Source organism: Paramormyrops kingsleyae, chromosome 8 (genome assembly GCF_048594095.1).
Source record: "Paramormyrops kingsleyae isolate MSU_618 chromosome 8, PKINGS_0.4, whole genome shotgun sequence".
Lineage (NCBI taxonomy): Eukaryota > Metazoa > Chordata > Actinopteri > Osteoglossiformes > Mormyridae > Paramormyrops > Paramormyrops kingsleyae.
Genome location: NC_132804.1, coordinates 29290395 through 29414012, shown reverse-complemented (window position 1 = coordinate 29414012; position 123618 = coordinate 29290395). Strand labels below are relative to the sequence as shown.

General features: G+C 39.7%; 2 protein-coding genes and 1 long non-coding RNA gene across 5 annotated transcripts; all 3 read left to right on the top strand.

Annotated features, from left to right (window-relative positions):
- Positions 1-1964: 1964 nt before the first annotated feature.
- LOC111854423 (uncharacterized) lies at positions 1965-12252 on the top strand. 2 transcript variants are annotated; one of them, XM_023832352.2, is made up of 4 exons: positions 1965-2225; positions 5093-5577; positions 10456-10557; positions 11360-12252. In XM_023832352.2, exons 1-4 carry the CDS (start codon positions 2036-2038, stop codon positions 11645-11647), a joined length of 1065 nt encoding a protein of 354 aa, XP_023688120.2. In that variant the 5' UTR covers positions 1965-2035; the 3' UTR covers positions 11648-12252. The 2 variants fall into 2 exon arrangements, with proteins under 2 accessions (XP_023688120.2, XP_023688119.2); XM_023832351.2 differs by lacking the exons at positions 10456-10557; positions 11360-12252 and having other exon boundaries at positions 5093-7979.
- Positions 12253-28106: 15854 nt separating this feature from the next.
- Positions 28107-59344, top strand: LOC111856182 (uncharacterized). 2 transcript variants are annotated; one of them, XM_072715630.1, is made up of 9 exons: positions 28107-28555; positions 34721-35205; positions 35980-36084; positions 54927-54951; positions 55993-56193; positions 56526-56606; positions 57095-58159; positions 58577-58745; positions 58882-59344. In XM_072715630.1, exons 1-9 carry the CDS (start codon positions 28369-28371, stop codon positions 59009-59011), a joined length of 2448 nt encoding a protein of 815 aa, XP_072571731.1. In that variant the 5' UTR covers positions 28107-28368; the 3' UTR covers positions 59012-59344. The 2 variants fall into 2 exon arrangements, with proteins under 2 accessions (XP_072571731.1, XP_072571730.1); XM_072715629.1 differs by having other exon boundaries at positions 28108-28559; positions 34725-35205.
- LOC111856183 (uncharacterized) lies at positions 36091-42017 on the top strand. The gene is made up of 4 exons (XR_002841069.2): positions 36091-39481; positions 40056-40106; positions 41421-41518; positions 41685-42017. It is a non-coding gene; the product is annotated as an uncharacterized lncRNA (long non-coding RNA).
- Positions 59345-123618: the final 64274 nt, after the last annotated feature.

The following is a 123618-nucleotide window of genomic DNA, read 5'->3' as shown; positions in this document are numbered from 1 at the left end:
CATTGGAAAATGTGGGAGAGAGATTTGGAGTACTGACACATTTTCCAAATTTTTCAAATGATGACCTCACTGAACAGGGTAAGGCCCTCAGTGCTGCTTTGCTTTTTTAGGACCAATCAGACTTGGACGCCAGAGAGCTTGCACAGGAGATTAAGAATTTGCCTGACTTACCATCAAAATCTATGACCTCTCTTGAGCTGCTGAACTTTGTGCATGACAGTGAACTCTCAGAAATATACCCAAATTTGTGGACTGCTCTGAGAATTGCAGTTACTCTACCTGTAACTGTGGCTTCAGCAGAGAGTAGCTTTTCAAAGCTGAAACTTGTGAAGACATATCTGAGGTCCACTGTGTCTCAGGAACGCCTCACTGGCCTTGCTATCATCAGCCGCAATCATGCAATTGCTGACCAGATTTCATGACATTATTGATGACAATTATTTCATACCAGTATGTTGTGCGAAGTGCAATCATGTTAATTGTGCAATTTAGGAATGCCTTATTTTAATTGTATCTGCCTTTTATACTTATTTAATATAATTGTTATATTTTCACTTCTGTGTGTGCGCGCTTGTTTTATATTTAAAGTTCTATTTCTTCCAATTTATATGCAATATAATACATATGTTTATCTGGTTAAATTCAGTATGGTTCCAACAATAAAATATGTTAATGTACAATCCTTAATACAACCCCAGTCAGTGAAAGTGTGTTCCCTACCACTAGACTTCAGAGGGTTAAAAAGCAAGTCCAATTCCCCCATGGCTTTGTAGAGTCCATCAACATTCATCTGTAGCGAGACAAAACAGACTGGTCAGTATGGACTCATATAAACACAAGGTCTCACTACAGTAACAGTGCATAAGGTAATCCGCTACTGAGCCTCTTCGCAGTGTTTAGAGGAGCACATGCTGACACTTACGTTTTTGTATGTGTCAAGGAGCCGGGCGGGCTTGGAGCGGGGAAATGGCATGACACAGGCACAAAAGGTGGACAACCCACTGGCAGCTCCAAGAACAAAAACAGGGCTTATTAAACAAAACAGAAAACACTACAAACACAACAAAATCAAAAGGACCGACGAGTCAAAAACTAAAGAGAATACATAAAGACTAAATAAAAACAGAATACACATCAAACAACAAAACACTGGGGAACAGAACAGAAGCAGGGACTTAAATACTGAAACTAAAACTGGGTAACAAGACTAACACAGGACAGGTGAGACTAATAAACAAAGACTGGGAAAACAGGTCACAGGTGAAACTAATTAACTCAGGGAACTAAAACAGGGAAACTAATGCCTTGTCCACACGTACATGGGTATTTTTAAAAAAACGTACCCTTTTCTATATGTCTTGGGCTTTTGTCCACACATAAACGGTTACATGTTGAGTTACTCTCGCATTATATTGATCAACACAGGCGTCGGAATGTGCGCCATTGTTTTCAATAGGACTGGCAATATAGGCTTCTGATTGGCTAACATGGCAGTACGGTTAGAGTTATAATGCCGCCTGTTGTTTTGGCATGCTTTTGACAGCGCATTTTAGCGGTTTTATGTGGACGGAAATATTTTAGAAGACAATGTTCGTGTGGATGGGGATTTTTTTTTTAAAACGGAGGAGGAAAAACACCGTTTTAAAAAATACCCGTGTTTGTGTGGACAAGGCATAAGAGCTAAGCAAGAAACGGAAGAAAAAACAAACAAACAAACAAACAAACAAACAAAAAACATTTTTGCCGATGCCCATGATGCCGTCCTGGGCAGCGGCCCATGTCGCCCATATCAAAAACCGCCACTGCATATATATATATTTATATATAGTATAAAATATGGTAAATGTACAATTTTCCTAATTTATTAATACTTATACATAAACGTAACTACAGTCAAATGCATTAATTGCGTATGAAAACTGAACTTTTATTTTGACACAGTAAGTAAGAATAGCAACCGGAAGTCTCTCCCTTTTTCTTGCCAGCTTCGCACTGCTTTGCTTAGACGCTGGTACACTACATTCAAAATATTAAAATGACAAGATTGCAGAATTTAAACGCTTATTTAACTGAGCGTTTAATGGTGGCAGCTCGAGAGATACTAGAAGTAGTGGGAAATACGATTTCGGAGTACCAGAAAGAAACTGCTCGAACGATTAAGGAAAACGAGGAACTTCGACGGAGGCTTCGAGAGATCGGGGTCCAAGCAAATCTTGAATTTTTGGGTGAGTAAATTATTTTAATAGTATTTAAATAAGCACTACTGGGAGAAGACGAAGTCCAAATTCAAAAGTAGTTGGATCTAGTAGGCGCTATGGAAAGAACAGATTATAATAATAATTATTATTATTATTTATTGATGATGTTGCTGTTTTATGTCTTTTAAAACGTATTCATCATAGAGGAAGGTGGACTGCAAGCTCATTTTTTCACTAAAGTTAGTTACTTCGCCTAATGCCCCGGAAAAGGTAAGGCAGGCCCTGGGCTCCTCAGTATTGCGCTGTTTAATATTTGCACTGAAGGTTAAATAAAATCCCTTCGCTTGATTATTTGACAATAGTCGCATCGGTTCTGAGAATTATGCTGCAAAAATCAACATAACATTATTTTGTTCTGGTCCTTGAAAATGTGTATACCTCCATTCTGTTATGAATACACTGTCTAAACCAGGGTTCTTCAACTCTGGATTTCGATTCAAAATCCAGGCCGTGTTTTCAGTTCTCCCAGGTAGTTGTTTAATAATTACTGATTCTGATTGGTCAGAGGCTTTACACCTGACTGACAGGTAAAGGAAGGCTGGAAAACCAGCAGTGCTCGGACCTCGAGGACCGTGAGTTGAATAACCCTAGTCTAAACTAATCGTTTATGATTTGGAAACATCTTCAGTCCATTGTAATAAATGTTTTTCTTTAATATTGCCAGGTAATTCTGTGAGTAGTTAAAAGTATCACTAAACAAAAAGGTGGTTTATACACTGCAAAATTTCGATTGCATACTATGGCGGCACTACTGCTATGCAGGAGCAACTCAAGGGAAAACACACAGGCATTATTCTGGATGATGGACCGCCAGAATAGGCAAAACCCCACCTTAATTGTTGTATGTTTGTTTATTAAATTTCCATTAATACGGAGAGCTTCTTAGTATCTTTTGTTCTTGCAGTTGTTAAATACTAATGATTAAAGCCTGTTGTCTACTTGCTACCTAATAATTAAAATTGAATAAGTGTTCGAGAAAATGTTTAGGCTAAAATCTGGGTTTATTCTACGTTGATGGTGCCAGTGTATGTTTGTGCGCGTTGGGCTTGTTGGGACCAGTTTTATTACCGTAAAATAAAACTGAAAGGAGAACAGAAACTAATTAAAAGAATCCTTAACGAATAAAAACTATATTACCAAATTAACGAGTCGGACATTAATCAGCAAAAAGTACAGCCACCCCACCATCTTTTTACCTAGTTAAACCTGCTGTAAACTCTGGAATCAAATACAACCTAAATGGACTCACAGGTGTGGAAGTTGAGCGCTAGGGAAACGAGGAGATAACTCTGTTGACAACTAATCCCAATGGTATTCTGTCGGGTTGAGGTCAGGGCTTTATGCAGGCCAGTCAAGTTCCTCCACACTGGACTTGCTCATCCTTGTCCTTATGGACCTTGATTTGTGCACTGGTGCACAGTCATGTTGGAACATGAAGGGGCCATCCCCAAACTGTACCCACAAAGTTGGGAGCATGAAGTTGTCCAAAATGGCTTCAAATGCTGCAGCATTAAGAGACCTTTCACTGGAACTTAGGGGCCAAGCCCAACCCTCGAAAAACAACCGCACACCATAATCCCCCCTCCACCAAACTTTATATTTGGCACAATGCAGTTAAGCAAGTACAGTTCTCCAGGCAACTGCCAAACCCAGACTCATCCATCGGGTTGCCAGACAGAGAAATGTAATTCGTCACTCCAGAGAACACGTCTCCACTGCTCTAGAGTCCAGTGGCGGCGCGCTTTACACCACTGCATCCGACGCTTTGCATTGCACTTGGTAATGTAAGTCTTGGATGCAGCTGCTCGGCCATGGAAACCCATTCCATGAAGTTCTCTACGCATTGTTCCTGAGCTAATCTGAAGGTCTCATGAAGTTTGGAGGTCTGTAGCTATTGACTCTCCAGACAGTTGGTGACTTCTGCACACTGTGTGCCTCAGCATGCGTTGTCCCTGCTCTGTGATTTTTCACCAAAACAGAATGCAGTAGGGCATTCTCATATTCTATGTCAGACTTGTAAAATGCGAAATGCTATTTGGTACACGTGGTGCTTTTTTAATTTTTGGCATGCTTTGAACCCTTTTTTTTTTTTTTAACAGAGAGCTCCATCTAGTGGGGACAGAAAATATAGCAAAATGTTCCAGAAGCATCATATTGGCCATCACTACTGTTTAGCACATGTTTAAGTTCTGAAGATGAAGTATAGTTTATAACTACGATTAACCATCTCGTTTCTTCGATTTTAAAAATCATCCTTTAAACTGGAGAGAAACCTTTATCACGATAATTATCGATATCAACAGATATGATTTTTTTATCGTGGTGATATTTTTGGGCAAGTTGCCCAGCTCTAATTAAAAGTATCCATATATGGAATCCTGGTTACATTTGTGCTGCTCTAAACTTCCAATAGACAAATCTGGAAAAATGTTGAGCTGCTACCAAGTCACTCTTTATGCATTTTCCCTACTAAGGTTAGTGTCTATACTACTTTTTAAAAGTCTTTTAAAGTATGAGTAAACTTAATGGAGGTAAGTTAAATTGGATCTGTCATCTTGAGTGTTTTGTAGACCTGTTCCTATGATGCCTAGGGTGGGTTATTTAATGCTAGATATAAACAGCACTTTCAATCAGTGTTATATGTACACCTGAGGTGGACCAACTGACCAATTACAGTTCTTGTGGTCTGCGTCACTGCAACGTGTAGTTACCCTCATGTGCACCTCCCTAGAATGTATGTCGTAGGATCCATGGCTATGCCATACTTACAGTATTGATTCAATGCAGAAGTATAAATCAGCCTTTATTTTTATATCCTCTCTCTTCTTCTACAGATGATGTCCACCATGTTGCTCCCCTCGTCTCCATTGGAGCGGCTCCTCAAGGTCAACAACCCCATGAGCAACAGTGTAACTCTGGCTTGGAGGAGGAGAGGGAACCTCAGCAGACTGACATTAAGCAGGAATTCCCCGAGCAGCATGAGAGCAAACCAGAGCAGGGAGTCGTGGACCTGAACAAGCAGGCATCAGCCCTCACGTGTACTGAAAATCCTTCTGAACTCAGGATCCTCCAAACCTCACTTCCTTTTGAGGAGAACACTGAAGAAGTGGGGTGTCTTCCTCATATGTTACCTGACCAGATTAAGTCTGAGCCGGATGAACTGGATTACAGTATACAAAAACAATCCATTGCCTCACAGCCACTAAACAGAGTAAATAATAACAGTAATACTGCTGAAAGTAAAAACTGTGCAGAAAGAAACTGGATGGACCATGGTGGAGTAATGCCAGAGCCTAATGACCAGGACTCCAGTAGAGAAGTGAGTATAGTTTCCTGTCTCCGATGTGGCAGAACTTTCAGTAAGTTGAGTGATCTCAAACTGCATTTGTTGGTTCACGAAAGTGAGAGACAGTATACCTGTGCTACATGTGGGGAGAGTTTTAAAAAACAGGCTCAGTTAAAACTGCATGAGGGAACTCACTCGGGAAAAGAAAAAAACTGCTGCAGCGTGTGTGGAAAATCCTTTGCCTATTTGGGGAAACTGAAGGCACACCTGCGGATTCACACTGGAGAAAAACCCTTCGGATGCACGGTTTGCGGAAAGCGATTCACCCAGTCAGGACACATGAAAGAACATCTGCGAGTCCACACAGGGGAGAAACCATTTGGCTGCCCCTACTGCGGGAAGCGCTTTATTCAGTCAAGTCAGTTTAAAAGACATCTAGCTATTCACACTCGTTAGTGACAGTAGGGCATTTGTTTGGGGCCCATTATTCCACCTCTTTGCTGTGCTGGTCAACCCATTAGGAGACAAATACAGTCCCCTCGGGTGCCATCTTCTGAGGGGACAAAAGAAGATTTCATGGTAGCCATGTGGAGCATGGTGCACAAATATTTGTGCGCATGTATCCATATATGGTGAGATGACAGTAAATGTGCAGGCTTTCTTCTGACGGACGCCTGGGCCCAGTTGTTCAAAAGTAATCCAGTGGGATTTCAGATAATGGATTGGATTGAATCTTGAAAACGGGTTGTTCAAAGGGAAAAGAGGGATTCTGAAATCAGATCAGATCACCTAATCCAATATCGGTTTTAATCTGGATCAGAGCTTCACTTTGTGTTGTTCGAAAGTTTGTGTTTGAATTGGGATATGTTTGATCCAAAAAATCAGGATAACCCTGATCCCAACATAAGGGTGGATTTCTGGCACAAAATTAAATAAAACTTGAAAATTGATCACAAAAGCAATGTTTGCTGATGTATAGATTAATTTATATTTTGTACAATTGTTGAACTAGGACAGTGGCAGTGAAAATAAAGTAGGAAATAAGACATGAAGCCTTTCGATATACTGTAGTCGAGGGGAAAAAAATCCTTGTGAGAGATCTGTACTCAAGCACAATATCAAAGCAAAAAGTTCTGCTATCCATTGCATTTTAATGAAAATGACAATAATTACTAGGGGTGTCATGAGATCTTGCGATATTACAACATGACTAGATTTCTTGTCAAAATGAAAAACGATCTCGCAAAGGCACTGCAAATCAGCTGCTGTAAGCATGTCGGCGTCTGACGAAATTACCATAGTAGATGCCCCAGACACTTTTAAATCTTTTGTGTGGCAGCATTATGGGTATCTGCCGGAAATATATAAACGGGGAAAGGGTGACAGACAAAACACGAACCATCTCTAGGCATTGTTGGAAAATAATGCCGTACACAGCGGCTAACGCTACTTTGCAAAGCCATATACAGCACCATCATAACTCTTTATTTAAATGATACCAAGAAAAGCTTTGTTTATTTATATTGTTTTATTTATATTCTATTATGTTCAATTAAGAAGTGAAATAGCAGAGAAGCCTGTCATTTGAGTTTGTGGTGAAATATTTTATGGTGTTAGATATTTGTTCTGTTCTTTACTGCATATGATGATGGTGATTATTTAAAACATTTCACCATACATCTGCAGCATTTAGCATTTTTTGTCTTTCAAATTAATCAAATAAATGGCTGCTTTCCAGTAATATATAAGGAAGTTTTCCTTAAAATATTGTTAAAATATTATGTTCTCGCGAACCCAATATCGTGTCTCGTCTCATGGGCGTAGTATATCGTTACACCCCTAATAATTACTATTACTCAATTCATCAGTCAGAAGTAATGTCTTACAGTTGCATCCCTAACCGCATGGCCAGTCTGTCCCTCTTTTGGAGAGAACATTGGAGGTTGCTTTGGTTTATTGTGGTGTTTTCTGTTTGTTCAAATTAAAACACATAATGGCTATTTGTGGCCACTGGTATTTTAGGTCTACCTGTTGTTCTTGACAGAGCCAGTAGGCTACACTGTGGGTTCCATTTAATGCACTAATAAACCGGATTTGGTAATCCTGGAAATTCTGTATTTGGATAACAGTGATCCAGTGTTGCTTTGGAAAAACCAGCATAAAAGTAAAATGGATTACCAAATCCTCGATCGCAAAACAAGGGATTTCAAAATCCGGATTACTTTGATCTGGATTAAATTGATTGAACAACTGGGCCCTGAGTGATTAAAGCATATTGAATGTTAATGTGATTGGTTGAGAGTGTTGTATCATGATGAGCTGTATGTATCAAGAAAATACAAGTGTGGGGAATCTTTGGGGTGTGGAATATGGGTTATGGCTTCTTGCGTTTCCTTGCATTGCTTTTTGAGCCTCAATAAACTATCCTCATTCTATTGGCTAATTGAGTGAATTCTTTGACAGTGATCTGAGACAAATTTCACGATAAGTGAACTTGGGCTTAGATTAGGTTGCAGCTTCTTGGATGCTCCTGTAAAATCCATTCAATCCTACAATGTGCTTTGTATTATGTGTACAATGCTGCCAGTGTCTTATTTTGCAGGTATAAAAGGCCAGGAGTTGTAAAATATTTGCTGACAATGAGGGTGATAAGATGGTACGTTATCCATATAATGTCCGCTGTGAAGGTATATGCAGAATTGGGTGTAGTATGTGACTCAGCAGGCTAAGCCCCTGTATATATGGTAGGAAAGTTGCCAGTTTGACCCCTGGCTTTGGCAGAATTGTCACATGTCTGTGGACCCTTGAGCAAGGCCCTTAACCCCCAGCACCTGGGGGTCTGTACACTGGATGACCCTGTGCTTTGACCCACCCCTAAGCTGGGAGCAAGCTGGGATAGGCAAAAAGAGAATTTCTCCACGGGGATCAATAAAGTATCACTATTCTGTTTACACTTGCACACAAATACACAGACATTGCAGTCTGTATCTGTGTGTGTCTTTTGATGGGTTGGAACCCCACACCTGAGTTAGTCCCTGTCTTGCACCCGTATTGCCCAGGATAGGCTCTGCACCTCCACAACCCTGTTGAGGATAAGCAGGTATGGATGGATGAACTTATGCCCTGCGCTGCCTGGAATAAGCTCCAGGTCCTTGGATCAGGTTAGGCAGTGGGAAGAGTGATGGAATGGTGCTGCAGTGGGTACCTCTATTCCATTGTTATGTACAGTTATTATTTCACACTTGTCCAAAGCAACATGTAGGTTCTAAGCCTGTCTAGGTCTAGTGTCTAGATCTAAACTCGTCTCTAGAGGTGTCCCTGGAGCTTCATTCTTCAGAGTCTGCAAAAGATGTTACCATAACGGGTAAATTTAACTTAATTTTAATTGCGATCCTTATTTAGTTTCACAAATTTTCCATGCACACTGAGTATTTTCAAATCAAGTCAAAAGCAGTGCTAATTTTGGCAAGAGTTTTAAATTTAGTTTGTCACTTATGGAAAATGTTAATTGGATTAAAGTCATATTTTAGTCTTGTTTTGTTTTACTTGAGATTTAGTCAGTGGAACTCAGGTTTAATTTTAGTCTAATTTTTAGTCATAATTTTCTCAAGTAGGTTAATGATACTGAAATGGACTGTAAATTCCCTTGAGAAGCAAGCATGCCTTTTACATGAGGATACCCTATGATGCTTAGTTATCTAAGCTGAGAACGTGTTACTGACTTACTGTACTACTTTCATATATAGAAATGCATAAAGTTTGTCAGAAAAAGTGCAATATAATCATATTTCCTTCAGAGGTTGTATTTTTTCTGCATACATCAACAACACATACCTTTCCCTGTTTCATTCTTGTTATTAGGGCATTAAAACACCCATCAAATTGAACTGTATGGCCATTTTGTACTGTAATAGTTTTTGTTATTAGGGCATCTAAACACCTATCAAACACCCATGTAACCGTGTGCAAAACCTGTCTTCACAATTTATAATAGTCCTTCACAGACAGAAAGTACATAATCCAGTAAAATTGCTGCAATGACAAAAAAAGGGACATTAGTGTGGCATTTAGGACCAAGCATTAAGCGTGTGTCTTTCCTTCTGTTTACTAGATAGTTTGCTTAGCTCAGTTTCAGGAAGATACCTCCAAGTTGACCCTTGCACGTGTGTGTGTCTGTGTGTGTGTGTATCCCTGAACTCTAAGAGCAGTTCATAAACAAACTGAACTTTTTACACCTTTCTAAATTCCTCCCTTGGGTTTCCCCTAACCTCTTGCCAGTCACAGCACCTTGCACGCCTACAGGATGTAAAAAAAGGGTAACAACCAATGCTTTGAGATGGCTTGTGTGATGTAGGTTGTCTGCACAAACAGAGCCAAAAATATCATCTCCTCTTTACTCATTACAGCATAAGGAATAGTCTTAACTGTCATTTTCATTGTCAACCATTTTTTTTTATGTCCGTTGTCATTACAGTTTAGTCATGAAATAAGGAGTCGTCAGTGAATACTTATTGTCAAGATTTTTGTTGACAAAATTAACACTGGTCAAAAGTTTTATTAGTTACATGTACATTGGGTATACAGTGAAATGCGACTATGAGTAGACTATACTGTGCAAATAAAATTATAAAAAGAAATATATAATGTATTCTGATTTTATTTTAGACTTATTGACTGGGTTGTCTAACAATGGAAACTGTAGATGTGTTCTAAGTGGTTCATCTCTTTTTATTGTATGCACAAGATGTTGCTGGGCAGGATAAACTGAACATGACTGTAATTCTTTTTTAATTTTAACTTGCCAATAATTTTTGAGTTCTCAGTCTATACTTTCAGCATAGGGGGAGTGATGTTTTTGTGGTCCAAGGCAATACAGTCATGGAGTTTTTCATTTACATTTCAAATACCTAGGTGTGTGACATCCCAGTGGTTGGTGGATCGCAGCATGTCCCTTGTACCTCGTTAATTGCAATGGTGGAGGAAAGACCAGCCTTCGCATCTAATACTGCACAGGTACTGATGCAAAAAAATTCAAAAATGTATATTCTGCATTTGTATTTGCAATCCTTTAAGTATTTGTCAGTATAGGTTGTCTCCTGAAAGTAACTGAACACTGTATTACTCAATCACAGGAAATTTTTTGCTTTTAGTTAATTCCATGAGAAACACAGTGAGCAATGACAGATAAAGGCATTACTGTGTTCAGGGGCATAGTTAGAGATGAATGGATGCTGTTCAACCGAATAGTTACTTCAGCATTAGTTCAAATACAAGAACTCGTGGCCATAGGTGGAAATTAGCGGGAGAACATTTCAAACTGGATTTAAGGAAGCACTTCTTTACACAGCGTGTAGTCAGAGTATGGAATAGTCTTCCTGATAACGTAGTGCAAGCTGAATCCTTGGGTTCCTTTAAATCAGAGCTAGATAAGATTTTAACAACTCTGAGCTATTAGTTAAGTTCTCCCCAAGCGAGCTCGATGGGCCGAATGGCCTCCTCTCGTTTGTATATTTCTTATGTTCTTATGTTCTTATGATACGGAGCTGAGTCTTTACTATGGGGGCCGATGGCAAACTTATATATTGTATATTATAGAAAAAGCTATTCATGACTTAATCCAATAAATACTCATTTATGGGGGGGGGGGGGGGACCCATAAAATAGGTCTAATGACACCCCTGACTCTGTGTGTTCTCCTCAATATGAAACCAGTTTAAACCATACAAATTTTAACTGAGAGACATAAAAACACTTATGAAGAAGAGACTACAGAGCAGAATTTGACCTCTTTGTCACTATGATCTTTTCATTTCAGTTGGACTTCAAGGCATCTGTAGCTCATGCATTAATCAATGCAGGTTCCATTGAGATGCACAAAAGAGAAAAACCCAGAGCAACCCCAGCAGCTCTGAAACGGAGACTTGTGTCTAAGGTGCCCCCTGAGATGAGATTTGGCCCTGGAAACCACTGGCCTCGGCTTACTGAAGCGAAAAATGCAAAGAGGTGCCACGATCGTGCATGCAGACGAAAAACAAAGTATGCCTGCATGCAGTGTCTTGTTGCTTTGTGCCCTGGGTGCTTTGCCAATTTTCATAAAAGGTAAAACCAATGTCCAGGAAATTCAACAAAGAGGCTGTTGCTGAATTCTGTTTGAAGGGATTATTTGGGAAATTAGGACATTTTTTGTTCTTCCATTTTTATAATGCAACGTATGTTACATTTTCAAACTTATGTAATGTTTACAGAACAAACAGTAACTTCAACTCCTCAGTGAACTTAAGGTTATATTTTTATGTAGCCAATGGCAGTGTATGTCCAAATGTTAAAATATTTGTTTTACAGCATTAAAATCAAGTTCGATCATGGTTACAATGTAATAGATTCTATTCTGGTCATTAGTCTATGAATAATGCTATTAATAGGATGTTATTAATACTCTGCTATGTTGAACACGCAAATGCATGCTGTCCTTCATCCATGTCTACAAAATTAAGTGTTATTCATTTCCAAACTTAAAAGTTAAAAACAACTAGAAAAAATCCAGACTGAAGCTAATTCTTAAATAAAGTTTCACTGCAAACTGTTTTATGTCTGTTTAGTGGTATTCGTGAAAGTTCAGAAACTCTGGCATGGATTTGGATCATCTGGGGATGTGTCATTTGGATTCAAGAGTGTAGATTTGGCTATTGTGGGAGTACCGTTTGCATTTAGGGGGGGGGCGGGGTTGGGGCTCATTTGACCCCTTTCAACACTGAAAACAAACCTACACCTGTGTTTAAATTTAAAGATGAATGATTCTACATTGGAGTTTCATTTTACAGCGTATGTTTAAAGTTTTTGTTGATTTTTCCACCAGGCTGCCAGAGTTGTCACAATTATGGTGTTATTGAGACTACTATGGTGTTTTATAGTAGTATTGAGATTAAAATTACTTTACATTCTTATTGTTTTATTTCTAACCATGAGCTTTTCTGGTGGTTTGGGTGAATCCAATTGTAGATATACCATAGCTGATTTGCCAAATAATAATTTTGATAATTTGCTGCTTCTAATGCTCCTTGTTATGCCCTGATTGTGCTGCTCCTCCTGTGTGCCATGCCCCCGCATTTACCTCATGTGGAATCCTCCTGGTTACCAGCTGTATCTAAATAAAAAATGTGAGCTCGGAATATTTATTTTGCATTTGCTTTTTTTCCATTCATACATATAAAACATCCAGGTATTGATTTTTGACAGCAATAATTTGACCTGTATAATGTAAAACATTTGAGATATTTACGGGACTGAAAATGTTTATCAAAAATGTATCAACATATTCGACAATTCTTGAAAGGGGCTGGCAAGTTCGGCAGCGAGTTGTTTGTGCTGCCCTGGATGACTTTCAAGAGACGTTTACTCCAGGGGGCAATACAGAGGGGGCACTACCTCCTGATGCAGTGGCAAAGGATCATGACTATGCTTTCCATCCTTATCCAGGGGGCTGTTCCATGAAGCAGGATTTCTTGCTTAGCCGGATAACTTGTCGGATTTAAGGTAGTCTGGGCTAAATGTAGGGGAATGAAAATAAAGTCCATTTAGCCCAGACTACCTTAAATCCAAGAAGTTATCTGGCTAAGCAAGAAATCCTCCTTCATGGAGTACCCCCCAGGTAAGCATTACACAATAAAATATGTTAAGGAATTACATAAAAATATAATTTACTAGTATTCAGAGTGGCTGTACTTGCTTGTCTGGACCATTTCATTAGGGAAAATACATCTGCGATCAGTTTAACATCTTATAGCTGTATTCGTGGCAGATGCACCTGAGACCCTGTGAACTCTAAGTATTCTTCCTAATTTTACCTTTTCTTACTTGATTAGCGTTTGTCACTACCAAAAATGTTACACCTACGGAAAATGTAACTTCGTGGGGCGGTTCAAGATGCCGGCCGGTACAGTCGTGTCTTTGTGGGGCTGAACCAGGATCTTCTGGTTTTCTCACCTAATACCTAATTAACAATGTTACCCTAAGCAAATTTGGCTTTGATAAACCTTAGTCATTAATAACATCTACCATTCAGCAGATCTTTGGATGCAGAACTGTATTCCTTCTCTACCGAATACGTTGAAGGCCTGCGAGCTCTGAATAGCCGCTGCTAGTAAGTATTATATTAAAGTGACAATAGCCATGTCGGAACACAATGGCTGAGAAAAAAGGACGAGACAAGGTACAGTGAAAAACAAGTAAACAACATTTAGAGAAATGCATGGAAATAGTTTAACGGATGCAGTAACTGATTTTCATTCTTATGCAAGCTCCAATGCTGATGCCTTCCCACTACCAAACTACCATCACCAGCACTCCAGACCCTAAAAAAGGAAAAGGTGAACCTAGTTTATCTGAGCTGCAGGAAAATATCATGAGAATGATAGCAATAAAAATTAAAGAAAGTACCAATAGTCTTGCACAGTTGATAACAAAGAATACAGAGTCTGTTGAAGAGCAGTCCGAATTTCTTTTTCAAGAAATTCAGGAGATGAAGAAAGACGTCCAAACAGTCAAAACAGTTAATACTATTCATGAGAAGAGGATCTCAGAGATTGAAGATAAGGTCAACAAGACAGAGAGGTATCAGAGGCGGTGGAATTTGAGACTGTATGGTTTACCCGAGGAAGAAGGAGAAGACATCAAAGTAAAGTTCATCAACATCTGCCGTGCCATTGTCCCAGAAGTAGGTGAAGTGCTGCACCTTCATGTGGACGTAAGCCACAGAATTGGCAGGAAGCAAGAGGGCAGGACCCGTCCAGTGCTGTCTCGATTTATCTCACAATCAACAAAAGAAAAAATATGGAAAAATGCAAAAACTTCAGAATTTCTGAAATCCCAGAAACTTCACTTCGGCGACGATCTGATGGCAAAGGACAAAGAAACACGGAATAAACTGTAGCCTAAGGTAGACGCAGCAAGGAAAGGGGGAAGGAAGGCATTCTTCATGGGTGCCAAAGCCATAATTGATGGTAAAGAGCTTAAGTTGTAAGTTGTTACAATGGTGAAAAATTCTTTCTAGGTTAAAGGTTTTTGATTGGCCTAGCCTACTCGTTTTCTGGTACGGTATGGTTATTGGGTAGCTGAAAACCAGTGTGTCTTCTGTTACTGTGGAAACTAGCTGTTTTTTTCTATATATTCTTGTTTATTCTTATACAAAATATCATTTTCAGTCTGTTCTATTAATGTAAGGGGTATACAGTACGTAGCCTGTTAAAAAGGAAAGCTGTTTTTTTGTTTTGTAAGAATTTCAAGGCTGATTTTTTTTTTTTTTTTTTACAAGAGACTCATGCATCAGCTTCCGACTTTGGTTTTTGGAAAAATCAATGGGGTGATGATATCTGGATCTCTTATGTTAGCAACAATTCTGCTGGAGTGGCTATTTTCAAAGGTACATTTAAAGGGAAAATACTGAATTGTATCACTCATGATTTTGGGAGATGATTACTTTTGGTTGCTAATGTTTTTATTTTGGGCAATATCTATGGGTACAATGACAGTCAAAGAAACAAAATTCTTTTTTGGGAGTTTGAAAAGGAAATAGCCACTTCTGATAATCTTTACTAATGCTCAGCTAATTTTAGGTGGTGATTGGAATTCAGTCAATGATCCAATGATTGATTGCTCCTCTCCAAGATTTTGAGGCTCTTTTGGGGAATCTAACAGTATATGTTTAAGATTTAATTGCTGTGATATATGGAGGAAAAGAAACCAAGGGAAACTACAATTCACTTGGTGCAACAAAGATTTTTCTAAGCAGTCAAGGATTGACTATTGGCTCATCTCTAATGAATTAGACCAATGTATCTTGGATGTGAAAATTTAATCCTCCATACTTACAGATCATAAAGCTATTACTCTGTCTGTCAGTCTGGTAAACACAACACAAAGGTTTAAACCCAGTAATGGTTATTGGACGTGAAATGTTACACTATTAAAAGTGTTGGAGTACGCCGTCTCCACCAGGTCAAGAGATTCACAGCTGACACGTGGAGAAGTTGCAGGTCACCAGTTTATTGTCTGACAGATTGCAATCCGGGAGCGGCCGTCTGACATACATTCAGCATGTACAGGAGGAAGCTCTGCCATATGTATCAGCTGTATCCCTTTTAAAGCCCTTTGGGCATCTTCCCCCCTCTCTCGGTATCTTCCGTCTACGTGACAACCACATGTTTGATATTTACTCTAGTTAGTCGGTTAGTACTTGTCCTTGTGGAAGGCTACAGATACGTAAGGGCCGCTGACATTCTCTGTCGCTCCCTCTATCGGTCCCGATTAGGTAACCTTGCCCTGCCGGCACCAGTCAGTTCTCGTTTCAGTTAACTGCATTTTTTAGAATGAACCCCCCCCCCCTTCATCATGCCCTGCTTTAAGCTATATTCTCCTTTTCCTCTATTCATTGTATGTTCTTTATAATTCTATTGAATCCCACAATTCCCCCTTTTGATGTCCACAAGGAGATCATCCTGATTATGCTGATTATTAATATTTTGCCTTATTTATGAAATTTTGCATTCCCCCTTTTTGATCTCCACTAGGAGATCACCCTATTGGCGGGGGAGGTGTAGATCAAAGCTGTCCAAATGACCTTTGCCCATCTCCGGCCCGACAGGCAGGAGAGGCATCATCTGCGCATAGGTGTCATCCCGCTTCTCTCTCACGGTAGTGATGAGACGAACTGACAGTGCGCGCAGGCAGGGAATATAACAACCCCCACAAGTAACTAAAATTGCAGCAAAAGTAGCAAAGGATAATAAAAGCGAGCCCATTAAGCCTTTCCACTGTCCGAACACCGAGGTCAGCCAAGCATCCCAGATGTTATTGATCCTGGAGTGTGCATGCATCGTTTTGGAGAGGGTCCAGAGACCCTCGAGTGCTCTGGTCACTGAGCCATCTGATGCTGTGTTATTAGGAATGCAAGTACAGCATACTTCCCCGAACATAGTGCACACTCCCCCCTTTAGGACTCCAAAGAGTTCCACACACAATCCTGTCCATCCAGCCTAGGAAGGAGGGCAAAAACCCTGAGCTTCAGGGAAATTCCACTCCCAGCCCGCCACAGGCGCGGTCCCCCTTCGGGGTCCATGGCTGGCATGGCTCACAAACCACTAATCATTAACACTTTAAGCATTTTAAGCATCACACATAACACACTTGTTTCCCCCAACATTCCCCTTTTTATCTCGATCTTCATCCTGGTCCTAGTGTTGTCTGGCGGTGGATGAGGTGCTTTTGTTCTTTCTGGTCAATGGAGCAGGGGTGGACTACCCTGCTCTGGTTGCTCAGGTCAGGGGATTATTCTGCCCCTTCTGTTGAGACCTGAGTTGTGTCTAGTTCGGCCGAACTGACGCTCTGGGTTCCTTCCCTCAAGGCCTCCTGGATCTCTGCTGTGGTTCTCCCTGGCTCCTCCGCAGCCGCGCACTGGCTCCAGTGAAACCACGTGTCGCCTTTGCCTTTCAGACGAACCGCGTCTGACGTCCTCTCAGTGACCTGGAAGGGGCCCGTCCACCTGGGCTCTGACCACTTCCATTTGATGACTTTCAGGAGGACCCACTCTGCCGTGTGTGGTTTGGCCTGCTGGTTCTCTGGTCTCGCCTCCTGGATCTGTTTAGAAAAATCTGCAACGAGACCTTGCAAACAATCATAATATGCCCTAGGATTTTGCTCCCCCTTCTCGTCAGGGGTCCAGGTTAACCCTTTCTGGGGTCCTGGGAACTGCCAGCCTGTCTGAAGCTCAAAGGGGGTGAACCCGGTCCCCCTGTTTATGGAAGACCTCACTGACATCATTGCCAGTGGTAAAGCGTCAACCCAATCCATTTTGGTCTGCTCGCAGATTTTGGCCAATTTTTGTTTTATTGTTTGGTTCATTCGCTCCACTTTTCCCTGGGACTGCGGATGATACACAGTTCCGAACGCATGTCTCAATCCCAAAGCTTTCTCCACCGTCCGGAGGTCCTCGTTCTTAAAGTGGGACCCATTGTCTGACCGAATCCTGTTGGGAAACCCGTGTCGTGGTATATACTGATTGATCAGAAACTTTATTACGGATACCCCATCCTCCTTCTTTGTGGGCCATGCTTCTGGCCACCCTGAGAATGCGTCCACACACATCAACACATATCTGAACCCTCTCACTGGAATCACCATCTCTGTATAATCTATAATGATTTCTTCCCCTGACCTGGTGCACATTGGAAACTGCCCTTTCTCAGGCTTGACGGTGGGTCGTGAGTTATACAAGGTACAGGTAGCGCAACTCCGTACATATCCCCACAACATCTCTTTCATAAATGGATGCCACCAGCTTGTCAGATTCTCTAACATTTGTCTCACCCCTGCATGACCCGCCCTGTGGGCTTCTGCCAAGATTGTCTGGCGAAGGCCTGGGGGAAGGGCTGGCTTCCCTTCCTTACTCTGCCACAGCCCCTCCTTCTGCTAGTTTCAGGGCCTCGATAACCGCTATCACCTCGGCTCTCTGGGCTGACTGGCCTCCCCCCAGTCTGTCTGCCTTCAAGGTTACATAATCCTGGCCACCACTGCATACCCTGCCTGCAAACCTCCTGTGTCTGTTCTAAAACAACACCCATCTGTGAACCAATCCTCTATTTTTCCTGCACCTAAGTCTGGTCTGAGTTTCTCCTCCTTCTGAACTCGGTACTCACACTCGTGCGGTTCTCCCCCGCTCATGTGGTCTGCCATGTTGATCCCTTCATGAGAAAAATTCAGGTTAGGTGCCTCTAGTATTTTACTAAGTCTCTGTTGCCTGAGTGACGTCATGGTAAACGTCTGTGAATTCACATAAGCCACCACACTAGTGCGAGGTCAGAATGTGCAGCGGATGTCCCATCACTATGTGTGCTGTTTCCTGAATAATTTTGGCCACTCCCACCGCATGCCTTGTGTATGCGGCGTGTCTTTTTTCTGTAGTATCGAGTTTTTCTGAAACAGGATGCCGTTGACGACCTCTCCTGTTTCAGAAACATCCAAGTGAAATGGGAGAGATTAATCTGAGAGGGCTAGGTCCGCGGCCTGTGCTAGCCTCTGCTTTAAGGTGATAAACGCCTCCTCAGATGCTTGGTCCCAGTTAAGGGGCGCCCTGAGGTTACGTAGGCCGTGTTCTCGGACAAGCGCCCTCAGGGGCTGTGTGAGCCCCGTGTAATCTGGAGTGTAGGTGCGACTGTAACCTGTGAGCCCTAGGAAAGATAACATGTCTTTTACCGTGATGGGCTTTGGGTAATGCAAGATAGCCGACCGATGAGCTGGGGAGAGGCCTGTTCCTGCCCCCGACAGCCCTCGTCCTAGGAAGGTCACTGCTGTCCTAGCAATCTGCAATTTGTCTTTACTGACCTTAAAGCCTTTTTCTGACAGAAGGCGCAGCACTGACTGGGTGGCCTGTAGGGCCGCCTCCGCTGTTGGGGCCGCGATCTAAAGATCATCCACGTATTGGACGAGGGTGACACCGTCCGGGAGAGGACACCCCTGCAAAGCCTGCTTCAGGACCTGGTTAAAGATACCTGGAGAAAGGGCGAACCCTTGAGGCAGGCTGGTGTACCGCAGCTGACAGCCCCTGTAAGTGAAGGAGAATATTTCCCTACACTCCTCTGCTAGGGGCAAACAGAAAAAGGCATTTGCCAGATCAATGCATGTGAACCATTTTTGTTGCGGGGTCAGATTAGTTAGGGCAACATATGGGTTCGGAACTGGAACAGTAGGGGTCAGCAGGAGGTTGTTTATGGCACGCAAGTCGTGGGCCATCCGATATTTGCCCGTGCCGGGTTTTGCCACTGGGAGGATGGGGGTGTTCCACTGAGACGTGGAGGGCTCTAACACCCCGGCCCGCAAGAGGCCCTCTATAGTCTCAGCTAAACCTTCCTCCGCTGCCGGCTTGTGTGGGTACTGTCTGAGCCAGAGGGGACCCTCCCCTGATTGAAGTTGGAACTGCACTGGCGTGCAGGATATTAGACCTACATCTGTGGGGCTGGTGGACCACAGCGAGTCTGGCAGAGACGCCAGAAGGGCCGCCGCCTTTGGGTGGTCCATCTTTTCACACCCATGATCTCTAGCTATCTGCTCATGTTGCAGGAGGGCGGTGTCCTGTGTTGTGACCTGTATGCGATAGGTACTGCAGGAGGGCGAGAAGGAGACCTGTGGGATCTGGGTCTGTACCCAGTCCTCAGTTTCTCTGGCCCGTTTCACCATCGGGCCCAAATCCTTGGCCTGGTGTTTGGGATGGAGGGCCAGAGAGACATGTGGGACAGCTTCCTGTCCCATCATGTACCAGGGCAGCTGTTCTGGGGTAAGCAGTGTGGCTGAGGCTACTCCTTCGGGACCCACATATAAGTTCTCAGAGGCAACTTGCCACTGCCGGCTTTCTAGTTGCTCAGCAAACAGTTCCTCATACCAATCAGTACTATCCCTATCGTAGGAAAGGGTCACATGAGGAGGGTCAGGTGGGGGCACATAGGGCTCTAGGAGTGAGATCCAGGGCCGCCACGCTGAGTAGGCCGCCAGGATGCCAGTCAGGCTGGGTTCCAGTAGGCCCCAATGTCTGCCAGGGCCTGACTCTGGACTGGCTGGACCAGCCATTGTCCCGAGCCCGCGGTGCGGGCGTCGCTCCGCAGGCGAGTGCCCTCCGGCAGGGTGACCACCAGTCCGTCTGCACTACACAGGATGGAGACCCCCAGCTTCACCAGCATATCCCGCCCCAGGAGGTTCACTGGAACGGAGGAAGACACCACGAACGGGTGGAGAAAGGTCTGTTTTCCCACCTGGACCTTCACTGGCTTAGTCACTGACAGTCTCTGTTCTTCCCCCGAGAAGCCCACAACGGTCACTGTTGAGGTAGACAGATGATGTTGTTCTGGGACCACGTTAAGAGTGGAATACGTGGCTCCCGTGTCTACCAGAAACGGCAGTTCTTTGTCCATGACCATAAGGGACAGCATAGGGTCTGCCTCCCCTGCGTCCCGGGCCGCCCGGAGGAACCGTCATGGTGAGGATGGGTACCAGTCCCACTCCACTGCCGGATATTGTCCTGCTGTGGGAGCCGCTTGGGGGTTGGGTGCCATCACCTGTGGATCGGTTGACAGTCCCTGGACTCCAGGAGGTCCTCCCCTGCCGCGTATACTGGCCGGGACAGGTGCTGGGCAATGTCTTGCCCAGTGTCCTTCTGCCCGGCACCCGAAACAGACACCTGACGGTGGTCCTCTTTGCGGCGAGCCCCTTCCCCAGCCCCGGCCCCTGTATCCCCGACCCCAACCGCCTCGGCCCCTTCCCCATTGCTGGCCCCACCTCCCCTGTTGGTAGGTGGGTGGCCCGTTCCAAGGGCCGGGCGGGTATATGGGTGGTCCCTCTGGGGAAACCCCTACCACCCTCTGCTTTCCCTGCCCTTTCCTTTTGTTTTCATTAGCCTTTCGCCTCGCCTCGCCCACCTGCAGCTTCAGTAACTGTGTCTGTAATTCCTTAAGGTCGCTCTTTTCCTTATCTGCTTCCTCTTGTGCCCTCTGCAAATGGTGTACTACATGTCGGTCCCACACATGGGAGTCTGCTCCAGGGAGATCCGGGTTGCCCAATATAGCTGACCTAACTGCCTCTGGGACCCCCTCCATTACTGCCCGCCTAAACCACTCCCGCTGAACCCCTTCCTGCCCCGGGTGGCACCCGGTTCGATGGGTCCAATCCTCTCTACATTTATCCAAATATTCTCTAGGGTGAACCTTAGGGTCCCATGTAAACTTTGGGACGGCTGCTCCACTAGGGGCGGGGAACATCTCCCGCATGGCGTCACCCAAGCGCATCGCCACCCTCGTCAGACACATACTGTCTGCATATGTAATAGTCCCTGCTCTGTCTTCTACGCCCTGTAGGGAATGTGTAGTCAAGCAACGGGCTGCCACCGCCCGGAAATCTCCCAGTGCAAGCGTCATGCCCTGAGTGAGTTGGTCTAACTTCTCCATCCACTGTCCTCCCCCCTCTCCCGGGGGAGGCATTTTATCTGCCAAGGCCTGCACATCTCCTATAGAGAACGTTTCATAAGGCTTGCCTCTGGAGCGCAGGCTGTATCTATTTCCAGACGGGCCTGGCAGTCCCTCTATGTGCTCCTCGCTGAGTCCGTCTATCTGTAGGGCCACTTCTGTCTCCTCCTCCTCAAGTAGCCCTAACAACTGGCCCAGCACCTCTACTTTCTTCTGCGTCCGGCTGCTGAGGCCTAGATCTCTCCCCGGTGTGATGGGTTTACCACATCCACCTACCCTTAGGTCCTCTGCTTGTTGCCTCAATACTCTGTTGCTAAATGCTGGCTGCTCTTGTGCCCGTGTATTTTCACGGACATCTGACCTGTCTCTTTTCACTTGACTAGTGCACTCAGACCCTACGTCTGAGTTCCTGTCTGACTCCTCCTCTGCCTTCCCAGACCGGACACAGTCTGAGACTTCCTGAGTATCCTGTTTTCGAATGTGGAGGGTTCCTCCTGTCACATGGATCATGGGGCACATATGGGCCAGGGGCGCTGTTGGGAGCACCTCCCTACACTTATACGCTGAGGGACGATCCCCACATTTTACTTGTTTTTCTTTTACGGGAGGGAGTGACTTACAGTCCCCCTTTTCCTCACTATGGAGGTGGTCTGTCCCTTGCCAAAATATGCCTAATCTCGCCCACACTCTCCTTTCCTTCTCATGTATCTCTTCCTCTTTTTTCCACTTCCCTTCCTGCACTATGCTGGCTCTTGCCCTCTGCCCTGCAGCTTCATCCCTCTGACTAGCATGCTCTCTCTCCTTTTTCCACAATAGCTCTCCCAATGAGCGCCTGTCTCCTATCTGTTGTCCGGCACCCCGGACCACTGCACACATACGCTCCCAGGCGTCAGCTACCTCCTTATCCTTATCTTCAGCAACTGCTTTTTCTACAGCTGCTTTTACCACCTGTGTCTGTTTAGCTAGCAGCTTCCATGCCGCATTTTTAGGGGGCGCCCATCCCCCGTCATCTAGCTCCCGATCAAACTCGCGGTCCATTTTTAATCTGTCCTGACTGTTTTAATCCCTTGTCTAGCAGCCCTTCTGCTTCCGGATGTGGGTTCAGCCACACACACTTAGTACACTTCCTTATCTTAGTCGAATGTCCTACTAACAAACAAACACCACCAATACATAAATCAACAACTTCTAAAACAATGAGACTATTTTCAAAGCAGCTTACTGTTGTGTCCCTCCTGAACAGGGCACGCCCCACGAGCTCAATCCCAGTCAAACAGGCCCGCTCCCAGCCGAAACCCCCCCCATCCCCAGCAATGTCAACTTGGAATTGGGGTGTTCTGTACGCACAACTGAGACAACCCAAGTGGAAGTCAGCTTATCGGCCGCACTACCGGTGTTCTGACTCGACCAAGGCCGGCAAAATAGCCTTCAGGCGTCACCCACCCTCTCGAGAGTCCAAGCTAGGGGTGTTCTTAGAACTCACCCTAGGCGAGGTCCTGCTCGGCAGTTGTAATGAACGCCCGAGGTTCTGACAAACTGTAAGACCGCAAGCAGTGACAGCAGAGCCACGGGCAAGTTCAACCAACAGAGAGAGAATGGCGAGCACCCTGGACAGGAAGAACCCACAACGCTGCTCACACACAAACCAGTAAAGTTCTATTTCCCTGCGGGGGTTCCATACCCTCCGCTCCTTAAAGTTCTACTTCCTCACACACGATGCCTGCACACAATCCCTAGACACAATGCATACACAATACATAGTCATACCCAATATATAAACACAGTGCGTGCCACCTCTCCTCCGTCTTAATTTACCGACGGGCCACTGGACACTTCAAACTGCTCAATTTGACATATCCAATGTGCAGATTTTAATATAACAGGCTCTGCTTACCTCTTCTGGTTGGGCCCTGCAGTTCTCTGTGTCCAAGTAGGCTGCGTCAACACTTAGCCGAATCTTGCGAATCTCTTGCGAGCCCCCAAATTGTTGGAGTACGCCGTCTCCACCGGGTCAAGAGATTCACAGCTGACACATGGAGAAGTTGCAGGTCACCAGTTTATTCTCTGACAGATTGCAATCCGGGAGCGGCCATCTGACATACATTCAGCATGTACAGGAGGAAGCTCTGCCATATGTATCAGCTGTATCCCTTTTAAAGCCCTTTGGGCATCTCCCGCCCTCTCTCGGTACCTTCCGTCTACGTGACAACCACATGTTTGACATTTACTCTAGTTAGTCGGTTAGTACTTGTCCTTGTGGAAGTCTTCAGATACGTAAGACGTTTTCTGTCGCTCCCTCTATCGGTCCCGATTAGGTAACCTTGCCCTGCCGGCGCCAGTCAGTTCTCGTTTCAGTTAACTGCATTTTTTCATAATGAACCCCCCCCCCCTTCATCATGCCCTGCTTTAAGCTATATTCTCCTTTTCCTCTATTCATTGTATGTTCTTTATAATTCTATTGAATCCCACAAAAGACACCCTTCTTAGGCAATCCATCAAAGCCATTGTTGCTGAAAATTTGGAAAAAGCCAAAAAACATAATTCTTACGCAAGTCATTGGGAATACACTAAATTTCAGATTAGATTATTGGCCATTAAGCGGGGGAAAGAGATAGCAAATGATAAAAAAAGTTAAGGAAAGTAACATTCTTAGAGAAATTATTAATATGTGTGGCAGAGAGAATCTATGTGAATATGATAAGGATCAACTAAGCAAATTGCAGCTGGAATTGGACTCTATATATGTAGATAAAGCAGGAGGGGCTTTCATCATGTCAAGGAAGAAAGGGTTGGAGGATGGCAAGAAAAATACTAAATATTTTTACAATTTAGAAAAAAGGAATGCACAAGCTTAAAATAAACGGCCATTTTTCAGAAGAGCCAAAACTTATTTCCTCTTTTGTTGCCAAATTCTATGAAAAATTGTACACTAGCAACTCCACTGTAGGCATCCCATCCGTTTTCTTTTCCTCCATTAAGGGGACTGCAAAATGTATAAATGAAGAAATTATGCGATCAGGAAATAACATTAGACGAACTCAAGAGGAATATTGCTCAATTAAAATACAATAAAGCCCCCGGCAACGATGGTTTATAGAGTGAATTCTATGAAGAATTTCAAGATGATATTTCAGAATTTCTATCATGTGTTTTCAAGGAAGCCATTGAGAATGGAAAAGTCCCCCCATCTATGTCTCAGGGTCTTATTTCTTTGATACCTAAAGCTAATAAAGATCGTTTGCTGTTAGACAACTGGAGGCCAATCACATTAATCAATAATGATGCCACATTATTAGCTCTTATTTTTGCACAATGACTAAAACTGTGTTTAAATGATATTATTGATGATTCCCAATCTGGCTTCATGAACGGAAGACACATAGGTAACAACATAAGGTTAATCCTAGACCTTATTGACTATAGGGAGTTTATTGATGGGAACAGCTATATTTTGTTCATAGACTATTATAAAGCTTTTGACACTGTTCAGCATCAATTTATTTTTGATGTATTGGATTTTTTTGGTTTTGGTGATTATTTTAGACGGGCAATTCAGACAATGTACCAAGATTGCAATAGCTCTGTTAAATTGCCATTTGGCACTACTCCTAGATTTAACATTGGCAGGGGAATTAAACAAGGGGACCCTGCTGCACCTTATTTGTTTTTATTAGTTATGCAAGACTTGTCATTGCATATTAATCAAAATTATTTTAGAGGAATTCAAGTAAGTGGGAAAGAACTTAAATGCAGCCAGTTAGCAGATGATACAGCTCTGTTCCTGCAAGATAAAGAAGAGATTAAGAACGTGGTGGAATGTCTTGAAAAATTCTCTCATGCATGTGTCAGGCTTAACACTGAACATTAATAAATGTGAATTATTTGCTTTAAAGGATGGGATTCAAGATTCAATGGAACTAAATGGCATTCCAGTTAAGGATGTTATTTGCTACTTAGGGATCAAAATTGGCAAAAATCAGAAAGAATGGGTGGCGCTGAATTTTAATTTTTTGTTGGATAATATTAAAACAAAATTTAATATTTGGTTGTCAAGGGATTTATCGATAAAGGGTTGAGTCTTATTATCAAAGAGTGAAGGTTTGTCAAGACTGATTTATTCTGCTATGGTGTTGGATGTCCCAAAAGTGATAATTAACCATATTGATAAGGATCTTTTCAATTTTGTTTGGAAAAATAAGTACCATTATTTAAGAAAAGAAGTGTTATGTAATTCTCTTGTGGATGGAGGCTTAAACATGATTGACTTTGGAACATGTAATACTATTTTGAAAACTAAGTGGATCAAAAATTATATCCAAAATCAAATAAGTTGTGGTTTTATATCCCAAATTTTATTTTTAACAGGTTTGGTGGGATTGTTTCTTATGTAATTATGATGTGCAAAAACAGACAAGTACTGTTATCCTGGTTGATTATCTATAAACATAATTTTTCCCCCCATAGATGTTTGATTTGGAAAAATAAAGACATCAGACACAAAAACAAGAGTTTATATGTGGATAAATTGGTTAAAAATAATATTTTTTGGTGAATCAGCTTTCTAATGAAAATGGCAATCTATACACATACACAGAGTTCATAAGGAAGTATGGAAATTTTATGTCTCAAAAAGAATGGGCATCTTTTATTAAAGCTATACCGTCAGGTTTATTGAATTTGATGCAGAGTTATGGTCCCGTTGACGATGACTTTCATAGTATAAATCTTAGGGTTGACGGAGTGAACATCAAAGATAAAAGATGCTCTAATAAACTGTTCAGGAAAATGTGTCAGGTACACTCAATACCCCAAGCAAAAAATAGATGGATTACTGAATTTGGTAGTGTCAATTGTTTGGAATTATAATAGTAGATTTTGTGTCACCAATAAAGTGAGGGAGGTGTCTTTCAAGATTCTCCATGTAATATATCCATAAAACCAGGTTTTACAGAGATTCAAAGTCGGTGTTGATGAACGACGTTGTTTTTGTAAGTTCAGCGTTGAGTCTATTTGTCATCTTTTTTACAATTGTATGTATGTCTTTTCTTTTTGGTTGGAAGTTGAACATATGTTTAATGTGTTTTATAGTAAAAAAATTAAATTGGGAAAGAAGGATGTTATTTTCTTTTATAAAAAGACTGATATTGAATACAATAGGAAATTTATATTAAACCTTTTTATTTTACATGGGAAATATTTTATTCATAAATGTAAATGGACAAAGAAGGAACCCAGGATCCAGGACTTTAAAATATAAATGGGACTTTATTTCCAAACCCTGCATGGATCAAAAAACAGAAAAGCTGTTCAGACTCTGGATGCATGTTCAGCCTTGATCGAGCTTACCGCAATGATTACTTTTTCTCCTTTTTCTATTCTGTGCATTTGCTGTATTTAAGCTGCGGGGAATTTGGGGACACATGGCGCAGTTCGCCATGTCCCTAGGTGAGAGATCACCGACCAAATTTCTACCTAAGAGATAGTTTGTAAGATTTTGGAAAAAATCTGACCGCGCACTTTTCTGGCTGTATCCACTTCACTGCCACGCTAGGTGGCTGGTGTCGCACATGTGTATGCAGATCGGACAGCCACAGCCAGGCAGTCAGTATACAGATCAAATAGTCGTTCGGCTGACGGCGCCCTGGGGTTGCGGCTGGCGCTGGGGGTGGTGTCCTTTCCCCCGCATGCCGGAGGGTGGTCCGGAGTGGATGGGCTTATGTCTTTTTGTCTCTGTGTATGTGTCTGTGTATGTTGTGTGAGTGGGTGTGTGGTCTATGTGTATGGCTGAGAGGTGTGTCTGCGAGGTGTCTGTGTGGGCAGTGTGGGCCTGGGTCCGGTGCTAGCTGCTCCTTCCTGGGCGCGGCTGCCTCCTTGGCATGGTTGCTGGCCTTCCTCTTTGGGGTGGTGGCTTGGGGGGGGGGGTCGGGCCGGGCCTCTCCGGCGCGGGTGGGGCTCTCTGCTGGGGGCCGGTCGGCTCCCGGCTGCCTGGGGTCCTGGGACCCTGGCCTTGGCTCGTGCGGGAGCGGCCGTCCCGCTCGCGGGGTCGGCTGCCTATTGCCTCTGGTTCTCTGGGGCCCGTGCCCTTTTGGCTGTGGGGGCCAAAATCCACATGCACCCAACACACACACCCAACACATGCACACGTGTTCACACACCTCCCCCACACAGATGAACACACATGCAAATACACTTACACGCTCCCTTCCAAGCACACGCAACAATTCTGTATGTCTGTATTTCTGGTTGTGTCTTTGTATTTATCCATTTTTGGTTGTATTTCAAATGCTGTTTTTTTTTTTGTTTTTTGTTTTTGCCTTGTTATGTCCTTTTTTGTCTCTCCTGTCTTTTTAGCCTCTCTCTCCCACTGTTGTCTCCCCCTTTGTTTTTTTTTCTTCTTCTCTTTCCTCCTTTTTAATCTCTCTCCCTACCCCCTTTCTTCACTCATTTTCCTAATCTATCACTCCCTGCCGGGCAGCTCTGCAACTGAAATATTTTACGTGTTAAAAAAAATAAAAATAAAAATAAATAAATAAATAAATAAATAAAGTGACGTACCCGGAAAACCAGTTTGCGCATGCGTCCGCAGGTCGGGCAATCGGGCATCCACAGGTGTAAAATTCTTGGTCGTCGTGACAAGCTTTCTTGTATTCCAACGTTCCGGTGCAGCGCTAGGGTAAACCGGAAATAAAGATAATCTGCTTCGAGTCAGAATTGAAGTTGTCTGACGTCATGTAAAAGCCTGTTATAATAAGAGGAGAAAACGCCGTTCTTTTTTTCAGTCGCCATTTCTTTGACGTTGGTGTAATACATACAAACTTTTAAAATGACAGTAATGCATGATTTGAATGCTTATTTAACCGAGCGCTTAACGCTGGCCGCTCGAGAGATACTAGAAGTTGTGGGAAATACTATTTTGAAGTACCAGGAGGAAACTAGTCGAATGTTGAGGGAAAACGAGGAACTTCGGCAGAGGCTGAGAGAGATCGGGGCACAAAATAATCTAATGTTGGGTGAGTACACTATTTTATTAGCATTTGAGTGAGTTTTCTTGGAGATGGCGAAGCGCAGAACTCGATCGTTTGTTTCTTACTATCGATATCGCGTGGATAGTATAATTGTTTTTCATTTTTAGATGAAAGATTAAAACAGGTTGTCATGTGCAGTGCCTGCACAGTGGAATTGAGTTTATTTAATACTCCAGATGCCTGAAAAGCTAGAACAGACCTACCGACTTGCACGCATTTTTACACCAAAGTACGCCGGTACGATTGTTGCTCTAAAGTACGCAAAAAGCAGCTGGTCACGCTAACGCTTCTTGCTGGCTGCTATATGGCGTTAAATTAGTGCCAAAACTCGCGCGCATAAGAACCACGAGCGCGTTTGCGCTCGCGAGCAGAAAACCCATGCTCTCTACGCGCTCGCGTTTGCACAGCACTCGGTCGCTCGGCGTTAAAAACTCGAGTCACGAATCTGAGGTCTCCATTAACCCGAATCCATCGAGTCCTAACTACCCCATGACTAAACTATAAAGCCCATCACGTACATACCTCTTATAATCATTTCAAACTCATTACAAGATCAATACAGCTATAATAGCAAGTATAGTTGCTACAACTTCATATGCACCTGTATCACACACAGCCCTCTACAGTCGGAATCATGCAGCCGGTTCGGAGCCGCTTACCGGAGCAGGTTAGCGCACACGGATTACACACAGCCATGAGTGAATCCGTCGGTTAGTTCCCTCTACAGCTGGAATCATGCAGCCGGTTCTGAACCGCTCACCCGAGCGGGTTAGCGCACTCGGATCGCGCGTTCCTTTATCCCGACGAATTCCGAGGTGCGAGACCCGGAATGTGATCAAACTACACATCTCGGAACAAACATGGCTGCTTCCACGAACACGCTGTTTTGTTGTTGTCTGAGCACAGAATTTCATGGAAATTAGACATTTATCACTTCACATGAAAGACCGTGTGCGATTACATTCACGACTAATAATAAATTTAATAATATAAACATTTTGAAGTATTTATGAAATAGAGAAGCTGGACAAATCGTCTGACAGGAGGAGCAGCCTCAGCACTTCAAAAGTACAACAGCTGGTATTTTTAAATGCTAACCTATAAAACAAATTCCATAGTATGTATATAGTTATTTCCCTACAATACTTCTATATCGACATGTTGTTCTTAGTTTTCAGTTGCACATGTTACTTGTTTACTCCAATTGGTGTTTTTATATTTAGCATTTAATTTTTAGCCTATATGCTCAGAAATTTGCACATGTTGCATTTTTCTTCCATTTGCTGCTGTTCTTATATTTAACACATTTGTTATGTTAAAAGTAATTTGCACATTTTGCATATGCATTATTGTAGAATTTTATTCTTGGCCAACTTCTGATTTGCACAGAACTGTTTTTCTCCATTTGGTTAGTGTTTTTATATTTAACATTTTATTTTATGCGTTTCTTTCATTTGCAGCTTTTATTTTACTATTTTAGCTTATGTTCTAAGTAATTTGCACATTTTGCATTTTTGTTCCATTTGTTGTCATGTGTGTTTACATTTTGTATGATTCCTTTTTGGTGTGTGCCACTTAAATAAATATTTGCTACTCCAGGGTTCTCCCTGGAGTTTGATTTCAATTCTTCACTTTTCTCTGTATTTTTGCTTCTATTAATCAAATTCTTCACTTTTATTCAGCATCCGTTTGTTTAGTCACTCTCTCGCCGCTTCTTAATAAATTAATCATTAAACTCACTGAATATACATCTCTTCTGACAATCACACTGTGATTGGTCAACTAAAGGCATGGGTGAGTCACGAGTCTACTTGATAAGGTTGGGAGAATCGTGAATACTGTGTAAAAATTTGCGTGCTGGCGTGCTGAAAACATGATGTATAGTACGCATTTCGGAAATAATGTTCTAATTACTATATATATATATATGGACATGACCAGACGCTGGGCCCAAGCCATCATACTACCTCCACCATGTTTTACAGTTGATGCGGTGTTCTTTGGAACATAAGCTGTTCCAGCCCTTTTCCATACTTTTTTCTTTCCATCATTCTGATACAGGTTGATCATGGTTTCATCTGTCCAAAGAATGCTGTTCCAGAACTGTGCTGGCTTTTTTTAGATATTTTTCTGCAAAGTCCAATCTAGCCTTTCTATTCTTAAGGCTTATGAGTGGCTTGCATTTTGCAGTGAACCCTCTGTATTTGGATATATATGGTAGACTTGGATATTGATACGTCTACCTCCTGGAGAGTGTTGTTCACTTGGTTGGCTGTTACGAAGAGGTTTCTCTTCACTATGGAAATGACTCTGCGATCATCCACCACTGTTGTCGTCCGTGGACGTCCAGGCCTTTTTGCGTTGCTGAGTTCACCAATGCTTTCTTTCTTTCTCAGGATGTACCAAACTGTGGATTTTGCCGCTCCTAATGTTGTGGCAATTTCTGAAATTGTTTTTTTTTTTTGTTTTTGAATTTCTCCATTATTTATTTATTTATATATATATATATATATATATATATATATATATATATATATATATATATATATATATATATATATATATATATATATATATATATATATATATATATATATATATATATATATATATATATATATATATATATATAATATATATATATATATATATAAATAAAACAATAAAGGTAAGCTAATACTTTCCTGGTGTTTCATAGTACCTTTGAGAGGGACATTGTGAAACGCTTAATGTGAAAACGCTTAATGTGGTTTAATGTACCAAAATAGCGACCAATAATCACCAAATTTCGCACACACACATCTGGTCGTCATAAAGACTTTCACCTGACAAAAAATCTAAACCGAAATACAAGGAATATGGACTTTATTTTACATTAAGCCTTTTCCTTATAATGGGTGTCAATGGAGGGGAAAACGCTTAACATAAAATAAAGTCCATATTCCTTGTATTTCAGTTTTGATGTTTTGTCAGGTGAAAGTCTTTATGACCAGATGTGTGTGTGCAAAATTTGGTGATTATTGGTCGCTATTTTAGTACATTAAACCACATTAAGCGTTTTCACATTAAACGTTTTAGAATGTCCCCACACCGATCGATAACATTTGCTACTTTTAGAACGGCCCATGCTCATTTGACATGGATGATCGACGATCGTGTGTCCGGGGCGCCGGGCCAGTTTTGATTAGGCGCTACGGGTGCTACGGTTGAAAATTGGGGAAAAAATGAAATTCGAGTTTTCAAAAATTTAAAAATTCGTCATTTGAAAATTGAATTCGCCAGAGTGCCGATTTGATGCCGTTTTTCTTCACCATGGGTTCCGTTTTCGTCAATGACGAGAGTGACGAGCGGCAGCGGCAACCCTGCTACTCTTGTCTTAGTACTTTGTCATTTATTTTGACGTACATTCATTCACATCACAAGCCACATATACTTTCTTCTATGAAAAACAAACGTTTCGGCTGGCGATTTGGCAATACTGACTCAAGTGAGTCGCACACCCGGATCAGTTTAGTGAGTGACTCAGAGGGAACCAAATATTACAGCTCTATAAATTAGTGCCAAAAGTCGAACCGCACGCACGTGTGCACTCGCGAGCTCAAAACCCATCCTCTCTACGCGCTCGCGTTCGCTGGACACTATCTACGCACTCGCGTCTGCACAGCACTCGCTCGCTCGACAGGATGAATTTTGACACTTTGGATGCGGGAGCAGTGCCTAATATCTCCGCTCCTTTTTAAAAAAAAAAAAAAAAAAAAAAAAAAAAAAAAAAAAAAATTGACTGATTGACTATTTGCTTTGGTAGAAGAGAGCCTCATATTCGATATTCAGTTTCATGGCTTTAATAACTTTTAACGGAAGGTTGGGCGTTTTTAATGACAGAATCGTGATGTCCAGTACATAGACAACGATGCACACTGATTATTTTTGCGCTTCAAACCATCTTGTGATTTGTGCAAAATCGTGTTAACTAATATTATATGTTCTTTCAGCTGTAACGACATGGTAGTTTAACATTTTGGAGTGTGCTTTCATCAGTAGACTACAGGGAACAACGCCACCCCTTGGATTTTCAGAATAACTTTCTCTCTAACAGTTATTAATTAACACATTGTATGCATATTACATGCCATTGCTCCATTTCATACATATTGACAGTTAATTGATAACACAAATTAATTCATAAATAAGTTGTAAAGTGTGATTTAGGCAGTGCACCTTGGGACAAAGCAAATGCAGTTGAATTGTTTGATTACGTGTTTCGTCACATTTAATCTTGAAAGTGATCTTAAATCCAAGGGGTGTGCATTATCCCCCAGAGTCCACTGATGAAAGCACACTCCATAGGACATGGCTGTGCCATTTTGTTTTTTAGAGCTATTAACCCCTTAGTTGTTGCCCCATTGCACCTTAAGTGGATGCAATGTAATAACTATTACAGACAAAAATAAGCAGAAAATCCAAGGGGTGTGCATTGTTCCCTGTTGTCCACTGATCAAAGCACACTCCACTAGATGTGCCTGTCTTGTCTAGTTTGAAGTTATTAACCCATTCATGTATTGTCCCATTGCACATTAAATGGATACATTAGAACATTAAGAAATTAATTAAAATTTGTACGTAAAGTAATATGGGAAACAAAGGGGTGTGCAACAGTCGCCATGAGCCCAAAATGCTAAACCACTGTGTCATTACAGCTGAAAGAACACATATTAGCTATTAACACGATTTTGCACAAATCACGAAATGGTTTGAAGCGCAAAAATAAGCGGTGTGCATCGTTGTCTGTGTACTGGACATCATGATTCTGTCATTAACCCTGGGGAACCCAGACCACCTTATTATAGGAAAAATATGTTCATTGGCTAAAATGATCATACAGACCCAGTGAACTCAAAAACAGGTGTTTTGTAAAAATAACCCTTTCCCAGTCCATGTTATGAATGTGCCATATACGACCCCCTGGACTGTTCATGTTGTTCCAACTTGTTAATTTCACCTATGACATAAGGACAGAAAATAAGGAAAAACCAAATCTTTGCAACATTCTCATTTTCAAAATGCATTTATTGAGTTTTCCTTTTCATCATTCACCATGTGCTGGCAATAAAACACATGTTTCAAATATGCCAACCCATCAAGAAACCAGTCAAGTGAACAGACCTGCAAAAAGGTGTACTACAAACAAAGTTTACTTGTGGTGGGTTGTAAGGTCTGGTGCACTATCTGTATTCCCTCTGTTTTTGTCAGGCTGATGTTGAACACATAGAACATGATCGTCACAGTTGCCAGAAAAGTTTCAAAACATCCAAAACCTAGTTGTACGTGTTCTATAACATCTAAACATTATAACTGATGATGCAAAATTTCTGCCACTTACCTATTCACAGCTTGACAGGTGAATCTAAATGAAAAATATTAACCCATAAATAAATAATTTTATATTTATGAAAGTATCGTAATATGTCAAGACATGAAAATGTGAATTAATCTGTCATTCTGAGAAGAGCCGCAGCCACGTGCCCAAAGAGCCGCAGGTTGCCAACCTCTGATCTAGACTGTCAAATGTACATTTTTACCTGCATGCTTTTAATTTTGCATTCACGTCATTTTTATTGGCACGTTTCACTAATATTAATAAAGCATGGACACCCGCTTCATCAAAGTGTGCAATGAATGTGATCTCTGCAAATTTCGAAACGTCTTTAAGTCACTGGCCCCACTTGGCACTGACATGCATTCTGATATTAATCATGTCAGATACCACTCGTGTTTACTGAGTACATGCCTGCTTAGCTGACGTTCTTGTGTGGGCGTTGAGTAGGCGGTCCTTCAATGTGGCCCAGGACACATTTGCCTTCGCACTACTATATGATGCGGCCATATGTGTCCCAGACCACCTCAGATTGTGGTTTGAGCGATTGGATTTCAATGCGTTTTTGGTGCGTTCACACCTGTATTTAGCGCTGTCCACTTGTGATTGGATCACCCAGGACGCATGTTAGTACCTGGTGTGAACACAGCAAAAGTGATAATATAAACAGTAATATAGTTAATCCTACACCATACATTCGCAATTGCATTGGGAAGTGATTTTGCACATCCCTAATCATTATGGTTTGCTTTTAAATCATCTCTTTTTCTCTACAGATAGTGCCCACCATGTTGCTCCCCCTGTCTCCAGTGGAGCGGCTCCTCAGGGTCGTCAACCCCATGAGCAACAGTGTAACTCCGGCCTGGAGGAGGACAGGGAACCTCAGCAGACTGACATTAAGCAGGAATTCCCCGAGCAGCATGAGAGCAAACCAGAGCAGGGAGTCGTGGACCTGAACAAGCAGGCATCAGCCCTCACGTGTACTGAAAATCCTTCTGAACTCAGGATCCTCCAAACCTCACTTCCTTTTGAGGAGAAGAATGAAGAAGTGGGGTGTCTTCCTCATATGTTACCTGACCAGATTAAATCTGAGCGGGATGAACTGGATTACAGTATACAAGAACACCCTATTTTCTCACAGCCTCTCAACAGAATAAATAATGGCAGTAATACTGCTGAAAGTGAAAACCTTGTAGACATGAACTTGATGGAAAGTGGTGGAGTAATGCCAGAGCTTAACGAACAGGACTCTGGTAGAGAAGTGAGTATAGTTTCCTGTTCCTGGTGTGTGAGAAATTGAAGAGCATGTGCTGATTCACAGATTGAGACATCTAGCTATTCACACTCATTAGTGACAGCAGAGCATTTGTTTGGGGCCCATTACTCCACCTCTGATATTAATTGGTCTGTTGTTATTCATTGTCCCAGGTAGCAATGAATTACAGCCAAACCAACCACCTTTTTTCCCTCATCTACTGCTGTCATTCCATTTCACTAGTAAATGACATTGGTATTAAATGTTTTTGTCAATTTTGAGCTGGTCATTTCATAAGCATAGACAGTTTGAAGGTTTGTCAGTTGAGAGGACTGTAGAATTTAGGTCTGGTAGATAATCTGCAGCCTTCACAATAAAATGTTGCCATGTTCTCTCTCTTTTTTGTTTTGGGTTGAATTGGCTGGGTTGACCTCAGTCTGGGTTACACTACATAGTTTTGACATGTAATCCGACACAGATTTCATGATCAGTGAAAACTAGTTGGCTCTGATGATTTTTCTATGCTGGGAACTGTTTGTCTGATATAAGAGCTTATGTCAAATTAAGTTATGCAAGTTAAGTGTTTGTCTAATTATTAAAGGAAACTGTAGGTGTGTTCTTAGTGATCATCTCCATTCAGTGTCCGCACCAGATGATCTCAGGCAGGTTAAACTGAACGTAATTGTAATTCTCTTTCAGTTCCCACAAATGTTTATACCTTCTTTAAGCATAGGGGGAGTGAACCACACAACAGTTATGATGTTCTTTTGCATTTCCTAGGTGTGTGACATCCCAGTGGCTGGTGGATCAAAGCATGTTCCATGTACCTTGTTAAGAGCTGAAAAAGAGGATGACAAACCAACCATCGCATCAAAGGCTGCACAGGTACCGATACTAAATTTTAAAAATGTATATTCTGCACTTGTATTTCTAGTCTTTTCAGTATTTGTCAGCATAGGAGCGTTGCAATAGTGTTGAGCAGTTGCCCTGCGGTGCCATCTTGGTGCAGTAATAGTAATGTAATAAGTAAATATAATGCCAAGATGGTATACATAGTGCAAACAAAAAGCACATGGTACACAAATGGGATACCCTGAACATCAAAAGATTAGCATATTATAGAAATTATGTATAGACAATAATTAATTAGTGATGGTATTTGTGTGTTGAAAAAATACGTTGAAGTATGTGAATTGGCGACTGTCAGATACATGCAAACAATATGTAGAGAAAATGGATGATACTGGAAACAGCCCATACACATTGAAAGCAAAGTGGTTTTGAGCTGCCATGTGTAAGTTATGAGAATATTGTTAATTGTATGGTTCTTCAAATGTCATTCTGAAGCAAATGAAAGTGACTAAAAGCGTGGAAGCCTTTTTATTTTCTGGCTAGGTACATGAACTGCAGTGGAAAATGTGGATACAAAGGTGTATTCGAGGGTAACTACAAGTACAAATCTCATGCTTATTCATTATTTTTATGTATAAGGGCTGCAACAACTAATCAATAATGAGTGTAATAACAATTGACAATGAATTTTGTCATTGATTGCATTATTCCAGTTTGCTGCATAAATTGCATACAATGACATCACCTCCTAGCACCATTAAACATTGCTGTGTTAAGCCTAGGTCATACTTCACTTTTCCTAAAGCTGTTAGGGTCCATGCATCGTTGTGTGTACAGACCCTTGAGTACATACTGCATTTGTCTGTGGATGCAGGTAGCAGCGGTCGGTGCATGCAAACAGCAGTGATACGAATGTCACCTGACCTGCAGAGGGCAAATATGTTGCTACTAGCAATGTATTGAGAGAGAGAGAGAGAGAGAAACTTTTATGAACAAAAGTTATTACTATGTTACTAGGCTTGGGTGTAATATAGTATACTGTGGTATTTTGAAATCTTGGTGACAAAAGGCCTACCTTCTGCATGTGCTCAGTGAATTTTATCCCCAAGAATTCAAAATGCTAGAATGGCATTTTAGTTAATGAATGTCTGTGCTACAAAAATGTTAATGGAATTTTGTTTTCAGTAAATTAACAATTTATTGCTGTTATTGTAACATGAACTATAGAGTTCCTTTGTGTTTCAAGTTAATTAGCCTACACTGTTATCACTAATGTCAAGTGGCACAACTGTTCACCATCAGGTGGTGCGACCTGGGAAATGACATACATTCTTTGGCAAAAAAAATGGGCCAAGCCCAAAATTGCAAAATATTACAATAAAAATTATTTTAATTGTGAAGGACCATGTAGGCCAGGCGTAAGGGCACTGGAAGGTTTTTGAAGAACAAGATTTTTTTATTACAAACGTTTGCAAAACTAACACAGAAATAAGCTTAAGTTTATTTTTGATAAGTTCAGAACAATATCAAACTTCACATGAACTCAAACAACTCAATGGACAAAATCGCTAAAACGGACTAACTCCACAACATGACACAGGGGTGTATATATGTCCACACAGGCTTGGCCAAACAATCAGACAAAAGGGGGGAAAATATTAAATGATTAACCAAATAAAGTAAATCTCAAAACGATAAACAAAATGTCAAAATTATACCACCACTACACAACCAGTTCAATATCATTGTATATACAAAATAAATCTAAACATTAAGGAAAGAAAAATTAAAACTCTGCTTCCCCCACAACATACCACTAGTGTGAGGTGGTCCAATGTCCTGTGGTAGTTCAAACTAACCAACATCCGAAGTACGACTGTTTCCCAAAACCGTTGTACCACAGTAGTTTGAACCACGTTAGTTGGTTGGGACTTCCGTAGTTCAAACTACAATGGTTCCAGCGCTGATTGGTAAGACTCATGGCGAGTCATGCGCAACAACTAACAAACTACTTTCACAGCTGGTCGCGTACAAAAACTCGAACTGTGTAATATCATATAAATATATAATAATCACACACACACACACGCGTCATCAATTTATTTTCAGTCACATAACACCAATAATATGAAAATCGTGCCAAAATAATGCGACGCTTCTTGCTGTGGTAAACAGAACTTTTACCTATGACACTGCATTTTGTGAAAGACGCTCCATCTGTAATTACGTTGATTGCAGTTCATTGTGTTTCAGTCACACTACGACCACTTACAAATTCCTGGTCCGACGTTGTTGCTTACAGAATGTTAGTGGCTGACTGGAATAGACAGGTGCGTGTAATATCCAAACATTACAGACGTCATTCCCCGAGTACAAAGGCATGGATTCGTATCTGACCGCTGTAGTGTCATTCTACTCTTCTATTATGGCAATGACAGCTGTCAGTGAATAAGGAGTACTTCATCAAAATGCTGTACTTTTTTCTAAGGCGACTGTTGTCCCTCTTAAGTTATGTGTGTAATGAAGAAACTGCACAACACCCAATGGTCTGCATAGGGCTACAAACACACAGATGTACACATACAAGGGATAATAATTTTTTTTTTTTTTTTTTTTAGGGGTTTTATTATTTTCTTTTTATTTTAATGTTGTTTTTTTTATTATTATTTCTCTTTTTTTCCCCCTATATATGGTGAAGTGTACCATATGGCACAATGACCACAGGGTACACAACATCCTTTACCAAGCAATACACACTAACTGCATATGCCACTACAGGGGTGGGCAGTCTTATCCAGAAAGGGTCGGTGTGTTTGTAGGTTTTTTTTGGGATAACCGTTCAATCAGTTGCTCAAACCCAGTTGTGCGAACTCTTCAGTCGATCGGTCCTCTACGTTCTACTCTAAGCACAGAGTTGCAGCGAAAAGCTGCATGTCTGAGATCTGTCCCTATTGCTCACTACAGACAGTTACCGTACTTATGACCAGAGACCCACACAACAATTACATTTCAAACTACATTTTCAGACAACTTCACATTATATGTGATCGTAGAGCTAAATTATTCCTTATTAGGTATTAAAGATTATTACATTTCTTACTTACACGGTGACTAAACCCTTATTAGACTGTATTTTCCACCATCGCTGACGTATTTACCCGGAACTACGCTTCGAACTATGCAACTTAACGACAGTGTTTGCGAATGTTTGTTCGAACTATGGTTTTGGGAAACACCTGTGTCGTTTAACGATGCATTGTACTATGCAAGTCCGCAGTATCGTTACCTCTGTAGTTCGAACTATGGTTTCGGGAAACGCCTGCATCGTACTTACATAGTTCGAACCACGTAAGTTGCTAATGTAGTTAGCAACGATGGTTTTGGGAAAGGCACCCCTGGCCAGGCCTTTCCCAAACGGCAAACACAAAAGGTAAGAAATTAAACTGTAGGTTAAGTTGTACAAAATAAATGTCGGTGCAAAAGAATTTAAATGTGCATGCCTTCATCAGAAACGTATGCAATTAGAACTTATTTTATTAACGCTTCTAATAGACAAGTGCCACAATGCATTGATTTAATGACTACTGTAATATGTAAAAAATGTACAATGCAGTGGGTAAAACTGAGTGTATGCTTTAATTCTGTGTAGTTAGTAGAGCAGCCGTCACAATGGTCTTCACAACAAATCGTGGGTCAGATAATTAGCAACCATTTGCTCATCACTTTTTCATGCTGCAGTGAACTGTTCGAGGAGAAAGCTGGAAATTTGAAAATTCACTTCCGTAGTCATCTTGTGGAGGAAAAAAACATATGTAATTTGGTTAAGAATACTGTTAAAAATCACAAGGTTTTGTAAATATGAATTTATAGAATGCATTATTACAGAAAGCGAAATCACAGCCATTTTGAAAAGGTTTTTAAGTATAATTTTGCAAGCCTTGTCATTCACCCTACCCACTAAAATCCCTTACAAAGTAATATTCCTCAAGTTACATTATTCACAGGAATCTGGAATCACAAAATCATCTCTCAGGAAGACGGTGTTTAAAGTAAAGGTAAGTTGTACTGTATAATGCATCCAGAAGCACAATACCATCTTTGTTTCTTTGTAGTACTTACAATTTCAATATCCTAATATTATTATTGGTGTGTGTGTGTGTGTGTTGTATCTTCACAGTGATAATACTATACTGTGTAACATATACTGTACTATAAAACAGAGCTAATTATAGTAGCTTTGCATTGAACAGGGTTGACCATTTAAAGGCATCCTGTTCAATGCTGATTGCACATATTGGATATTATCTGAAGTCAGTTTCAAATATAGTGAGTGTTGGTTTCATTTTCATACTGAGGAGCTCAAACACAGTAATAATATGTTGATTTTGAAGAGCTGACTATGTGGTTTTTTTTTTTTGTCTGATTTCTTTTTGGGGACACACATGATAGCCTTTCTATTTACTTGCCAGCTATTTTTTTCTGCCTCTATCCTAAGTTCAAATTGGAAAATGTTCTACAACCGGAAACAGTTCGGCTGTTAATGTAATTATCAGATTATGATAGCTGATTTCTTTTTTAAATCCAACAGCAGGCAATCATGAATTGCATATAGCAGTGTTGATGTTCAGATTCACTGAACAGGGTATATTTTATCCTGGTGCAGTAAGGTAGTGAAATTAGTTGGTGAAATTTACCCTCTATGGTAGGGTGTTGCCATATGGCAAAATGTCATTGTACCTCACTTCAGAACCTCACCTCACTACCTTTTGTTCAGAAAAAAACAACATTGAATTTTTGGAATTAAAGGGGCAGGGCAATAAGGTAGACAGTTGACACTTAATTCCCTCAGCGACTTTTTCCTCACAGTTTCACTCTTGTATGAGAGACACCGATCAGTAACGTGATGCCTAATTTTTCAGTCAAATTGATTTTTTTTTTCTATCGCTTGTCATTTTTTTCTGTAATGCCATGAATGCTCTTTTAAAAGCATGACGCCCTGTTTCGCATTAGTTCCTGTAGCTTTTGGGATGCACTCTGAAGCCCTGTCACCCTGCATAGAAGAAGTGGGTACAGAAAATGGGTGGACAGATGTTAAAAGCATTTACCTTTCCATCTTTATTAATATTCTTGGGGAAAAAATAATAATTTTTTTGTTTCGATGACTTCAGATAGACAATGGACATTTAGAAATGCCAGATTCTGACTTCAAATTTGATCGTTACCTTTTGTGGGAAAAGTGCTTGGGTCATTTATGTGGTCATTCTAGTGCTTGTAAATTTTAACTGAAGTTTGGTGCATCAAATATCATTTGGTATGGAGCATTATTTTTGATGGCTGTTTATGATTTACACCATTTTAACTTTTCTTAGAGGCCCTTAACAAACAAAGAAAAAACAGCACGCCATAGGCAACGTGTTAATGCTGACCCAGCAGCAAGACAAGAATATCTTGCTAGAAGAAAAGAAAGGTAACTAATAATAATGAGCATAACGTCAAGTAACTTTGCACAAATTACTGTGTTCTGACTATAATTAGCTGTTAGAGGAATTTGTTTTCTGTAACATTGAACTTAGTCTTTTTTACCATTAACATATAATAAAACCATATCATAATATTGTACACCTCTGTTTTAGCTACCAGAGAAGAAAACGGGAGGGACTGATCAAATATATCAAGTCAAGTGAGCTCAGGAAGAAAGAGAGGAAGAAACAGAGACAGAAATGGAGGGATGCCTCTAGGAGTTACAGGGAGAGAAAAAAGATGACCGATGTTGTTTCTGATCATACTCCACCATCTGCAGAAAACTAGAGGTTATGCAACTATTCTGAAATACTTTGGTTGTTTAAATATTCTATCTGATCTGCTTGTTACAGTCTATAAGATGTTTCTTCTGTAAATTATTTGGAACTTACTCTTATTCGGAACATCATGAAACAATAAACCTCTCTTGGCTTTGTTGCATAGAATTTATTTTGTAAATCTTTTTTTAGCACATTATTGAACCTCATACAGTCCTCTCATTTGGTGTGACCACATACTTAGGAGGTATAACCAAAAATGGAAAGATCTGAAGCTAAACCAGTTTACTTTTTTGTATACTATGGATCAAATAAATACTAATCACAGATTTTGTGCATATGTGGATACAATTGTTATACCTATTTCAATAATTTTATGAGCTTTCGAGGAAAAATTTGTCATGGGATTACCTTTTGCCAGAGCTCATATAATGTTGAAATAGTATGGGGTTATCCTACTTCTAACTGATACTTTGTTCAAATATTATGTGTATTAACAAAAAGGCATGGGAGGTAGTCTTGGTGAGAAATCTTTAAATTCATGTTTTTGTACAAATTACTATGTACATAACAATCAATATTTGAATAGTTGCATGTGCTTGTGCTCCACAAATTGCTCAACCAAATAGAATGTAGTACTTCTCTGTACAAGTATTTTTGCCTCGTATTTGGTAAATCAAATACATATTAACAAACTTTGTCCAACATAATTTTACAGTAAATTAAGAAAATGTAACTAGATGGCATATTAAAGAAATACCTGGCTGCATTTTGACCACAGTAAGACAAACTCCAGTTACATTTTGTCCATGAAAGCGTGAAGGTGTCACTGTTTTCATGCACAAAAATCAAATGGAATGACTCCTTTTGTGCACTGAATTGATATTGGCACCTTGTGTTTTGTAGACAGAAGGCTGAATGTATGATTACATTAATTAAAATTTTGTTCACGAAATGCATTTTTCACTGAGAAATTCATTTTGTTGTGACTAAATGCATTTTGTGAATGAGAGTCATTTTGTAGACAACAGGCGCAGTTTCCCCGGTGGTCTTGTGAGGGCTGATGTTTCTTTTTCACGGCTGTTGATCATGATTGTGAACCAGCTAAGGAGCTAGGATCTTCTGATTTACTTGCCAGCTGTTTTAGTTTGAGAGACATCTGAAGCCTAGCTCATACTCTACGCTTTCCTCGTGTGCTTCCAGTCTTCCGGTTCATACTGTGGATGTGGATGGTTGTGGTCGGCACATGCGTGCTGCAATGATATTCCTCCAGACCAGCAGAGGGCAGATGTCATCTTCTAGGTCTCAATGAAGTTTATGCAAAAGTAGGATGAGATGGTTTATAACCTCAAGTTTCAAGTCTTCTCAGGTTTTTAAAGCAATAAAAAAAACGCAACTTTCCTTTGTAAATCTACTTAACTGATGTCTCCTTTGTTGAACAAACAATTTGGACAGTAAATATGTTTAATATTTACCTCTGCCTGATCACGTTTCTCATTGGTCGAGTTTTGTGATGACATATTATTTTGGGGTAGAAATCAGTAATAATCTAGACATAGGCGGAATATACAGAGCCCCTAAGAGGTCAGGGTGAGAGGATAATTTTTTTCAATAGTTTGCAATACCGCTACACTTGCCCGCTTGCTATTTGCTGCAACGTGATGGCAAGGATAATCCTAATTAATGTTTGCGTGTGCAGTTTGTATTCAACAGTCCTGAGGTCTTATTTATAAAACTTTGTGTAGCACTCATACTAAAACTGCATGTGCGTTCAAAAGACGAAAATGACGTATGCAAAGAAAGTCAGATTTATAAAAACGTGCACACACACACCTCCAAGCAATATACGATTTATAAATCGCACACTGCCTGGGATTGTACGCATGTGGATTTGCCACATATTCCACCCTCTACACGCCGAAATTTCGACTTATTTTGTTTCCTCGGTGGCGGAAACGGGCTTCCATAGGTATAACAACCGGTCACCTGATGCATCTAAACATTGGCATCTGCATTTCAGTAGGCCGATTGCATGCTCCACAATGGTGCGCACATCGTTATAGTGATTTTCCTCTGTGCTCAGATAACTGTCATTGTCATAAAACAACGAAATTCAAGTGCCTCTTCTGTACAACATTCATTCAAGATAACTTAATAAATACGTAAATCCTCATACAGTCATTCTGGCCCCTCCACCTTTGCCCCCACACCCCTTTCTTCTATAACACCAGAAATTATATAATTTAATTTCAGCATTCACTAGCATAGTTGCCTTAGGATAAAAACTGTTTTTTAACCGGTTTGTCCTTTGTTTTTATTGCTCTAAATCTCCTGCCCGAAGGCAATGTGCTGGGGGTTTGAATGGGAGGTGAGGAGCCAGCACTTGAGAGGGTAGCCACTGTCACCTGCATTTCATAACAGAACGATTCAATGCATGAAGAATGCATATTTAAAATTACACTATTTTTATCACCTTACCAAAAAGCCATCCATCACGCACAGCGCCAGCCAGCAGTCTGCTCCCTACACTCCTGTGTTTCAGGATAAACGAGTTACGTATTGAACCAGGCTATCGTGCAACCACATTTGTCAGGACCATATCAGCGTCACAAATAACTTGCACATTTATAGAATGCACATGTTTTTCTATTCACGTAAATAAATTTGTTTTCATATGGAGCCCTCATTGCAACGTAGTGCAGTCAATTGCGCCGATTACATTTGGGGAAACCGGGACATTGCTGTAAATTTCCTGTTGATGTTGGCCTGTTCTCCCACAGTGTAAGGGAACTTAATGTATCTACTAGTCATTTTAATAATCCCATCCAAAATGACAAGTATTATTGAGCTTAGTGATGGTTGTGATATCCCAGACCTAGAATATAATTAAACACAAGGATAAGCGGTTTGGAAAGTGGATGAATGGATGTATCGATAGATTATTATTGTATTTCCTAAACAAGCTTTAGAACAAATTCAGTTTTATCGTTAATTATAACATATACCTGTCTGCTAATTCCCACTGGTAACAGCCAGTTGCAAGGAACCCCAGGGTCGTCAGTTCCTGTATTTGTACTGGGATTGTCGGGTTGGTCTCTCTAACATTAGACCCAGTTTCAGCACATAGCTCCAAACACACACATCTAGGTAATCTAAATCGGCTTATGAGCCAGTCATCATGGGCCAAAAAATCTTCATGGTTCCTGAACACCTGTTCTTTTCTAATTCTGCCATTGGCGTAATCTTCTAACAGTGTCAGCACATCCATTATGTTATGTTGCGCACAAATGTGTTCACGGTATGTGTTTTCAGCAATGAGACTGATTGATTGATTGATTGTTTCATACTGTGTCCAAATGATCGTGATATTCACGACCACCACTTATCCGTTTACATTTCATCAGCTGCGGCGCATAGATTAAAAATGTAGATTATGTTAAGATTTGAGTCGGATTATACAGTATATTTTACTTATATATTCACAATTATAAATATGTGACTGAGTAAGTGAAATTAAATGTACGGTGTATGACTCCCTAGCACAAGGAATTATTATTTATGTACTGATGCCACTCACGTCACTCGCAGTCGTATTTTTTTTCCTCCAAAATGTTCACACACATGGGTCAGAGTTGGTGTGCATATGTGCACATTCTGCCATCAAGTTTGTTTCTATAGATCACAACGTTTTGTGTAGAAAGAGGCGTTACGTATCTTTTAGGGCCCGTTTTGTGCGTAGGTAGCGATTATAAATGAGACCCAGCTGTCTTGTTCACAGATACTGGTGGTGAATTGACACAGTGCCATTACTAATAAATACATATAAAAACACATGAAAGCTATATGGTGTGCATTGTTCCCCATACCTGTAAAACGTCGGATTGCGAGCACAATTCGTTCTGGAAACGTGCTTGTAATCCAAAGCACTCGTATATGAAAGCGAATTTTCCCATGAGAAATAATGGGAACTCAGATGATTTGTTCCACAACCCAAAAATAATCATATAAAAATGATTAATGAGAAATATAAAGTAAAAATACATAAAACAAATTAACCTGCACTTTACCTTTGAAAAGAATGGTGGATGGTGTGAGGGACACACGAGAGAGAGGAGGAGGGTTATTTTGTAGGACGACTTTCACTATAACGGGATCACTGCTGGCTTACTGGAATCTTTTACTTTTTGTGCGACTTTAACAAGGAACCTATCCAGTGACAGCTGCTTTTGCCTCCTTTTCGATTTCGCGGAAATATGGACATTGCATTGTCATTAAACAGATTCATCGCTATGGCCTTATTCGGGTGGTGTGTTTCTACAAAATTTTCACTATATGAGTGAGGCATGCCGACTGAGACTGAGCATGGGAACTGATTACCCACAATCCCACAGCGAGATAGAGAGGGAAGAACCATCGGCTCAGTTGTGATTATGTGATGCTAGGCAGACAAAGCGTATATGTAATATTCGTATTGCAAGACCTCTCGTAAAATTTATTACATTTTTGCTCGTCTTGCAAAACACTCATAAACCAAGTTACTCGCAATCCGAGGTTTTACTGTAGTTTAATGCTTAAAGCAAACTTAACTGGACATGTCTGTCGTTTGTTTACATATATGCTACCTGTTGGGTATACCTAGTCAATCATCTTCCAAATGTGCAGTCGGCGTGCACGGTTACCGCTAGATATAAAAATCTGGGCTACACATGCACCAACCGAAGCCGTCCACAGCCAGTCCCTGATGACGATATTGACGTAACTGAAAGTGCGCACAGAAAAGTAAAGTATGAATTGGCCTTGAGGGGGCTGGCATACCAGGCAAATTCCCGGGCTGCTTTTTGTTGCCAGTCCACCCCTGGGTGTTATCCAGTGTTGTTCATCAGATTAACTTCTATTCATATGTATATTGTGTTCTCAGAGTGAAGTCAGTGATGAACATGCAAGTGTCCCTGACGTAAGTTGTATATATTTTCCTGAGTCATTCTCTGACAATCTGTGCAGACAACAAATGCTTCACGCTCCATTTTTGCTACCTTTATGGAGCCATACTTCATAGTGATGCTTCTTTGTGCCTTTTGGAAATACTTTTAGTATGTTTTGACTGTTTATCCAGCTAACTTTGAGATGATGCTTTAAGTGTGTCTCTTACTTATTTTTTCAATGTATACAATAATGTCTTCTACAGATAGTGCCTTCGTTTCCGTCAGCGTTCACTCGCCGAAGGGCTCCAAACTCAAGCAAAACGAGTGGGATGACCCCAGAAAAGATGACGCGTATTGTTACTAAGGATGTGATTTGTCTTCCAAATAACACTCCTTCACGTGATGGGAAGTGGAAGGTTCCAAGAGGACGGGATAGAAATATTCTTCTCCAGAAAGGTCTGATCAGCAAAATGAACATAACTTCTGGATGGTCCTCAGAGCGCCTCACATCTGAAATGAATTCCCTCTTCCAAGGTGCACTTGGTCAAAAAGAAGAAATAAAATTTACATTCCTTGAGGTAAATTGAATAACATCTCTTGTGTATAACTTTGGTCATAAGTCTTAACTTGGCATCATAACATGTCTTTGTGTTTTGTGTTGTAGCTTTTGCCCGCTGCGCGCTTTCTTGTGTTACCAAGAAGGTCATGTGACTTTTCATGGAATGGGTCTGAGGTTCTCTCCCTCAGTGGGCGGGGCGCACTCTACGTTTTGTCAGAGACCATTTCTCCAAATGAGAAGGTACCTAGATGAAGAGTTTTATTGATTTGATTGTATATTTATATAGTGTATTTAATGTGAACTTACCTGGGGCTTTTTGTATTTGTCAAAGGTTGCGTTGTCAGATATCAGCATTGAACACACTTCACCGATGAAAAGAAGAAGAGGTACAGACAAATATACATGAAAGTTTTATCACTGATTTCAGGGTTTCATTTTGTTGTCTAGACATTCATCTTTACCATGTCACCATTACAGTAAGAGTTATTAATTTTATTCATATATTAGTCTTACAGGTCAGACTTGAGTATTTGATTTTCTTATCTTGGCCATAATGGCTCTGCTTAATAAGCAGGGGCACTTCTTGATGTGTAAAATAACCAACCAGAGTCCATTATTTCTGATGGCATGTTGGCCCGTCACACCCAGCCAATGAAATTGAAACTGAAGTATTTTTGCACCCAACCAATTTTATATAGATTAAAGCAGCTAAAACAGTCTGTGCACAGTCTGAGGCTGAACCCATGTTTTAAATGATTTGATGCGAGGCGTGGTACTTTGTACTGAATTTGAAAAATGGCTGTAGTATATTATAGGGCTGGATGATGTGCAATATTAATACCAACATCGCATGTTATGCACATCCAAATCTTATATTGCTAGTCAGCTAGATTAAAATAAGGCTCTTTCTTTCAGTTCTGTACGGACATTAAGCGTATAGCAAGGGGGTTAAAGTTTCACTGAAATATTTTTACACTCTCTTAGGAAAAAAACTTAGCAAGCTTTGCAATTTTAATTATCCTTTTTATAAACTTATGTTTAAAATCAGTTTAAAGTTAACCTCTGCTACTTTTGCATGAGCGCTGCATACATTTTCTGAGACAATCATAATTTTCATCCTTGCGGTTTGTGAGAAATTTATGAACTTTTTTGTTTTATAAATACTCCAATATTTATTATAACAAAATCACATCGCATGTATTAGCATATTCAACAAAATTCTTTTAAATTTCTTGTCATGCCATCCGGATCTATTTATTATATACTTACAATCAAATTGCATTTTTAAACTTTGTTTATCATTATTTTGTGAGTTTACAATGGTTTTCAAGGCGGCGTTTGTATTGTATTTCAGCAGCTATTTACATAACCAGTCAACAAAGTGTTTCAAGTACTAAAGTAGTACCCCAACTGGTTTGGCACTTTCAGTACTGGTACTCAATGGAAAAGTGAAAGTACTGAAAGTACCATACCAAAATTACCATACTTCATGTGGTGGAAAAGCTCCCTTTGAGGCCTCAATTTTTGTGGTCAGAAAATTGATTCTGTTTGTGACAGTAGGCCAGCAAAAGTCATTTGGCCATAAGTTATTAACAGAAATGTTTTAATGCTGACTGAATGATTGCAGTTAGTCATCATGCACACATCTCTTTTTTAAAGCAATATCCTTTAATTTTTTCCTTGTTAGTTATGGTAGTTCCATTTCCACTATAAAGTTACAATTTGTATTTTGTCAGTACCACAATGGAATTGCAGTAAAATCCCATTGGGATTTTTATACAAGGTGGCATTAATTATATTATTGCAGCTACTTATTTATTTCTGAAGGCTTGCAGTATTGTTCTTGTATTTATAAATAACAGAAATATGATTTATATTTCTTCTGTTCAAAAAAATGAGGCAGGCACAAGGCAGAGAATAACCCAGGATGGGGCACCACCCCCTCGCAGGGCGCACACACAGTTCACACCTGCAGACAAACTGGCAAATCCAATTCTCCGTAGTATGTTTTTGGACTGTGGGGGGGGGGGGGTAACCAGAGATCCTGGAGGACAAACAGTATAGAATATGAATGATTGTTTACACATAACCGAAGTATGGAGGAAAATGCATATTTTTAAGTTTGCAAACTATATTTGAATGTTTTTAAAGGGCAACATTAATGGATAAATTGCAAGAACTCGTTTATTATAGGTTTGTATGAGTTTCAAGTATAGAAATGTATCAATTTATTAAAGAAATTAATTTTTTTAGAGGCGAAATTGATCATTTCTGAGAAACAGTTTTTGCTGGTTTTCCCCTGTGGCACAGAGTTGCCATATGGCAACATCTTCCTGTATCTTTTATATTATTGTTTCTTTTGAAATTCATTACTGAAGTTTTTTTAATGTAATGTAGTGGAAAAAGAGTCCATGGTTAAAACATAATGCGTACCATAAAAGATTAAAAATAAATAAAAATGAAACATTTCCTCTGGTTATGGTGCATGTTTGGCAAGTTTTGTTGAAAGTTAGCATCTGGTTATAAGCTAAATCCATTTAAATATAATTAACTATGGTTTTATTTCCCAATTAGTTGATGTTAATGTATTTAGTCTGTTGTAATGTTTAGTGATGAATATTTTGTGAATATTTAACTAAACATTTAGCTTTAAAATGGTGAAATGTCACTGGAACACAGGCAGTTGTTTGAATGGTTTGTTTAAAAAAATTCTCTTATTTCAAGTTGATAAAGATGCCTGCTGATGACATGCGGTTCTCTGGATCAGCCTGAGTCTGTTGGAGTCGAGTCTGCTGTCAACATCTCAGTGATGACACTCACCAGGAAGCCCAATGGAGGGAGGAAGTACAACAAAAAGCAGTACTGCTTGTTCTGCGATAAGCCATACTCAAAAATTGCACGGCATATAGAGCAAGTTCACAGAAATGAAGTAGAGGTTGCTCATGCCCTCCAGTTTCCCAGAAAATCCAAGGAGAGGCAACAGAATTTAGATTGTTTGTTTGCTTGTTTGTTTGTTTGTTTGTGTGACTGTGGGAATTTCATCCATAATCACCAAGTTCTGAAAGAAAGTCCTCGTTCTGGGCAAGTAATATCTACATAAGTGCTAGTGTTTTCATAAATCAAATCCAATACATATTTGTAGACTGAACTCAAAGTGCAAGGTTTATTCAAGTATTATACAGATAAAAGCAGAGATGACTGATTAATAGAAGCCAGTTGAAAATAAGGCAGTTTTTGGTGTTTTAAAACATACTGTCGGGGCCGATCTGATCTTCACTGGGAGCTGGTACCAGCAGTGAGCAGCATAATGGCTAAATGCAGTTTCACCTTGTTTAGTTTCTACTCCAGTCACCACTAGCTGACCAGCTCCTGCAGATCTTAGACATACCTGGCTTATATTCATCAAACATTTCAGAGAAATGTAAACCATGATGTTACCAATAAAAGAAATGTAAATCTGTATTGTATGTGTATTTATTTAACACTTTTATCCAAAGTGACATACAGGTGTGAAAGCAGGTTCACAAAGTACTTAGAGCAGTTGGGGTTAATGGCCTTTCTCAAGGGCCCAACTATGAAATCACTCTGCCAGCCATGGGACTGGCAAACCTTCCAAACACAGGCACAGTTGTGGATCCCTCCAGCTCCTTCAGAGTATCAGTTGGCATCTTGGTTGCTTGTCTGCTTAATGTCCTCTTTACTTGGTGGCTGTGTTTTGGTGGAAAGCCTTCTCTAGGCTGGGTGTGCCATATTGTTGATCACAGGTTGGGGGTAGAGATTTTTTTAATGGAGACAAGTCTTTATAAATGATTTTGTGTAGACCCATGACCAAAATCTTGATTAAATCCATCTTATTTTGTGATGGTCAGGCGTCCCATCCAGGATGTCCTCTGTCTTCTTCCTGGTGCTTCCTCGAGTCTGCTCCAGACCATCCCACAACCTGGATCAGCAGCATAAGCGTGTTGAGCTGGGAGGGATTTTTTTTTTTTTTTTTATACAAGAACTTTTTATGATATATCAATACATAAAACAATGTACAAAAACCCGACCCTCCCTGATGTCGCATTTATGTGGAACAAGTAAGTAAACAAATAGTAACCCATATGTGACATCATGACAGCATTCATTAATTCAGCGCTCGGGGAGTAGTAACTTGCTCAAGGGACCTCAGTGGTACCTTGCAGGTTGGGGATTCGAACCATCAATCTTTCAATTACCAGTGCGCTTCCCTAACCATTAGGCCACTCACTGCCCTAAAATGCCCAAATGTTTAAAAGCAGTATTTGACATGCAATTAAATCTGTTAAGATATCAGGGGAAAGGTTAAAAGGTAATGTCAAACATTTATCACCAGAAATGTAGTATTTTTGCTTGGAGAACAGAAGCAGTTTCTGTGAGATTCGAGTATTTTCCATACTGAGCTCAGTAAATTAGTACTGACCAGTAAATTAAAATTTGGTTTAGTGGGATTGTGTTTATGTTGCCTCTCCAAACGGGCCACTTCGGCTTCCATAGTTTTTCATTCATACTCTAAAGATTTCTTCTGTTGAGAAGAGAATGAAATAAGGGGATCCCATAAGGTGGCTTTGGCTGCATCTCGCATAGTAGCAGGTGCTACTGGAGAGTGTTTATTATCCTGGCAAAATTGTGAAAGGTTTCCACAAACAAATGAGCAAAAGTCATCAATATTTAATAAAGAAATATTAAAGTGCCATATTGGAGTTTCGGGAATACAAGATGCCAGATGGATATTTACATATTTGAAAGATTGTTACGAAACTTTTAGCTTGAAGATTGGAAACTGTGCTCCCTAAAATAATAAAAATCAAAGTCTCTAGATGCTGGATGAAACGCTCTCCAAATGTCCATTAAACCAGTATCATTACTCAAAGTACTAAGAATTCAAGGTAATTTAGGATTCCTTGCAAGTGCGGCAGGAGATTTATTTAAACTAACATCCATTATGCACTTAAAGTCCCCAGATAAAAGGCCTTGCAGTGCTGACTGAACATCAATATCATTTAAGAAATAAAATGAGGTGAATCTGTATTCGATTTGTAAAATTACGTTTAAAAAGGTATTATGTTGATATAATATAGTACCCAGCAATAAAACAAAACTTCTAGTGTAGCATCAGATCCTAGTGCACATTCTGATGTGTCCACATTGGCACATGAAGCAGATGTAGAGTCAGGTAGAAATGAACCCCAAGATAGTCCTAGTTTGAGAGACTTGTATATGAAGAGCTTGTGCATGTTTTACATGCGATTGCAAGCTAAACTCATCATCAACCATCCAGGTTATTGTTGAAGTAATTACTGGTTTAATGAAAATAGCCGCAGCACCAGCACAACATCCAAAGTTAAGCCAGCAACCGTCCCTGACACGTTTTCGAACTGTGCCATATGATGAGAATGGGGCACAATGGAAGGCGATAACTAACGCTGTCGTGATGTATATTGCAAAAGACATGATGCTCATGCATACTGTGGAAAAGCCGGGATTCATTAACATGCTAAAAGTTTTTACAAGTTTCTAAAAGTGTTAACAATGGCGTGGTCTGCCATCTCACTTACAAGCATCTTTTATGGCTTGTCAGATTGCACTTTAACTCTAAAGTAAAAAAAATAATAATAAAGTTAAAACTTGTTTTGAACCATTTGTCATCTGTAGTTTGATTTTGAGTAGGGGAGGGGAAAATCGATTAAAATTGAAAATCGGATTTATTGTGAAAAAATCAGAGATTTTATTTTTAGGCCATATCGCCCAGCTCTACCTCAGATACACATTAACTCCAAGTTAAAAAAAATAATAAGTTGCACCAGTCATGAAAAAATTTCCATCAAACAGGAATACTTTCCCCTCAAGCAGACCATGCTGGATATACAAAGCTTCTGTACATATTTAGACAAGATTAATCAGACATCAAAATCCCTTCTTCTTCTACGAACTTCTGTAGAGTGATCTGGAGAAAAGCAGAGCTGTGATCCGATAAGCAATGTTATGTTTCGCAGCTGCTGCCCTCAAAACTGCCTCCTTCTGTGGGTATCGTAGGAACTGTACTAAGACGCTTCTTGGCAAATCATTGGACGCCGGCATGGGGGCAAGAGACCGGTGGGCCTGTTCTATGTCTTAGGGAGGGAAATCGGAGGGGAGACCCACCCAGGCGGGCAACATTTTCTTTAGAAAATCAGCAAGTCCTTCTCTATGCCTTCCGATAATCTTCAAGTTTTTGCACCAGCCCTGATTTTCCAGGTCATGCACCTTTCCTCAAAGCTGATTTACTATTTTCTGTGAGGAGGTCAAGTGTGTACCATGGGGATTTGTCTCGTCTTCATCTGCCCCCAACTTCCTCCACAGACCTCTATTCCCATCACTTTCTTAGATAAAATGGAAAAAGAATTCTCGACGTAAGGAAATCGATGATATTTTATCGCTTAGGGCATTTAAAGACTTTTCAATATCATCTAGATGCACCAAAATCCATTCAAGCACAGATTCTGCCTCGTTGGGAGTTCTCCTCCTCCAGACTTGCAGCCGGATGTTGGGTAGTTTTTTTCTTATCACACTATAAAAGAAAGGGTTTTCACTGCCAAAGTAGCGTAAAAAAATGACAAAATTTCCATTTCTTAAAAAGACGGTTACAGCCCTGTAAATTATTTCTTTATTGTGTATTTTAACATCGGTATATTTAATTAACAGAAATTGTCTGTAAATTGAGAAAAACTAAGGAATACTGTTATTTTACAAAAAAATCTATTATTTTAATTTCAAATGACCGTTGTTATGATGGTCAAATCCTGTAAATCAGATCATTAATGATATACAGTCATTGTTTATTAACCAAATAATGCAACAATATAATACAATTTAGACCAGTTATACCACTGCTTCAGAAATGAAACCATTAATTCATAACATCAACCTGAACTTTTTCTGTTTTTATATTTTTTGGTATATTTAATCTTTATAATGCACCATGGGGGACCTGTGTGGAATGGCATTTCAATACGCTGTATACTGTGTATATTGTTGTATTGACAATAAACCAATCTTGAATCTTAATGTTTGGAGTCTTCAGAATGGTTGGAGTCTTCAAGTTGGTGCGCATGTGTCGTTCTCTTCGCGCCAACTCGTGCTACTGGGGGTCCATCTGGTTCAAAGTCGGCTGAACGTTATAAACGTTATGTTTGATTAGAACTTGTAGCGAAGTGCATGTATTTAGACTTTAGTTAGGAGTCTAGAAAATGCACGCATCTAAACGTTCATTCCGGAGAAAAATAAGCCTTTTCGCCACGTCATTTTCGGCAGGCGCCTAGACATATCCAACAGCAAACGCCGGGCCACCATACACGCGCAGTTCTATGCCAGCATATTTCTCTACCTCATTCCTAACAATAACCGTTACCCTGGAACTGCTGACCAGAACGACGGTAACCTGTGGTGCTGATGCGACTGGATATATTGGCAGATGCCTCGCGCAGAAGCACGTCACTGTTTAAATCATTTTTATATATACATCTGTATGTATGTATAATAGAGGATTTGTTAATAAGTGTCACAATTAACCTTGTTTTCCCCCTTGTTTTCTTCTAGGTTTTGAAACAGAACACAGTAATCAGTAAGTCCTCTTTACACCTGATAATTACTCAAATGTCTCATTAGTAATATGGCTTATAAGTACTTACTGTAGTTGACAAATGTAGGATTGTGGGGAAAAAGTGAGCATGGTAAATATGTTTAGGTGTCGAGCTTGTGGTGTTGATTTAAGATCAATGAAACAATATGTTGACCATCAGGCAATGCATAGACACGAATCCCAGTAATAATGGGTGACAAAATTGCAGACACAGAAGATGCAGTGTGGCAACTTGTGATATTGCTCAAGAAAATAGTGGAACTGGTTTGTGCACCGAGAATCTCTACAGCTCAAGTGAGTTACCTCGGTGTGTTAATTCAAGATTATCTTGAAACAAAAACAGAACTGTTTCCAACTGAAACATTAAAACCAAAACACCACTATCTGTTGCACTATCCAGAGCTGGTTCACTCTTTAGGCTCTGGACTATGTGATTTGAAAGCAAACACTCATACTTCAAACGTTGTGTGCGGAGAACACAAAATTTCAAAAATGCGTGTCAAACTCTTGCCCATAACTACCAGCTTCTTCAGACCTATCTCCATTCAGGTTCATTTTCCCCTCCAATCATGCAGGTGAAGGAAAATCCATCAGATTTTGATGCAGAGTTGTACTGTGATGCTGTCCAAAATGCTGTGAGGGCAAGCCTTGTGGAGCCTGATTCTGTGTGCACAGATATTACATTTAAGGGCATCATTTTTAGAAAAGGCTTTTTTCTGTGTATCACACATGATGAGACTGTAGAGTTTGGCGAAATTGATCTAATTTTGACAAAAGGCACCAAAGATGTGTATTTCCTGCTTACTCCTCATAGCAGCTCATATTTGCCCCAGTATGGACTGTACTGTGTCAAAGATGTTTCTGGCGCAATGCTGTGCAAACATGCAGAACAGTGCTTGGATTTCTGTCCATTGCCTGCTTATGCTTTATGTGGGAGTAGGGTCATTTCACTTAAGCATAGTATTGTTGAAGACTAAAAAGTCAAGGATCAGCTTGGTTTACATGTGCTTCTTGTTAATTTAGGAATCATGGAGACAGTAGATGATGCCATAGCTGCCTACATAAGATCAGTTTTGCCCAGCGTCATATCCCAGCAGTCACTCGTTGGCACACTCAAAGACCTTGGTGTGGAAACACTTGAAGACTTGAAGTATGTTCAAGAAGCAGATCTCTCTGACGTCCTTAGACCAACTGAAGCAAGAATGCTGATTTCCAGATTTAAAGGTATACATATTGCTAATGTACTTTAATTATTGTGTCAAAACAGAACTAAACTATATCAGAATGCATATTGCTTTTTTTTTGTGTTATTTGTATAATTTTTGTCTTAATTTTTTCTTAATAATTTTTCTTAATTATTTTTAGTACAATTGCTGTAGGCTGCCAGGCATTTTTTCATGCAGCAACTCAAAGAAGTTTTATTAAATATTTACCAGTACTGGAAAATACATAGGTCTATAGTGCTCTGTAATAGCTGCTCCTTAACTACTCTTTAGAGCTATAATACAAAATGAGATTTGTTAATCTATTTGCATGTGTTTATTTTCACTTTTAAGTGTGGAGTGATGAGTCTGCCAACAGCGAGGCCACTAAAGACAACTTTGCCAGTGGGACTTCAAATCCAAGTCCTGTCAGATGTGAGTATTTACCAGCAGTGTCAACATAGGTGCCTTCAGTAATACAATTTTAGCCTCAGGAACATATTCCATGACTCAGGAATATGTATTTTACATATGTAATCTGTAGCAAGGGCTCTTTATTTGAGGTATTTTGAAAACTTGTGAAGTCAAAACATATTTTAGGTAATTGTGTACAGGTAGTTCAAGTCTTTTGGCAACACGCAGTCAGGACCAGTAAATATAAATATTTTGTTGTGCCCCCTTCCCCTCACATTGACTATGCAACCTCCAAGGATGCACATGACCCTTAGTTTAGGAACTACTGACCTAGCAGGAATAGTGCATCTAGTTCAGTCATAGTAATAATGGTTCTAATGGTAATACCCATTTATCATTTCTTTTAATATAAATCATGCACTTGTGATAGCAAATAATGATTTTGGCATGTCATGTGCTTACAATAAATACTGACATATATTTTTATACCTAAAAATTTTGTTTTATAGTCTCTCCAAGCTGTCAGGCTGTCAATGCTGGAAATGTTGTAGACTCTGCAAGTTCTTCTTATGCTGACACTCCATCTTCCAAGTCAAGCTTGTGTTCCACACAAAGCAGTAAGTCACATGAAGACCATGACTGGCACCATGATTTTGCGATTCCTTGGAGTAATATGCCTTCAGCTGTCAAAACAAAACTTGAAAAACAGGAGCGACCATCTGCAAGAGAAAGGAGGGAGATTGTTCGGCTAATTGTAGATGAAATCCTAAGCGTGTGCAAAAAACCAAGAAAGAAGCATTTGGCTGAGGTAGCTCGGAGGATGGTTCTGAAATATCCGAAGAGTTTTAAAGATATTGTTGCTCGGCAAACCATTGGAAGTGGGTACGATTCGTTAACTAAGCAGTTCCAGTGCAGAGTTGATAACCTGAAGCGAGAGGGTGTGACTTTTCAGCAGAAGCGGCCTCAAAGAGAATCCCTGGAGACAGATGAAGGAGATGAGCCCAAAACCAAGAAAATCGCTCGAGATTCTTATGGCTGCATTAACTGGCTACCTTGTTCTCTACCAGCAAGTGAGACCTCAGAAACCCAAAAGCAGAAACAGCAGCAACTGGTAAATATGCATAAGGAGAAAGAGAAAGACCAAAACAAAATTGAAAAGATCATGAATGCAACTTTCTGCACACAGAGGAAGGACATAATCACAGGAACTGACACAAGTGAACTGATGAAGATGTGGCCATATCTGTTTGAAATGTGTGGTGCAAAGGCACACTTTCTCAAACTTACTGGAGTCAGCTTGAATTCTGATTTTGATGTGGCAATGACCAAAAAGTGCAGAAGAATACAGGATTATTTCCAGTCACTTCCACGTGACAGACGGAATAAAATCACAAAGATTCTGTGTGACATCAAAGAGGCAAGCACATCCTGTGCGATTACAGGCACGGTTCAGATTCTTCTGGCTTACTTCAATGAAGCTGAAGATAAGATAATTGTGAAAGTGGAGGACACTTGTCTTCCACGCGAGGTGACCGATGAGCAGCTTCCAGCAAGACCCTGCATTGTGGTTTGTGGTAATTATTGACTTCTTTACTCATTATTTCTTTTCATTGAATATGTACTGGTTTTTGTGCCTGGGTCCTGCTTTAACATAAACAAACCTGATAACTGTATTAGCAAATTAACAAAATAAAACACAGGTTAAAAAATCATTTCATTCATAAAAATGTTTATATTTTTGGCCTTTGCCCTGTTTTTTTAAAAATTTCCCTATATTCCTTGTTGTCAATCAGCTGGCTTTGGGGATGGTCTTCCTGCTCAGACTTAGAAGTCTATTCCAGCACATGTATGCAGTAAATGACAAGTCAACATGAGCAGGAAGCCTTATCAAAATCCCGTTCGACTGTACATATCATATGGTACATGGGGTTAATTATGAGGTAATTATAAGCTTATTTCTTGTTATTTATTTATTTTGTTTCTTTCTTCAGGAACTAATGCATTGACAGCAAACCGGTTCATGGTGTCAATTGACAAAGTTATTGTCAACAAATGTCTGTCATCGTTTGCTGATGCCCTGGTGCTGTTGTTTACCTGCTACTATGCACTGAACATCAATTATCCAGTGGAAGCGTGTGTCACTTTGGAGTTTCTTCAAAGGTAAGAGTATTTTAAGGGCATATTATGTGAATTATTTAAGACGTGTAATAGTATATTTTAATTTCTAAGGTTACTATGAGGTTATTGGTCCCATGTTGCAGGCCAACTTGCTTACTGTATTTCCCCGTTTCAATAGGTACATTTTCAAGATCAATCCGGACAAAGGCACCAAAGTGGACAGGAAGCAGTCCAAGAAGCAATATGCCGTCAACCCAAAGGTCCTTTCACTGATAACTAACATCGCTGACTTTGAGTTGAGGGAGTAACCTGAGCTTCTATCTGGAGTTCTTCTACTAATTTAATAATGTTTATTATGTTCACATTTATTAAAATTTTGTAAAGCATAGAATTGCAGAAAAAAGAACTTTTGTACATATCCTTTTGTATTTATCAAGGTAATAATATAAAGAAAAGTCTTTAACCTATTTTTTGTTATTTTTACTTATGCAAGTTTTATTTTAATATGTTTATTTGCATGTTTAAAGTGCAGCACATGCTGGTAGTTTTTTAGTTTAGTCAATGCATGCTAAGTGCCTTTTTGTAACATTTTGGCAGATGTTTAAATTATGAAAAAGCAAAATAAAACTGCTTGCATAATCGATTTGTGTTTTCATGTGTTGCGTATTGATACCTGGTCATTCCCGTATTAAGACAATGTTTGAAACTTAATGTTTATTTAAGACTTAAAAGTCTGTAAAATACTGGTGAAATTAAGTGTGGTATTTAAATTAAATCAACAGCATTTTTCTCTTTTTTTTAAATTAAAAAGATGTATGATTATTTATTTTAACAAATATAATCTTTAATTTAACCTTTAAAACACATTATTAAACTGATTTAGAGTGTTAAAAAATGTTAGAAAATCCATTAAAATATGGTAGAAAATTGTATTTGCGTTAATTGGAAATACTGTATTTTTATTGATTTTTAACCGTTCTTAAAACATTTTTTCACTGTTTATTAACAGATTTTGCCTGGCACCCTTGCTGCCAGACTTTTGACTTTTTTTACAGTAGTTTTTTACAGTGCAGATTGGGAACGGGTAGAGATGAAAATGGGAAAATTTGTATTTTGCTACAGTCTTGACATGATCACCTTATACCTTGAGTTGACATGACAGTATATATTACATGAGTGAGGGAAAAAATCTTATCCTTTGGGATGGAGCAAAATCCTAATCAGTCTTATTATCTTATTCATGGTTTTAGTAGCCTGCTGCCAACAGCATCATGTACATCTACGTTGCTGAAACGGATGGACGAGCTGATGTCCTGGACAAGAATGAAGGTCAAGCCTACCAAGTCCTGAAGTCCCTTGCTTAGGAAAGCGGTCAGAGATGATAGCAGTGAGAAAATCCCACTGCTGGCTGAACAGCCCATCAAAATCCTCGGGAGGAAGTACACAGCTGAGCTCTGAGACAAGCACATGGGGAAATGTGGCATGGAACAGCTCTCCGACGGTCTGGCAAGGATCAACCAAAGCCAGCTTCCAGGAGAGTTCAAGGTGTTCTGCTACCAAACTATACTATAGCTCAGGATAATGTTCCCGACCGCACCTGCCATGGTCTGTCTCTGTGACTGGCCTCCTCGGAAAGAACTTCCTACAGCTGCCACTTCAATCCATCAGTGCAAGCAGGAAAATACCCGACTAGTGCTGGAGGCAGTGAGGAGTGCAAACATCCAGGTCTGCATTGGCCGTAAGTAGAAATCCCAGGCAGGAGTCGACTTGGCAATTAGCACAAAGAGATCATGGGCAGAATCTAGACAGGCAGAACAGGTCTTGGGTGGGGTGAAGCTCTGCGGGGCTGGTCAAGGGCCGACAGGAAAGGTAAGAAGGACCTGGTGGTGTCAGGTAATTAGGATGAAGGACGAGCACTATAACATCAAGGCTGTAGCACAAGGATGACAAGGGGCCTGGAGAATGTGGGAAGATATTGTTGGGAGGAACATCAGCATGGCAGACCTGTGGAAAATCTCTCAGGCAAGGCTCAATTTCCTTATCAGGGCAACGTATGATACACTCCCCTGCCCACTTAATCTACACCAATGGTTTGGTCAGGAAGATCACTGCCCCTTCTGCAGCAGTCAAAACGCAAGTCTTTGCACATCTTGTCAGGCTGCAAAACTGTTGTCTGCCAAGGGTGATACAATTGGCGACATGACCAGATCCTGAAGAAATTAGCTGAGGTACTGGAGGGACACAGACAGGACATGAGCAAAGGTCATCCTTCACCAGCGAGGCAGCCTGTTCAATTCATCAGAGAAGGTGAGGACGACCCAAGTGCCATATCAAGAGTTCTACCATGGGTAGCTCCCTCCACCCAGTGTTGGATAATGAGAGTTGATGTCGACAGGAAGCTCCAGTTCCCCAGGGAAATTACCAACACAAGTCTCTGTCCTGACATAGTGATGGGTCCAGTAGTGCCAAGACCCTATTCCTAATTGAGCTAACTGCCATGGGAGGAGGGAGTAGAAGCTGCCTTTGAAAGGAAGAGGTTGATGTACTCAGATCTCGCCGCTGTGTGCAAGGAGACTGGGTGGAAAACCAATCTACCTGGTAGAAGTAGGATGTTGCGGCTTTGTAAGTACATCAGCCATTCGCCTACTTAGAGAGGTGGAAGTGACTGGAGCAAGCTTGTGGAAGGCTCTGAAAGACCTGGCTGAAGAGGCAGAGAAGAGCAACTATTGGCTCTGGGTGAGGAGAAAGGAGAAGTGGGGAGAAAACAACTAACCGAAGGTCCAGCAGCAGGGGGTGGCATGGAGATATCCCTGTCACTGCCCCACCACCAGGAGACATTCCGGGGTTACAGGGGTGAAACGTTGCTGATTGGTGGTATCCGGCTGATGACCCTGCAGTTGACCTATGGGCGCTAGAGGAGGTGCAACAGGGAGAACTGCCAAAACAGGTCAACATTTTAATGTTAAGCATTTGTTTTCACTGTAGGCTTAACTATTTTTTTTCTAGGTAAGATTAACAACACATGTATCTTTTATGTAACATCATAACATTAAGTACCAACCATAAAATGGCATATGGATATGGAAAACGTTTGTCGAATTCTGTACATTCGTGTGCTAGCTTGCTACATATTAAATTAGATTTATGGTAACGTTATAGCAACTCACTTGAGACCAAAGGACTGAACCCAATGTCCATGTCATGCGCTGTGGTTTGGGACAATGATCGGTGTGCAAACAGCTCCTCCAGTATTTCGGAGTATGGGAAAGAAACTGGATTGTAGCCATTTGTTTGTTTTTTTCCTGGCGTTGTAGTAGGCCTGTTTCAGGTGCTTCCACCAAACACTGATTTGCTCAGGACTCCTTTTAAATCCAGCGTAGCCCAGTTGTTCTGCCACTTTTTTAAACATTGCCATTACATGTTTTTCGACCATCCATGTATTTCAAAATATTTCATTCTTTCCACTGACAAAGCATGAACTGTTTCTTCGTCAAACCAAAAATGAATGGGTCTGGATTTTGCCATGGTCGTTCTCTGTTGGCATGTTGTTGTTGTTGTTCTTCTTCTTCTTCTTCTGTGTACCAGTTTCTTATGTCCTGTGTCAAAGCCTGGTGCAGGTACTGTGGAGCATGCGCAGAGCACCTAGGTCAGTTTGAGTCCGATTGAACGAATACATGCAGGAGTAAGTCGACTCCGAATCGCAGTATTGGGTGTCTTAGTCTGACTTTACACACAATTTCAGTCGGACTAACATGTCTATATGTACGGTAAAAGTCTGATTTTTAGTCTTGAGTAACACAATTAGTTTTTTCTAATGTCATGTAAACGTACTAACTGTGAGCACTACTGTGTACTATAGTATGCAATATGGATGTCTTTTCAGACTATTTTCTTAATTTTTGGGGCGCTTCTTACACACACAGTGTTCAGAGCTCCTTGATGACACTTAAAAATGTGCAGCTGACCTGTATCTCCTGTGCAGTGGAGATGGGGTCTGTGAGGGACAGGCTCACCTTCAGGCAAATCGCCAACAACCTTACAACCACAGCTCCACAGAGCTGCCTCAATAATGGAGTCCTGGAACATGTCCCCTGACTTCCTCGGGATGCAAAAGAAGTTCTGCTGGAGGTATAAGTTAAAGATCTCCCAGGCAGGGGCCTCTGCCAGACACTCCCAGCACACCTTCATTGTGCATTTTGGTCTACCAGGTCTATCCGGCATCTTCCCTCGCCAACGGATACAACTTACTATCTGGTGGTGATCAGTTTACAGCTCAGCTCCTCTCTTCATCCAAGTGTCCAAACCACGTGGATACAGATCTGACAATACTTTTACAAAATCGATCATCAAATTGTGGCCTAGGGTGCTCTGGTGCCAGGTGCACAAATGAACACTTATATGTTCATCATGAACAAGCTCTGGTTAGCACAGAAGTTCAACAACTGATCACCACGCAGATTCTGATCGGGCAGGATAATCCTCCCAATCACACCCTTCCAGGTTTCACTGTCATTACCAACATGAGCATTGAAGTCCCCCAGCAGAACAGTGGAGTCCCCAGAAAGGATGCCATCCATCACCCCTTCCAACGTCTTCAAGAAGGCCGGATACTCTGAATTGGTGTTCGGTGCGTATGCACAGACAACAGTCAGAGTTCGTCCCCGACTGGAAGTTATAGCGAGGTGACCCTCTCATTCACTGGGATGAACTCCAACGTACTGGCACCGATCTGGGGGGGGGGGCTATAAATTGACCCACCTATGCCCAGAGCCAGGAGTTTGGTCCCAGAGCCCTGTTTCCTGTTAAACATAACTGTACCAGTGTTCCTCATTTAAGTACACTCCTAATCTCTGTCACATTTCTGTATCCTGAGGGTAACAAGGAGCCCCAACACCGTCATGGCAGAGCAGGCTGTACAGATCAATCAGGCTTCTGGCAATGGGCAAGCAGCAGATGGGATGAATGGTCCATCATGGTTTTAAAACAGATCCGACTGCACATTGAAAGGTGTGAAAAGGACTGACTTAAAAGGGGAATGTGGCGCCCCTGAACACCTCGGTTGGCCGTCCCTGCCGGCTGTGCGGGGTCGGGGATGGGGACTAATCGGGGCCAGTCGGGGATCTGGCCCCAGTGCTGGGGGGGGGGGCACTCCTGGCACGCCCTTATTGCTCCCCTGGGCCCAACATCACATTTCACACAACACTAGGGCCTTGAGGGGCAGTGGGGAGGTGCGCCGAGACACTGCCCCTCAAATTTTACTTGCATGTTAGACACCACATGACACCGAGGAGGTGGGTTGAGGCAGGTGGGGCTCTGCTGTCTGCCAGTGGTGGGGCCCTCATACCCGAACTACACCCACTAATTTTAATGCATTGTAGACATAAGCACACAACTCTCTCACGCATATACATGCACACTTCACACCAACATGGGACGGGGAGGGGATGGGGGCTGAGGGCCCCCCCCAACTCTCTGTCTCTGGCCCTGCGCGGGTGGGGTGGCCCGCCGGGTGGAAGACCCATCATGGGGGCGGCTTCCTCTCTTGGGCCGCGGGCCGGGTGGGCCTTGGCTCTGCTGCGCCGTGGTGGGGCCCTGGCAGGCGGTCCGGGGAATCTTTGGACGCTCTGGGCCCTGCTAGGTAGATTGGGGGGTTCGGTTTGGGCTGGGCGGGGGGTCTGCCGCTCTCCGGTCGCCGCGGGTCCGCTCCTGGGTGTCGGGGGGGAGGCCCCCCTTGGATCATCCTGCAGTGTCGGGGGGGAGGCGTGCCAGGTCGCTGCGGTGGGAGGCAGTCCGTCCTGCCGGGGGACGGGCTGGGGGGGTTGGGGCCCGTCCGGTGTGTGGGGGGCCGTCCGTCGGGGGGGTGGTGGTCAGGGGCAGATTAAGGTGCACAGAGGCCCCTAGGCTACAGTAGTCTGTGGGCCCCCCAACCCCACCCCCCTCCGCGCCAATGGGGGCCCCCTTGCAGGCTGGCACATGTGGGGCCCCTAGGCTTAAGCCATATCTAGCCTGTGCGTTAATCCGCCCCTGGTGGTGGTGGTCCTGGTTGGTGGGGCCCTTTGGCCCTGGACCCACCTGCCTCGGTGGGGGGGGTGCGGTGGGGCTGGGGGGCCCGCCGCCCATCCTCCCTCTGCGGGCCTCCCTGTACGGGGGTTGGGCGGGTGGTTGTCTCGGGGGCGCGTGGCCGTGGGCCCTTGTGCCGGGGGGGCCGCCTCAGTTGCCTGGTTTCTCCTGCCTTCGCCTTGGTCCTGGGGGGGGGGGCTGGGGGGTGTGCTGTCGCTTCCCCTGACGGCATGAAATGCCAACACATCCAATGAAAAATCAGTTCACACCTACACTTGCACATACATACAAGAATGGTTGAGCGATCAATATCATTATTATTATTACTTTTTAGGGTATGTTATATATATAGGAATTGAACAAGTGTGTGTATGCTACATATACACTCACCTAAAGGATTATTAGGAACACCATACTAATACGGTGTTTGTCCCCCTTTCGCCTTCAGAACTGCCTTAATTCTACGTGGCATTGATTCAACAAGGTGCTGAAAGCATTCTTTAGAAATGTTGGCCCATATTGATAAGATAGCATCTTGCAGTTGATGGAGATTTGTGGGATGCACATCCAGGGCATGAAGCTCCCGTTCCACCACATCCCAAAGATGCTCTATTGGATTGAGATCTGGTGACTGTGGGGGCCATTTTAGTACAGTGAACTCATTGTCATGTTCAAGAAACCAATTTGAAATGATTCGAGCTTTGTGACATGGTGCATTATCCTGCTGGAAGTAGCCATCAGAGGATGGGTACATGGTGGTCATAAAGGGATGGACATGGTCAGAAACAATGCTCAGGTAGGCCGTGGCATTTAAACGATGCCCAATTGGCACTAAGGGGCCTAAAGTGTGCCAAGAAAACATCCCCCACACCATTACACCACCACCACCAGTCTGCACACCTGGTAACAAGGCATGATGGATCCATGTTCTCATTCTGTTTACGCCAAATTCTGACTCTACCATTTGAATGTCTCAACAGAAATCGAGACTCATCAGACCAGGCAACATTTTTCCAGTCTTCAACTGTCCAATTTTGGTGAGGTCGTGCAAATTGTAGCCTCTTTTTCCTATTTGTAGTGGAGATGAGTGGTACCCGGTGGGGTCTTCTGCTGTTGTAGCCCATCCGCCTCAAGGTTGTGCGTGTTGTGGCTTCACAAATGCTTTGCTGCATACCTCGGTTGTAACGAGTGGTTATTTCAGTCAAAGTTGCTCTTCTATCAGCTTGAATCAGTCGGCCCATTCTCCTCTGACCTCTAGCATCAACAAGGCATTTTCGCCCACAGGACTGCCGCATACTGGATGTTTTTCCCTTTGCACACCATTCTTTGTAAACCCTAGAAATGGTTGTGCGTGAAAATCCCAGTAACTGAGCAGATTGTGAAATACTCAGACTGGCCCGTCTGGCACCAACAACCATGCCACGCTCAAAATTGCTTAAATCACCTTTCTTTCCCATTCTGACATTCAGTTTGGAGTTCAGGAGATTGTCTTGACCAGGACCACACCCCTAAATGCATTGAAGCAACTGCCATGTGATTGGTTGATTAGATAATTGCATTAATGAGAAATTGAACAGGTGTTCCTAATAATCCTTTAGGTGAGTGTATATAATACCGATTTGTCACATTATTAATTATTATTATTATTACTGATGTTGTTATAATTTTTGTTGTTTGATGTCCTTAAGTAATGAGTGTTATGTTTCTTATGATTGTTTGTATTCTGTATTCCCCTACACTTAATTTTTTCATCCCACCTACATTATTAGTATCATTATTTCTGTATACCTTTGTTTTCTTTTTTCCTTTTTTTCCTCCCCCTCTCCCCACGGTGATTAATGTCTGTTATTGTTACGATCGTTGTTTCTGTATCCCCCCTGTTTTTTTTTTTCCACGGGACGGGTGAGTTCGGAGCGGCCACACTCTTTGCTCTTGAATTTAATGTAAAATAAAGTTGTCCTCCGAAGAGGGGGGGTGGTACGGAGCCCCTAAGGTGACAAGGGAGCAGAAAAAAAACGGCAGAAGGAAAAAAAAAAAAAAGTCATGTTTTGCGTTGTAACCCAAAACTTTTGCGATATAACCCAAAACCTTTGCGTTATAACCCAAAACTTTTGCGATATAACCCGAAACCTTTGCATTATAACCCAAAACCATTGCGATATAACCCAAAACCTTTGCGTTATAACCCAAAACCTTTGCGTTATAACTCAAAACTTTTGCGACATAAGGCAAAACTGTTGTGACTTTGAAGTGGAAATATGAGTAATCAGTCAGTGTAAGCAGTGGCGTGCACAGACATTTTGGGGGGCAAGTGCTCCAGGGGGAAAAAAGGGCACTTTTTGCATATGTGGAAAACCTTTTCTTTTTATAATAAAAAAAACGCACAGGTTAAATGCAATTTGACTTTTATTTCAAAACATTCTCTAAAAATGCATGGAAAATGCAAAAATCACACCACAAAAAGATAAAATCTGTATCCAACTCTAAACTATATACATACATATTCTCAAGTGTCCATTAAATGGAGTGTACTGCTCTAAAGAAGCAACACAGTGCGTAAACGTCTGCGAGCATCGCTGAGTCAGTAACAACCAGTTAGGCTAAAGACTGCATCTTTAGAGAGTTGGACGGTGTTCTAACTTTCTCACAGGAGACACCTACTAAAGACAGTCAAAGACATTAATTTCAATCTTACCAAAGTAGGACAGTAGTTGACGTTAGTTATGGAAAGGCTAATCCACAAAAACGGAGAAACGTCCATAATTCTATTATTCATAATCATGTCAAGGTTTTAGGTTTTTCTGCAGTTCCATCTCTAAAAAGTGTGATGTCTTCCCGTCACTGACTTCAGTTTGAAAACTTTGTATTTATTCACAGATTTCCGTGAGATCATCCTAAAATTTGTAACGAAAAATGGGCTCAAAAGAGCCCTCTGCCTAACGGCATGTAGCCTATAGCATAACGTGATATTTTCAATAGTGTATGCAAAAAGGTCGGAATTGATGGAGAGTGGGGTTGCCTAAATGGTTTAGGTTACATTTTAAATGTGTCGTTTTTTTGTTTATCCATATGGATGGATGGAGGGGGCAAGCTGGCAAAGTTTGTCATGTGCAGTTTCTGACAGGCTACTTCACAACAAAACAATTGCAGGTTGGTCTTAGAGGGCAAACAGAATAATTTCACTCGATTCATGGGTTACCTGACTGGTTGGGAAGGGAAAGAGCTGCCGTGTTGTCCGCCGTGGCTCCCAGTCGCTATAGTTAGCCTACTATGCCTACTCCAAGTAGTCCTATGTCATGCCGCTGCTACACGCCTCACAACAAATGAACTGCAAGCGTGTTCACGTGACACGGTGACAGTGAAAAAGCGACAGGGTTCGGGTGTCTTTGAAGAAGGGGCACAAATCAAGCCATTATTTTCACACCTTTTTAAATCGCGCAGCTTTAAAAAAAATAAATAAATCACGTCTTTCAAAAGGGCACTTTTTTGGACTGAGGGCAAAAGGGCAAGTGCTTCAGCACCACCTCGTCTCTATCTGTGCACGCCAGTGAGTGTAAGGAACATAATTGATAGGAAAACATGGAGCGTTTAATCAAATTTTACTTTGATCTTGGTCTACAATATATGGACATTCAGTTTGTTCTCGGATCTAGGCATGATGTTCACATAAGTCTGAGGCAGATTAATTGGATTTTATGTGAAAGGGTATTATTCCAACCGAAAAACTACTCCGACTTGGGTGATGTACTGTAATTAACTTTATTTGTGAGCAGCTTTTGCACTCTGGGCAGCTTCATGGTTATCGATGGATGTATGCAAAATGCAGAATAAATGGACTTCATGTGAGAAAAAAGGGTGTGCATTTGATTTATATTAATTTATTATAAACATGAAACAACAACAAAAAACGAACAATTCTTTAGGCTTAATTCAACCTCAACAGATTAGCATTAATTAGCAATGTTACTGAAACGTACTTTACCAAGGCTTGCTTTACAAATTACTAATTATGAATTAAACAATCAAATATTATACACAATGAACTCAAGTTTTTTTAACCGTTAAATTAGATTAATAAGCGAAGCGGGGATCAACCACATCATGCAAACTGCGGCTTTGGAAGTTGCACTTGAATGACCAAAAGTATGCTAGTCACCTGATTTTATTGTTGCATTACTACGGAAAAGTTTTGGGTTATATCGCAAAAGTTTTGAGTTATAACGCAAAGGTTTTGGGTTATATCGCAAAAGTTTTGGGTTATAACGCAAAGGTTTTGGGTAATATCGCAAAAGTTTTGGGTTATAACGCAAAACATTACTTTTTTTTTTTCTTCTGCCGTTTTTTTTTCTGCTCCCTTGTCACCTTAGGGGCTCCGTAGTACGGTGGTGGGCAATAAAAAAAAAAAAAAAGAAAAGGTCAGAGGACTGGCTTGGAATTAAGGAAGGAGAGGTGTTAAAGGCATCAATCGTGTGTGAAAACCGAACTTTTATTTTGACACAATAAGCGGAAATAGCAACCGGAAGTCTCCCCTTATTCTTTGCCAGTTTCACACGGCTGAGATACCCGTTCTTTATTTCAGACGCCATTTCTCAGACGCTTGTGTATTACGTACAAACTTTAAAAATGACAGTACTGCAGAATTTAAACGCTTATTTAACCGAGCGCTTAATGGTGGCAGCTGGAGAGATACTGGAAGTAGTGGCAAAAACGATTTTGGAGTATCAGGATGAAACTGCTCGAACGATGAAGGAAAACGAGGAACTTCGGCGGAGGCTCCGAGAGGTCGGGGGACAAAATAATCTAATGTCGGGTGAGTAAATAATTTTATTAGCATTTAAGACGAGACTGAAGTTGGCTACTTATTTGCCAGCTTCTTATTCTCGTTTTCTGGTTCCCCTTAAATAGGGGATGTTGTTGCGACGTAATCCCCAATTGATGACATATTATCTTGTCTGTATCAAACGGCATTAGAAATCTCATGTGATAGATCAATTACTACAATTACCAAATTCAGATTTTTAAGATATTTTGCTGTATAGATTTTGAAATAATACTCACTGAAATTGGTACTTTATTAAGACCTATTGAAAAGCAACGTGCATTCTGATATAGGGTGAATATTGTTCCAATGGGACAATTTCTGAAAATTTGCTATCTGGAAAAAATTTCTGAATTTCTTGAATCCCAACTTGAAAACATTCTAAATAAATTAAAGATCCTTGAACAGTTTGTAGAAGAAAAAAATAAAGTATTACTAAGGATATATTAGCTGCAAAGTTTAACTCCCATTTTCACAATAATCAACATCAATCAATACCATGAACCCAAAGATTGTATTTGTGGTGTCAGTCTAGCTAACTTGCCTCCCAAGAATGAAGTTGGGGTGTAATGAATCATGGGATTAGACAGGGCAAGAACAACATCCAGGGATTTGTACCATGTTGTGTACTTAGTTCCAATACTCAAGAACCAATCTTCATCATTGGAAGATGACCTAAAAAGGTACCCAAAAAACACTCATAATAGTGTGTCTGAAACTGTAGGGTGCATTGCTAAGTGCACAAAATATTCCTAGATTGCATCGTACAGCAGATCAAAATCTGAAGAGTGCGAACACTGTGCACTGTTAAACCCCACAGTCCTATACATGACTTTTGAGGGAGTCAGGAGTGAACTTGAACATGCCGGGAGAGGTTAATATTGGTTTTAAGTGTGAGTACAGTATTTAATATTAGAACTCAAATAATCATAAAAAGTATGATAAATGTATTGAACATATTGATAAACGTACATGGTTTGTTTGGTACTTGTTGTTACGCAGGATGTCTGTCAGTAAAGTCCAGTAGTTCAAAAGTAACGTAGTGTATCCGGAAAATGTACTACATTTTGTACTTGCACACTAAGGAGTCGCACTAAGTGTCCATTAACGTAGTGTGTACTTTTTTTAAATTTTTTTATTTGAGTGCATTGAGTGTTTTTGGGTGCAGCTGGGGCTTCAACTTCATTTTGATGCTCGCACGCCCCTGCTCACACGCCCCTGCTCACACGCCCCTGCTCACTGCCTAGCGACAAGCCCTCCCATAGAGAATAAATCACTTAATCGCATTGACACGCTTGCAGTTTGCAGTGTGAACGTACCATCACACACAAAACTCGAGCTTTGTTTTTTATTGATCATATCATGTGGACGTTATACTTAATGTTTTTCATATTTATATCAAAGATTAAAATAATTCATTGTCATGTGCAGTGTTTACACGATGGAATTCCCAGTTTATCTAATCCTCCAGATACTGCCAAAAAGAAAACTACAGTAAATGCGCACATAAAATCTTAAAACCTGTCAGTTATGGACAAAGGGCTGCAGGCTCATTTTCTAATGAAAGTTAATTCAACTGTAACAGAATACATAACTTAAACATATTCACTGTTTCCCCATTTAATTTAAACAAATGACCTTTGCATCACCATTCTTGATTAAATTTGGCATGTGAATTGTAGTACCTTCCAGAGCACAATGTTTTTGTTCATTAAAAAAAATCTCTTTTGGGTATAAACAAATTATTCAGCCTAGAGCTGCAAATATTTGCTAATCTACTAATATTTTCACATTAGAATAACATTATTATTACTGACATTTTGAAAATGCCCCCATACTTCTGACCTTTTGGGCATACTTGAAGTGCTCAGAGGACCATATTGACTCGTACTCGCCATCTTTTCAGTTAAGTTATGGATTATTACATGTGTTTTACTTGTGAGAAGAATTTTGGTGCCACGCTGTGCATAGAGGTCTTTTTGTATGTGTAAGTAAAGCCAGCTTCATACTTCACTCTTTTGCAAGTGCTTTCGAGCAACGGATGGTGATACATGTGCAATCCTGTGCTCATACTTGGGCTGTCACTATCAATTAACTATTCAGTTACTCAATGGTTGATATAATCTGATGATTCATAGAGTAATCGTTTTTAATATATATAATGGATATATTGCTGGAAACAACGAACCATTGCAAGGTCAGACATACTGTCAATTTAAGGCACCCCAATTTACTTAAGTTGTATGTTTCTGGACAGTAGAAGGAATCCAGAGACTCTTCCAAAAAGCCATGCCCACACAGGGTGGAAGTGCAATTCCACACACAAAGTGGCGGTGTGCAGCAACAGTGCTACCCGCTCTGCCACTGTGCCTCCTTCTCAGGCTTGTACGATGCCATGTTGATATTAACAACACACATTTCATGCACATGCAATTATCGCATTGCAAGGACCGCAGTAGTCTGCTGGGTCAAACCATCAATGCGTTGCTCTAAAATATTTTCGGTCAATCATAGGGAGGAAAATTTAGAAAGCTTTGCAATTTTACAATTGCTCCTTTTCAAAATAATAGTTTTTGTTTAAAAAAAATCAGTCTAAAGTTCACTACTTTTGCCTGAGCTCTGCATGCACTTTCTGAGAATCATAATCATCCTCGTCCTTGCTGTCTAACTCAGTCGTAGACTGTGCGGTGTGTTTGAGAGAAATTAAACAAAAATGAGTGAAGAGAAGAGAGAACAAGAACTGGTCTCGGAAAGGCATTGGTCTTCCTCTGTGAAAATATTTTGTGTTTCATAGAGAGGATATTAAGCAGAAGCAACTGATTTGTGGTGCTACTTTGTTGGCACGACTAAGGTCAATACTACCAATTTGACAGACTTTGTCGATAGATAAATTCTATTTGGCTATATAGTTAATTAAATGTTACAAAAACATCAAATATCTTTCTACCCTACTCAACACATTATGTTCACAAAAAATATTATTTGGTTAATATGAAGAGCTCTTTTCCAAAACGGCATAAATCCATTATGATAGTTTTCAGGAAAATGACATTTTTTACCTAGACCCACACATTTTGTTAATATTTAATTTATCCTGTTAAAATGGTTTGTTGGCTCAGTCTGAACATGTTGAACAGTGATTGTTAAATCAAACAACAGTATTGTTGATTATAAATTCAGTTTTTTTTTTTATCCAAAACACTATAAATCCATCCATTCTTTTCCAAAACGCTATAAATCCATCCATTTATTTCCAAAAAGTTGATTGTTTATGTGTGTTATGTGTGAACATGCAACATATGACATCAGGGACTCATACAATAAATGAATATAAATCAAAATAAGTGCAAATGCATTAAATAAAATAAATAGTAACATAAGCTAAATAGTACAATAAAATAAATATTGGCAGTTTCACGTTTCAATATCGTCCACCACATAAAACAAATAATCCGGTGACAGCCTCTCGGCTTGACAGAAACCGGTCGCAGCAGCCTTGTGTTGACATCCCACAGTAGGTATTAACGCACCACCTGAGTGACGAACCTTCTTTTTTTGTTGTTTTTTGTGGTTTTCTTTGTCCAGTCGGCATTTTCTACCTCCAGCTTTAGGTCTCACTGGCTCATCGATGCCATCAAAAGGGTTTAAAGCACTCATTTTGAAGAGGACACTAAACAAGATCGCAACAAAACTATCGCCTCAGAGCGCCGCCAAGTTCAATTAAGTCGCACGCTCACCGAATTCTGATTGGTCGAGAGTACATATCACGTTTTGACAAAAAATAGGTACGGCGCTTATTGTGGTTTGGAAAGAAATGGCATTTTGCAGTACATCTTAAACAAGGACATATAGCGATTTGGCATGAAATGTTGATGGAGCAGTGATTAGGTTCAGTGCACAGCAAAGTGGCATGACAAACTAATTTTTAAAAAATTTGCCGTTTATTGCGTTTTGGAAAAGAGCTCTTCATATGTATCATATTATGTTTTAGCAGCAATTGTTTTAACATGGAGGAATCATAGACAGTAAATTAAACAAATTGATTTAAAATCAGTGATGACAAAGACTGGCCAGGCTACCCCAAGAGGCTTAAATGTTACATATCTATGGCTGACTTTGTATTATTTGGTAAGTCTGTCAAACCCTTTTAAAGTTTTATTTGCATTGCTAACATGCTGCAGTGATATTTAAGTTATGCTTTGCAATACTAACAGACATCTGCATTTTCATTAATTTCTTTATGTTCATTAACCATGTTCTGATGATCTCACTCACACACATTAATACACCTACTAACCAATTGTCACATTCTCTAGGTGTTTCACGTGATCTTCATTGATGTGGTCAGCCATTATATGGGGGGCATTTTTGGGCATAAATGAGGGGCATATTTGCAAGTCACACTGGTATGCCTATTTATAAAATTTAGTCATACTGCCTACAAAATGGTTGCAAAATGTGACTAAATGGTCACATAAGAACATAAGAACATAAGAAATTTACAAACGAGAGGAGGCCATTCGGCCCATCAAGCTCGTTTGGGGAGAACTTAGCTAATATCTCAGAGTTGTTAAAATCTTATCTAGCTCTGATTTAAAGGAACCCATGGTTTTAGCTTCCACTACAATAGCAGGAAGACTATTCCATACTCTGACTACACGCTGTGTAAAGAAGTGCTTCCTCAAATTTGTTTTAAAATGTTCTCCCGCTAATTTCCACTTATGGCCACGAGTTCTAGTATTTAGACTAATATTGAAATAGTCATTTGGCTGAACAGCATCCAGACCCGTTAGAATCTTATAGACCTGAATCATATCCCCCCTTAGTCTCCTTTGCTCAAGGCTGAACAGATTCAGTTCCGCTAACCTCTCCTCGTAAGACATTCCTCTAAGACCAGGAATCATTCTCGTAGCTCTTCGTTGCACCTTTTCTAAGGCAGCAATGTCCTTCTTGAGGTATGGTGACCAAACCTGCACACAGTATTCTAGGTGGGGTCTTACCAAGGAATTATATAAGTGTAACATCACCTCCCTTGACTTAAACTCCACACATCTAGAGATATAACCCAACATTCTGTTCGCCTTTTTTATTGCTTCCCCACATTGGCGAGAGTGGGACATGGAAGCATCAACATACATACCGAGATCTTTCTCGTAATCAGCTACCTTTATTTCAGTGGAACCCATAAAATATCTGTACTGTATATTTCTGCTCCCTGCATGGATTACCTTACATTTATCTGTGTTAAATTTCATCTGCCAAGTATCAGCCCATTCGCTAATTAAATCCAGATCCCGTTGAAGCCTCTCTGCTGCTTGATTAGTATCTGCTACCCCGCCCACCTTAGTGTCGTCTGCAAATTTAACCAGTTTACTGTATGTATTCGTGTCAATATCATTAATGTAAATTAGGAACAATAGTGGTCCTAAAATTGAACCCTGCGTTACCCCACTATAAACGGAGGCCCACTGTGACATAGTGCCTCTAATAACTACTCGCTGCTTCCTATCAGTTAGCCAGTTTTTGATCCAAGCTGCCACAGTTCCTAAAATTCCTGCAGCTTTAAGCTTTAACAAGAGCCGTTTGTGGGGGACAACATCAAAGGCTTTCTGGAAATCTAAGTAAATCACATCATAGGCCTTTTTGTGATCAATTTCACTTGTAGCTTCCTCAAAGAACTCAAGCAGATTCGTTAAGCAGGATCTACCTCTCCTAAATCCATGTTGGCTATCCTTTATAATGTTATTTGCATCTAGGTAATCTACCATTTTCACTTGAATTATAGATTCCATTATTTTTCCAGTAATGCTAGTTAAACTGATTGGCCTATAGTTTGCTGGATTACTTCTATCCCCTTTTTTGAATATGGGTGTTATATTAGCATGCTTCCAATCTGATGGTACCACACCCGCAGATAACGATTTCTGGAATATTAAAGTCAAAGGTTGGCTAATAATATCCCTCATCTCTTTCAAGACTAAAGGTAAGATGCCATCAGGCCCCTGCAATTTATTTATTTTGAGTTTAGCTAGGCTTAGTATCACATCAACCTCAGTTATACATATATTGGTCATAGACGATGCTGTATTCGTATTAATTGGTGGTAAATTACTTGTGTTCTCTATTGTGAACACCCTTGAAAAATAATCATTAAACTCGTTTACCATATCAATTTCGTTATCAATTATAAGGCCCTTACTATCCTGCAAATTAGTGATTTCAGCTTTTAGTGCTCTCTTAGAGTTAAAATATTGGAAGAAACCTTTACTGTCATGCTTAGCCTCCAATGCAATTTTTCTTTCTACATCCCTCTTTGATAGCCTAATGTCATTTTTTAACTCTGCCTGTAGACTTAGATACTCCAGCTTGATTTTGAAATCATTAGTTATTTTCCAGTTGTGGAACAGAGCCCTTTTCCTCCTGACTTTATTCTTAATTTCCTTAGTAAACCACCTTGGTCATCAAAATTCTTGAACACATTCTTGAACCATGTGGAGCCACACTTCTGAATTCTTAGGCATTTTTTATACTACTCGACAAACAAAAACAACACGCATGCAAGCCAGTTGACAGGTTTGTCTCTGGGCATACGTTTTTCCTTCTGACCTATGACATTTATGTATTGTTACGTTAAGCAGCCAATCACTAGTGACTTTAGATCAGGGGTAGCCAATCTTATCCGCAAAGGGCCGGTGTGTATGCAGGTTTTCACTGCAACTCCCTAATTAGGTCACTAATTAGAGGACTGATTGGCTCACCTGGGTTTGAACAGCTGACTTAAAGGTTATCCCAAAAACCTGCATATACACCGGCCCTTTGCGGATAAGATTGGCCACCCCTGCTTTAGATCTTTACATAAGTAAGCTACATGCTTATTAGCTCAAAGAGGCTGAAATTTACTGGTTGTGGCGTTATACAATCCCCGAATTCACAGCTAGGGGTGCAATAATTATTCAACATTGTCGACAAAAATCGACAATAAAAATAGTCGCCGACGAATTTGATTATCGATAATTGTCGCCAGACGTATTTTTAAACGGAGTGAGACGTTTTCCTTCCTTTCTACCTGTGCAATGCTACCGCTTTCCAATAGACTTCACCAATACACCACACTGGTGAGATTCGCTCTTGTGCAATAGCATTCAGCGACAGGTAGAAGAATGGCGGCCACAAATCAGGCATCATCGCGTACTAAATGCTCTTAAGTCTGGGACACATGGATTAAAGTTTTCCGTTGCTATGACGGATTTCCGTCAACTGAGTGCATTAAAGGTTAACAATGAGATTTATGTAGACCCGAAGGAAAAAAATGGGGGGGGGCTGGAAAGGCTGTATTTATTTTGTTTAATTACGATATAATTATTCTTCCTAAAAATAAACATTATGATTAAGGCAGTTCGCTTAAACATTGACGGCTGCGGAGTAGCTTCAGGACAGTGGCTTCGATGTCGCAAGTAGTGCGAGAGCTTATGCTCCGTTAAAAATAAATAACAGCAGTTTTGAAGTCCGTTTTCTTGCTGTTAACAGAGGAATGGCAATGGGAAGCTGCTCTAAATTTCCCATATTTTGGGTTGGGATCTTGGGATTTCATCTTGGTGAACATAATGACTTTCAGAAATCGAAGGGAAAGTTTATACTTTGCACTTTATACTACAGTCAACTGTAATCTTATATTTAATCAAATAAAGCTAGAATAAAACTAAAATAATTTAGATGACTTAAGACTGAAACTATATTACATTTCATTCAAAAGACTGACTAAAGCTAAATAAACATTTGCTGTAAAAATTAACACTACCACCAAAATAGATTTTGATTGTTTATGAATAAAAACTTTCACCTTCTGTTTTGAGAGTAATATCATAAACCAAGAAAGTGTTAGTGGACATAGAACTTGTCATGTTAAAAAAAAATTGCATTTTTTGGCACCAATTAAAATGTCTTTATTAGTTTACATTAGTAATTTTTGTCATTGCAGAAGGCATATAAGAGCAACAATATCATAACCTGTCTAGGGGGGGCACACATGTATAACACAGGGGACCATTGGATTTAAAAAAAAAAAAAAAACTGAACTATTGCACTATGTGACATTACTACTTTGTGTATTTTCATGTGTGCAATAGAGATGTACAACACATTCTCCTCAATTTTGAATTTTGCAAAATGATAGAATCATCCCATTTCAAATTTTTGATATCACAATATGATACTGAATTACTGATACTAAAATATCAAACATTATGCTGCGGTCAGAGTATGAACTGCACATATTCTCAGATATTTGTTACATTTGAATTGATTGAATATTTTTTTCAGTTCAAATTTTTCAGTAATAATTATGAACTGTAACTTTTTACTATTATAGGTCAGTCTCTTTATTTCAAGATTAAAGTTTGTTTCGCAGATCACATTTTTCCACAACTTGTTAAACATGGTAAAGGACTTGGAATAACAGGTTAGTTCAAGTCACTGTGTGTGCTACTTGTGCATAAAGCATTGACCTGTTTCTTCATCCCCATTGAGACAAGCACTCTAAAAGTGTAAGGTTTATAAAAAAAAGCTATTTTCAGCCTCAAAAGTTTGTGCACGGGGGGATACACTTTTTTTAATGCCATATACTACTGCATGTTTGGAGAGCATGGGATCTGTTAATTTAATAGCAAGCCTTAATGATTACTTCTTGTGCCTAAATCTTCTCTCTTCTTCTACAGATAGTGCCCACCATGTTGCTCCCCCTGTCTCCAGTGGAGCAGCTCCTCAGGGTCAACATCCCCATGAGCAACAGTGTAACTCCGGTCTGGAGGAGGACAGGGAACCTCAGCAGACTGACATTAAGCAGGAATTCCCCGAGCAGCATGAGAGCAAACCAGAGCAGGGAGTCGTGGACCTGAACAAGCAGGCATCAGCCTTCACGTGTACTGAAAATCCTTCTGAACTCAGGATCCACCAAACCTCACTTCCTTTTGAGGAGAAGAATGAAGAAGTGGGGTGTCTTCCTCATATGTTACCTGACCAGATTAAATCTGAGCTGGATGAACTGGATTACAGTATACAAGAACACCCTATTTTCTCACAGCCTCTCAACAGAATAAATAATGGCAGTAATACTGCTGAAAGTGAAAACCTTGTAGACATGAACTGGATGGAAAGTGGTGGAGTAATGCCAGAGCTTAACGAACAGGACTCTGGTAGAGAAGTGAGTATAGTTTCCTGTTCTTGGTGTGCAAGAACTTTCAGTCAGCTCTCAGATCTAAAAATACACTTGCTAATTCACAAAGGTGAGAAACCAGCACGAGTAAAACCGCATGAGGGAATTCACACAGGAAAAGCAAGAAATTGCTGTAGCGTGTGTGGAAAATCTTTTCCGTATTTGGGAAAACTGAAAGAGCATGTGCGGATTCACACTGGGGAGAAACCCTTTGGGTGCACGGTTTGTGGAAAGAGATTCAGTCAGTCTGTACACTTAAAAGTACATCTGCGAGTCCACACTGGGGAGAAACCGTACGGCTGCCCGTTCTGCGGGAAGCGGTTTATTCAGTCAAGTCAGATTAAGAGACATCTAGCTATTCACACTCGTTAGTGACAGCAGGGTATTTGTTTGGGGCCCATTACTCCACCTCTGATATTAAAAGGTCTGTTATTAATTGTCCCAGGTAGCAATGAATTACAGCCAAAGCAACTACCTTTTTTCCCTCATCTACTGCTGTCATTCCATTTCACTATTAAATGACATCAGTATTAAATGTTCTGTCCATTTTGAGTCTGTCCCTTTATGGTTTGTCAGTTGAGAGGACTGTGAAATTTAGGTCTGGTAGTTAATCTGCAGCTATCACAATAAAATGTACTTTTTGTTTTTAGAGAAGTCACCATGTTCTAAGACTGTTTTGTTTTGGGTTGACCTAAGGCTGGGTTACACTACATAGTTCTGCCATGTAATCCGAGACACAGATTTTATGATCAGTTAAAACTAGTCAGCATTGCCTTGGATTGATTTCTCATGAATTCCTGGACAGTGTATTTTTTTTTCTTCATAATGCTACCAGTATTACAAGGTGCAAGATGGTTTCTGTACTTAAGATGTGGTTCTTTTTGACAATTGGAGTCTATGACATTTGTTCATTATCTGAAGTTAAGGGGGGAAAAATAAAAATATATATAATTTTACCAGTAACTGTGTGGTAATGGTTATCTGTGCAATCAATACTTTTTTATTATACTCATAATAATTACATTTACAGCATTCTACATGAGCTCAACCATGAAACCATGCATGAAAGATGGAACACTGTCACTTACGATTCACATATTAATATACTGAGGTGCCAAAGGTTATTCTTGGTGTCGAAATGCAGGTTATCCTTGTCATCGAAAATGCGCAATCCTCTGCTTCAGGTTTTATGTGTTAATGATGATTTCAGTTCAAGTATGCTGGGAACGGTCTTTGATTTTTTGTGATAAAAAGAAGGTATTTCAAATTAGGTTATCCACCCGGATGTTTGTCTATCATTTATTCATGGAAACCGTAGACATGCTCTTAGGGATTTATCTCCATTTAGTGTCCTCACCAGATGTTAGGCAGGTTAAACTGAACATAATTGTAATTTTCTTAGTTCCAACAAATTTTTGAGTTCTCAGTCTATACCTTCTTTCAGAATAGGTGGAGTGATGGTTTTGTGATCCAAGATAATACAGTTAAGGAGTTCTTCATTTGCATTTCAAATACCTAGGTGTGTGACATCCCAGTGGTTGGTGGATTGCAGCATGTCCCTTGTACCTCGTTAAAAGGTCAAACAACGGAGGACAAAACCATCGCATCAAAGGCTTCACAGGTACCGATACTAAATAATTCAAAATGTATATTCTGCATTTGAATTTGAAGTCTTTTCAGTGTTTGTCAGTATAGGAGTGTTGCAATAATGTTGTACAATTGTGGTGCAGTAATAGTAATGTAGTAAGTAAATATACAAATAGTGCTAAGATGGTATATGTAGTGTAAACAAAAAGTATATAGTACACAAATGGGATGCCCTGAACATCAAAAGATTGACATATTATAGAAATTATGTATAGACAATAATAAATTAGTGATGACATTTGTTTGTTGAAAAGTACTTTGAAGTACGTGAATCAGCGACTGCCAGATACATGCAAACAATATGTAGAGAAAACAATGATATTGGAAATGACCCATACACACTGAAAACAAAATGGTGAGCTGCCCAGTGTAAGTTATGAGGATGATGTTAATTATATGGTTCTTCAAATGTCATGCTGAAGCAAATGAAAGTGACTAAAATCCTAGAGGCTTCTCTTTATTTCTGGCTGGGGACATGAACTGCAATGGAAAATGTGGATTCAAGGATAACTACAAGTACAAATCTCTGCTTATTATTCAATATTTCTTATGTGTAAGGGCTGCAAAAACTGCTCGATAATGATGGTAATAAAAGTAGCTAACAATTAATTTTGTCATTGTTTAGTTGCATTGTTGTGGTTTGCTGCATAAATTGCATATAATGACATCACCACCTACCTCCATCAAACATTACTATGTTAAGCCTAGTTCATACTTCACTTTCCAGCATGCCATTAAGGTCCATGCACAGTTGTGAGTGCAGACTCTTATATACATACTACATTTGTCGGTGAACATAGATGATCACGGTTGGTGCATGCATACATCATGATATTCCACCTGACCAGCAGACAGCAGATATATTGCTACAAATACAAGAAGTATTTTGAGATGAATAAAATTTTGTTTGAGAGGGATAAAACATTTTTTGACTGAGATTGAGAAACGCCTATTGTCGCAAATATGCGACAAACCGTTTGACTCAATCAACCAGCCGAGACAGTGTCTGCATTCCCCCAATGCCGGTTAGTACATATTCGCTACGAACCTAGGAACCTTCGACAAGCACTTTTTTCTGGTGGGACCGCAAAGTGACGGACTTATTTCCTTTTTACGCACGAAGATTATTCCGGTTGGGAAATTGTTGATTTGAGGTTACAAAGTGTGATCCTGAGGTGTTTATAAGGTAAATTGTGATAAAATAAAAATACTCACCTGCTTATTGTGTGCTTATACACTCGACATAACGAGGTGAAATATGTGTGACAAGTATTTTTGAAGTTATTATAATATTTAGCTTTGTAGCATATTAGCGACAGTAGGCAATAAGCCTAATGCTCTGCCGCTACCCAGCGCTATATAGAAAACCCTTTTCGGGCCGGCTTATATAGATAATCCTTTGTATTTTGCTTAGTTACTTTCAATAGTCTTTATACAGGTACCATGCTGGGATACACCATGCTGGGATATGAATACAAAAGCTATTTATTTTTATGCAGATCCGAATGAAACCTTCCATGTTTTATGGCAAGTGCGCAAGCGCGCAACCTCACGTCAAAGCTCCCCCAGACGACAGTGAGGATAGTTGTCTCAGCGATAGTGCAGGCAGCCATGAGGAATATGTTCCCATGCCAGGTGATGAAGAGAGCAGCAGTGAGAGTGACAGGGGCAGCAGTGAGAGTGACCGGAGTGAGAGTGACCGGAGTGAGAGAGACAGGGGCAGCAGTGATGAGGAAGTTGCTAGCACCAGTGCCCTAGCTGCGAGAAAGAAACACAAGGGACAAAACAAAGACAAAGTGGTGTAGAAGACGGTAAAACAGACTCAGAGCTCTGCAAAAAATGTGCCAGTGTGGCAAGGTGCTGTCCCAGACAGTGACTCAATTATGCAGCCTGTTGATTATTTCAGACAGTTTTTTGACACTGAACTTTTGCGTCATATTGTCAATCAGAGCAATCTGTACTGCACACAAGAAAATCCAAACCATGCGCTAACATTAGATCAGAAGGAATTGGAGCAGTTCATTGGAACTGTTTTGTACATGAGTGTTATCCGCTTACCTCGCTCTAGGATCTACTGGTCTAATGCATGTCGTGTAGAGCAGGTGGCTGATGTGATGCCCCGCGACAGGTGGGAAGAAATTAAACATTTTCTTCATTTGAGTGACAACACAGCACCCAACAACAGTGACAAGCTGTTCAAAATTAGGCCACTAATTGATTCCCTGCTCCCCAAATTCCAAGCTCTGCCTCAAGATCAGATGCTGTCTATTGACGAACAAATGGTGCCATTCAAAGGCAGATCTGTTCTAAAACAGTACATCCCCAAAAAGCCGTACAAATGGGGATATAAAATTTTTGTTTTGTGTGACACAAAAGGCCTGGTGCACTCATTTGATGTTTATGCAGGGAAATCTGATCCTCCACCAGGTTCAGCAGACATCGGGGCAAGCGGGAATGTCGTGCTAAAACTTGCACAAGTTATTGAAGGCTCTGTCAACCACCTGCTGTTTTTTGATAACTGGTTTTCCTCGCTAGATTTGTTTGTAGCTCTTGCAAACAGGGGGATACCAGCCCTTGGCACTGTGCGGCAAAATCGTCTGCAAGGCGGCAATTTCAGCAAAGACAAAGAGCTCAAAAAGAAGGGAAGAGGGACATTTGAGGAGCAACAGGCTGTTGTTGACGGTGTGGAGGTTAGGGCTGTGAAATGGTTTGACAACAGAGGGGTGATTGTTGCCAGCACTTTTGCAAGTGCTCAGCCTGTTTCCTTCATAGAGAGGTGGGACAGAAAGGAAAGGATGAAAGTGTCTGTGAAATGTCCTAGCATCATCACCCTCTATAACAAGTTCATGGGTGGTGTTGATGCACTTGATACTCTAATCGCCTACTACCGCATCCACATCAGGTCTAAGAAGTACTACCACCGATTCTTCTTTCACTTCGTGGACATGGTTGTGGTCAATGGCTGGTTGCTCTATCGGCGTGATTGTGACAGTATGAATGTTCCACGGAAGAAGCAGAAGGACTTGCTGGCTTTCAGGCTTTCCATTGCACAGGCCCTCTGCATGCAAGGCAAAGATCTGTTGGCCAAAAAGAGGGGGCGGCCTTCGTCTGATGTGGAGCGAGAGTTCCAGAAGAAGCAGCGCAGGGGACCAACTAAGGCTATTCCCACACAAGATGTCCGTACTGATGCTGTGGGTCACTGGCCAAAAATCGACAGTGTGCGGCAACGCTGCAAATTGCCTAAGTGCTCGGGCCACACTAGCATCAAGTGTACAAAATGTGATGTTCACCTGTGCCTAAAGAAAAACAAAAACTGCTTCTGTGCATTCCACGAGTGAGGAAAAAAAATAACGTTTTTTTTTTACATTGTTACACTGTTCGCATTGTTGTGCGTGCCTGCTTGAGTGTGTGTATGTATGTATGCATGTGTGTGTGTGCGCGTGTACATACGTGCACCGGTGAGTGTGTGTTTGTGCGCATACGTGCATGCATGGGTGGGTGAGTGTGTATGTGTATGTGTATGTATGTATGCATGTGTGTGGTTGGGGTTACTTATTATTGAATACCTCCTGTTGCAGATTTATATAAATAAATAAGTAAAAAAATGGGTGAATAAATAAAACCTTATTTTCTTTCACTGTTATACTACTGTGTTATTGTTGTCTTATTATTGACCATTATGCCTGTTGTCGCAAATTTGCAACATACCAAAATTTCTAATTTTTTTTTGTGCAAAAATGAAATTAATCATTGTGTCAAAGCATTTTTTGGCAAACTACCTTACAGAATACTCTCTGTGCAGGATTTGCAGTGTGTTATGGCAGGCAGATGGAAGTTTTACACAGCCAGGGAAGCCATTGAGTACATTTGCCTTCCTGATGGTGCTTTATCTGACACAGAATCCATTTCAGACGATGAAATTGCTGATCCAGATTTTGAGGACTCTCCTGAAGCATACGAGTCTGACTCCAGCTTTGATGATGATGAGCCACTGGCAGCAATACCAAAAGCTAATCTCGAGCACCTTGATTTTGAAATTCATAACATACATGCAGACAGTGACACTGAGGTCCCAGATGACAATGAACCTCAGCCAGGCCCAGCTCCAGTCAACAAAGAGTTTTCTTGGAGGCAGAGGAAACCCCCAGCAGCTGACATAGACTCTTCATTCCGAGGACCTGCATTCTCACCTCCCCCAGACGAAATACCAAGTCCAAAGTGGTATTTTGATCAGTTCATGGACAAATCTGTGTTTGAACATATTTCTCACCAATCTAACTTGTATGCAGTTATGAAGAATGCCCCAGAACTGAAAACAACCCCTTCTGAAATAGAGCAATTCATTGGTTTACACATCTTGATGACCGTAGTACGTATGCCATCGTACCGCATGTACTGGCAGACAGCAACTCGCTACGACCCAATTGCGAAAGTCATGGGATGTAAGCGATTTGATAATCTGCGTATATACATCCACATGAACGACAATACCAATGTGAAGCAAAAGAGTGAGCCTGGATACGATCCATTATTCAAGGTGCGTCCAGTTCTTGAGAAAGTCCGTCCCAACTGTTTGAAGGTTGAATCGGAAGAAAACCACTCCATTGACGAGCAGATGATCCCCTTCAAAGGAAAGCTTGGAATGAAACAGTATATCAAGAACAAGCCGCAAAAATGGGGAATCAAGGTCTTTACTCGTGCAGGTGTCACTGGACTAGTCTATGACTTTGAAGTATACACTGGAAAAGGGACCGTGACCAATGAGCGTGGACTTGGTGTTGCTGGTGAAGTTGTGCTTCGTCTCGTATCAGAAGTTCCAAAAGGACTAAACTACAAGTGCTTCTTCGACAACTGGTTCACTTCCCCTGAACTCATTGTGGAACTGAAGAAAATGGGAATTCTAACAGTTGCTACCATCAATCGTAACCGTCTCCGTGGATTTACCCTCAAGAGTGACAAGGAACTCTCAAAGGCCGGGCGTGGTGCGTATGAAGTGAAATACGAAAAGACAAGCGGGATGTCCATCGTGAAGTGGTATGATAACAAGGCAGTGTTGCTGACATCATCCTTCATTGGCCCTGAACCTCTTGAGAGATGCAGAAGGTGGTCGAAAGAGAAGAAGCAATATGTGGAAGTGGACAGACCCCACATTGTCAAGGTGTACAACCACAACATGGGAGGAGTAGACTTAGCAGACATGTTTGCAGCTCTATCGCATTGACATCCGCCCACGTCGTTGGTATCTGCGCATTTTGTACTACTTGATTGACCTATCACTGGTCAGTTGTTGGCTCCTCTATCGCCGTCATCTCAACCAGAAGCAGGAGAAGAAGTATATGCCGCCACTTGACTTCTGTGTTCAAGTTGCAGATGCCCTCATCAAGGTTGGCAAACAGGCTGACTTGAACAGTAGGAAAAGAGGACGACCGTCATTGGAAGATGATCCAACATCCCATCAAGCTGCCCCACCTCCACCTCCACTTCAGAGGATCTCTGCACCATCGGTTGATGTCAGATTAGACCGATGCGATCATTTCCCCATCCATGCTGAGAAACGTGGACGATGCAGACTGTGCAAGAATGGCTACACGCAAATGGCCTGCCTGAAGTGCAAAGTACTTCTGTGCTTTACAAAAGACAAAAACTGTTTCTTGGAGTACCACATGACAAAGTGACTTGGAAACATGCCCTACTCAATGAGGATTTGAGATATTGGATTTGGATCCCATATTGTTTTTGTTGTTGTTCTGCCACTGAAAAGCACTTTGTTACATTGTTTGAAAAGTTGTATACAAATAAAGTTATTGTTCATGTCATATTCAGTCGTCAGTGTCTAATTACCACACTGGGCCAATGTTGCAAATCCGCAACATCACAGAACGCCTTGCATGTGAAGGTCTCTCAAAAAAAAAAAGTCAGGATTCTATTGTACTACCCCATATGATAATTTTCCCCAAATATCAGATTTTTCCTGTTACTAAAACTTAATTTGAGCCTGAAAGGGTTAATTAAGGTCCATGCACAGTTGTGAGTGCAGACTCTTATATACATACATACTACATTTGTCGGTGAACATAGATGATCACGGTTGGTGCATGCATACATCATGATATTCCACCTGACCAGCAGACAGCAGATATATTGCTACAAATACAAGAAGTATTTTGAGATGAATAAAATTTTGTTTCAGAGGGATAAAACATTTTTTGACTGAGATTGAGAAAATGTTAAAGTTGTTACCATGTCGCGAGACTTGGGGGGGTAATATGGTATACCATATTTTGAAATCTTGGCAACAAAATAACGTCCATGCCCCCACATGTGCTTGGCAAATTTTATCCCCAAGATTTCAAAACACCAGAATAGCATCGCTTTTGAAAATACTGTCAAAATGTTGTGTACCGCAGTTTAACCCTTTAACTGCCTGCTCGACTAATGGGTCATCCATTTAAATGCTCATATGCCAATATACGTGCCGTGTGTTTCATCACAATACTCAGCTGGGCAACCATTTCAACGCTTGGAGAGCATGCAATACTTGGAAAATACACCAAACAGGGTGACTACTTCGGTGATCCCACACATAGAGGAAGAACTCCCTCCAAACTTTTGGATATTTCCTAATCAGCTTCAGAAGCGGATATTTTTTATTAAAATTTTTATTCAGTGGTGTTACTTAAGCAAAAAAAAAATGCTGCATCCAAAGGTAGAAATGCCAATGCCAGTTTATGGATAACTCTTTTATTACAAATGCTATTAAAATATATAAGGAAAAAATTTCTGGGGATAAAATTTCTGTTCATTTTGTTCATGTACATCCAGGGTCTCCAACTCTGGTCCTGGTGAGGTACTTTCCTGCAGGTTTTCTATTCTACCTGATTTTTGATGAGCCACACCTGTTCCTGGTATTTACTTGAGAACAGGTGCGGCTCATCAGAAGCCAGGTATTATAGAAAACATTTGAATATTTAACATTACTAATACTTAATATTTTAATAATATTAAGATATTTCATGAAAGCATCTCAATGTGTGTCGTTTTATATATTATGTAGATGGACACCAGGACATTCTATGGCAAAAGGGTACATTCTATACTGGCACTAATACCTGAAAACTCTGCTATGTCTGATGCTGAAGAGTGCAGTGACAGTGATGATGACAAAATAGTAGACCCAGATTTCATTCCCACACTGGCACATCACTCAAATCTGATTTTGAGTCTTTGGACTATGATGAAGACTGAGACCCAGATGTTGAACCACCACCACCACAAAAAAAAAAAGAAAATAGCTTATAAACATAAAGAAAACAGTCAATATAACAGAGGCAGAAGATGCATACAAATCAGATCATGGAAGGCCACCATGGAAAAAGCAAGACATTGATTCAATGCATGTGCCAGATTCCACATTTGATCCCCCAGATGAATTTAAAACTCCACTACAGTACTTTAAGAAGCTGTTCACTGGCGAGATCGTTCAACATATTTCTAGCCCTTTAACGTTCTGGTCAACAATTTGGCAGAGCACATTTTGAGTCCCTATATCTTATTGAAGCATGCACTGAACTTAACTTAACTGATTGAGCTATCTCTACCACTTACTTTAGGTCTGTTTTGCTCAGAAAAGACAGATGTCGCTGTCTTATTTAATATTATAGTTTTTCAGTCGGCTTCCTCACAGGAAGTTAGGAATGACAAAGGAACACTATAAATGTGGACTCTGTTTGGAGAAAATTTTAAAGGTAGGCATGTTTTTTCTACATTTTATACTGTCAGAGGCTTTATTGAACAGAATTAAGTAATTAGATCAATAAAAATAAAGTCTAATAAGGGTCAAATAATTTTCTGAAAACGTACTTTACCAAACGGTTCATTTGTCACTTTATGGTAAAGTTAGTAAGCCTTAGCTAACATCAAGCTAATGTAATTGAAAATGACTATTTACCAAGAAATATTATTCACTGTTGTTTATATTATGCATATTTCATGGTATTAATGCTAAAACAACTTCATTAGTATGATTACAAGTATTATTTTTGGTAAAATTTATATCATAATATATATCGTAATTATATATATAACGGTATTATCGTTAAAATTTTATTATCATATTAGATGTTATGCCATTATTTATTTGATGGAAAAAAATAGATCTTTTAAACTTTCTAATCTTTTGTAACAGTGCATGGTTAGTCATTTTGTTTTTTTCTTCTCATTTAACAATTAATAGATGGACTGTAAAACGTTCTATGGTGCAAGGCCACGCAATTTTTTGGCCCTCATACCAGAAAATCCTCAAGACTCTGATGTTGATTTGAGTGATGAAGATGATGACCAGACAGACGATCCTGATTATCAGCCCACACAAGGAGAAGACACTGGGGACACTTCTTTTGAATCCATGGATGAGGAGGAGATTGAACCCACAAGCTCATATTCTAAACCACCACCTCATAAGAAGAGAAGAAAAGGAAAAAACACACTAAAAACTGTTTCTATGGTGGAGCCAGAGGACACCTCTGAACCTCCAGGGCCAAACAAAGTCACTCGCAGAGTCTGGAAGTATGAAGATATTGAGGAATTCCAGGTTCCTGATTCAAGGTTTGAAGCTCCCGATGCTGTGAAAACACCCTTCCAGTATTTCAAAACACTTTTCACAGATGAGATGATTGAACATATTGTTCAACATACCAACCTTTACTCTGCCCAAGAGTTGAGGGATCCAATCAAGACTAGCCCTGTGGAGATCGAAAGTTTCCTGGCAATACTAATCTTCATGGGTGTTTTTAGTTACCCAGCTATGGAGGACTACTGGCACCACGAGTCACATTTCAACATGATAGCTGATATCATGCCAAGGAAAAGATTCAAGCTGTTGCACCGGTTCATTCATTTCAATGATAATTATCAGTTCAACAACAGCCCAGACAGATTTTATAAAATCCGCCCCCTTTTTGAGATGCTCCGTGAGCAGTGTCTCCTGATCCCATCCACTTACAAGCACAGTGTGGATGAGGTCATGGTGGCATATAAAGGCAAAGGGGCTGGCACACTCCGCCAGTATATTGCCAACAAGCCAGACAAGTGGGGCTTTAAATTATTTTGCCGGGCAAGTTCATCTGGCATTATCCATGACCTACTGCTCTATCAAGGGGCATCCACATTTTTCAATGTTGCGCTAAGTGAGCAGGAGCAGGAGCTACCTCTAGGAGCCAAACTGGTGACAACTCTATGCAAAACCTTAAAAGAGCCGCAGCTTTCAGTTGTCTTCTGTGACAACTATTTTACCAGTTTTGACTTGATACACAACCTGCACGCAAACCTGGGAGTCAAATGCATTGGCACCGTCCGGTCCAACCGCATGGGTGGAGCTTCCCTAATGACAGACAAAGAGCTGATGAAGAATGGATGTGGAGCTTATGATTACAGGTCTGCTGAAGGGGTGATCGCAGTGAAATGGTTTGACGACAAATGTGTCAACCTAATGAGCAATGCCTGTGGGATCAAGCCTCTTTCAACTGTTAAACGCTGGAGCAAAGAAGCCCATGCAGAAGTTGCTGTCCCATGCCCATCACTCATTCATGCCTACAATCAGCATATGGGAGGCATCGATCTTTTTGACATGCTGGTACACATGTACAAGACCCCAACAAAGTCAAGGCGATGGTACTTTCCACTGTTTGGATACATCCTTGACCTGTGCATCTCAAACTCCTGGCTTATCTACAAGAGGGACTGTGCCCTACTGAATGAGAAACCAATCTCTGTCAAAAGGTTTCGTCTGGCAGTTGGACACTGTTTGAGGCAAGTCAACAAGCCAGCATCTAAAGCTGGCCGACCATCATCCTCCTCTCCACCACACATGTTGCTTCAGAAGAAACGCTACACCCCACGACCCTCACAACCACAACCAGATGTGCGTTATGACAACTATGGTCATCTGCCACTTCACTGTGACAGGCGGGGACGGTGCAACCTCTGTCCAAAGGGTGTGTCGAGGTGGAAATTAGAGGTCGACCGATATTGAATTTTACCGATACCGATAGCTAGGTTGGTCCGTACTTGCCGATAACCGATTAATTAACCGATAGTTTTTAAAATGGATACTGGATTAAAAAAAAAAAAAAACTAAATTAAAACACAACACTACATGTAAAATAGTACTAAACTTTATTACAAAAACCAAACAAAAAAACAGTACTGAATCATGAAAATGTGCTATATGAAATAAATATGAATATATTAATAAATATTGAGGTAAATTAAAGACATGCTTTCAAACTGAAAGAAAAAGTAACACTCCAAATAAATAAATAAAGTTACATACAAAATGAATTATAATAATAATTATATAATTATATAATATTATAATTATATATAATATTAATTATATAAATGTATATTATATGTGTAGTCTCCCACTATATTTGCTTCTATTTTGAAAACTTTTTTCTCTCTCCATAGGCAGAGGTTGACCAAACTGTTTGTGTAATCTGTTAACAACGCTCATTATATACCCGTCTTTTTAGGCAAGAACCAGATAATGAGTGTCACGTCATGAAATGGTTTTAATACGAAGGGAGCTGTATTACGTGATAACAAATTTAATAAAAACATCGTAAGTTAGGCCTATAATAGTAATGATTTCATTTCAAACAACAAATATATTATATAGAGAAGGTGAGCAAAGTATCAACAGAGCTTTTTGAAACTCCGAATCAGTAAAACACTGCGTCGCAAAAAGATTCACTGTTTCGAAGCGCTCCAGTCGGATCCCCCCCATCCCCCCGGCAAATCGCACCCTGTGCCTGAAGATAAAAAGAACTGAAATCGAATGCATTCCTGATGGTAACAATCATGACATTAAACATTTGGGTCGGACTTGCGTGTATTTTTGCCACATTATTTTAACCGCTTGATGTACTGCTAATGTTAGCGTCCTCTCAGCCTTGTCGACAAACATACTGCTGTTCTTTCTCCAATGCAGAATCTAATCAACAAATGAATTACTTTATATTGAGATGAAAACATGTACTGTAGTGTACTGTATACATACCTTTTCGCTGTCTGTGTTTTAAACGTGCATTTGAAGTGTCAGCGTTGTCCGTGCACCGCGCTCTCTCCAGGCAGCTTGCGCTCTCCTTGCAACTAACAGTATCACGTGTCAAAACAAAAGCATGTGCTTTACAGCGATTTTCGCCTATAGAGGCGGCTCTTGCCATAGATATATATGTTGGCTCTCGCACTGTATAAGGACAACGGACCGTTCTCAGCCGCAACCCGGAAAAACTATCGGCGTGGATTTTTGCCGATAACCGATAGTTCCGGGAATCAACTATCGGTGCCGATTAATCGGCAAAACCGATACATCGGTCGACCTCTAGTGGAAACGCCAGAAGTGCAACGTGTTCCTGTGCTTGAATTTACACCAGCAGTGCTTTGTGGCATACCACCAGAAATAAGGGAGCTCTAATTCCCAAAAACCTGCTGTTGCAGGTGGTTCCGTTGCTTACTGTTCTGTAAGACAGATTTGAGGAAGTTTTATGGCTTTTGCTGAGAAGTTTTAAGAGAAATTTTTTATCTCAACCTTTTGGTAGAGGCATGTGGTTTAAAAACTATGGGGTTGTTTGAATAAAAAGTTGAACATTATTGTTATTATTGCCCCAAATGAATAAAAAATGCAAAGAAAATTTTTTTTCGTTGCTTTTTTCTTGGTGTGGACATTAATGGGCTAACCACACTAATCTGTACTCTGTCCAGAAGTTTTTAGAGCCCATAAAGACCACCTCTCATGAAATTAAATGTTTCCTGGCCATTCTGTTGTACATGGGAGTTTTCGATTGCCCATCCATAGATGATTACTGACACCATCATTCAAGGTCCAGCCTGGTAGCTGATATTATGCCTTATCCAAGCCTCCAATGAAAACATGGAGTTCAAGTTTTGACAAATCTGATATGCTTGTGCACCTATACAAGACCCCCATGAAATCAAGGAGGTGGTATTTTCCACTGTCTGGCTACATGCTTGACCTCTCTGTGTGAAATTCATGGATTCTTTACAAGAGACGATGTCAGCTGCTAAATGAGAAGCCAGTGCTTCTGAAGAATTTTCATTGGAGTATTGCTTCCAGTCTGAAGTTCATCAACAAGCCCCCAATTGGCAGGCCACCATGTTCCTTGCCTCCTGCTGAGCAACCAAAAAGCTGCAAGACCTTCCCAACCAACGCCAGATGTGCGATTTGATAACGTTGCACATTGGCCCTTCCACTCTGACAACCTGGTCAGATGTAGCTTCTGTCCAAAAGGAGTGTTCTTGTATATGAACATGAACCAGAATTGCTTCTTCATATACCACCATAAAAAATGAAGTGCCATACAGAAAGGTGAGTCGCTGAAACGCTAGAGCTACATTACATACAGCATTTAATTTATTGTATTTTATTTAAGATATAGAAACTCTCCCTCCCCCCCCCCCCCCCACAGGCTGAAGCACCATGTTCTGCAGCATGCCATGATTTGTGAAAGGCTGCTCTCTTTCTTAGGTCTACCAAAAGATAAAACTATTTTTCATGTTATTTTTACACTGTGTGCAGAATTATTAGGCAAGTGTGTATTTCACTTGTATCTTCTCAACCGACCAATACTTTGAATCCAGATGAATCTCTAATTAAGAATGAACTGTTTAAAAACAGCAAAATGTTCAGTATTTGGTCTGGTACTTTGTATGGATAAAAACAGGAAAAGATACTTTCCTGTGCAGAATTATTAAGCAAATTATTATTACTATTAAAATGGGCAAAAGAGGACCTTACAGAGACCAGGAAAAAAAACAAAATAGAAAAGTACCAGTCAGAGGGATACAAAATGATCGAAACTGCCAGACTTTTGAAATGTGATCACTGTACAATCAAGTGTTTTGTTTCCAACAGCCAAAGAGGACTGAAGAGGCTTGTAGAGAGAAGATAACACACATAAACTGCCAAAGTTCTGTGTCAAATTAAAGAGGAGACTTCCAGAAACTCTTGAGCATCAAATGCCATCATTTTTCAAAACATCAATCTGAACAGAATCTCCAGACGTTCTAGGTGCAGTGTGCTACATGACATTACTAAGGTCATAAACGCTGAAGCATGGCCTCCACTCAATAAGGCATGTAAGGTATAACATTAAGAATGGACACGGACACATCTCAAGACTGATGGTACAAAGGTTTTGGGGGCAGATGAGATGAAAGTTACTCTTGATGGAGCAGATGGATGGGCTAGTGGATGGAGATCCTCTTCAAGCAATTATGATATTGAGCTGCAATTATCAGTGATGGACCTGTCAGACCTTTCTGACTTACAGATTAACCACATGGTCTACTGCCAGTTTCTAGAAGATACCTTCTTCAAACACTGGCACAAGAAGCCGTCAACAGTTTTCTGAAAAGTTATGATATTCCTGCAAGACAGTGCCCCTCCCTATGCATCAAAGTACAGTGGTACCTCGGTTCTCTAACTTGATCCGTTCCGGACTCCGGATCGAATCCTAAAAAGTTCGAGTTCTGATCAAATTTTCCCCATAAGAAATAATGGAAAACCAATGAATTGGTTCCCAGCCCCCCAAAATTACACCTAAATATGTTTTTTTTTTTTTTTTTTTTTTTAAGCATTTAAACACAAAATGAACAGGATAAAACAAGAAGAGCATTTTTTTCTTAATGGCTTCCAAAACAATAAAGATCTTATCCCAACATTACCCCTGTCCTGCCCCGATCGTCCGCTCCTTCCGTGTGCCACGCCCCCTCGTTAACCTCGTGTGGGATCCCCGTGTGATCAGCTGTTTCTGGTTGTTGTCATTATTCCTCTGTATTAAGTCCGCGTTTCAGTTTGTTTCCCCAGTCCGGTCATTGGGTGTGTTCGACTTGCTTACAGCGCTGGCTTAAAGCAACGCATTCTGATCCTGACGCAATGCATTACGGTTAGATGCATTGCGACCTCTCACCCGGCTGCACAAACTGGAACCGCCTCCGTGACGACACACCTTTGCCCTTATTGGCTGAAGAGTTTAGTTACACACATGATGTTTGTATCCCAGGCAGTTCCGATGCGTAATCTGCTATTTCTCCCGAATATCACGTAAAGCAGTGAGAACTGGTTTTCAGTTAATTTACCTGGTAAAATAAAGTTTAAATAAATTACATAAATGCTCTAATAGTACACGTAAGTTAGTGGTTTATTTATTGTTAGTTATTGTAATGTTGTGCTGCTTTATTTGGTTAATCGTCCAGTCTGTGAAGAAGGCATTCAAGTAAGAATTGCATTGTAGTATGACTCATTTCCTGGCGCGTACAATTTATATTAGGTCAGCGTTCACGGTTCGACTTCTGATATTCAGATCGAGTTCTAGGTCAAACTGGTTTGTTCGACTTTCAAGAAATTCGAGTTTTGGTGAGTTTGAGAACCGAGGTACCACTGTATTTCATAGATTGGCCTAGAAAGGCTTGAAACGTGATTGAATTATGGCCTACCCCCCTTCATCTCATGACTCAACCCCATTGAGAACTTCTGGGCCTTACCAAAGTGTGAGATTTACCAAAGTAGCAAGCAGTACCCTTCTCAGAGCAGCTACTAGGTGGTGGTCCTAGCTGACTCAGCTAATATAGGACAGGATCAATCAAAAACCTGATTGCTTCAGTGGGCAACAGGCTCATGATGGTCATTGAAGAAGAGAGCTGGCTATACTGGGCATTAAACTGGGGGAAGTAGGCTGTATAGAATGGCTGATAGCTTGTTATTCCTTATATATACTGAATAACAAAATTTGTCTCTTATTATTTCTGTTGATGGTGAAGAGAAAAAAAACAGTTTCTGATACTTTCTGATTGGCTAATAATTCTGCACACTGATAAGCATTTTTCTTTTATTTTTGTTTGTGAAAGTCAAAAACAAAAGAATATGTTGTGTTGATATTGTTGGAAACATTTAATAAATGTTACTTTTACTGTTACGATTAATGGCTTCCTCTATTGTTTGTAGACTTATAATGAACTGCATGGTCTGTGTTTGACATAACTATTGATATTTGTTTTTATTGGCCTACAGAGCTCAGAAATGATCATTTTTTCCTATGCTTTTTTCTGGATGTGCCACTTAAAGGAATAAAGTACAGTTCTTTTTGTGTCCCTCTCTTGATGCTTGTGATGACAACTCACTCTTCACACTGCTGTGTCCCGATGTTCACTGTTGGTGCCCAGTCAGTGTTGCCTCTGTGGTACATAGTGGCTGGTTTACCTAAGAGCTGGTATTTACTCAGCACTTTAAATACATACGGTGCAGTATTATTCAGAAGATATTCAAAATGGAATGTTTTCAGAGGCAAGAGAGAATATGTTCCGAACACCTTTGTGTCTCTGAGTTCAATTCTGATATCTGTTGGCACAACTTGTGGCAGCGCACCAGCTTATTTGACGGGCTGTTAGGAGGTAAATTTTATTTAGCTATATTGTCAATGTTCAGCTCCTAAGTATCACAAAATCTTCATATATGGCAATGTGAACATTTTCCAGATGCAAGTAGAAACACTACTTGCATCCAAAAACAGCTATCCACATGAATGATAGTCATTTCTGCTTCATGAATGAATCATTCTTTTGAACTGGTTCTTTTTAGTGAATCAGTCTAACTGGTTTTCAAATCTAGATTCTAAAAATGTCAAATTATTTGACAAATTATAAAATCAGCAGATTTAAAATGTACTTTTACTTTACATTTGCTTTTCGTAGACCATTAGTTACTATGTTTTGGAGTCGCATTCCCCTAACCCTGTTTTTCCCATTGATCATATATATTTTAGTGCGCAATTTCTGTGTACGTGAAGTTTTTCAGGAACACATTGGTCGCGTTGTCGCTGGACTGACTCTATTTTCTTATACAAGAATTGTGGAAAGTAAACTAAGCAAAATGAGTCTAAGTGGAAAAACGAAAGTTAGGCTACTCTGAGAGTGTAAATGGCACATATCTATGGCTAACCTTGCATTGTTGGGTGAATCCGTCAAACCTGAATGTTATGTTTTAAGTAGGTTTGCATGGCGGTCATGTTGTGATCATATTTAAGTTCTGCTTTGCAATACTAACAGGTGACTGCATTTTCATTGACTTTTAATATGAAATGCTTCCACACAACTGATGCTTTCACTCTTTCTTTGGACTGTCATTCGCTATGAGCCGTCATTCTTCCACCATATTGCAGAGTAATCAAGGAGGAAATTTTTAATAAGTCGTCAGGTTTAATTGCGTAACTGTGACATATTGAGTACATTATATATCATTGAAGATGTCATTATAATGTATCATTATCGGATTTTTAAATCCTTAAATATCAAAATCAGTATCAAATAATGCTTTATCAGTCTGGCTGTAGCACCAATATGGTGGATGATCACTTTTGCTTGGTGTGGATGGTATAGTGTAACATCACATGCAACCCTCCTGTAGATAGTCTCCTCAGAGTACCTGAATGCTGTTATATATATCAGCCAAATACTTTATCATGGGTCATTTTTGCTTTTGATTCACCCCATCTGTCTACACAAGAAATACAATTAGCAATAAGTCATTACTGTTCATTCTCATAAATTTATATTTTATAGGAGGGTGGATAAAATGACATACATATTTTTGTCTCTGACTCAGTTATTTTATTTAATCCTTTAATACGTGGCATATCTGTCAGATCAAAATTTATGAAATGCGCAACAGTACAGCAAACAGCATTAGATACAAGCCATGGAATGAATTTAACATTATTGTATGAAACCTCTTTAATATGAATATTTTCAATACATTCAAATATAGTTTTGACATTTTTGTGATTCCAAATCCAAAAATGTCAGGTGGGTTATTCTCATGAACTGATGCAATTAGATGTCCAAGCCCAATGTATGGGGAGGAAAAAAATTTGTGTTTTATGATTGGTTCGCCTGTGAACACTTTTTCATGGGCCGTGCAAGGATTAGAAGCTACACTGAAAATCTCATTACTGTAACATGCCATGACTCTGTAACTCCAATGAATAAGTGTAACTTTTTAAAATAAAAAAATGTTTATGAAAATGACATTTTAATTATACCACAATACTGAGAATTTTGTATAATAAAACAAAATTTGTTTTCCTGAGGTCATGTTTCTCATTACCGTAACTTAAAAAAAAACTGCATTAATACTATCAAGTTTTTTTTTCCACCCATAATGCATCACAAAGAAGGGAAGATTAAAGATGGACACAAGGTGAGACTTTCTCTCATTATGTCAAAATTTTAAGGATGTTTTACAGATTGAATCTCCAGGAGTTCACACTTTTTGAAAAACGTTATTCAACAAGTGAAATGTTTTGTTAATGTAAGGTCATCACAATTGTCACTAGTATTAGCATCATTAACTTATTTCTCATTACTGTGTAATTTCTTTGTCGCAGTGCTGAATTTTGCAATTGTGCCAAAGATTTCATGCATTCTTAACTCATTTATAAGCAACTAAATATGACCTGTAATAATGATAAATAACATTAATGGTACTCCAAAAATACAGTGTATAACTAAAGCATTACTCACTGAGGAGAGGTTTTTTATATAACTAAAGCATTACTCACTGAGGAGAGGTTTTTTATATAACTAAAGCATTACTCACTGAGGAGAGGTTTTTATATAACTAAAGCATTACTCACTGAGGAGAGGTTTTTTATATAACTAAAGCATTACTCACTGAGGAGAGGTTTTTTATATAACTAAAGCATTACTCACTGAGGAGAGGTTTTTTTATTGTAGCCTATTTATTTTTCTTTTGAGGTATATGCTACTCAGAATGCAAATGCTAATTTAGGGACAGAGGTAATTTTATGTGTCTTTTAAATAGTGCTTTGTTTGCATGGTCCATGTAATATTGTGTATCCTTTTAAAGATCAACAGATAAGGAGAGAATGAAATCTTCAGTGAGTGCTAGGGTAAAGAAGCACAGAGAGAAAATATACAGTGACCCGGAGCTTCTAGAGGAGCACCGGAGAAAGGAGAGAGAAAGGTACTACAGGCACTTAGATTGGAACTTTAACATTTTGGTAAATGGATTGAGGTTAGAGTGTATTGATAGCTAAAGTTTTGACAACCAGTGTGACAATTTAAGAATGATTATCATTATAGGGACGTAAAGTTTAAGCCTCAATCTACATTCCATTGAAACTGTAATGTTTAGAGAAAATGTAACATTATATTCAGGTGTAGTATTTCCCACCGCAGTTAATTTTGACATTAATGGCATGACAGGGAGTAAACAATGAGAATGTCTTAGGTGATATATATATCTCGCTGATTATTGTTTTTAATTTGCTTTGCCATAGATATAAACAGCGAAAGGAAAGGGGTCTTCTGAAAACAGCTGCACAGCTGACTCCTACACAACATGAAATGCAAAAGAAAAGGTGGAGAGAAAATACAGCAAAATATGCAGAACGGAAGAAAATACAGCAAGCATTACTCAGTCTTACCCCTCCAATTGCCTTTGTAGAAATTGACATATAACCACTGCAACAAATACCCCCTACCTCAGCACCCATATATTTTGATACCTGAACAATTGTGTTCATGCCATATTCATTCTTTTGGGATACACAGAGAGATGTTTACAGATACACTCATGTCTTTGGGTGCTTTTCCACTGCATCCGGTACCCTACTTTCGGAAAAATTTTCCACTGGCATAAAAACTGGCACCGCTGCTGAATGACATCACAACGTGATGCGGGGTATTTTGTTCTGAATTAGAAAAATGTCTATAGTATATTATAGATCTGGGTGACATGCGATATAAATGCCAACATTGCATGTTATGCAAATGCATTTCTTACATCACAAGAACCGCAAAAGCTAGATTTACATCAGGCCTTTTCATACCTTCATATGGACATTTTAGTCTGGGAGGGGGTTACAATTTTTGTGAAAACATTTTTACTTCTAGGGGAAAAAAAAACTTAGCAAGCTTTGCTATTTCAATGATTATTCCTTTTTAAGATTATCAAGCATATGTTTAAAAGTATCAGTTGAAAGTTTACCTCCGCTGCTTTTGCAGTGCTTCATGCGTTCTCCGAGATAATCATTTTCATCCTTTCTGTTTAAATCACTCCTAGACAGGTTTGATGGAAATGTATTTATTTTGAACTCCTTTTTTGTTTTATAAATATCACAATATTTATTACAACAAAATCACATTGCAATATTTGAAAATTTTCTAATATCACACAGCCCTAGTATATTATCCAGAATTTTTTGTCATTCCATCCTGATCTTGTATCTGTTCTTCTGACCAGATTACAGTTAAAGCTTGGATCCCCCCATTTTTCCATGCATCCACTATTATTACTTGAATAACTATTATAACCTTAACAATTATTACTTTAATTGTTGTTTTCTGAGTTTGTGCTATTTGCATAACCAACAAGAAAATGTTTGCAAGTCACACCCTGAAGTATCGAAGTACCAAAAAAGTTTCCTAGTTTAGGGACTGGGATTTTTGGTACTAGTACTTGAACGGATGTTAATGGAAAAGAGAAAGCACCATACCAAAAGTGCGGCACCCGGTGCAGTGGAAAAGCTCCCTATGTAAACCTGTACTGGTTTATATTATATTTTATGTTATGAAATACCCTGCTGCAGTGCTCATTACCATTACTGTATGAATCTACTTTATAAACTCAAGTTATACAGCTTGTTGTCTAAATCTGGGGTGGTAAAATGGTTTTATTAAATTACCTTTTTTTTCTGTAATAATCAGAAGAATTTTGTCAAATCCAGGGCAAGAGTTACGGTAATAAGAAAAAAAAGTAACAAAAATTGAACAAGATGTATATCTTATCATGCAAATTTATTACTGGGGGTCACATGCAATTAAATTGGAGGATTTAACTTTAGTTTTGTGTTTTATGTCATCTTAAAACTGTTACAGTAATGAGATGTAATAAATGGTTCAAAAATAATTCAGACCAACAAATGTTGTATACAAAAACAAGCTCCATATTTCATTATAACATTTAAAAAAGTTCATGAGAAGAACTCAAAAATTTTGATTTTAAAAATGTATGTGTAAACTCTATCAAGGACATAACTATTTGTACATATCCAAGCGGATGCCTGTTTAAATTGAAATGAGCTTGAGAAATCAGGTGGCACATCTGCAGTTAATATTGCTACTTTAAGTTTTTAATCCTGTAAAGCAAGTTGTATCATATTTGATACTTGGTATTCTTAGATTATTAAATTAAATTATTATTAAAAAATAATAATAAAAGCAGTTGTATAGCATAGTTGTTTTTGTTTTTTGCCCTCTGGTGGATTATCCATGTACTACATGCTGTAGAGATTGGATAAATACTAAGTCTTTCTGGAAGTCATAAATGCTTGTCTCTAATTTGCCAATTCTGAAAAACTCCATTTCATACATATTGACAGTTAATTGATAACACAAATTAAGTTGTAAAGTGTGATTTAGGCAGTGCACCGTGGGACAAAGCAAATGTATCACCGCTGAATTGCTTGATTATGTGTTTCGTAATCGGTGTGCATCGTTGTCTGTGTACTGGACAACACGATTCTGTCATTAAAAACGCCCCACCTTAATTCCGTGAAAATTTATTAAAGCTAGAAACTTGTTTCGAGATACTAAGTCAAAATTTCGACTTAATATTAATATATGAATATCTTAATATATTATTTTTTTCCCCGGTGGTGGAAACGGGCTTCCATAGTATGGTATGTTGAACAGGTCATAAAATTATCTACACATTATAGCTTCCATGTTTTTAGATTGCAGAAAAGTACAGTTTTGAAGAATTTGTTGTGCATGATTAAGGGACATGGAGCAGTTGGGGGAGAATGGGCATGATGATGATGATGATGATAATGAGGAGGAGGAGGAATGGACAAAGCTTACTCAGGAAAGCTCAGATAGTAGTGATGAGGAAAACTTACAAGGTGGCACTTCTATAACAATGGCCATAAAAGGAGAGGTCGATTATAGCAGACCTCTGAAGCATGAACACCACCCTCTAGTGTGCTGCTGATGAGATGAAGGATGGCACTGACCATTTTTCTATATGGGAATCCCAGCACAGGTGGGGTACTGCACATGCAATCACTTCTCACATGTGTACTGTGGCAAATGCACATCTTTGTCTGAAGGGCAGAAACTGTTTTCTTGCCTACCACAATGCAAAATAAGATTTTTTTGCTATACGAATGCATGGTAATCTGACAACCCTGGTGTTGCCAGATGGCAACATATTTACTTCTTTATTCTGAAATAAAGTTGAATAATTTGAATTAAAGGGGTAGGCCTTCAGGTAGCCAATTATGTGGTCACTCTCGTGAGACACATGGCAGTGTGCTGCACTAAACGCATTTCTGTGCGTTACATGAGGATTTTTTTTCCCCAGATGTTAACTTTGTTGTCTTTTCTGCTGCATATTTTATAATTCATTTGAAAAAAATATTGTTTTTTCTGCTGCGTCAAAATTGTAACGAACTGAACTCATAATTGCGGTTCATACTGAAACGTGATTTTTTTGTACTGTCACACCCATAATTATTACATAACATAAATATGATTTATATTTCTTCTGTTCATTAAAATGAATAGAGTTATGTTTTGTGTAAAGGACAAGGGTGGAATTAGCTTTTCCATGTGATGACTGTGAGAATGAGATGGTCTTCTGGGACAGTGACAGTGACATGGATATGAATGGGAGCAGTAAGGGAGAGTCTTCAATGTCAGACTCCGAGGCAGAAATGACCAGTGCAGTCTTATCTACTGTGAGTATGGGTGTGACAGATTTAGACTGAGATTCAGTTTGAATGTTGACTGCAGATAAGGGTAGTATTTACCCTTATAGTTATCATGCATAGTTTTACTGCATGAGGATATGCCCAAAGAAATGGTAAATTGTCATTTTCAGTACTCCTTGTATCTTTTAAGGACAATATTGAAGGATAAATTGTAAGGACTCACAAATTTTAGGTTTGTAGGAATTCTGCACAGCAACTTAGCGGAGAAGCCATGCTGCCGTGTTGGTGATACATGCGAGTTGTGGTAGAGTAGTGGTTCCTTAGAGGAAAAGTGTCGTTGAAGAAAGTGTCAGCTGCAGCATATTTTTAAACATGGGAACATGGGTGGTACTTTGGCTGTTTTGACATGCAAACAACTGGTGTTCTGTACTGAAAACTATGGCAAAAACTAGTGCGAAATAAAACTGTAAATACTGCAAAACGTATCTCACCACCTGACGCATTACCATCCAGTAGAACATATGGAATGAAATTTCAAATGTCAAAGCTGTCCCCTTCAACAAGCATCAAAGCAGTAAGAGGAAATGCCCAGCAGTAACCGATACTGTCGGCTTTCTATAGTGTTTCATCTTACGACAAAAGAAAAAGGCGTAAAGACATCGTGATGTTACTTTCTTTACAGCAAAAAACAGGAAGCCACCATGAACAAGTGGATTCAAAAATATATGGGTCATTTCAGACTTGTTACATTTCCGGTTCACTGGACTAAACCTTTTTTTTTTTGGTAGTTAAAAAATATAATTTAGGGCAGGGCTTCGCAACCTTTTTCATGTGATGGCCCACTTTCACAATTCAAAAAGCAGCTGTGACCCACAGTAAATGTCACCACACACACACACACTCTGAAGTTTCATTGCATGTTACTAGTAGTACATGCAACCAAATGCCAGTCAGCAAGCATATCAAATTTGAATACAAATATCAACCTTCTTTGCATATTTGCAGTGCTGTGGTGAAAGTACTGCTTTGTTTTTTCATAAAGATGCTCACTCACCTAATGAGAGGGCTGATGTTGTAATCCAAATGCTAAATGCTCACTGCTGTGCAGTAACCATTCACATTTGCAAATTTGACATTCATGGTTTTAGTTATTCGCAAGCTGGCCGTAAACATTTACGCAGAAATATTTTCAAGAAAGGAAATGACAAAACAATTTGACCTGCAAAAATCTTCAGTACAGTACTCTTTGTTTGTTAGTAAATATGCAGTTTTTCTTATTGCTCAGGCTAGCAGACTTATAGGTTGAGCTTTGGGGTGCACAAGTATTATTTGTTCATTTATTTTTTTATTTGTGATTATTGACACACCACAGCACACAACAACGAAATGTGTCCTCTACATTTAACCTATATGTGACTTTCGTGACATAGCAGGGGACAGCTAATTCAGTGCCCGGGGAGCAGTGCTTGGGGGTGGTACCTTGCTCAGGGTACCTCAGTGGTGTCTTCCTGGTCGGGGATTTGAACCTGCAATCTTCCGATTACGAGTGCGCTTCCCTAACCATTAAGCCACCACTGCCATCATTTTCACACTCGCGGGGACCTTCTTTCCCTAACCCTCTCAAATGTGCATTTTCTCCTAACCTTTCATTGTAGTCTTAATGTCTCTGCTCTTTATTGGTTTCATCTGTTTTTTTTTTCAGTTTAAGTGTTCCTGTTGATGCATTTTCTGGTGGATTTATCTTGCTATGAAGCCTCTCACTAATTGTTCTACAAAAGCTGCGCAGCAACATTTTGCGGCCCACTTCCAATAATGTAATGGCGCACTGGTTGGGAAACGCTGATTTAGCGTATTAGTTTTGTGTGACAATACATTAACTTTATTTAAAAATGTTTGAGGTGTATTTCAACCATATTTTATATAAGTAAAAGCTCCCAAATGAATTCCTGACCCCCAATTTGTGACATAACTCAACGGCTATTTAATAAGACCAGATTATTCAGCCACTGATTCTACATGGTAGCTGCTCCCATTTATGGTTCAAAAAATCCAAAGAAATAAAATTATTTAGGCTGTCACTTAACACATGTTCTGTGCAAATTGTTTTGGGTGACAGCGCTGTCAGTGGCTGAAAAGCAGAGCTGACATAGAGCACGGGGAGATGCAGACCCTGTAATAAGGGCAGAAAAAAAAAAAATGAGTCAAACAAAAGGAGGGACAAAGGGAAAATAAGGACAGTAGAAGATCTCAGTGAAAAGGAAAAATGAACTGCAAAACCTGCAAATATTGGAGGGATGCACAGATCTTTGGAGCCCATGGTGACGCCACCACCAAACAGCCCATTCTGCATCCTCTCAGCACCTTGGCTTACTGGAACATTTAAAGTGGACAAACATTTCACAACCATCTCAGCTTCAGAGGAGAAAAGTCTACTAGCTATTTGGACACACTAGTCCCGAGTGCTGGATCATGTTGAAAACCTTCCATCAGTAAATGTGGTTAATTTCTTTACTGATGGACCATGTACCCAGAACCATCAGAAGGGATATTTCTGCCTCTTCAGCACAGTGTTGTTCAAGCAGGACTTCATTAAAGGCACATGTAGCTTCTTTGAAGCTATATGTGACAAGAGGCGCGTTTCCACTACAGGCACTGAACTTTTGGTACTTAAAGCACCAGAGTGAATGGTACTTCTTGTTTTCTTATGCAAGTTATACACATACAGTTCTCTCATCACAGTGACCTCAGTGGTCAGCTGGATTAAGGTCGGGCTTTTTAATACCTTCATACTGTCCCAACATTATACCACGGTGTGCAGTATTTACAAAAATGTTATTTTGCAGTACAGTTTCAGTATTTTTAAATCTTGGTGATAAAATTTGCTGAAAGCAGGGGTGTTTAAGTTTCACTAAAACATTTTTATTTTATCATAGGGAACAAAACTCAGTAAGCTTTGCAATTTCAATGATTGTTCCTTTTCAATATTACCCGGTATATGTTAAAAGTCAGTTTTTCCACTGCTGCCTTTGCATGAGCTATGCATGCGCTCTCTGAGCCAATCATCATTTTAATTTTTGCAGTTTAAGTCACGCCTAGATGGCTTAGTGAGAAATTTATTTTTAACTGTTTTTGCTTCGTAAATATTGCAATATTTGTCAAAAAAAAAACCACGTGGCGATATTTAATTTTTTTCAATATCGTGCAGACCTATATCATATATCGTATCATATCATATATCATATATCGTATCATATATATCATATCATATAGCAAATACTGTATTTCTTTTCATCCCATCCACATCTTGTTGAATCTGTTCTTCCAACCAGATCAGTTAAAGCTTGGGTGCATTTGTCCATGCATCCATTATTCTTTTTTTTTTCTTTGTTTACTGTTGTTTTCTGAGTTCATAACTACTCAGGATGAGCTGTATTCTGTGTTTTAGAGGTAGGTTATTACCATAATCAATCGACACTTTTGCAAGCCCCACCCTGAAGTTCCAAAGGAGTAACCCGTACTGGTACTTCGGTACTAGTACTAGACTGAAAATGTATGGAAAAACAAAAGTACAGATTTTTTCAGTAGCAAAAGGTACCTGGTGCAGTGGAAAAGCACCCAAAGATGCTCGTGGATGAAATCTCAGACCAGTTGGTGGTTTATGTAAATGAGGAAGCTGTGGGTTGAAGCCACACAGCAGATGCCAAAATGACTCCCAGTGGATCCTTCAACAACAGCAACAACAATCTAACAGTTGCTCACACTCTCACAGCTGTCTTTGCTCAACCAATCAGATTCTTAAATGTACATGATATACTACACAGGGGTTTGTACTTGATGCTCAGCCTATTCTTTCTGAACTAAAGGGCAACAAGCGCAAATCTTAACCCTCACCATACCGACTAGAGTCCGTACAGGGGCATATATTATGAGGAGGACGGAGGGGCTGTAACACCCCCCAATAATCAGAACCGCCTCCTACAACCCCCCAATCAGGTATCCTCCTGCTTGGGAAGAGACCTCAACCCCACCAACGTCTTGCATACCCAAACCCAAAGTTACGCCCTTGCATGCAGAGGTATATTTTTTGTAATATCTCACAGGTGCCTTTTTACCATTCCATTTTTTAATGATTTAATGATTTTGTTTATGATGATGTCACATCATTATATCCTATTACTGCTGTGATCAGTGCTTTTTAAAAATACAAATGTTCTTGGGTTCCCATGGATCCCAGTCAAAAGTGTCCGATTCGCCTATGTAGTTTTTATAAATGGAACTATGTGTTCAGTTAATGTTCGCCATGGGTCCTAATGTAAACTATCACACAGTATCAAGCAGGGTAAGGTCACTCTGTCGGTCATTTTGAAGAATACAAACACAGACGCAGCAGCCACAGATTTCCACATGTGCACTGTCGACAACTTGAGATATTGCTGTTCCAAAGGTAAGATGATGTTCAAAATCAGAAATACAGTACATAACTTCATAATGAAATTGTATATGTCAGATTTAATGTTTATGTTCCATTATACAAGATAACATTGTAAAACAGTTTGCATGCATATGAATGCCACACAGTCAATGATCAAGACAGGGTGTGAATGTGGGAAAAAGCACAAATGTAACAATTTTTGAGGTTGCAGAGGGGAATGGTGGGATGGAGGGATTTTTAGGGCTCCAAGATACGTTTGGCCGTAATAAATATAGAATATAACTATATCATGTAGTTTTTTTAAATTAGATTTTAATTTGCAGTCCATTCAATTTAAGCTTATTTTTCATGGTCTGAATCTGCCTTTGTTTCTGTATCGCACATGGCTGCCTTACTGACTCTCCCTGCCACATGGGCATGGAACACTGAGTTGTACCTTCAAACCAGCTTCATGCATGGAGAGGCCATTATTTGTATCATAGTTTACAATGGTTGCTTTGATTTCATTAGGGGCCTATGTTCTGTTGCATGGCCCTTGACCACATCTTTCTGGGTGAAGCCTGCATCCACGTCCACTCTGCCTTGGACTACATCCTTGTCTATCATGCTCCATTGTGCATTAAACCACCAACAAGCCACATATACAGCTTACTCCTTTTTATGTGGGTTAGCATGTGCTGATTGGTGTAGATATCGATTTGCAAGAAGTGGTTAACTCATTGCAAGGATGGGCCAATTTGGGACAGCCTTTTTGGATTGGTTGTTGTCAGCTGAGGGCATTTTATACCAATTTGCTTGATATGACACTTCCATTTGATAATTGTATTATGGTCTGCTGTGTCTAATGTTTTGCAAGAAGTCACCTGGCAATTGAAACTGTTTATGTGCAATGAGAAAACGGTTGACTGTTGTGGTTTTGTTCATATGGGATTGACAGTTGACTACATGTGCTGCAGGCATGTCTAAGCAACTGAGAAAAACTGCAATTTCATGACAATGTTTCTCTGCAGTGTTGATAACCTGAAACACCAGTAGTTAATGAATTGCCATGTTTGCAAAAAATGTTATGGCATTTTGTTTGCAGTAAATTCACAATTTTTCGCTGTTATTCTAACATGAAGTGTAGAGTTTCTTCATGTTTAAAGTAAATTAGACTGTCATCACTAATGTTGTCTGGTGGCGTGACCCAGGAAATGACACGCATTCCTGGGTAAAAATAAATAAAGAAAGAATGGGACAGACTGAAAATTGCAAGTATTACATTTTTAATGATTTTGTCAACAAATCATTGGTCTGATAATGAGCAAGACCGAAAAGATATGCACTCTTGAATGCCCGTGTCACCATTTGCTCATCACTGCTGGTTGCTGCAGTGAACTTTTGGGGGGGAAAGCTGGAAACAAGGAAATTCACTTACTTAGTCTTCTTATATGGAAAGATAAAATCATTTAAATGTTCAATATAAAATTCAAACTAACACATGTCTGGTTGTTTGATATTTTCTTCTCTTCTGACTATTTGCTGTTGAGACCATTATATTGTTTTGTTTTATGTTTTTTTCCCCCCCAGGAGTGTGTGTCAACTCATAAATCAAGGTTGAGATCACATTTACATAAGAATTATAACTTCAACAGCAATTCTATTGCTGATATGCCTTAAATACATTTTTTATATTGAAATGGTTAGATACATACTTAGTATGAATGGGAATGAAATCTTGAAAAATAATCATAAATGCAAAAAACTAACGGATTAACAATGTCTGAGGCATTTAGACACTAAAATTGTTAGTTCATGGTGAGGGTTAAGATTTGCGCTTGTTGCCCTTTAGGTCAGAAAGAATAGGCTGAACATCAAGTACAAACCCCTGTACAGCTACAGTTTACAAAGTGGGAATTGGGTCAAATCTAGAATATGACCCTTAGCATGGGTTGGAAAACCTACATGCTGTACAAACTGAAACAATCCAATGTAGAACATAGATCATGAGCAAGCGAAGAATCAGAATCTACATGAAAATCAATGATGACATGCAACAAACCGAAGTGAATGATTCATTTAGCTCAGTAAAACATTCCCGGTGAAACTTAGACCTGTGGTCTGTAGACTAGTATGATATGTACAGAGGCCTGACTAGCAATTGTGCAGACATATATTCAGTAGAACATAAGACATTTACAAACGAGAGGAGGCCATTTGACCCATCAAGCTCGTTTGCAGAGAACTCAGCTAATAGCTCAGAGTTGTTAAAATCATATCTAGCTCTGATTTAAAGGAACCCAAGGTTTTAGCTTGCAGTACACTAGCAGGAAGACTATTCCATACTCTAACTACACGCTGTGTAAAGAAGCGCTTCCTCAAATTCATTTTAAAATGTTCTCGCTGCTAATTTCCACCTATGGCCTCAAGTTCTAGTATACTAATATTGAAGTAGCTATTTAGCTGAACAGCATGCAGACCTGTTAGAATCTTATATACCTGGATCATGTCCCCCCTTAGTCTCCTTTGCTCGAGGCTAAACAGACTCAGCTCCGCTAACCTCTCCTCATAAGACATTCTTCTAAGACCAGGAATCATTCTCGTAGCCCTAAGTTGCACCCTTTCCAAGGCAGCAATGTCCTTTTTAAGGTAAGGTGGCCAAACCTGCACACAGTATTCTAGGTCGGCTCTTACCAAGGAATTGTATAATCTTAGCATCACCTCCCTTGACTTAAACTCCACACAATTAGAGATGTAACCCAACATCCTATTGGCCCTTTTAATTGCTTCCCCACACTGGCAAGCGTGGGACATTCCCTATTTTCAAATGGTGAGACGTGGCGCAAATTGATGAGGATAGCCTTAAGACTGTCCCACAGCCAGACCACCATCCCAACCCTTCAAACAGGGTTTAGAAAAAAAGCTGTAACCACAGAGTGTAAGTAGGTTCAGCTGTAGATAGCCACTGGGTCTCTGCCAGGTTTCAGCAAGCAACTGAATTCCCAGTTGTTTAGTGGTGATCAGGTGATCAAGTCATGTAGAGAAGTAGCTCTGTCCATTAAAAGCAACAGTTCAAAAGTGCAGAACAAAAATCTAAATCAGATTTCTAGTTCAGTGTATAGAAGATGGGCCTTGTAGACCAGATTGTAAGGAGGGTCACAGGAGAGATGTAGTTAATATCAAAATCATGTCTTGAAGAGCAGCAAATATATAACATTTTTTTTTCTTTATCATATTACAGTAGAATCTTGGAATTTGAATGCCTCTTAACTATTTATATTTATAATTGTACCTCGACCGAAATCTTGGAACTTGACCGTTCCTGCTAAAACTTATATGGGTAGAGATGCATTCACCTCCACCAATTCGGACCTCAAATAGGTCAGTCGAGAAAAGGGAGGGCTGCTTCTAGGAGTTGCAGGGAGAGAAAAAAGATGGCAGATGATGTTTCTGATCATACTCTACTATCTGCAGAAAAGTAGAGGTCATGCAACAATTATGAAATATGAATTAAATCCAACATTACTTTTTTACTCAATGGATACCATTGTTGTACCTTATTCATGAATTTTATGAGCTTTTGAGATATATAAATGGGTCTGAGATTATATGATTACTGGCAAAAGGTGATGCTGAAATAGAAGTAGGACAACTTACTATTATTAAAATATTATGCACATTAAGGAAGATATTTACTATTAAGATAAATCACTTGCACTGCATAACAGTTTTCAAAGGCATGGAGGGAAATCTTGGTGAAAAATCATTAAATTCATGTTTTTCTAGAGATTACTATGTGTATAACAATCAAAATATTTGAACAGTGGCCAAAAATGTATTCAATTGCCCTTTCCAAATACTAATCCGTCATTGACCTGTATGTCAATGTGCTCCACAAATTATGCCACCAAACAGATTTCTGTACTTCTCCGTACTTCTTTCTGTACTTTTTGCCTCAAATAAGTCGTTCACAAATAAACTTTGTCTAACATAGTTTTGCAGTAAATTAAGAAAATGTGGCCATATGTCAAATCAAGGAACACCTTGCTACATTTTCACCACAAGAAGTCAACTCCAGTTACATTTTGTCCACGAAAGCATGAAGACGTCACTTTGTTTCGTGCACAGAAATCAAAAGAATGATTAATTTTGTGCACAGAATTGCATTTTCTGGACAGAAGGCTGAATGTATCTGATTACATGAATAAAAAATAATTTTGTTTGCAAAATGCATTTTGTCAATGAAATAAATTCATTTTGTGTACAAAATGCATTTCGTGAATGAAAGAAAGTCATTTTGTAGACAGTACACAAACAGGCGTGGACTGGCTCTCTAGAAGTTTTGGAGTTTTCCTGGTGGGCCAGTCTTGTTAGGGCCTATCTGTCTTTCTCAAGGCCGGTGATCGTGATCATGAAACATACCATGGGGCACCCAGTTTATGACAGTATTTGCCACCAGTCTAACCCCGCATTTGCGTGGAGCAACAGACATCTGGGGCCCCCCGTTGGCCACAAACATTTACAATACTAAATATTAAATAAGGTTCTTATATAGGAGATGCCAAAGCAACATGTTCTGATACCCAGCTAGCTAGATGGGTCTTCTTACTGTATGTGACAGCTGTTTATTTAGTTTGCGAAACATCTGAGGGGCTGGCATACCAGGCAAATTCCCAGGCTGCTTTTTGTTGCCAGTCCACCCCTGGGTGTTATCCCGTGTTGTTCATCAGATTAACTTCTATCGAAAGGTATATTGTGTTCTCAGAGTGACGATGAGCATACAGGTTTTCCTGATGTAAGTTGCATATATTTACCTGAGTCATTCTCTGATAATCCGTACAGACAACAAATGCTTCACATTTTGTTTGTTTTACCTTCATATAGCCATACTTTGCAGTAACTGGTGCCTTTTGAAAATACTTTTAGTATGTTCCGTCTTCTGTTTAACCAGCTAACTTTGAGATGATGCTTTGAGTGTGTCTCTTACTTATTTTTTCAATGTATACAATGATGTCTTCTACAGAGATTCCCTACTTTGCCGTCAGTGTTCACTGACCGAAGGGCTCCAAACTCAAGCAAAAGGACTAGGAAGACCCGAGCAGGGAGGGAGCGTATTGTTATTAAGAGTGTGATTTGTCTTCCAAAGAACACTCCTTCACATAGTGGAAAATGGAAGGTTCCAAGAGGACGGGATAGAGAGATTCTTGGCATGAAAGGTCTGATCGGCAAATTGCGCGTAAGTTCTGGATGGTCCTCAGAGCGCGTCACATCTGAACTAAATTCCCTCTTCCAAGGTGCACTTGGCAAAAAAGAAGAAAGTCAATTTACATTCCTTGAGGTAAACTTAATCACATCTCTTTTGTGTATAACTTTGGCCATAAGTGTGTCATGTAACTTACAGTGTCTTTATGTTTTGTGTTGTAGTGTTTGCCCGGTTCACGCTATCTTATCATACCAAGAAGATCATGTGATTTTTTGTGGAATGGGTCTGAGGTTCTCTGCCTCAGTGGGCAGGGTGCGCTGTACGTTTTGTCAGAGACCATTTCTCCAGATGAGAAGGTACCTAGATGAAGAGTTTTATTGACTTGATTATGCATTTACCTAGTATTTTTAATACAAACTCACCTGGGGCTTTTTGTATTTGTCAAAGGTTGCGTTGTCAGATATCAGCATTGAACACACTTCACCGATGAAAAGAAGAAGAGGTACAGACAAATATACATGAAAGTTTTATCACTGATTTCAGGGTTTAATTTTTTTTGTTTTGACATCTTTACATTGTCAACATTACAGTATTTTTAATGTCATTATTATGTTGTTAATAGTCTCCCAGACTTTTCTTGGCCATAATGGTTCTGCTTAGATAAGAAGGGGCTTCTTGATGTGAAAAATAACCAACCAGAGTCCATTATTTCTGATGGCATGTTGGCTCAGTGTATTGAGTGTGATTTAGGCTATGTTCACACTGCCATGCTGAAGTGACTCAAATCGGATTTTTTGCCTTAATGTGATACAGCTCTGATCTTTTCAAATCAGATTTGTGTCACTTTCATATGTGGTACTAAATCGGATACGAATACGATTCGCGGCCATGCGACCTGAATGTGAACGCTCAGATCGGAATTCATGTGGCTTTTTGCTTATACGCATGCGCTGACATCATCAGCTTGCACCGGCAGCGCGGGAAGGTAAAAATGGAGGAGAGCTGCGATAACAGTCAGTGGAAGGATGGAGAAGTTGGGAATTTAATTCATATTTGGGGAAATGAATCTGTTCAAGATAAACTGGAAAGAACCTATTGTAATAGAGTAGTATTTGAAATAATTGCCAAAGAGCACAGCGCAGACACAAACGAACGTGGCTACAGTGCCAAAGAAAAATAAAGAGCCTGAAGTCAAAGTTTAAGGAGGCAAAAGACTCGAATCAGCGCAGCGGTCATGGCTGCACAACATGCCAATTTTACGGCCAGCTTTTTACCCGTGTAAAAACGTATTAATGTGCGCTTGCGTGACGTTTCGGAGGACTGATGCGTTCACATTACAGTCAGATATAGGTCACTTGTAGTTATGAATGTGAACAGTCAAGATAGACAAATCCGATCTGAGCAAAAAATCAGAATTGAACGATGTGGCTGGCAGTGTGAACGTAGCCTTAGCCGTGATTTAGGACTTGTGACGTGCCAGCGTTAGAGGATCCAGCTTTTGTGATCCGTAAATAGATCTCTATTTGTGCCACTGGTCCAGCAAAAAGTAATTTTGCTATAAGTTCTCTTTTAATGATGTAAAAAGATATATTTTACTGCTGACTGAATGTTTTGCAGCTAGTCATTAAACACATTTTTTTAAATATCCTTTTAAATGCTCATTTCTCCTGTTAATTGTGGTAGTTCTATTTCCACTGTACAGTAACAATTTGTATTTTGTCAGTACCACAATGGAATCGTAGATCCCCATCGGGATTTTAATAGATAGTGCCATCAATTATATGATTGCAGCTACTTATTTAATTCAGAAAGCATACAGTATTGTTCTTGTATTCATAAATAACATAAATATGATTTATATTTCCTCTGTTCATAAAAATGAGCAGAGTTATGTTCTGTGGAAAGGACAAGAAGGTTAGCTCTTCCATATGATGACAGTGAGGATGAGATGGGACACTGACTGACATGGATATGAATGGGAGTAGTAAGAGAAGAGTCTTCAATGTCAGAGGCAGAAGTGATCAGTGCGGTCTTATTGAAATTAGTTCACAATATGTGTGTGAATGTCTGCATGTATTTATTTGGCAGATTTAGGTTGAGATTCAGACTGAATATTAATGTAACCCAGCGAAATTTTGCCGCTAAGATTAAGATGAACTTAATTTATCCCAGGAAAAAAAATGTGTATGCAAACAGCAGCAAGTACGCAGTGCACAGATGAACAGTACACATAGTGCAAACAAATTCAAAGAGTACACAGTACAAAAATAGAATAGTCAGTACTACTACAATGTGTGATATCATACCACAGGCCTGTTGTAAGGTGATTGATATTTGCACCCAAGTCCAATTCAATGCCGGATCACGTTTGTATTTACGCAATTTTCAGTCAGAGTAAAAAAGCACTGCATGAACTACAACGTGAATATGGTCTTAGTGAGAAACACTACTTAGTTTATTAAAGAGTCACATTCCCCTAACCCTATTGTTCCCATTTGATATTTGAATTTTAGTACGTGATTTTAGTGAAGGCAAGGTTTTTCAGGAATGCATTGGTCACATTCTAATAGTATCTGGAAAACACTATTGGAATATAAAGGAAATACATACATATTTAACAACAACAATTACTGATGGTACTTGTGGAATCAAAAAAATAGCACCAGATTTGCACTATTACAAAGTACTTTTCCACCGCACCAGGTACTTTCAGCCCTTTACCTTTTCCATTGACTTCTGGTAGAGTACCAGTACCTGTTTGTTACTTTGCTACTTTGAGGTGGGACTTGAACCTCTTTCTTTGTCAGTTGACTATGCAAATAGCCTGCCAACTGAAACACAATACAACTGCTGTCTTGAAAAAAGTTGCGAACTCAAAAAACAAAGTAAAAAACTAAATAAAAGTAATATTTATTTATGCATGGACAATGAAGAGACCCTAGCTTAAATTTTGATCTGGTCGGAAGAAGAGATGCAACAAGATCAGGATGGCATGACAAGATGTAAAGTATTAAGTTTAATCTAGGACAGGACTATATTAGAAAGCATCGCTGTGTGACTTTGTTGTAATAAATATTGGGATATTTATAAAGCAAAAAAATGAGTTCAACATAAATTTCCCACAAACCCATCTAGGAGTGATTTAAACAGCAATGATGTAAATGTTTATAATTGTCTCAGATAATGCATGTACTGTAGAGCTCATGCAAAAGCAGTGGAGGTAAACTTTGAACTGATTTTTAAACATACTAGATGATCTTGAAAAACAATGATCATCAATACCACAAAACTTGCACATTTTTTTTTCCTATGACAGTAAAAATGTTTTAGGGAAATTTTAACTCCTGTGTGATTCTTATGTCGCTCTTATTGTGCCTACATAAAACACATCCCAGATTCACAAATTTGAATAAAAGGCCATGTGTGGTTATCCCAGATTCAAAAACAGGAGCCATTAAGAAGCAATGTGGTTTATGTATTCACATAGAACATCCATCCATTTTGATAATTCTTTGATTAAGTTTTTTTTCCCTAAAAAGTTTTTAAACTGACTAGCAATGTAACAACTGCATGTGCATAACATGCGATGAGGGTGTTAATATTGCACATCATCCACCCTTGTAAGATACTACAGCTATTTTTCAAATTCCCATACAAAATACCCACCTCGCGTTGTGTTGTCATTCAGCGGCGGTACCAGTTTTTACACCAGTGGAGAACCAACATCCTAAAGTACTGTACTTTTGGTACTTAATTTAAGTACCAAAAGTATGGTATCTGGTGCAGTGGAAAAGCATCCGAACACGGGGTGCTTCCTGGTGTGTTGTGGTAGGAACCAGTTTATTGCGACTCAAACATTGTAACAAAATTAAAAGTATTGTTTTTAGACATGTACCCCAAAATCAACAGGCACAAGGCAGGGCACAGACACCATTCTTGCATACAAACTGGCAAATCCAGTTTACCGTAGAATGTTTTTGGACTTTGGAGGGAAACCAGAGATCCTTGAGGACAAGCGGTATAGATTATGAATGATTCTTTACACATAACCAAATTATATATTGCATGAAAATGCATATTTTTAATGGCTCGCAAGCTGTATTTTGATGTTTTTAAGGGCAACGTTAAAGAATAAATTGTAAGAACTCATTTAATATAGCCTTGTATGAGTTCCAACTGTAGAAATATATCAATTTGTTAAAGAAATATGCATTTAAGAATTTTAGAAGAGAAAGTGATCATTTCTAAGGAAAGCATTTTTTTTTGTTTTCCACTGTTGCACAGAGTTGCCATATGATAACATCTTGCTGTATCGTCTTTTAAAACTATTGTTTCTTTTGAAATTACTGAAGTAAATTTAATGTAATTAAATGTAGTGGAAATGATTCCATGGTTAGAACATAATGCGTACCATAAAAGGTTAAAAAATAACAATAATAAAAAAAAAAAAACATTTAATTTCCTCTGGTTGTGGTGCATGTTTGGCAAGTTTTGGTGAAAGTTAGCTTCTGATTGTAAGCAATTGAAATATACTTAACTATGATTATTTATGATGTAATTTCCCAATTAGCTGATGTTGTTCATGCATTTAACCTGTTTTATTGTTCAATGACGGTAAAATATTTTTATTTTTTGTGAATATTTGACTGAACATTTAACTCAAGAATCATGATATGATATCACAGGAACACAGGCAGTTGTTTGAATGGCTTGTTTAAAAAAAATCTCTTTTTTATTTCAAGTTTATGAAGAAGATGCCTGCTGACATCATATGCAGTTCTCTGGAACAGCCAGAACCTGTTGGAGTCGAGTCTCCCATCGACAACATCTCAGTGATGACACTCACCAGGAAGCCCAATGGAGGGAGGAAGTACAACAAAAAGCAGTATTGCTTGTTCTGCGATAAGCCATACTCAAAAATTGCACGGCATATAGAGCAAGTTCACAGAAATGAAGTAGAGGTTGCTCATGCCCTCCAGTTTCCCAGAAAGTCCAAGGAGAGGCGGCAGAATTTAGACTATTTGCGTAACCGTGGGAATTTCATCCATAATCACCAAGTTCTGAAACAAAGGAGAGGAGTCCTCGTTCCGCGCAAACAGTCGAGTAATACTGCTGAACTTCCGAAACATTATGTCCACTGTCTGAACTGCCATGGTTTGTTTCTAAAGAAGTATCTGTGGAAACATACGAAGAACTGCAAGCATTCAGATAGCTACCTTCAAGACAGGGAGGAGACTCATGAGGCACATTCCCACCGCATGAACTTTTTTCAGGAACCAGAACCTTTTTCGGGAACCAGGAACTTCTGTAATGTTGCCACCACAGGAACTCAGCCTGATTGTAGTTCCTCTGAGGCAGTTCTGGAAACTTTTTTTAGTCCCTACTCCAGACTTGGTACTTATTGTTCAACCACAAACTATTGGGGTGGGACTTACAGTGATAACTTGCAGATTGGTTAATCACAACCACTTGCGCCAAGTGCAAAGTTGCACAGTAAAATTGGGACAAGATATTGTTTTATTTTCTATCTACAAGTGGAAATAGTGGAGCAACAAAATTATTACATTTCCATTTACTACAGTCGGGCTGTGATTATGTAGTGTTTGCTTAATGTGTCATTTTTATTTTGATCATTTGTATAAACATTTAATTTAGATTTGCATTTTTCCCTTCAAACCTTTACTTTCGATTACTCACCTGTTAATTTTATCCAGACTAATGTACAGCCTGTTTATCTGTTTTTGTTAGTCTGTTTGATTAATCTCCATCATTGCAAAATCTTTCATCTTTGATCCCTTGATCCTGGATACGGTCATATGAGGGCCCACCATTTTCAGTTCCCAGAACGTTCATATCCAGTTCTCTGGAAGTTCTATGAACGTTGTTGAGTGACATGTCTGCAATGATATTACAAAGTTTGTACAACTTTTCTACTACGTTAATACAATGTTCCTGCAATGTTTTTAGATCTAAATATGGAATTTTATTTGTAGATTCTTAGAACGTTACTTTTTTCAGAATGTCACATTGTTTCATTGTCATGAGAACATTTTAGTGTACATTTTTAATGTGCTACACAAAGTACATTACTTGTAGGTCCTACTACATATATATTCAGTACTGATAACTTTTCTTGGACCTTTCTTAGTGCAGCTTGTAAATATTTTCTAAATGTACATTTGTTCTTAAAGCATGAAAACCATCAAGTAATACAGTGGTACCTCAGTTCTCTAATTCATTAGAACTCGAATTTCTTAAAAGTCTAATTTCTAAAAAAAATTACCTAGAGCTCGATCTGAATCTCAGAAGTCAAACCGTGAACGCTGACCTAAGATAACTTGTACGTGCGGGGAAATGAGTCACGCGGCACGTCTCTCAGCGGAAACAAGGGGTAACGCTTCAGTCTCAGCCTCGCATTCCCTGTGATAGCATCGTGCGTGTTTACACTAGCTGAATACATATATTTTTTTTACTTTACACATTGTTTGGATACATTTATTTTCTTATTTTACAAATTACTGTTTTGATAAATGTGCTTAGATATGTTTAGTACAGTATATGCTCTTCTTGTTTTATCCGGTTCATTTTGTGTTTAAATGCTAAAAAAAAACATATTTAGGGCCGGGAACCAATGAATTGGTTTTCCATTATTTCTTACGGGGAAAATTCGATCACAACTCGAACATTTTAGGATTCGATCTGGAGTTCTGAACGGATTAAATTCGAGTTCTGAGGTACCACTGTACTTGAATTTAGTCATTTAGCAAACACTTTTATCCAAAGTGACTTGTATGTTGGAATATGTAAGTATAATATGTAAATGGCTGGAAAATAAAGGAATGAGTAATATGGCTGATCCAAAGGTATTTGTATATTTTAATGAAATACTTTCAACATCCAGTCAAAATGTTTAATAAAAAGGGAAAGAAAAAAACAGCTTTGGAGAAAATTAAGAGACCACAGCAAAATTTTTAGTTTTACTCATTTCTTAATTTATGGGGTATGCTTCTGTGTAAATTATACATTTTTTTTGTAAACTCTAGCCTGGCTCGTCCCTGTTTCTTATTGATGAAGGGCTTCTTGCTTGCTTTATGGGTCTTCAGTCTTGTTTCTATAGTTGCCTGTTATGAACTGTCCCAGCAGTGCACTTCACACCACTTAATGTTTCCCATTCTCTTTGAAGGTCACTTGATATCATCCCTTGATTTATGAGGCACTGCCAGATTAGATGATGTCATCTCTGGCATTAGAAATTTGCTTCTGCCCTCTACCTGGCTGGTTTTTGGTTAATGTCCATGTCTCCTGCTTCATCATGTTCTTGTGAACTGCTGTCTTAGAAACTTTGAGCGTGGAAGCAGCCTGCCATTCAGGGTAGCCTTCTGCCAGCCAAACCAGGGTTAAACCAGAATTTAACAATGCAGATTCTTAAAATATATGGAGTGGCCTCTTGATTTTTTTCCAGACCTGTATATCAACAAAAATATAAGTTAAACTATATATAATAAAATAACAAACTAAAAAACACCATTGTTTTCTAAGCCAGTCTCTTCAGGTGCACTTTTAACCTAAAATCAAAATAAAGGTCACAAAAAGTATCATTGTCTGGTAATGTACAGTATGCTACAAATGCAAAAGACTGGGTTTAAAGAAACATTATTCTGTTTTCCCCGCCCCTCTGTGTAGAGCGTACTTCAGTGCATCACCTATTTTGTTCTCCATATCCTTCCGGAATACAGAAGGGTGGTGCTAATTATAAAGTTCTAAATGTAAATCAGCAAGAATATTTCAAGACTTCATGCGTAAGTGCTCCCAAAGTTAGCCCTAACTGATGAACTGATATGCACTTAATAAATATATACTAGCTACTTTAAGCAGTGTTGCCAACTACTGTCAATGGCAAGTAGCTAAAGCCTGGTCAAAAATCTCTAGGCATCTGACTACAGGAGGGGACTGAGGCCCCAATACGTCATTCCCGAAGACGTAGCTATGTTACAACAGGGTCTGTTCTTTACGTTTCGCAACTGTGCTAGTCATTCTTTAAACGTGTGTGAAGTCTTAATAATTTATAAATTAATGATTACATCGTAATGTACATGTTGAACAGCTCTCCTAACTACAGGCAAGTCTTTGCCTTAAAGTATGTGTGTGAATAGTTGTAGATCACATAAAAAGATCTCACAAATTTGTCCATCTTCAGAATCCTCCTTTTATTTATTTCGCAGAGTCGATATGACCACACTTTTCTAAACTAACCGACTAAAGTCAAAACTAACAAACTAGTAAATAAGTGTCAACGGGGTCTGGCTCTGCCTCCGGGAAGTCCAGTATCTCTTTTGTACGGTACTTAACAAGCTGAAAATTGATATGTTAACGTGCACTTTTTGTATGTGTGAATAATTTTCAGCTTGTTAACATTCTGTAAAATGTAAAATGGCGTCTTATGGAATGACGTTTTGGGACTTGAGAGTGGTCTGGGTGCTGACTGAGGACACGTGCTCTCAGGTCCCCCCTACAGCCTGGTACTCATGCAGAAATCGCTAAATGTCACTAGATGACGCCATGTGCTAATTATCATGTTGGTGATGTCATTGCATTGTTTTTGCTTTATGATAGTCAGATGGTGACAGCACTACACATATGCTTGCTTCTATCTTACTCTCTGTGCTCATGTATACCGTATTTTAATTTAACCAAATTCCCAATAAAGCTATTCTCATGTACATTTTTTTTCTATTTCTGTCCGCTAAGGATTTTCCAATAAGCCGCTAGATTTGTGGGTTGTTAATTTTTTTTTGCAGAAAGAAAAACAATGTTGCTAAAGGGGTCTTTAAAGTCACTAAATTTAGCAAAAAAAGTTGCTAATTGGCAACACTGCCATTAAAGTCCATTTATTTTCCATACAGGTGATACTTGCATGTGCTAGCCCAAATGTCCAGTGTTCATTTGATGTGTGACACATGCGGGTCCCCACACCAAATAAACGCAATACATACGCAAATTATAATATCAGCAAAAATTGTGGGGGCAGTGTAAGACCTAAATGTGGCATGCCATTGATTCAAGGGTTTTGCTGTGACTAACCAGTTGAGCTGTTGCTTGTCCCTGTGTAATTACTCTGATGTCAGAGTCATCACTACAAATCGCATAATCCAATAGAGAATGAATGGTCACGGCTGGTTGCTTATTGTAGGGTAATTGTTTTTTAATTCCTTGCATTCATCACTGATTATTCATTAGAGTTTTCTGTAGCCTACTGACAACTGTATTACACAATACTGAATATAAACATTGTCCAGGTTCACTCCCTGTATCTGTAGCCCTGTACTGTCCCCACTTCTGTCCCCTTGATGCAGACGGGTGTCTTGGGGGACTTCCGTGTCCTGAAATGGAATGTTATTTCATGTCACTGTGTGCTGTGCATTGTATATAGATGAAGAGGTGGGTGATGGTGAATACAATCTGGAGGTATATATAACTTTAACTAAATGTTTGTAGGCCTTTATCTTAAAAATACATTTTTACGTAAAGAAAAAATAGCAAAAAAAAAAAAAACGCCTTTGAACTGTATTATAGATTCTTCCTCATAAACATAAGAAGAAGATTCTTCTCCCTTCACAGCCACAAAACAGTTTGCTTCTGTGTGCAACAGTTTACAATAGTCACAAATTAAAGTTGTTCAGTGTACATAAAACATGGGCAAATACAACTAAATTATAACAAATAATATTTATCCAATTTCTGGTTTACTTAACTTTCCCATGGCGGATAGAGAAAACCACTAAAGATATTGCATTTTTTCGATAATTTTTTAATTAACCAAATAAACTTCCAACCAACTCACTACCAAACATGATTGAACATTTAAACAAACAGATGGCTCAGTTTTACTCCCATAGAAGTTGGATGAACCAGAAGTCATATCTTCCAAATCATTATACCACAAACACAGAATCAAAAGAAAGCTTGCATTTGTGCACAACAGCTTGCAAATGCAAGCAGATGAAAGATACTGTATGTCCTCCTGTGCTCTGGAAGCTTAATGATCCCTGAAAACATGAATATGGCCAGTTGCTCCCTAAATAAATAATACAAAATCAATAAAGCAAAATGATTTAACTCACTATTCTACATTAATAGATTGGATTTTGCTGATGCAAATATGTTAGAAACTATGCACCCCGAGCCAAAATTCTGACAGGGCACTCTAACTGTGATGCAGCTTCCTGTAATTTCACAGGACTGACACGGTCATTTTTTTATACTGAAATCAAAATAAAGGTCACAAAAAGTATCACTGTGCATCTCAACCTGGAGAAAACAAATGGAATTCAGTGTTTTGCTACATAAAACCTGTGACAGTGGTGGTAAAAACTCCAAAAAATCAACTCTTCCTCTCTTTCTTTTTCTAAACACACACTGTCCTGCCTTGTCCCCCATAGCAAGATCTCACTCCCTGTATGAAGTGGTCTTTCTAGATTTGAGAGGGATTTTAAAACACATTCAATATCATATGGGTTGAGACAACAATGTCCATCCATCTTCCTGACAGGGAGTGAGATTTCAGCGCAACACTTTTACACACGCAGATCCCTTAAAGCTATAGAAGCCGTTTTTTTACAGTAATAGCTTTATTTTGTCAAACACATAGCATCATTATTTAATTATGATATTAAACAATCATGGTGACTTGTTGTAAATGTAAATATTGCATGTTAACATTTTCTTTTTCTTTTTCTTTAGTGTCTGTTATCTGGGAAATATGTCCTCAAAAATGGTGAGTATAGTCCTGGAAAAACTGCCTTAGATGTAAGCATGTGCAGTAGCATATTATGGACGTATATACCCACACATTCACTCACAAGCATTTATGTCAGTTCTAAATTCCATATTTTCAATTTAACAATCTCACTTAACCACAAATAGATGGTACATAGCAGTTTTTGTTTTTGAAGGAAGATTGCCACCGGAGCTATAATACTCAGGGCTATAGACCTGAGTGATCGCACCTATCGAAACTCATGGTACATAGTAAAATAAATTTTGTAGTCTTCCTCAGATCTATCTTGAGACACAATCTTATATCTAAACTCTGCAGGCCATTGCTTTGACTCCATGTCCTGGTTTTTGCTATGATGGGAGCATTACAGTATATAGACAGTTGTGTGCCTTTCTAAATCACGTCCAATCACTTAAATTAAACATAAGTGGAATGCAAAAAAATATGCAGAAATATTTCAGAAATGATCAATTGAAACTATTTCAGTTGTCATAAGAAAGGGTCTGAATACTTATTTCAATGTGATGTTTCAATTTTTAATTTTTTATAAATTTGCAGAACTTTCCAAAATTCTGTTTTGGGTTTGCCATTATGTGGTATGCAGTTAAGATTGATGAGGGAAAAAATGAATTTAAACAATTTTAGCGTAAGGCTGCAACATAACAAAATGAAAAAATTAAATGGGTCTGAATACTTTCTGAATCTACTGTATATTCTCTCTTTTTATATTTTCTTATATTAAAATTTTATCTCAGTTTGCTCGGTTAACCCAGCAAGGTTAATTTCAGTGATGCGCCACCAAGAATCAAATTACCTCACTGAGAAAGTTGGTACTCAGCATAAATCAGTACCCGTTTGCGCTGTCAACTAACCATGAGATGCAATGAGATGCTTCCCATAGCGATATGCACTCCAGAACTTAGAACTTGGGACCACTTTACCTCTTTCCACCTCATCTACATTTATATCACGAAT

Bases quoted from the DNA above. Each gene is read 5' to 3' on its own strand.
- LOC111854423 (XM_023832351.2), top strand. From the start codon at position 2,036: ATGACAAGATTGCAGAATTTAAACGCTTATTTAACTGAGCGTTTAATG. The intron at 2,226-5,092 runs GTGAGTAAATTA...CTTCTTCTACAG, and splicing joins AGCAAATCTTGAATTTTTGG to ATGATGTCCACCATGTTGCT.
- LOC111856182 (XM_072715630.1), top strand. From the start codon at position 28,369: ATGACAGTAATGCATGATTTGAATGCTTATTTAACCGAGCGCTTAACG. The intron at 36,085-54,926 runs GTACCGATACTA...GTTTTCTTCTAG, and splicing joins TCGCATCAAAGGCTGCACAG to GTTTTGAAACAGAACACAGT. The intron at 58,746-58,881 runs GTAAGAGTATTT...CCGTTTCAATAG, and splicing joins ACTTTGGAGTTTCTTCAAAG to GTACATTTTCAAGATCAATC.